This window comes from Calypte anna, chromosome 9 (genome assembly GCF_003957555.1).
Source record: "Calypte anna isolate BGI_N300 chromosome 9, bCalAnn1_v1.p, whole genome shotgun sequence".
Lineage (NCBI taxonomy): Eukaryota > Metazoa > Chordata > Aves > Apodiformes > Trochilidae > Calypte > Calypte anna.
In genome coordinates this window covers 6,440,278-6,584,456 of record NC_044255.1, presented here as the reverse complement: position 1 = coordinate 6,584,456, position 144,179 = coordinate 6,440,278, and the positions used below count along the sequence as shown (strand labels likewise).

The 144,179-nt window shown below is 39.4% G+C and overlaps 1 protein-coding gene across 1 annotated transcript; it reads right to left on the bottom strand.

Annotated features, from left to right (window-relative positions):
• Nucleotides 1–39,619: 39,619 nt before the first annotated feature.
• Nucleotides 39,620–119,547, bottom strand: SPSB4 (splA/ryanodine receptor domain and SOCS box containing 4). Its single transcript, XM_008492519.2, has 3 exons — nucleotides 119,272–119,547; nucleotides 96,298–97,154; nucleotides 39,620–40,931 (listed from the first exon to the last, which is right to left on the bottom strand). The coding sequence occupies exons 2-3, from the start codon at nucleotides 96,989–96,991 to the stop codon at nucleotides 40,804–40,806; spliced, it is 822 nt and encodes a 273-aa protein (XP_008490741.1). The 5' UTR covers nucleotides 96,992–97,154; nucleotides 119,272–119,547; the 3' UTR covers nucleotides 39,620–40,803.
• Nucleotides 119,548–144,179: the final 24,632 nt, after the last annotated feature.

Sequence of the window (144,179 nt, the reverse complement as noted above, 5' to 3'; positions counted from 1 at the left end):
AGATTGTTGCTTCAGCACCATCCAGCAAATAGGCCAGCACCAACCTCCTGCTGTAGGAAACCTATGTGGTGCCTCACCAGTCATTTGGCAAAATAGTGGCAGGATTCTGTCAAAAATGCATCTAGACAATTGTCACCCGAAGGTAAAAACACTGGTATAGTCCATAAAACACTGTCAAAATGTCCTATGGAAGAAGGCAGTCTTCAGATATCACAGAATCAAATATTCTTACAGAAATTTAATCTTATTTAAAAATGTTAAATTCCTTAATGTTACTCAGCATTTGTATGCTGAGTACCTCTATATAACTTTCCTAAGAAGTAATCAAAGCAGGTGCCTGCATGATACACATCACCATGATTGGATTCTATTGTTTTCCTCCTTCTTTAGCTCCAGAAAGTTGTCCAGTCTCAATCTAAGTTTTTGGTCATAACAAAAGCAAGGTCTTAACTGCTTTTTCAGAGGCAGCATGCTCATTGGCTGCATTTCTAAATTTAAAAAATTCATAGACTGGAAGCAGAGATAATATCAGCTTATACCCTTATACATAAACCACCTTGAAGAAATTTCTACTCCCTTAAATTCAATTATTCTCTTTTTTCTGATGAATACTGCTACAGCTATAAAAAGTGCAATCCCACATAAAGAGCCTTTCTGCCCATACTATTTATACTTTGTTATAGAATGCTTGGAGTTGAAAGCTTCATGAGATAACCCTTTGCAACACATTGATAAAATATGTGCAAGAATGCCTCAGAAGAGAAATCAGATCACAGAATGAATAAAACATCCACTGCAACTTTCCTGTCTTCTCAGAGAAAAGACTTTTCCTGACGTGGATATTGAGGCTTGTCATTTCTTGATAGTGCAGAATTGCCTTAGTAGTAGGTGGAAAAGGTTTCTGCTAACATAGTCTAAGTAGGTTAAAAACTGTCCTTCTGTTTCTATACATATTGGATATCATAGCAGTGTGGGAGAATGTGGAGTATGGGTGAGATGAGATGAGATGAGATGAGATGAGATGAGATGAGATGAGATGAGATGAGATGAGATGAGATGAGATGAGATGAGATGTCAGCAAGCACTGTGTAGGCTCAGGAGGCACAGAGCAAGTAAGGGAGCTGAGTGATGGAGTTTTGACACTCTCTTTGATAACAGACCTGGGGGACCTCTCTGTTCCTGGGCCCAGAGACTGGCAAAGCCCAGACAGTGTGGGAGGCAGGACTCACACCTACAGCCAGCAGCTGTGATGTGCTGGATCAGAAGCTGTGAATCTGCAAGAGCACATGCTCAAGGAATCACAGGCAACATCCCAGGAAGCTCTGCTCTACATGAAGAAGGTGGACTGTTGGAGACTAAACTTGAGAAATTATCTATTTCCCAAACACATAAATGTTTGTTTAAATGGTATCTAATTATTGGAAGTTACATTATCAGTAGTAGTCAAATGAATTGTGATATTTACAGTTACTGAAACATTTAAATCAGGTAAGATTTCCTGCAAAGCTTTCCTGAAATCTCTATGTAACACATTTGAACTGCAATCTTTATAGTCACTCTATAGGAAGAAACAGACTGAATATCTTTCTAGTTCTTTCTTGGTGGTGTATGAGGCATATGATTAAAATCAGGGTAATGAAATTTTCTTGGGTTGTTGTCTGTACTTCAGATACAGAAGAAGAATACAAAAGAGGTTTTATTACTTTTTTTTATAATTATAATATTTTATTAGATAATTCTCTCACTTTGAAAAACCATGTCACTCTTATTTGTGTGAAAAATAATGTTAAAATAAAACATTTATGGGAATGGAAGGAGAATAAGGAGGGTTGGTAACAACTGCCAGAGAACTCTGGAAGTATGTAATGAGTTTCTGGTCAATAACTAACACTAAAAAAGTTTACATAAGACAAAGCTTATGAATTGTGTTGGATCCTGTGCCAGACTGACCTCCTTCATCACACACACATCAACAGATATTCTGTTCAGCAAACTGAACACGTACTTGTATTCTTCTTGTTTGTTTGTGCATTTCAAACATCCAGAAATGTGTCACTTAACAAATTCTATCTCAAAGAACATATAGAGGATGTGTCAGAATGTGTACCTAGAGAGCATTTATACCTAAGGGCAGTACTTTGCTGCAGTGATGCTGACTACTCTCCTCCAAGGTGAACAGGAAACCCTTGCAGTTTGTCTTCGAACCACTGCTTCCTCTTCCCAACCCAGACACTGTCCAGTTTGGACAGCTTGCCCTTGAAGACAGGATCAGGTAATAAAGCTAAATGTGATTCCATTTCATAAAAACTCAAATAGCTGGAGCAGAATTAATCTTGCATAAATGAGGCAGGTGATAAGTCTGGTAAGAGCCAAGCCTCCTTGCTCTTATTTAGGACATTCTCAAGCTTCACCCAGAGAAATGGAAATCTGTGAAAGGGTACCTTGCTGAACTGTGATGGACTATATCCAAAAGAAGATTAAGCTGCAAGATAGGCATACTTTGATGGATTTATTCCATTAGCCTTCTGAAAAGAAGGACATTAATGTGAAGAAATTCTAGCTTAAATCACTGAGCCAGTTTTATTTTGGCTGTAACTAAGTTAGATTTCAATAGAGCTAGAAGCAGAATAAATTTGTCCTCTGAGATTGATGTTTTGATTGTGTGAGTTAAATATTTTATTATTTACCTGATAAGTTAATTTTCTATTGCACTGCTTTTTTGATCTAAAGAATGAAGACTGATTTCCATTCTTGTGGTCAAAGCCATTATCTCCAAAGCATTTATTCAGCTGGTACATTTCACTTTAAATTTGATTCTAGCTTCAAATGTATTGTTTTCTAATTACATTTCTGGTGGAGGTTTCACCCTTGTATCTCTATGAGCTGATTTATTCACAGTTAGAATTTTATTGCACCTAAATTACAAGTTTGGAATGTTGCTTCACATGTGATTAATTTGAGTAATTGTCAGGAGTCTGCCAAACAGCCCATGTTCACTGAGATGAAGCTTTATAAATTAGACAGGCAGTGGGTCTACCAGGACAGTTTGTGCAGTAGATAAAGACTCTGTGATAGTTAAGGGTGTTTTCATGTGTAATTAGAAAATGCATTGTTCTCCACTTAAGGAAATTAATTAAAATCAAGCAGATGGTAATCAAGGCATATTGCAAAATAATTTTCTCTAGCACACACATTACTCTCAGGTGCTATCAATAGACAGTGTTGGTTTTACACTGTAAATTTAGCTCTAGGATACATTATCCTGATTATCTGTTTCTTAATATATACTTCTCACTTGTTTTCCAACTAGATTTTCATCTAACTGGACAATTAATACTGTGGTACACATAAAAGACAGTGGCTACCAAATACAGAGTTTATTATATTTTCCCTCTTTTCCACAATAGTCCTGGTCAAAGAAAAAGCTTGAGTAGAAAATCTTTAATGAAAAATACAGAGTGGTTTTATTTTTATATGAGATGTGATGTCATTCATTGTGTAATGTAATGAGAATGATCATCATACTAACAAAAACTGAAAATGTTGCTCAGTTTGCCAGGCATTTAACATTCTTGGTAAAAATGTTTGAGTCAGAAATTGCATAATTTGTTATTTTCTTACTAAACACCTCAGAGTACCTAAGGGACAGTAGATAATAGACCAGGAGGGCTCTGGAGTGAGCACCACACGACAAGAACTAAAAATCAAATGCCCAAAGACCTGTCAGTATTTCCATCATTTATCTACAAATACTTAAGAATAACAGAGACACTTAGAATACCCAGGATAGTTCCCCAGTTGTAAGGGCTCTAATTTCAAAAAATACAAGTCACAATAATAGTCCTATCACCTTCAGTCATTAAAAACCATTCTATTATGTTACTTTCCTAAACACAGTAAAGATATACGTGCACCTCTGTGTATTTCTATGGTGGAGGTGATGCATAATTGTCTCCAGAATTTAATGCAATTTTAATGCAATTTTTGATCCATTCCAGTTTGTAGCTATACCTGGTTCCCTGTCCAAGGGTCTAACTACACTCTAACTGAGCTTGTCAGAAATGTATCTAGTATCTAAGACTTACTTAGTATCAGGAAACCAAAGTTTTCATGACTGACATAAGAAAAGAAGAACACATAAGGGTAAAGCTCTAACAGCTAATATTCAAAACATTACAGAAGTGAAGCCCCTTACCATGCTGAGACATGAAAACTCTCTAAAAAGAGGAACACACAGTTTTACAAGGAAGACCTGCATGACTTTCTGCTCTAATAGAAAATTCCAAATGTATCTCAAGTGCAGACCTGACCTCAGGCTGCATTTCACAGTGATACTGTAGGAACTGCTGAGGATCAAAAATAACATCTCAGACATTCTGTCCTTGCAGAGGAGACACTGGCCTGTGCTGATCAGGAGGAATTGCCCTATAAAGCTTTGCTCCAGGTTTTACCATTCCCAGCTTGGCAGAGGGCTAAAAGACCTCAGGTCCCACTGAAAGACAATAGTCCACCTGGCTCTGTTTCCATTTGCTGAGTCTAAGAAAGCAGTGTACCTTAAGTTTCTAAGTTTTACCACCTGACCAGTGAATGTTTCAGAAGCTTTTGAGGTAGTCATTGTTGACAGAATAATGCCAAGGTCATCTTCTAAATAAAAGGACCCTGCACATTCAGATTGCAAGTAAATTCAGCTACATTTAACAAAGTAAAAACTAGAGTTTGCTGCACTATAGAGTGCTCTGGATAGCCTGTCAGCTTGCCTTCATCTTACTATACAGATACAACCTAGAGTCAAATAAACAAAGCAAACCAGACAGAAGATTGAGCTGAAGTAACACTGTATGTAATCCTGTTACATTAAACAATTATTTGTCCATCTCTGTTATATACTCATTGGGCTTTATGCTGAACTGTAGATATATTGAGTTGTAGATATATTGATGCAGAACTCAGAATATGAAATGCAGAATAAAAATACAGGCAAGGCAGCAGTATAGCTCTTATTGTTCCACACCATCTATGTATGAAGATAAAGAAAGGTGACAAGAGGCAGTGACAACAGCCATGAATGTGGAAAGCTATTTATTAGAGTAATTCAGGAATAGCATTTATTCAGGAAAAAAAAAAATTGCCTACTTATTTTTCAAGTCAAATTATATCTCCTAAACAGCAGCACAAGTTCTCTAACTGTTGAAGCAGTAGCACTAGCCATGGAATAATCCCCTAGTGATGAAATTCCCTTTTTAATTGGTCAATTTATCACATTTAGTAAATATTATCAAAAACTTATGCATACATTTTTCAGAATGGCACAACATGATAGATGTTTCTAGTAACAGTGGGATCAAAAAATAATAAACCTTCAACCATAATCAATCTATAAGCCCAACTTTGCCTGCACTAGCAAAGGTGAAAATGATGTGACAAATTAAAATGGAAATACAGATAACTGAGCAGCAAATATGACCCTTCTTCTTTCTGTCCATTCTGCATTCATTAGACTTGATGTCAAATCCCTTGTGGCCAAGTGGATTTTCAAGAGATATTTAAATGGATAAGAGCAGATCACATATCTGTTTTTCACTTAGAAACACTGCTGCTGACACCCACTCCACTTTTTGGCACAAGTTTCTTATGGCATTATGGATAAAAATCTTGTGTGCACTCCAGAAGCCTAGTTTGCATGCTGATGTAACTCTCTTGCCAGAAGAAGCTAGAAAAAGTGTCAGGAAGAAAATTAAGAGCAAGGAATGTAGATCAGTTTCCATGCAAGACTGACAAGGAACACTTGATTTCTAAAAAAATTTGAGGGGTTCTTTCCTCTCTGTTTTTTTCTTATTCCTTAGACACTAAAACTGTCTGCTTAACATGAAGACTAAATCAGTGAAAAGGAATTGCTCATTGGAGACCAAAAGTCAGGTGCTTCCATCCTCTGGTAAACATAGAGTCGGTATAATGGAAAGGAAGGAAAAGGGTTCCACTTTCTTCCTATATCTCAGTGCAGTATAGTAGCAGTACAGCCAGCAAAACAGAGATTCAGTTCCCTGAACTTAGAGGTTAGGCCAGAAAAGAGCTTTGTGAAAAGTGGAGAGTGTCACACATGAAATGTATAACAGAAGCTAAATTCAGAGTTTGCCTCGTTATTTGCTGCTTAACATTATTTTTGCAGTGTACTGAAAAATGTCTTCCCTCTGGTACCTTAGAGAATAAATCACCCAGCCTTACTGCAATCAAATGAGCTTTCAGACCTCTACCAAGGTCTTCCAGATTATTAAAGGAAACAAAAGGGGTTACAGGCATTTTAATGCAGTCCTGCTCTTTTACAGCTTTCTATCTGCCATCTGTTAACCAAACCAGAGATCTTAAGTGCTGCTGTACATTCAAGGTAACTTTCTACTGCACTCAGATGTCTCCTTTGAAAAAATGTTACCAAGTAAGTTGCAACCCGTTTGATTTTTAACACCTTGCAGTCTTCAAATTTTTTCACATTAGTTACTAATACATCATTACTGTCCACACCAAGATGTGTGTGTGTTTCTTTCTAGGCATACAAACACAGAATACAGTCAATGTATGACTATGTGGTGAAAAACACTGTACTGATTCACCATCAAAATTTGGCATGAGTGAAAGTTCCATTATAAGTTATACTCTTTCAGCTCATGTGTCTGGAAGGTATCTGGTTACTTTTTCAATAGTAAGCACAAGAACAGGCTAATCTTTAACTGAGCTGTGATTATACCTTGCATACTTTGATAAACAGAAAACCTTCACGTGTCTTCAGTCTCAGTTTAAGATTCCCCCACAGGTCTCTGTGAGTGAAAAGCCATTTTAGCTGAGACAAAAATCAAATGAGGTTGTCAACATCTTTTGCATTTCTTTAGGTAATACAAGAGAGAAGTATTCCTTACAAAGAACAAAACCAAAACCAAGCAAAACCACAAAAACAAAACAAACAGCAAACAAAACCCACAAAAAAACTGAAAAAAAAAACCAAAAAACAAACATATATGGGAAGAACAACATTGAATAAGAAAATTATTTTCAACTGGATGTGGAGAATAATTTAACAAATGTCACTTTAGGTTTTTCAGACTTCCACAGGCAGAAAGCATCTTGCTGATTGAAATTAGTGTAATTTTTTTAGATGGCTGCTAGAGTCATCAGGCTCCCATTGTATAAGCACACACACAGAGAAATCTCATTTAAAAGTGAACATAGAAGTTAAGTTCATTTTGACAGTTTCAGAACAAAACAGCAATTGTCACTTTATCTGATAAAATGGCCAGAAAAAGATGGTCTTGTGAAAACTAACTCTCCTGGGGAGGGGCTTCAAGAAGGGATAAAACCAGTTGTAAAACCAGTTGGAGTCCCATTAGTAGAACTATGTGCTCGTTGCTGGAGACAGCACCTTTCATCTTTAGGCCACTTGGGATATAAAATCCAGTGAGGCTCCAGACAGTAGATCACATTCCCTCAGAACTACAGATTTTAACCAAATCTCAGTTCATAAAATCATAGAATAAGAGGAAAGCCTCCAAGATCATCAAGTCAATCCAACACCACCATGCCAACTAAACCATGCCCTCAAGTGCCATGTCTACACTTTTTCTGAACACCTCCACAGATGGTGAATCCACAACTTCCCTGGGCAGCCAGTTCCAACGCTTGACTACTCTTCCAGTAAATATATACATTAAAATTAAAGGTTACAAACATACCTTCTTTTAATGATATTTACCAGCTGAGATTTTAATTTCTGTTCTCATTAGCCAGCTCACACTTAATACTCTTTTGAGACAACAAGCTTCTCTAGGTTAGGATCACAAGCTGACTGATGCCAGTTACACCCCTGCTCCTTGCATTGCAAGAGCCTTTGCATAGCAGTTTCCATTGCATGTTCAGATTTAAACAAACTGACATGGGAAGCAATTTCTACTTCATTTCATCTCAAAACCTACTATCTGTTAAATTCTAGGCTTTCCTCAGCAGAAAATCACGCTTCATTGGGAAAAATAACTATTGGGAAAAATAACCATTCCTACTGCTCCACATTTTCAAACAAAAAAAAGAAGTGTTACTGTGTTTCATTTTCTGGTCCGCTGAACCCAAAGCGGGCGGCACAGAAATGTTTTTCATGTCCTCCTGGTGCCACCTGGTGTTCATACCGTGTGACGGCGGGTGGTTGTATTAAAATCTACTTCCCAATCCAGGCTCCGAAGTGTCCTTAGGTCCACGGACTATTTCTGGGGTAAACTACATTCGTTTCCAGCAGTTACATTTTCAATTCAGTGGTCATTCGTCTGGAAAAGTTTTACAGGCCAAAACATTAAAGAAGGCTGCTAATGACCATACACATACCCATGCACACACAGGCAGTGCCATAGAAACAAAGATGCAGTGTGTCTATATGTGGAGAAAATCTCTTCCTCACTCTCTCAGATTCACCTGCAGACTTGAGATTAAAAAAAGATGATGCTTCTGTAGAAGCAGAAACAATGTCTGGCACTATTTCTTCTGCTTTGCTCTGCAGACATCATACCCTCCCTCCACATTCTAATAATATTAATCTAGCTTTAAAAAAAAATATTGTCTTAAATATGATGACAGATTTTGTCATGTATTCCAGACATCTTCTGAGTTCTAGATAAATGAAGTCCATTTTTTCTAAGATCTTTCTTCTACCTGGAGTACTTAACATGAAATTCAAAAAGACATCTATAATTCCAGTATAAAATGTTGATTTATGAAGCTGAAGAAGTAAGAAAGGTGGTTTGTATTGGGAGAGCTGAGAACAACTCAGCAATCTTTAAACAGTCATGTTGTATTTCTTTAGTGTTTTAGGGATGGATTAGTACAGATTATGTTCAATAAACTTTATGCTCTTGTAATGAGGTTGCATCCCAATTTCAATCATGTTTCCCTCTTGCATTCAATCCATGCTTTACCTGTCCTTAGGAAGCATGGCAGAATAAGGATCAGAGAGTATTTTATTGCATTATAATTTACTTTGACCTTTTTCCTTGTCACTATATTAGCTGGAATGGAAGGAACGTCACATTTCTGTCAACTATGTTCCTCTGTTCAACTATGTCCCAATATGCTCTCCACTTACTTTCAGTGTCCTTATTTGGATAAATAACAAGACCTTCCTGAAAAAGAACACTTCTCCATTTTCACCTCTTCCAATAACATTTTACTTGGAAAAGCCTGAATATTCTGAAACATTACATTTTAATATGATGGTTCAGTTTTTGTTTGGTCTAAAACAGTACGAGTTGCTTTCACATGTTTCTTTCAACCTTTTTTTTACATGTTTAATGCCTCTGAAGTTTTTCCCCAGGTTTTTTAGAGTAAAAACTACATTATTCTAAAGCAATAGCCATCACAGTAAAGGTTACAATAGCAATTGATGTACCACTAATGTCACTAGTACATTTGAATTTCACTTTAAATTCCAAACCAAATTAATTGTATAGAATTTTTGCCATGATTGAGATCATATCCATAGCATGTCTCCAGCATCCAAACCAGTGAATTTCATTTCTTTCTGGCCCTTTTTTTTGTTTGTTTGTTTTTTATATTCTTTTAAGGATCCATGGAACTTAAATCAATTTGTTTGATCTGTTTTTCTTCAGTAGCAAAATCTTGCCACGTATGGTTCTCTAAAACTTTAGATTTCAAATTCAAAAGCTATTAATTCACCAAGAAATTCTGCTAAGACTGACCTAGCTATTAGCCAGTTCTTTATGAGCCTTTGATTTCTTCAAAACATGCTTTACTTTGCTTTACTTTATTGATCAAACATATTACTTCTGGAAGACCCAAAATTCTCAGACAAGTCACTGGAAATGTTTCTTAGGTTTTAGGTTTTAGTTCTAATTTCTGATAATTATTGCTATGCATATGTTTGGCCTCCAGGGACTAATTTAAAATTCTGCTCCATATTAAACACTACAGATTCAAAAGACATCAGGTGAGCTAAATACTGATACATCCTTCTTCCAGCTAAACCTCAGATTTAATTCTGTCATTTTCCCAAAGAAGATAACTGCTCCTCATGTTTGCTGTGCCATGTCTAAGACATTTTCCTTACAGCAGGAATCAGCACATACTTTAGATATTAGCAATTGATGGAGAGATTTTACAACTATCTGTTACAATTTTTACAATTATCTCTTATTTCTTCCATTGAGATAAGAGGACTGAGTACTCTTCAACTTCAATAATCATTCACACCATCCACTGTCAGCAGAAAGTTGGCTGCTTTCCTCACTAGATAAAAAAATGTTAAGGTGATAAACAGCTTTCATCCACCTCAGTGAGGCTGTTCTGATCTAAAGGGAGAACAGTGGCAAGACTTCCTCAGCAGTCTCTGCTGAAACTCTCACACTCTGTGAAATGCTTTGCTGTAACCTATATAAAATGTTCATTGGGGAAGTCCAGAGTGTCCAGGTATCCCCTTTGTGTAGTTCCAACCACTAACACATGAGCTGTAAGGAAACAAGCATCCTCTTTCTACAGTTAGTCCTGCTCATTTTCATCCCACCAAAATTTCCCCATTACACAAATTCTGGGGGACTTGTGAGGTTGGCTATTGGCAAAACAGCCAACAGGTTACCCTAGAGGCTTGGTGAAAATGCAGTCACTCTGCTGAGTGCTAGATTCAAGCATAAAAAATAAAAGGCTTTAACATTGTGACAAGAATAAGCATACTAGGAACAAAATAGTACAGATTTTAGTACAGCATCCTGCCCACTGAATGATGTCATTTCTCTCTTACATTCTGTATGAAATACAGCCATTTTATATCTAGGCCACCAGGAAAGAATTCTGCCTTTTATGTCAGGTTGGAATGCAAGAGATCAAAAATATTTGATGGTGAGAGATGACTGAAAACATTTTGGAAGGACGCTGGAGTGAAGCAGTTACTCAGAGTGCCAAGGAAATCTTTTTACTGTACTAATCCCATGAACTAAAACTGTGACTTGTGCATCCACTGTCATTTCTCCTTTCAAGATTTTTCATTTATTTTACAGTGAAGGCCTAAGTTTTTGCAGGTATTTTTGGGTTTTGTTTGGTTTGGTTTTTACATTGTTCATATTTTTTGCTGAAGTTTTAAAAACCAACACTAGATGGTGCTTTTTGCTGAGAAAACTGTAGTCCCCTCTTTAAAATATTCCCCTGCTGAAGCACAGGAACAAAATAAAACGAGCACTGCAATTATGGCAGGCTTTGAAGAACAATGTCATCAGATTCCTAACTGTTGCTTTAATTCCAAAGAAAGCAAACTCGTTACAGAATCATTGAAGTGTAAACTTCAGAGTAAAATTGTGTCTGAATGCATCATGTTGTTAAACCTTGACCAGAGTGCCTTTGCACACAAGTCCAATTGAACATGAAGCTTCAAAAAACCCACTCTTCTAAGCCCTTACTGACAGAGTTAATAACACATCTGTTACAAAATGTTTCTGTGATGCTGAGTATCCTCCCAGTATCTCATTAATACAAAATTTTAAAAATTCATTTATTTTAGCAAACTACTGATTGTTCTAATCATAAACTGATTGAAGATAAATCTTGAAATACCCTGTAACACCAAAATTCTGCTTTTAGACCACTAAAAAGTAATATAACAAAAAGAAAACACTGAAGTAACACAGAACTTGCAACTTTTCAATCTGATTTGAACTCTTTTCACCTGTAGAGACAGAAGCAGAAACTACTGAACAAAACATTTCTGACATTCTCTGATGTTTTGATGTGTCAGTATTTTATCAGTGAGCTTTAAAACTGAGCATGGAAAAATTAAAAAGAATTTTATCTCTCCATTAATGTACACTAATTGGATAGAGAATATCTGAGAACCTTAGAAAAAGTGGGACTTTCCCAGTAGCAACTTCACAAAGGAAAAATAAGAGCTGTGGACAGATACCTGATTTTTTTTGTTGTTTATATTCGTATACATCAGAGCTGTGTTTGATAACAAAGTGTAAAAGGTATAGTGTACAGCAGCTTCTAAATAAAATAGTGCAGCCCTGCACCTAGGACTTTCAAAGACAGCAGAAAATAACATTGCAGAGAAACAATAAAGCTTTCTCCTTCCATCTTAGGTCACGTAAATCAAACATGACAGAGAAACATCATGTTCTTATGATCCAGAATTATAAATAAATATAAATCTTGATAAGTAATAATTCCATTAAATATCATTGAATGCAAAAGGTCACTTCACTTTACCAAATCTCCACATAAACATGTACCACATAATAGCAATACTCAGTGAATCAAGTGAAACAACAAAGTAGATTCAGAAATAAAAATTTAACTGTGGCTGAGTCTAAAGACTATATTAAAGTTTAGGGTTGGGAAAAATACCTGAAATAACCCTGTTCTCTGACTTTCTCATTTTCCCAGTCTCATGAGCTATACAAAAAACTCATTCCTTCCCCTGTCCCCTACCTTTCCCAGTTTGGCTGGCAGGCTGCTTACCTGAAGTAAGAGTGGTACAAGGTGCCAGGGCAATGATGTTCTCTGTGACTATGGCATTTATGGTGGGATTAAAGTAAGACTATAGTCAGCTCTTCACCACTTACCTCACAAGCCTGTTTCAACCCATCATATTCCCACTTCCTCCCCTTTTACAGTTTGGGCACAAGAGAACCAACAAAACACAAATAAATGGCAAAGTAATTACTCTTCAACAGGGTTTTTGTTTGTCTGCTTTGTTTTTCATGAGCACAGAACTTCAGGCTTCCAAGGAGCTCATACATAGATTCCTGCTCTTCTTTTTAGCTAAGCTTTTCTTGACATGGTTGTCAGCATTAAATTACTGGTGTTTAAATGTTTAACTCAATTCCATATGGAATACATAAAAAGTCCAACCAGCCAACAGAGCCAGAGTCTCATTTACCCTTCAGAGTAGTTGCAGCTTTAGACATCTGTTAAAAATCTGGGTGGAAGTAGAAGCATTAAAGAAATAGTTTCTAAGACTGAGTGCCCCTCTAGGAGAGGTGGAATTACCTCTGAGCAGAGAAAGGGAAATCAGTGGTTTTATAGAGCAATCGCTTCTACCCCTCTATAAACCTGCAAAGCTACTTTGGAGACATTCTAAATGGAGACTCTTGGTTGGCAGGGGGGGAAAACCATAGATTGATTTGGTAAATCCTTTTTCAACAACCTATGGGATTCAAAGGTTTTGTGCAGTCCACACGAGATTCCAGGACACACTCCTTTCATCCCTTCTGTTTCCCAGCTGCATGCTTAGCCCAGCTGCCTGGCAATGGGAATTGTGGTGGAAATCTTTATATTATAATGTCAAAGGAGCTGGACAATTTTTTCCATTTCTCCTTATTTAATTATATCTCCAAACATCATCTTTAATAATGAACACCTAAATCTGCAGTTCACTCTTCTCTCTTCCTTCTCAAGAGAAGCTTTGCTACAGATCACCTAAGTTCAAGATCAATGTGAGATTTATTCTTTTATTCTTTATAGTCTTTGTTTTATTAATTAAGAGGAAATTAAACCAGCCAGAGACCTATTATTCTTAGTCTGTTAGATCAAGGTAACATTTTACTCATTGTTTTTCAAATCTCTTTTGTAAAATTTGACTGTGTTTTTATCTTCTTAAAATGATAATTTTTATCTTGGAATCAGAATTCTCTGATTCTGAAACAAGATGAAATCAATGGCAATATACATTACTTAACTGAGAGTAATAAGACACAGCAGCCACTGAGCCATTATAATGACAATACTTTTTAAAACAAGCTAATTCAAAGCAATGTATTTCAAAGCAGTGCATTTCAGTTAATAGCATAGCTGCAAGAAAGTTTTGTGAAGGACAGTTTGACTAAGATAATAAAAAGCCCCAGGGAATAACACTGGAAATCATAAAGTGACCCCCAAGGCTATTAAAATTACAGAAGTCAAGAAGAATTTTATCAACTGTCACTAGAGATCTCCCTTATGCTACAACATGGGTAAAAAATGAAAAGAAACTGCATTCAAGCACAAAAGAAAATCAGCCATCTGTTTGGATGCTGCTGTATCAGGTAGACCATGATCTGCACTTGAGGACAGTAGAGGACAGTGCTATTCTCATCAAACTCAAAAAAACCCCCAACCAACCAAACCCCAAAACAACAACAAAAAAAACCCTCTATGACTCAAAATAAAGTGAAGAAAGATCTGATAAATCCACACCAACTTATCTGCTTGGTATACTAATATGAGGGTGAGGGACTATTCCAGTTGATCTAATAGGTTTTGATCTTGCATGCTCTGAAGCATTCATTTCTCTTTCACTTTAAATACTATAGATTAAAAGTACTGAAGAGAAAATTCAATTTGATGATAGATGTAGAGGTCACTTGGGGCAAGGAGTCATCAGGAACAACTGTTTTCAGGGGCACTTTTAGCATGGTGTGAATTAAGTTTAACATTGTAAAATGCAATGATCTGTACAGATGGGGCCTCATAGAACAAGAGGAAGCAGAGCTTAAGCAGGAAATCTTTACAGAGAATGTCAAACATCATTTATTTCTAACAATGAATATCTAGCTCTCAGGCTCACTCATGTGTGCTCCTGTATTACTGATAGCCCATTCCAAATCTCTGATCCAGGGGAACATGATTTAAGGTTGATAGAGTCATAGCCCATGTTCTGAATTCATCCCCACAACAAAGGAATCATTAAAAGACTGTGTTCTACTCATTGCTGGGCTGCCAGTCCCTGACTCAGCACCACACTGCATCCTGTGGCCACAGAGACCTAGTGATGACTAAAAAATGATTTATGTGCTGTGGTAGAGGACAGAAGGCAGCAGCAGGTAGAAACCTTTAGAAAATACACATTCTGGAATTATCAAGATTTAAAAAGAAACCTTCAGCATACACAGAAAGAACTCCCAAATGGAGAGCTGAATGGCTAGCCCAGAGGGGGCAATAGTGCAAGAAAGACCATTCAATCAAAGGACTGTCTCTTTTGCTACAGCAAGACACCACCAAGTCTCATCTCAAGCAGGAATGCTGCTTCCCACAGCTCCCCAGGGCATGTATAATTGCTCATCCAAACCATTACCTCAAAACTCTCAATTCATCTCTGAAATGAAGGAAGCCATACTGGGTCCAGTACAGTGTCTCTATTGCAGGCAGTAGTCCAAATCCTGGGGGTGGGGACAGTGCACTCGAGGTTTTCACTGCATTTCATGCCCATTATGATTTATTACAAAATGAAGTGGTATGTTTGCTGCATGGAAAATCACACAGCATGAAAAGGTAAAATAGCAAACCAGACAGCAAGCAGCTCAGTCTCACAGACAACAGTCGTAGGCATAAGAGGGAGTCATTCACAAGTAAAATCAGGAAAGTTTGGCTGCATAGGAACTCATAACAAACAAGAACTCTCCCCTGTCTTTCATGAAGAGTTGAGACTACACAGCATCTGTGTGATCCAGAAATATTCAAATGTGCAGTGTATTAGCCTGGCAGCAGCAAAGACTTGCATGAGGAAAGAAACAATACTGGTGACAGAGCTGATTACCTGTCACCACCAACAAGCAGAGCTCAGCAGTTAACACTTTTCAGTCTTTTCACCTGCTCATATTTGATAAAAAATACATAAAACAGCTAAGGTAAGGCAAAGAAATAATGCTTTAGCTACCCTTAGTGCAGCTAATCTTTTTGTCATTTCCTGAAAATACATTAGAGATTTCAGGCACTTAGATTAACATGCTTGACTTTACATTCTCATGCTACCATATTACACAGACATGATTCATCTACAAGTGCCAAGACAAGTACCTGTAGCACTGGAACCCGGAGCCCAGTCCACAATTGCTTTACTCTGATGGCAAGAGTGTGAAACGTGACTGATGCAGTGTTGATTTGTTTCCAACTTCCATTTCTGAAGTTCCTCTAGAGACTGCCAAACCTGATTCTGTAATATTACAAGAAAAATGAAGCACATTACTATGGAAATTAACATATTACCAAAACCTCAAGAGTCTGACTCTCAAATACCCTCAGATAATTTTTACCACATTAGATGAAAATAGTAATGATAGGAAAATGGAAGTAATGAAGTGAAGAAAAGATAAATTTGAAAACCAAAATAAAATAAAATTAAATCAACATTTTCTATTTCCTTCAACTCCTGTTGATTTGCCCCTTTTTTCCTACAATACTCTGTTCCTTTTAATTATAATTACCATGTCTGCAGGAGTTAATTTTTTTTGTGTTTAGTAAGTGGTTCTACTCTCAACCTTACGAGTGGGTCTAGTAACTGTTTCACTTATGGTTGTCAGTAGATAAAATAGAATCCCCCAACCACAGTTGTTAACTGTCATTTTAATAAAACAAGTTGTGCTTACTTCACTGCAGTGTTCACTTCAAAGTAAACATTTATTTTCTGTTATCAGAAGAAATGTGTAGTGATGAGTGCCTACTTATTGCTACTCTAGTTTGTACTGGCTAAACCAGTTGCACATTGCTTTCAGGAGCACTTGGATTTTTATGTCTAGTTTGCTTTATAACATTCATTGACACATAAGATACTGCTTGTTTGTGGTAACATCACTTAAATTCATTCAGAGAATTTACTTAGAAATGTGGTACAAAGGTCAGCACATCCTCTCTCACTCAACAGCATATACCCAGGCTCTACCCAAGTGCTTAGCAAAGGATGCCACATTCTCTTTTATCTCTTCTCACCCATTCTCATCTCTGCCCCCCTGTGTCACCACGCTGAAATGTAGCAAGTGAGGAACTTGTGCAGATAACACACTAAATCCATTGGCAAGTGGCAGACTGTTATCCATAGACAATGCACCTTTTCTACATGTGAGGAAAGTGGCATTTTGCAGTGTTGCTAACAGCTCACATGGCTTGTGGTGATATTGCAGCTGAAGAATGCCCTTGAATTTTAAATAAAGAATCAGTGTTAGAGGGGCTCATAAACCACACACAATGACATTGTAAGAGGTATTACTGAGGACCATGTATCAAGGACTGCCTAGAAAGGAACTATAATTTCACTGTTTCAAGTGCTCTTGTAATTCCCTTTATAGCAATATCTGAACACCACAAAGCCTTTACTTAATTTATCTTCAGAAACTCTCTGGAATAGATGAGAAAGATGAGAAGTGAAGGAGAACATGACTGATCTTAATTTGCTCCTGTGTTCAGAAGTACTTTTGGGCATCTGAGATGATGTACTTCAGCCAAGGTTGCATTGAAAGCCTTTGGTAAAAGAAGAAATTGAAGCTGGATATCATGAATCCAGCTTTGCCTGCTTGCAGTCACTCATCCCTCTGAAAATAAAACCTACCATAAACTGAGTGGATGTATAACTGTTAGTCCAGGTTTAATTAAAAATAGCCCTGGTGCAAAGAGAAAAAAAAAAAAGGAAAAGTTGCAACACTAAAATTTCTACAGAAACATGGGATCACACAGGTTTTCTGCAACCTCTTAAATCATGTTGTGTTCATAAGCAGTCTACCTGGGACAACTTACACAGACTGCATGCCTGCTGAATCCTGAATTAGAAACCTTTGCCATATTAGAGACTTTATTGTGACAGGCAGAGTAAATATATTTAGCTTTAAAACAAAGAGTGTCAAAAACCCAACCTTTATAACCACTGAATAGAATGTCTTATTTAAATATAGCCTCAGTGTGAGACATGTATGCAGGCTACTTGCAAAAGCACCTTAACTTTAGAGCTAAGCCATTACAGATCCAGTCCAGGTGTCCAGGTGTCATGTAAGATGGCAAGAAATTCCTATTAACTTGAATGACACAATAGGAATCCTTAAAATTGCCAAGCCTCAATCTTAGACTGCAGTCAAATACTTAGTTCCATAACTCAGATGTGAGGACAGAGGGTACGACTGGGCATGGGATCTAGACCTAAATATGGAATTATTCTACAACGTATTTTAATCTTATTACTCACTTAAATACAAACTAGTTAACTACAATGATTATTTTGCTGCATAGTTCATTAATATGGACCAGAAAATGTAAAATAAACTAACATTGACATCTTAGAAAGGTATCACAGAAAGTTAGGGGTTGGAAGGGACCTCTACCTAGCCTAGGTATCCTAGGTATCTAGGATATGTGAAAGAGATCATTGTTTGGACTTTCTATTTCCATTGATTAAAGAGGAATCTGGAGGACTGAGGCTGCATGGGTGACTATTTTGAAGAGGAAAGGTGAGGCTGTTGATCACACTGCTGGGGATGTTCAGATGTTCAGGTTTTCACAATAAGCAGCACTCTCAAAATACATTTTGACCAAAAAAAAAAAAAAAAAAAGAAAAAAGAAAAAAAGAAAAAAAGCCAGGGTTGGCTTATGAAGGAAACAAATAACATATAAATATATTAATAAAGACTCCATTATACAGAGAACTCTGCTATTTGATACTGCAAGTGCTATTTTCTCTCCTTGTATTGAATATTTATTCCATAGGTGTGCTATGAACACAACTCATAAATTATTTTAAAGTAACTAGATTTACAGTAAGACAAGAAGGCTACTACATCTGCATTGAATGTTGTATGCATTTCTATTCTAGTTGGCACAGCCATTAGCAAACACTAGTTAAATTATTTAAAGCAAATTCTCTGAGATGCAAACACTTAAAACTTATTGGTATGTATTAGAACTTTATCACAAAGTTTGCCTGTCTACATAGCCTGTAAAATGTTTTGTTCTGTTTTGCTGTTTGATACGTTGCTCTGTTTTGTTTTGCTCTTTTATATGAAATTCACTTTACTTCTGAACACAGTACTTCCACATCTCACTCATTCTAAACGCAAAGATATTATTTGAATAAATGATAAATGAGGGATGGAAATCAACTTAAATCTCTCTATCAACTAGATGATGTTGGAGCTCCTGGTCTTACTTACAGTTGGTCATGAAAGATCCCTTTCAGACACAAAGATCTGTGCCCTATGCAGGTCTAAGTACACCAAGGAAACAGCCAGGTATCAAGAGATTTTTATTTTTGTGTTGGCCCTGCTGCTGTGATGCAGAGGAAGCCAACTAGCTTCAGTATCCTGAACCACATAATACAAATGTGACTGCCTTGAAAAGTATTGAGTTTCACAAACAAAAAGTTACCACATCAGAATGAACATTACTATGTGCCACTCCTTTGCATGACCTGACCTGTCTAAAAGACCCTTACTCTTTACTGGCACCATTTTGGTGGGGGGCAGCAGAGGATACAGTAATGGGATACTACTACTGAAGATTCAGGCTGCAAAGGACTTGATGCTGGGAAGCAGAACATTTGTCTTCATAAAGCATTGGAGTAAATGATTTCAAAAGAACAATAATTACACTGATATACTTTGTTTTCATTGATTTAAGCAACTTCCCATCAAAGCAAATTTCATGTAACAGCTCCCACAAAGCACTCTATCCCTTTTCCATACTGACAAGCCATAAGCACTGAGCACAGCCTATAAACAGCAGCAGGGCTAAAGGATTCCTGCCTAGCTCCTTGCAGGCAAGTTTTAATTCAACCTGCAGAGAATCTGAGTAAGAGCAGCAACACATTTTAATAATTTATGTACTTACATATGTCTCCATGCAACCCTGTTTATGTCAGTTCCTTTCTCCTAGAAATAGGCCATTGTCTACTGTTTAGTATTTGACTTATCCCAAAAATTGTTTATTTTTGTCCTGAAAAAACAGTGCTTGTTTTGTTGTTTGGTTTTTTTTTCATTGATTTTAAACTTCGCTCTTTCAGAAACACAATCTGACAAGAGAGTTTTGTACATCTGTATCATGCTCATCTTTTACTTCTCCAGACTCAGTGTTTGACAGCTGGATCACTCTTGTCCAAAGAAACACTCTGGAAATGCAGACACTGTCTGGCGCCAGGTGCACTGTGGTTACTGAGTCCCAGAACCACTGAGATGGCGTGCAGGAGGCTGTTCAGTTATTCTAATGGGATCTCTTGCTATTCTTGGGCTCTGGTTGGAAAAATCTAGCAGGCTTGTTTGAATAATGCTCATACACTGAAACTTTACTCAAACATTACTTATTTGAAAGTCTTTTTCCTGGTCTTTGAAATAAGCTGAAAAAATCTAACACTTCATGTTATTAACAATTAAGAATATAATGGCCTGTATTAAAAAAATAATAATTAAAAATATATATTTATACTTTGAAAATCCTTACTTAAATTATAGATTAGTAGAATAATAGACCACATCACCAGCAGGGGATTGGTATGTTTTGTTCTTTTTATCTCACTGGCACCATAGTATCTCTCTACAGCAAACTTCAATAAGTGGCTAGAAAGAGCCAGCCAGTTCTTAATTGAAGTCACTCTGCTTTTGGGTTCATCAAATACTTTAGAATTCAGATTTCTAAAGAGAAACTGTGAGTAAAATATTTCCCACTGAATGCTTGCTCATTCTATTCATGATTAAACTGGTAGTTCATCCCTGCTGAAAATGCAGTGCACCTGAATAGCCTTTATGAATATACCCAGGAATAATATGCTTCCATGAAATAAACATCAGAATTCATGCAGTTAGAAAGCTCAAATAAAAGTTTGATGTGCCTCTGCCATCTCTTCTTATGGATGCACCACACTCATCATCAGTTTCCCAGGCAAAAAAAAAAACAACAAAAAAACCCCAAAACAAAAAAACTGCTCATCTTTACTGATGTAAGAGTACATCTGTAGCTTGAGTAGCTTGCCAAGTGCATCTTCAGAGATCATCTACCTGCAAAAAGAGCACCCTGGGTTCCCAGCCTGATCATATACTTATTTCTGGAGTAATTCCCAGAAAATCAGTGGCACATGCAAGACCAGAATTGGGAGAGCCATTCTTGGAGAAAGAGTATTGAATTTTCCACATTTTAAATGGAAACTATAACTGATGTTAATACATAGGGAGAAATTGCTGACTTGCAAAACTTCTTCCACAAAGTGAAGGTTGTTGTTGCATTAAAGACACCTTTCTCCACATGGCAGTTCTTACCCACAGTCTTCAGTGATCCTGTTGCCTAATAACACTACAGATACACCTTGGGAAGAGCAAATGAAAAACTGCTTCTGAAGTGGATATGATAAAACCAGCAGGTAAGTTGGACCATGGAACTTCTGCAAACAGCTAACTTCCTTCTGTCATAAATAAACTTTCCTTAGCTTCCCTTTGCTTAAAGGAAATAGAAACAGATGAACTAAAAATAAATCGCAGTTTCTGTTATTTTTGGCATGTCTGTGAACTTAGAAACATTCAATTGGTAACCCAGGAGACAGACAGGAGACATCTGTTAAATTCATGGAGATGATATAAGGTAAGCAGGGACAATGTATGCTTCTTACACAGCCCCATGAAACCTTTTCAAGGATCCTTTGAGCCTCACACACTTCAGGCCTGAAGTCACCACCAGGTACAACACGAAGAACCAGCTGTGCACTCTCTGAGATGCCAATTGCCATGCAAAGACCTGATTGTGTGTGAGGACTGAGCAGCCAGCAGAAGGCACAGAGATGGAACACAGCCCATGCTCCAAAGGGTCCTCTTTTAGTTGCTTGTTGCCAGAGATTTTTGTTAGTCTGTTGCTTTGTCAGGAAGACAAATTTGTTATAATTAATCTTTGATTTGTTTCAGCTTTTTAATAAGAACAGGGTTTTCATTTAAGAAAGAGTGGCTGAATTGTATGCAAAGGTCTGGAAAACTCAGCTTTTGCCCTGAGAATGATTAATCTTATGCAGCTGCTCTCCTGGACTATTTTCAAATGTGTTTAATAAACCTTAAAGATTTGTTACAGAGTGGTGACAGAATTATTTCGCTTGACTTACTTCACATTTTCATGAATTGTGAAAGCTTAAGCTTTGAGAGAAGATAGCTTTCACTGATTTGAAAGACTAATAGTCAAGAAAGTTTTAAATGGCGAGCACCACCAGCATTATAAGATACTAAACACCACCACTCTATTACTCATCTCTTAGTTACTTCTGTCTCAAGAAGTTTATTTTCCAAGGACTACTCCATATTACTCATTGTCCTCAGGACCTGTGCATTTCCTATCTCATAGGTGCAAATTTTGTCTTTTTCTACAACTGTTCATGACAGAGGAGAGAAAATAAATTTTAAAAAAAGGCTTGAACTAACATGTATTTTCTTGATTTTAATTCAATCCTTTCAGTTTAGTTTAAGGTAATTTTCCTGATTTTCAATCATGTCCCTCCCAAAACTATTTCTAAATGGTTTTAATTAATTTATCGTAGTTGCTCTGGGTGTTTCCTTCTGCTAAGCTAGACCTTAATTCAAGAAACTAGTTAATTGTCATTAAATTTAAATACATTCTTAAACTCTGTGAAAATCAATATGCCATGGAAGCAATATCAACAGTCTTAGTTCAGAAATGGACATAAGTGTTTGTTTAAACTGTTTCATCAGTTGAGATGTCTTCCTGAATCAGAACTCCCATGCTATGGTGTGACATTTTCAAGAACACTCAAGTAATTTAGCAGACTATGTGCTGTTCACTTGAAGGTTGGCATTTTTATTTAAAAATATGCTATCACTGAATGAGGCTGGATTTGGGGATGGCTTTGAAAAGCTTTTGCTGAATTGCAGTGTTATTGAGTTTATTTCAGCACAAAAATATGTAGTCCAAGCTTTTTATGTAATTCCAGCTCTCACATTTCTATTGGTAACCACCATAAACCATCTGCTTCCACCTGCTTCATCCCCTCCTTCCAAAACATAAACCTCCAGTTTATCCCTGAAGAACATTGAGTAATGGGGAATAAAAAAAGAAGCATTTATTTTAAACATTCCTTTAACTTGATGTCTTGGGACTGGGTTTCATCCTAACTGCTGAACAACACAGCCTCTCCCTGATAATATCTTTCCAGTTGTGGAGCAGCCAGCACTGCGTGGCAGCAGCCCAAAGCAGCTCTAACAAGTGCACAGCACTTCCAAGTGCTGCCCCCTCTGAGCCATACTCGGCATCTCTGCCAGTGTAACTCAGTGCACCCTCCTTTCTTCTTACTTTTATCCTTCTTCCTACTCATGGCCCTGTAAATAGAGTAATAACATCAACTTTTTTCTATACCAAACAGTATTTTGTTCCAGGTCATAGTCAGTAATCAATGTTTTTCATGTCCCTCACCTGTACTATATTTTCTCCTTTTAGGAAGAAGAGAATTTACCTTGATTTTGTGCTGCTTTTCTTGCCTCAGATGCTTGTAGCTTTCAGGACACAGGCGTAAAGTCACCACCCGATTTCACCCCAAATATCTGTTTATTGGGCCTTTCACATCCCTGCAAATTCCATCAGTGACATGGAGCTGCTAAAGGACGTATGGTGAGAAGGAAGCGTTCAACCTGCTCCTTTAGCCCTGGAGAGAACAGTTCTGCCATTCCTTCACCTTTTACCATAAAGAGATTAAATTTCTCATCCCCAAGCATCTATAAACATTCCTAATTGAAAAGTAACAGAAAATTTTAGGCCCTGGCAGTGGTGACTATGGATGCTGAATGCTCTACACTTGTGCCAGTCTGATGAGTCTCCTACTCTTACAAGTGCTTATTTTTACAAATATCCTTAATTGCAGGAACAATTTATAACAACATGTTTGATAACCAATTTATCTCTGGCAAGTGCATACAACTTTTATATTCCAAGTTTCACTCAGACCCATTTGTAAATTATTTCAATACATCAGGGAAGAAAATATCTGTTATGCACACTATAATCAAATTTCTATTATTTCAGTTTCCTTCTCTTGTTAGATGGAAACACAACTGGAAAGCTGAGGATACTTTGCAGATTCCAGTATTTCAGTGAAAACCTTTTCATGGTTTCAGCAAACCTAAATATAACTTATCAGATCCAAACCCTGCAACTAAAGCTTTCACAAAGGGCTGGATGGAGCTACAGAAAAGCATATAACATTCATCTCATCACCCCATAAAAGCAATTTCCAGGCAGCTGCATCATTCATCTGATTTCAGGTGTAAACCTTGATGCTCAACCAATAAGAATAATTCTTATTTTGAGAAGGTTTTCTCACCATCTGTCAATGTGTGTTTAGTCAGCACAACAGTGACAGGAGGAGCTGATAGTGCAAGAGATTTGGAAAGGGAATGTATGACAATTTCATGGTAATTGAAGACTAATTATACTTATCTAGCAAATAATCATTATTGCATTTTCAATGTTTCATTAAAAAAAGAGAATGGATAAAACCTCTTTGCTTTCCTTATTGCCAAACCTGATGAAAAGCTGGGGAGAATATACATACATATCTCCTCCTGGCTACTTTATACACTCCTTCCACAGGCTCCTAATTCCTGCCTGCACGTAGCAGGATGTATAACCACTGCTCTAAGCAGAGTTCTGCTGGGCACAAGATACCTAACAAGCAGATATTGCAAAGCCTACACCTGTTCTGTGAAAGGTGCTGTTCCATTTATTAGGAATTTACTTATTCCTGTGACTCTTACTAATAATTTATATGCTGGAAGATGTGTGATTATTATGCAGTCAGAGACTGGAAAATTACTTCATGAGAATGGGAATTCATGGGACAAAATGCAAGTGTCTCATAAGTTTAGAGATTAAAAAATAATAATAGAAAAGTAGTGAAGAACATACAGGTATGGTCAAGTCAAAAACTGATCATGGATAGGTCCCACTAATCTCCTCACGTATCCCCAGAAAAGTGTAAACAGAGCTTCATTTTTTATTTTTTCTCTTAAAACTGAATTGTTAAGATAAGTTCTGCAGCACCCTATGATAAGTTTACTAGAAAATAAGTGCATATGGAAGATGCAATGTTCTGAAAAACAAAGAGTAGCAAAATTTTCCAGCTGGTTACTTGATCAAAACAATTCACTATTTTACAATGTGTTTAATAAACAAAACAACAACAATGAAACCAAAAAACAATTAATAAAGCATTAAAATTTAAGTACCTATATTACCTGGTAAAATAATACTTTGCAATCAAATTTAGTTAGTTCTCTAGATGTTACTAGAATACTATTAAATATTTAAAAAACCCACAATTCTAAATTACTAAATTGTTGGAAATAAAAAAGGTTTCATTTCCCCTCCCAAATACCTTTCTGTTTCATTTTACTGGAATGACTTCAGGCTAGGATGAGCTGCCCTCTAGATGTTCTCATTTTTTACTGGCCTTTGGAGATACGAATCATCTAGAGTCAGACAAGATCTCAAGATGCATATAGAACATCAATAGGAGGATAATAAACAAACAAAAAAAAGAAGCAAAACTTTTTGCTCTTATATGATTCTCATTTCTTTACATGGGAGTGCAACACCATTTATGGCAGAACAGCAAGTTCTTGGCACAGGATTCAATTGCACTGCTTGGAAACTTTGTGGTTAAACAAGATTTCATCTGGCAGTGCAGCAATGCTTACTCTGAACACTGAGGCTCAGCTCTGATGTGATCCCACTGTGAAACCAGAACTCCCAAAACGAAGAGCTTACATTTGAGATAGCAGTTTTTCAGCTATCAGAAGCCAGAATCTCCAGATGGCACATCCCTGACCGCTGAGTGGCAGTATAAGAAAAACAAAGCCAAAAGTAAACAGGGAAAATCCACGTGGTCTTTCACTGAATCTGTATCCTGACAGAAACCACCTCAACATTCAAACAAAACATCCGCATTAGGAGAGAAACATTGTATCAGAGAACACTCCTCAATGTACCATACTGCATCCTGGCCATGTCAGCATTTTACAGTATTTCATATATGCAGCGGTTAGTGAGCACTCTACAGTCATTTGCAAAGCCAAGCAATGAAGACATCTGTATCTCAAATACATATATGTATAAATCTTTAAAATACCTTTTTTTATGTACACATACATAAAAACAAATACATATATGTTTATATGTTTAAAAGAGGATTAGAAGATCCTTAGGTTTCTTTAAGAAAATTAAGAGAAAGGCTGTGATCTTCTGTTAGATTATGTTGGACTTTGCCCTAAAAGCAGAAGACAGCTAGATGTATATTGTTATAGCATTAAAACAAAAAAATCCCCACTGCATTCATAATATCAAGTGAATACTCCCAAACCTTCCTGGAAATAAATCTTCCTGAGAAAGGGTCTGGAACTGAGTGAAACCTACAAAATGTATGGTGAGTTACACAGCTCTAATAAGGGTAATTGTCTAAAACAGTAATATTGAGTTGCTTTCCAATAACACGGTGGGGGAAAAAAACCCACACACACAAAAACTCCACAAACAAAACCCCTAAGCTTTCTCAAGCAGAAAACTCTATAATTACATGAAACACAGAGTAAACTTCGAGTAAAAAAAAAAAAAAAAAAAAAAAAAAAGGCAAAAGAAAACTTCAGCCATACATTTATAGATAAGTACTTTCACCAACATAGATTTATGAGAGCACAAAAAACCCATTCATAATCTAGTAACAAATTTCTACCTACCTCCTAAGATCATCAGGAGTTGGAAAGAAAATAAAAACAGATTGTTAGGGTTACCAAAATGATGGTAGCCAAAGGATAAAAACTTCCTGATTCCTCAACTAGTGCACTTTCTTCTGCTCAATAAATGCTCCACTGTTTTGAGGAATATGGGGTAAGCAGCACAACAGGAACCCTTAAAAATGGCACAGGGGAACTGAGAAAATGTTTCTTATTGGCAAATAGCTCATTTGAAAAATCAGGAAAACGGAAACATAAGAGACACAGTATTGCATTGTGCAGAATGTAACAAATGGCATCGGGTGTAAAAGTCCATTGACTAGAAACATGAAAGCAACACTGAACTCAGTATATATCTGCACAAAAGATGAATTCTGCCTCACTTTATGCTGCTTCTTAAGATGTGGTTTCAACTTCAGCCCATTTGAACCCACACTCATGTCTGTATGCTCCTGCCCATTTTTGTGTCACCACCAGCAGTCAGTGGTACCTGTCAAGTCAGATCAACTCGCTGATAAGGCTGAAAGTTGATTTGTTTTCTTCCTCTTCTGCTGCCTGCATGGCCACAGAATTGTTAGCACAAACACAGGGAAGGCAGAGCACAATCATTTCTGAGGATGAAAGGAAAAGATTGGATTGCCCTTTTCAGCAGCTGGTAAAGGTTCTTATTTTGATTTATGACAGTAAAGCCAGGAAAGTTAGATGACAGAATAACTACATTTTTCTAATCTTTCCTATTACTACAAATTAGAAGCTTGAAACTTCCAGCTAGAAGAGGTACAATGAAGTACATGAGAACACACCAAGTATTATGAGGCATCCTTCCAAGACAGCCAGCTCAGTGCATTCACAATATTTCTATGCTGCATATATGCTGGATTTTAGTCTTTGGAATTAACAAGTAACAGGCATAACAGGACATGAATTGTGATGTTATAGCATGTTGTAAAACACAAAGCCAAATACAGGATATTGATGCAATTAAGCAAAAGAGAACACATAACTGTCATAGCATACCCTCTTAAGTGAATCTGGAAAATGAAAATGCAAGGAAAAAAAGTAAAAAAAGAAAAATTGAAGTATTAGTGAGTCTGCCTGAGTGGTTTGTGGTAGTGTATTAGAATTGCTGACAAGTGAGATGATGCATCAACACTGGGTAGGTCCCCCCTATAGTAACCAATGGGTTGGTGACTTCTTGCCATATTGTACAACCTCTTCAGGTCTTACACACTAAAATGGATCAATCTGAATAAGCTTTGAATTATTTACCAGCAACTCATTACTTCACTCAGGAAAGTCTGAATATACTGCCATTGGCCACAAAGTTCAATTCCTGACTTTATATCCATACCTATCAGCATGCCAGAAAGATACAGCAATAAGATGAAGTATACACCAAAACAACTGCCCATTTTCCCACTTCCCTGCAGTGCAGCTGAGGCCCAAAGAAGCTGAGTAGAAAGTTAAATACAGCTGTGGAAAGGTACAGATGAAAACTGTGCCTGTCTGGAGGTGAGCTAAGTTTTGACTTAAATTCGACAAAGGTGATCAGACTGAAGGGATGAATTATATCCAAAAGTTAAAAGCAGTTTATGTCACTGTTCAGCCAAATCCTTCCCAGGGTTCAGGATTGGATGGTTCTAACCCACCATGCAGTTCCCTGGGTAGGCCAAACATGACGAAGCACATTATGGCAGCAGCTGCATCCCCTCAGGTGTGAGGGGAGGTCTATCACCTCACAGGCACCACCACAGCCCCTGAGGTGAATTCCAGTCAGTTCCTACCTCAGGAATATCTGCAGTGTTATTCTTCACTGAATGCCTCTGAATGAAAAACATTTCTTCCTCTTCTCTGCCTTAAAAGCTGCATTTCCCTCCCTGGTAGAGGGAGGGATTACCCTCTGGTGCCCCTTTGGCACCTCATGGGGCTCCTCCCTGACTGGGGGTTTGTGTTTCACAAGATTCAAGCCCAGATTTGTTCCAGTGCCACGTGGGCTGCCCCCACCAGTTCCAACACACAGACACACCTGATTTAAATCCTAATCGTCCTTCTTCCCTGCCTCTCATCTTCCCCAGGTCTCCTCCTCTGGAGAAAATACAACCTTCCCCTCAAGGGAGGACGAAGCGCACCCGAGCCCGGGGCTGCACCTCTGCCGCCCCTTCAGGTCAGGGGCCCACAGGCACCTTTACCCCCAGGCGTCAGAGGTGGGGGAAAATCTGTTTAACTCCCTTTCCCTGAGTCCTACTCACTGAATCTATACAGCCTGCTTACTCCTTGCCACAGTGTTAAACTCCATTATGATTTGGTTACTACCACAGGCTGTCCCCTCTGCTAACACCTCTGAAGATGAGGAGGTCCTTGTGAGGAAGTCTTCATGCATGACTTTCCTCATGCCGCCCCAGTGGCTTTGTGCCTCTGGCGCCTTCAGAGGCCGGGATTTCAAGCTAGGACTTCTTTTCAACTTTTCAGACATTGTCAATTGAAACACCCACAAAGACACAGCTGCTGCCCAGTTTGACCTTGGCCACTCTGTGTCCTTCCACCTTAGCACAAGAAAATAGTTCTTGACTCCATATTTCATAGCCTATAAATAAACCCAGGGGGAAAAGAGAGTAAGAAACTCATTCAGTTTGTGATCATGAGTTGCCACTATAACAGACCTGTGAATAAGACTGTACAATCTAAAAACAAACCTAGAAATGGGGATGTATCAAGCCCCTTGAGAAACTTAGTCCAGAGCCTCATCAACAGCTGTGGCCACCCATGCCTGACAAAGGGCTGTGAGGGGAGCAGCTCTCCTCGCTGAGGGAGGGCTGGACACCAACAGCATGGCCGGTGAGCAGGACAGTGGATGGGTGAGGGAATGCAGCTGCTGTCTGTAACCACACCAGGGGAACATGATACAAAAGTACAGAACTCTTTTGCCAGAGAGAGCATACCCTGAATAAGAATCCACTTCCTAAGCTTTCAAACAAGCAGGTTGTATTTTTTATGGCATAGCATTTTGCTATCTGACATGGAGTCAGAAACAAAAAATTCACCAGAGATGGAGGTCTGTAGATTTATGGGGTGGTGTTAAGATAGCTGAAAGTGTTACCTGGTGACCTGCCACACTTCAGTAATTTTTTTTTTCTCATCAAGTGAAAGAAAGGCAGAATACAAGGCAGAACACTAAGCAGAAAATTTTAGACAGAAAAGTGTACTTTTTAAATGTTTGCCCAAAAGTCAGTTCTAAAAGAATGAAGGTTTTTGTTTAGTTTTGCATTTCCTGATCTATTTTTAGATGATGATTATATCTGACTGGAAAGAAAGCATAACATGAGAGTGCTCATACAGAAGGGCAGGGAGCAACTGGGATCTTTCAGAGGCAAGCTTCACTTGTAGCTGATGTGGAGAGACTCATGATCCCAAGTTCCCCTAGGCCTCCTCCTGCCTCCCACTGGGGCAGGCAGGAATGAGAGCTCAAGCAGGGAGCCTGAGGCCAGCTGGGATGCAGTTATTCACCAGCCTCTGCTCCCTAAGCCCTTCCTCATTGCCTGTGGTGAGCCAAACTTCATCTGGCCAAGCACATTCTCAAATTATGCTGCTAACAAAGCCTTGGGTAAACCTGCCAAGGTGCTAAAACATAGCCTTCCTTCCTGGACAGATACATGTGCAGCTGCCAAGTTTTAAGAATCAGGCATCTTCCAAGAACCTGTGTGCACAGAAGTCAGTCTTAGAATCCTACCAGTAAACTCATATACTGTCTTGATACACAGACATTACTGTAAATCCATTAGTATGGTAGGATCAGCATCTGTAGGAACAAGAAACTGATGCCTAATGGGAGCTATCCTAGTAATGCTTTGTAAACTCAAGTACCTCATCATCACATCCATCATGTCAGCCATCCTTTCAACTTTCAAAACACTTCTTGGCCACCACAGGTTTATACACCTTTAGAAAAACAATTTTCACCAATTATTTCCTTGGGCTTTGTTTAAACACCTCTAAATGCAGGAGTGACCAAGGTACAGGCCTGAGCCATGTACAAAAAAGCCTGTAGCAAAACTAGAAAGCAAGCTTGATTCATTGTGTTTTTAGCAAACAATTTTTTTTTATATAAAATACATTGCAGGAATTACTTTTCAGTTCAGCACTCTGTAGAGGGTGTTGCAGATTGGAAGGATGACTGGAAAGAGTTAATGTTTTACAAAAAGTTGCCTCAAAAGACATACTTGATAATATAAGACATGAGAAAAATGGAACAAAATTAGAGTACCAGTATTAGCTTTCTGGTGTAGTGCCTGTAAACATACCCATGAAATAGAATCAAATGGAAGTGAATTGACAATTCCTCAATGTTTTAGTCAGAAAACATGCACACAAATAGAAACAACTCAAAGCAATCAACAACTGGAGAGTGCACGGTAGCAGCAAGATCATGATTGAAATATATATTTTTTTTTTTTTCAAGAGCTAAGAAACTAAAATTCTAACTTTGCCTTTCAGCCTTGAAAACTTTCCTCAATATTTTCCAGAGAGTGTCATAATGAGTGTATTAAATCACTGGAGCACCAGGAGACTTTACTTCTACTTAGTAACAAAGATGCTTTGCTCTTCCCCCCCCCCATTACCTTCTCTCACTTGGTTCACTTTCTCAGCTATGCACATTTGTTTGCCACTCTTCACCTTTCTCACACATAACTTCTTTTGAACTCTGTTTTAAGATGCAGTAGAGAAAACACTAATTTTACTTTGGTGAATAACTTGGCCTAGTACCTATGTATTATTTTAGAAGATAACAGCACCCTCTGCAAAGTGCATATTTGGATAAGCACTGGCTGCTGACAACTCCCAGAGGTTATCCAAAGGTGATCATTACTGAAAAGTATTTCCAGTTGAGTTCAGTGCTTGTTTGAAGTTCCCTTGGTGATTTGATTGCAACTATCAAATCATGGTTTATCACATTTACAGACCGCAAAACGACTGATTGGGTGATAGATAATGATGGAGAGAGAACAGGCTGGTTCTACAGAAAAATCTGCATCACTTAAAGAATTAGGGCCTTTCAAACACAATGCTGATAAAACAGCCAAATGAAGTTAGGTATCAAAGAACAAAACATCAGGTTTTAATTATAAGAGGAGAGACTATTTCAGGAAGCAGCAGCTAAAAACCATGAGGGTTGGAATAGACATGCAGTTAAAGTTGGAGTTTTCAAAGCAGTGCCATGGTGAATCAAATGGGAAGGCAAGAGAGGATAATCTGCTTCACACAGCAATAATGAAGTGGGGGACAGGGCAGACACAGAATTTGTAGACCACTGACTGACAAAAGCAGTTTTAAGAGATGGTAGATTCTGGCACATAGGAAGAGACATGTCCTCTGACAAAAGTTAGATGTTTCCTTACAGTTTAAGATTTAACTGTATGGTTAGATCATCAAAAGATGCTCAAGCTGTGGCTCATTTACAATGCATATGTATCGGCCTGATAAGAAAATACAGAGTGCTAGGTAGTTCATTAATTGTCTACAAAAAGGACCACCGGTGGCTGGAAGCTCAAGGCAGATAATTTTAGGTGCTGAAAAAAATTCTCAGTGACAATTTTTGTTGTTATGCACAATTAGAAATGGTTAATGAGAAATATATTTATTGTCTCACTAAGCATCCTAGTCCAATACAAAGGTTTTGACCTGCTAAAGTAAGAAATTACTACCTTCTTCAAACAACCATTAAATGGGCTAAAAGCTACTTCTAGACTTAAAAACATGTGAAAACATCTGATTTCTTTCTTCCCTTCTATTCCCATGTGGATGCTATGGAAAAAAAACTGCTCTTGAGAAAGTCTTCCTTCATCTTTTTCCCTCCTTTCACCAGCAAGGGCAAGCAGCACAGATTGCCAAAGAAACACATTTTCTTTATGTTCCTTAATGTGTATTGCAGATAACAGTGTTCTGGGACCTCCTTCCTCTGCTTATGCTGCAGAGATGGAGCAAACATCTGGCACAGGGACCCTGGGAGAGCTACAGGTGGCCAAAAGCAGCTTTGCTTGCCTAGAATTTCTTGAGTTAGGAACCACTGACAGCTGAAAATCTGCTTTGAGATTGACAGAGGAACTCAGAGACATGTGCTGGAGCTGTGTTTCCCATGCATTGCTTAGCTATTCCTATTAAGAGTGAAATTGGAGTTTTGATCCAACTTAGCCTGCCAAGACATATAGGGTTTTTTATTTGAAGAATCCTTTTCTGTAATTTATATATTCAGGTTTATTTGCATTCTCCTTACCACTCCACACCTCTTCTGCTAGTAGAGGGGGTAACACTTCCAGGTAAACTTGGAGGCAAGAGCCTTCTTGCAGAAAAAGATTAAAGCAAAGGTTTTCCAAGTGAAAGAAAACAAATCATTGTGAAATAACTTCTACATTCTAGGAACTGGCAGCAAAAGAGAGGAACATAAAGGACATACTTCTGTGAAAGAAGAGAGTTTCTGAATAAAAGCTAAGGTGTTGGATAAAGAAAAGTGACAGAAAGTATGCAATTTAAAATAAAAGCCCTGATATGCAAATATCAGGGCACCACCCTAAACACTGTAGCCCAAACTAATTAAAAAAAACCTACTCACAGTTGATGGTGGAAAGGTAAGGTCTGGAAATATACCTAAGTTTTCATTTGTTTTCTCTCTCTCTGTACTATTTTTGTGCTGCTCAGAGTGAGGAATAACTTCTTAGAAACCCTTGCTGAACTCCTGGAAAGGCTGCTTTCAGTATTCTAATGAAAAGCCATAAATCTAGAAGTATGTCCCAGGAGAACTTCTGACAGACACTCTGGGGACTTCACAGAGTTAAGAAATTACCTCAAGTCACAGGGACCTATGAACAGAGGGCTCCCATTTCCATCACAGACCAACAGAAAGAGCTTTCAGCCAAAAAACACAGTTACAGGCTACTGGTGTTGCCTTCACAGGCCAAGGGAAGCCAAGACTTCAGGCTGTTCTTTAGCAAGAACAAGATTGATGGTTCTGAGTCAAAAAAAAAAAAAAAAAAGACTCAAGACAAAAAAAAGTCAAGACTTTACTGGACTGGTTTTAAATCTATGGGCAAAGTGAAGAGCTGTGTGACAAAAAAAATTGTGTTTGGATGTGACAGCTGGCAGAAGAGAAAATAAAATTGTTGAACTGAAATTGGAAGTTCACTATTAGCCTTGTAATTGGTAAAAGCAGAAAAGGAACGATTTTTCTTGTCCTACTTTTTCCTCTCTCTTTACTGTATTAAAAAAACAAACAACTTTGGAAATCTTTTTGCTCTTTTTACTCCCTTATAGGAATTCATAGCAAGCTCCTACCATTTTATCCATGAAAGCAGAATATATGTAGGCCTAGAAAAAACACACAAAAGGCTCTGTGCAAACAGCAGATAATTTAAATTCTCAGACCTCATTTATCTTTGTTTTCTTTCAACAGGAAAATCATGAAAGGCAAAGATCTTGATTAAATATATGATATCTGCTCTTTTTAGTTATCTTCTCTGTAGCAGTGATGGTGGGAACATAGGCATGATTACTGAAGGATATAAACAGGAGTGAATTTACAAAGATAATATCTTTAACGAGACTATTGCTGTACTCCAAAAACCAGAGCAGCTTTGAGGACATACAGGCTGAAACTTTGATCCTCAAAACAAAATTGAACATGAAACTAGTGATACAAGTTTAATTTATGCTTTTTAATCCATTATATCATCAAAGAAGTTAATACCTGCAAGTATGGAGAAGAATATTAAGAATAAACAACTCAGTAAGTCATTAGTTCCTTTCAAGGAGGGGAAAGGTGGGTTCATCAGAAACCAGAGGAATTGCTGATGGTTCAGGAATCTAAAAAATTATAATAGGGCACAGAACCAATGTATTTATTTACTAACATTTCTGTGCAGCAGAATCAAATTTAAACAATTCTTTATTTGAAATTAACTTCGAAAATTTGTATTTGTATTTCAGTGGAGAAGATTAAGTTCTGTTGAATTTCAAACAGTTGGTCTTAAAGACATCACTTGTCCCTCTGGGTTCCTTACTGATTGCAAGATCACAAAAACATATGTATAATTAAGGAAACAAAAGAGTATATTTATATTTCTACAAGTAACTTCCAAAACCTTGAAAGTGAACAAAACTTTAGAGCCTTAATTAAAAATCAAAGAAATAAAAACATCTAACATGTCCTTCCTTTTTCCAGGAGAAAAAGATCCCTGACCCAAAAGGCTAGGATTTCAGAATTGTTAAGAGCATTTCCTTATGCTCAATGACATGCTCGTGTTTAGAAGACAAATGTTTAGATCATCTTCTGGAGAAACAGTTTCTGGGGACTGTTGTCCATTTATTACCCAGTATGTGACAATGAAAAACATTTGTTCCCACTTCTGGGAGGGGGGTGGGTAGGAATCCCAACTAATGTAAGGAACCAGGCACACCAGATCCCTATTTTAGGGCTCAGATTCAGTAGGAAGCTGGAGGTCATGGATCTCAGAGATGTAATAACTTCATTTTTATTACCAGGGTGATCACTGACAGTAAAGCTCTGTGTAATACTCCTCAGTGGGGGACAGTTAAAGATGGGAGAGGAATTTAAGTGTACAGTTTTAAACCTCAATAGTAAGCAGCTTTACAAAGAAGCTCTATTATTAAAATTTATATTTATTCCAATCTTTTGCAGTGCTTTTGTGACAGCTCGAAGAACTTTGATCTAAACCAAATTCTTACTTGAAATACTGCTGATCCCTCTGAAAACACATATTAAAATAAGTTCACTGAAAGTTAAACCACTCACAGTAGTTTTCTCAGAGTGAGGTCCCAGTAGAAGAGCCAAGATAGGTTGCTTGGGACAGGCAAAAAAGATGCAGAAAACAAAAGGTAAGCTGCAAACTAGCAATGGTCTCCTATGTATTTGTGTACATGTGCAGAATGAGGCAATCTGGGGGCACTGGACTCAATAACTGGACAGTTATTAAATAAAAAACAAACGAGGTCACTTCAACAGAAAACCACTAACATGACCTGTGTCTCAATGTGCTTTTGAGTGGGGTCCAGGGGTCAAGAACAGTTAAGTTCAACAGTAAAGATGCTCTCTCCAAGGTGGATGGTGAGGAAAGGAATGAAATTACAGCATAGAAAAATGAAACAAAAAGAAGCATTCTCCTTCAGACACAGCATGCACTCACAGCCCTAAAAAACTTGTAACATTTAAAAATAAATTGTATTTTCATGAGGCTTAGCTTGGGAAATACAGTCTGATTCCCAAACACCAGCAAAGTAAAAAATGCAGTAAGATTGAAAACAATTAATAAATGAATTGGAAGCTTTTATTTGTATCTTGAAAAACTGGGGGACAAAGAAAAAAAAAGAACAGTTACAAAGCAATGCTTCAGGGCTTACAGCAGTCTTTATTACAGACCTGGAGGCAGCTGGTGGCTTAAATTCCATCTCTCTATAAAAGCAAGACAACTTTTCTACCTAAAGGGTTTGTTTGTTTTTCCTTACAAGTCTGAAGACACCTGTATTTTATGCTGCAGCTTTCAAAACCCAGAGAAGCAATATATCAAAATTCAAAAACGGAGCTGTCAACTCTAAGTACCCCCTAATATGCTAGAGTTATTAAAAACAGAGCTCTACTTACAATAGATGAAGATCCACTGTCACCTGGAGAGATAAGAAGCTTTATAACTTATAAATTTTCACAACTGCATAAATGAAACTAGAAGTATTTGATCCTCACACCTATTTTAAGCAGGATTTGCAAAACCACCTCCAAATTGAAAGGCAGGCCCTTTTAAGCTCAGTTATTTATTAATTGCTTCAGATACACTGACACTGCTGTCCCACTGCTGCTTGGCACAGTAACTACCTCACACTGAGCTATCATCTGCCAGGTTCTCGGCTTCTCTTTGGCTGGCACCTCAGGTACTCTGGGTACCCCCAGGTCTTACTGTGGGCACAGCAATAAGGACAAAGCAGCTGAGCTGACTAATTAACTTGAGACAGGATAATAGGTGGAACAAGGTGCTACTTCATACAACTGCAGACCCAGAGCCCTTTGAAAGCACCTGCAGACTGTGATAGAGCTTTGGGATACTAAGGCTGTGCGACAAGAGTTCAGCAGGGAAAAACACTATTGCCTAATGTTTAAACATCAACAGTAAACACCTGGCTGCAATGGAAGCAGGAACAGCTTTTCTTTTTTCTTCCCTTCTGAATTTACTTGTGCTCCACAGCAGGGCTTAAAAAAAATTAAGGTAAAAAAACCCCTCAGGACATGTTGTTTAAAGTTCCAGACATTTGTTCTCTACCCTCACCTTGCTACATTCCAGTTTGCTTCAACATACCTCCAGCAGGGTGATCTGCTTGGTAGAAGCTGCTTCAGAACATTTAGACAGTGTCTGCAGAACACACCAAGTTCCTCTCTGAAAGAAGATTTACAGTCTCAAGAAAAAAAAAAAAAAAGGAGAGAAGCATTCAGGCTCATGTGTGTTGTATATTTCTCATGTCTTAATGTCTACAGAGAACATTTCCCAAGGAGGAAGGAGGTTTTCTGGTGTCTTTGAATCAAGCAAACAAAGGATTTCCACTTCATGCTCACCAGACATTCTTTTGTGAGATAAACAGGAATGGATAAAGATCCTACATTCTTTAAACATACAGAATAAAAAGCATGGCAAGATTGAAAAGGTTTATAAACTAAAAAGCTTTTGAAAATCATCAAGGAGCCAAAAAGTCTAGCTTCCCCTTTGAATATCACTCTCAACCTCAACTAGATGCATTTTTTTGTTCAACTTTCTCACAACATTCACCTAACTACACTTGCCAGCATGTTTTGCCAAATTAGAAAAACTGCTGCAGAAACCATCTGCTTGACATTGCTTACATATAATAAAGTATCACTCAATACAATGTATTGGAAATGTTTGGAGATCTTTACATGGGAACCAGGAGCAGCAGTGCTGACTCAGGCAGATCTCTCCCTGATGTCAGTGAGAATTGTACCTGAGTGAGTACTGCTGGATCTGATACAGAGTCTGCTGTGCAGTGATTTCCACAAACTGACGTGAGAACATATGGTTATAGTTTAACCATACCAACCGTAATGGAGATAAGAATGGAATCTTATAGCATTTCTGGCTTGCTGCTATTTTATAACTAACAGAAACATTTGAATGATTCGTTTGTAGCAGCTTCTCTGACAGCTTTTCTGAGCTTCAAGTGAACACTAAGAAACTTGAAAAGTTAGATCCTACCTCAACAGGAACAGTTTGAGTCAAGCTATTGACATAAAAACTTGAACCCCAGAAAGACTGCATATGAAGTCTAAATAATACTTCCCAATTTTTGTACAGATTGTATTATGTTACCTCTGGATGAGAAATGCAGACAATTTGATACATTTCCCTCGGTCCAATATGGAGCAGAAATAAAGCCTTCACAGCACTGACTTTTTCATTAGGGACTGATGTGCAACAGGTGCTATACCAAAGGACAATAGCTTCTCAAATTTTAGTCCAAATCTAGGTTTATAAAATTACAGCTTTAGTTACATCAAGCTTTATTAAATAAACTTAGAGTGTTGTTGCAGCTATAGTTCTTGCGAATCATGATCAAGCAGCACCTCTAATAAGATAAACCAAGCCTGCACTGTATCAGAAAGATTTTTCACCCCCCAAAACATCACCATCCATTCACAGCATCACAACACACAAATAGAGAACAGCAAAACAATAAAATTATCATTCCTGTACAACTAGCACTTCCTGAAAGGTAGCTAAGTGTTGGAAAAAATGTTTGAAAGCTAAAGTAAGGATGTTTGGAGTGAGGAATCATCTCAGAAGGGGCACCAGTGGACAGTGCAGTCCAAATGTAAAACAATATTAATTGATATACAGAGGCACAATTAATTTGACTCATATCAGTTCCCACTTTACTGTCACATTAAAATGCTGTCAGCCTGGGTCAAGCAAAAGAACAGAGAAGACAACTGTAGTGAAATGAGGCAGCCAGGTGCCACTAATTGCCAGGGAGTGAGCATGAGCTTGTGTCAAGCCCACCTGTGGCTCCACCTGTGCTTCAGGACTCACCTTTTATTGGCCCCCTGGTCCTGCTCATGCGCAGTGGGGGCCCACCCTAATCAGGCACAGCTGGGCTTGACACAAGCTCATGCTCACTCCCTGGCAATTAGTGGCACCTGGTTGCCTCATTTCACTACAGACAACACTTCACAGTTCTACCTTGCAGTTATTCAAAGAACAATGAAGTCTAGTTCTACACAGTTTTATACAGTAAAACACTAATTTTAGGAAAATGCTTAATTAAAATGGACTTTAGTGTGGAAAAATAAGGTCTCCCAAGATTATCATACCATTCCTGAACAACTGCTTACCCTTGCTTATCACTTGACAAAGCTGTATCTTTTCTTTTGAGTTATTATACCTTTATATCTCCTTCTTCCTTTGTGCCTATTGAGACAAAATGTATAAATTAAAGAAAGCAAGTAGAAAAGGTAAGATACAGAGATCACAGCTGTAATTTCTACCCCTTTGCAAGGCTAATGTAAGGAATACAGTGTGTAACTCTCACCTGAAGTGAAAGCAAGTCTGAAAATAAGTTGATGCTGAAGTAAGCATCAGCATAACTCTGTTCAGTCCAAAGAAGCAAATACTTGTTAATTTTGGACATACCCTGTTGCTCCCACTCTTGTTCTTGTTGTATCTTGTTTACCTCAGGTTTCTCCTTCCCAGGTGAAACTCTAATTCTGTTCTTTGGTGTGACTGAGGGAAGGGCAACTGCAGCCATCTGTAGTTCAGGGGTCCTTTCGGTATCATCAGTGCACAGGGGTCAAACTTCAACCTACCTCAAAAGCACAGAGTCTCAAAGTGCAGCTTCCCATAAAACTGAGCTTGATTTTAGAGGAATTTAGCCAGAACTGCACTAAAAGCAAGAATAAAGCCATATCCAGAGAGAGAGCAAGGAATCAGGCACAGGACATGACATGGCCTGCGATGTCTCCTGCTCGTGAACCCCAAGCAGCAATTCCTAAGAAGTGCTGAACAGGAACATTTGCAAAGCTGCAGGGGAACTGAACTTCAACTCTGTATGCAGTGCTGTGTTATTTAACACTTCATCAAAGAAGACATGAGCTTTGTTTTGGACAGTAGACTTTATTAGAAATTTTCTCCTCGTTCATCAGTAAATTCACATTAAAATATGCTGAAGGCAGCTCAGTCTAAACGTTTGACATCCTGCCATAACAACAACTTCCAGTTTAAAAACTAGATAACTGATCAGGCAGATAACTTGAAACATGTAAGAAATGCAAATAGAAAGCAGCATCTTAAAAAATGGGATGAGTCTGAAAAATTAATAAGTTTCAGGTGGAGCTGGGGAAAAAACAAAATCAGTCACCCCAAGATGGGAAACAGTTAAATGAAAACTCCACAGACTCTAAACAGATAAATAAACATTATAACCACACATACATTAAAAAGAGAACCAAGTACTTAGTGTTCATACCACATAAAAATTATAAATTTGTTCAAATAAAAAAGTGACAAGCTTTCTAAAATATGAATATCCTAAATTCTTGGGATAGTGAACACTTTTGTCATAAATTGCAGAACTTTGGAGGGACTAGATTTGGTCTTGAAAACAATGGACTGCATCTTACTGTTACCACATCTAAAAAAAATGATCTGAAGCACGTAACATTTTTTTCCTCTTGTGTTTTAAAATCACAAACTCTTCTTCCTGGCAATAATCTTTTTTTAAAAATTAGAACTTTCAGAAATTTATAGGCCTGATCATGTTGAGTGCTGAATACTCCAAGTTCTCAACAAGTCTAGATACCAAATGCAAGGTTTAAATATTCTTCAAAAGTTAGTGCCAAAATGTCCCCTTGCTTATTTTACTTTTGTCTGTTGGGGTGAGGCATAGAAAAAGAATTAAAAAAAAAAATTAAAATCCTCTTGTCAAAGAACACTCTGTCCTGCATAACTGTGGATTTTGCAGGTCAGATTTTCTATTGGCATTTACCAGAGGCAACAAAGATAAGCCAGTATGAGTGATGAGAATAATGGCCTTTAGGACTGTAAACACAACAGGCAACAGATAATACACAAATCTCAATCAAATCAATGTTTTCACATTCTTTAGTAGTCCCCCTCCCCCCCAGTGATCTGCTTTCACTGTTTCAGAAAAAAATATATATTAAAAATTAAATAACACTTAAGTGTCCATCACGAAGATTTATATTCTGCTGTAAACAATTTTCTGCCATTTGCATTGATGTAGTCCAATGTGAGGCCAGAGGGTTCTAGATGTCTTATTGGTACTGTAAATAATTTTTCAGAGACAGAGGCAAAGGTAGAATTTCTATATCATGCAGGCGGTCTCTGCCAAGAGCAAAACGAATCGATCTTCGGCACAAGTCCATTAAAGGCAGGGGTTCAGCTGTAAAAAAAAAAAAAAACAGAAGCAAGAAAATGAAGAGTTAATTTTTCAGCATTTCCACGTACAGGCAACATTTTATTTATTAATGCAGATACTGTATTGTACAGTCATAAAGATAGTAATGGTATTGTGAAAAACACGAGGCAATGAAGGTAATAAGCAGATGCAAAGATGGAATTCTGCATTTCACCCATAATAAGTGACTGAACAGTTTCAGACTGCACTTCTATAGATGTGAGGTTTAAAATAATAATCCAAAACCACTCTGCAGGTTTGCCAATTTGCAGCCTAAGAAGTGAATGCATTTCCAGATTTCTAACAAGAGAAAGAGTTTCTGCTCTGTAACACAACATTTGTCATGTCATGTTAGTATGAACCACACTGGCAACTTCTGAACTTTAAATACCAGTTCCCTCTGCGTCTTAGGAACTGGAAACGGTACTTATGGGTAATCAAACTTCTCAGCAAACACTGCTTTTCCTGCAACACTCTCTTAGCCTTTCTTTTTAGGAAGTTCATTGGAAGCAAAAAACTAAACAAAACACCCTTGAAAATCTAGAGGAAATTTAACCTTTTCCTCCGTGAGTAAATTAGGAGAGGAAGATTCAGTTAACTGGAGGGCATGGTGTGTGTTCTCATATGTATATACACAAACATCCCCAAAATTTATAAACAACATCTGTAGATGCTCTTAGTTTAATTTAACAGAAGTGAATTAAGTATCTGTCCGAAATGCCTGCCTGATAGAACCTAAGTCTGGAGAGCTAAACACAGTGATCTGCAGCATCTCAAACCATCTCACCCCTGTAACCCATCCTGGCCTCAGAGACTCACACAGAATTGCAGGAATGTCATAGAATTTCCATCTGAGAGTAGCATGAATGACCTCTGTGACTGCAGTTTGCAATGGAAATCTTTTTGAAGAAAGAAAATAAAGCTGTAAAGTATTCAGTTGGCTACAGATATCTTCAAGAACAACTGTAGCCAGATGAACTTGATTGCACATGATGGTTTAAAAGGGTAAGAGCTTAAAAGACTACAGGAAAGTCTTCATCTTTATATGATATAACAGTAAAAATCTCTTTAAAATCTCACTAGTACTTTCAAACAGAGAAAAAAATAATGGCATGTGCCCATATTATAGTGACAACCTGCTATCAACTTGACAGATTACTTACGAGTACTCAATACTGTACACACACAGTTTATGGAGAGTTCTTTCATGTGCCACATGTAGATTTACACAAACTACTTTAATCTACCAATCCTTCAGCTGATTGTAAAACCTACTTGATGAAAAAAAAAAAATCATTACAAAGCCCAAGTTAGCTGACTAAAGAATTGGTTTTATATGCTAGAATTCTCTGCTCCAGTGACCACTAATTTAATGGATTTTCCATCATTTATTCCAGCATCACATTTGATTTGTGTAGTATAGAAAAAACATAGAAAGCATTTGGTTCTACACAGAAAGAATTAAAAGCTTATTGAACTTTATAACCACTTCAGTGACTCTGATATGGACTCTTACTCTTAAAAATCCACTTTATGTGCAATTTTGCCTATTAAAAGATTAAAAATAAGAGCCCTCATATTCCACTAGTAAAATAACACTTTCTATACATCAGTGATTTGGTTTTTATTTTTACAAACCAGAATTATGAATGTTAAATCTTAAGGGATGAAGCTGTAAAATTCATCAGCAAGAATTAATAAGCAGAAGCAAAAATAGCTCATGAGTTCCAGGACATGGAATTCAACACATCTTAGAAGTCTTTCACCATAAACAGTAATTTTCTGAGTATCTTCCCAGAATCTCTGAGGTCCCATTAAGAAGATGTAAAGTTAAGACTAAGAGTGTGGTCTCTTTTTTCCCTAGACAATGAAATATGTAAAATGCAACCATCTGAGCAGCCATGCACAGAGTTAATCATGAACTTCAAAACATAATTTAAGGAAAGGTTAAATATTTTTCAAGCTTCAACTGCTAAGTGAATGTCTCCTGTCTTGCTTCTACAGGGAATTTTCAAATGCTAAAGAAAATGCCTCAAGTGTTTACAACAGCTGTTAAATTACACATACTGGAAGTGTTTTTGCAAACTGAAAATTTACTGTATAGTGTGCATTCTCCTTTCCATCCAACAGGAGTTCAAACCTACAACAAAATTTGAACAGGTTTGTCATACAATACTAAATGAAAATTGTTTTCTGGGGTGCTGGCTGAAACTACTTGAGGAAAAATTGTAATAGCTGCATTTTAGGTAAAAACTTTTGAATGGTAAGAAATTAAATTCAGGAACATAAATCCATTTAGGTTCAAAATAACTTATTGGATAAATGTAAAACCATTTAAAATTAAAGACTGCCAATTTTTGCACAGCCTAGCTCAACAGAGCTACTACTAAACATTTGGTAGGTACCTTAATGAAAACACTCTCCCATCATCACATCTCACATTTTTGCTACAGATGTTAAAGAAGAGGATCATTTGGGAAAAAAATGTGGGTTTTAAGAAGCACAGGTTAGGTTCTGAAAACTGGGCTAGTGCCAGGGGGAGGCATTTGTATTAACAAGGGGAAAAGGCAGAAGAAGGCACCCCAACCCAGGGCTAGGTGGGTGCCACAGCAGCACCCTGCCTCAGGGACCAGCAGAGCAAAGGCATTTCAGAGTTTCACTGCCCTGCGGTCTAGACATCAGCAAGTGGTGATTTCAGAGATGCTTTAACATCCCTCAGGTGCCAACATCTGGCATTCAGCCTGGCTGCCAAGTCTGGTGTTGAGGCTGAGTGCCAAGCCCAGGCTCTGCTGTGCCCCCAGAGCAGCTCTGGTGATTTACCAGTTGTGAATCTTTCATACAAGCAAACACCAAAAGTGTTTCAGGTTTTCTGGAAGATTCATCCAGAAATATAAGTATCACAAGCAACCTGGACCTTTTGGAAAAGAAATGAAATGTTTGACCATCCTCAGTCTATGTTGCTGTGCTCCCTGCAGAAAACATACACAGGTTTTGGACTTGATGTGTCCAAAACACTCAAGGTCACATTCAAATGTTGAAAACAGTATTTCCAAAATGTTATTTCTACTTGAGATCAAAGAAGAGAAGAAAATATACTAATAATCCAGGATGGAAAGATTAATATTCTGAGGCCACATGCTCAGCCGTAAGCTTAGCTGCTGGAAAAATCTTTCACAACATTAAACATTTACCTTTGAAACATTTTTAAATTCAGGGATTAAACTGGTTGTCAGAACATCCTGCTATTTAGCATACCTAATATGCCTTGTAAGTGTTGTATTTTTACACTAACCCTCAACTGAAAGGAACTGGAGCATTTAAGCCCTGCATAAGCACATGAATCAACCATTTTGCCAGAGTTATGTGAAATCCAGTAACATTTCTTACCATTAAGAAAAGGAGGAATGAATATCTGAGCTGGAATGCAAAACTGTAAAGAAAACATGAGTCACAAGAATGGCTCTTTGTGCTAAATTCCCAACCAGGCTAGGAAATTCAAAGTGAGATACTCCAGGGCAAGGGAGCAAGCCCAGCACAGGAAACCCAGGGTTTCCTCTCAGGCTCCAGCAGAACTCAGAGAGAGAAGGGCAGCACCCTGAGCCTCAGGCTGACTCCCAATACCTTCCTGGATAGACTGGAAAGAATCTTCTTTTCATTTAAAGTTTACTATGAAACCTTTTCACCCAAGGGCAGCTCAGAATAACAGTCAAACTACAGAAAACTATTTTCCAAGAGAAAAACAACGGTCGAAAAATATTACTACTTCATATGTCAGAGTTAAAGTTTTGTGCCTCCAACTTTGTACAAGAAGTTTATATGAAGGGCCATACTAAGAAAATTATAACAAAACCAAACAAAAAAAAACAAGACAAAGAAACAAACAGACCCTGGCTTCCAGTCCTTCTCATTTCTTGGGGAAGGTACAGACAGCAGCAGCCGCTCATCTCACGCAGAACTGCCTTTCACCAGTGGGTGTGCAAAATACCTTGAACACAATTTAGAGTAACAGCTAATAGCTTAAAAATAGCTTCAATAGCTACACAATAAATTGATTAAAATAGCTATTTAGCTATTAATAATACAAATTGGCTCTGTTTGGGTTTCTAGATATATTCTTTCCAATGGTAGCACTGATGGCTTAAGGACAAAGGCAAAGAAACAGCTCTGTGCTTGTGACTGTTTCTCCAATAAATATGCATTTGTGATAGCAATTTGCACATCATTAACAGCTGAAAATTTCATTTAGTTTTGGCAACCTGTAGTTATTTAACAATCTGGCACTTCAACAAGGCAGCCTCATCTTTGTAAACAACATTTTATAGTTGAGATACTGAAGTCATTTAGCATCCAGCAACACTAAATATTAACTGCAATGTTCCATAAGGCTTATACAAAAGAACAGCTTTCAGCACACAACAGTTATTTGCCAAATGACAATACTAATTTTTTTTAAAAGAAAATTTTAAACCTCTAGCAGCACAAAACGTCGATGGCCTTCATTAATCTATGAAGAATATATTTTTATCCCATTTTATAAAATCAGAATGTCTGAGGGGAAAAAAAAACACAATAAAAGCAAAATAGAAGCTGGCTGAAAAACAAAGGAAGTTTTTGTGAGGATCATTGTCAATAAAAATTAAGAATTTGTTGTTGTTGTTATTTTTGAGGTCTACCAAAGATGCAAAATTATCTCATATTTTGATATTTTTTCTCTTAAACTTACTAAAAAGCACTTGTATCCAGTGATTCAGGTTGCTGTTCCAAACTGCTGATTGGGAGCTTTTAAAGTCAGATTCAAAAAGAAAAACCCAGTGTTTTGAGACTGAGACACCATTACACCTCATTACACAGGAGGATGACATCTCCCCAGCCCCAGCTCTGCAGTGCCACAAGGGAAGAGCCAGCTCAGTGATGAGGCAAGGGCAGCATCACCTTCTTAGTCCAGAATGTCCATCACCTGCCTGAACCAGCACCACTTGAAGAACAGGAAAGAGCAATGCATGCCTGGTGCACAAGGTGGAGTCTTAGAAACCAGAAGACATGATGCCTCTGTTCATATCCTAATTGGGCATGATGTTTTCTGTACATATCATCTATCTGGTGGCTTTTGTCCAGTTCCCCTTCCTGCCTATTCCCCTCTTTGCCACCAGTAAGTCAGCATCACCCAGGTTCCTGCCCTGAGTGATTTGTTTCACTGCTGAATTTTGATCTCATCCTTTGCCAAGATCAATGACCACCAGTGTCTTTGGATGATGACCTCAAAAGATTTAACCCTTTGGCATGGACAGGGACACAATGCAGACATGGAATGACATCCTTGGGCTGTTCCTGTTCTGGAGGGCCTCCCAGAAAACAGGCAGGAAGAGAAAGCTTTCTCTGACAACCCCATGGCTTGTCACCTCTCTGCTACCTGATGTTCACCTGCTCTGATGGACATTGTTCTGCCTCCATCAGGGCACCTGAGTGCCTGCCATCCTCCAGACTGCAGCACTCTGATTTTTTTAATTTCTCCCTTCCTCCAGATATTAAAACACCTGCTAAAGGGTAACGTGTTTCCATTAGGGTGATTTAATGCAGACAGAAATTTGTAACTACCATTTAATTATCATATACAATAAACATACAAATATACGTAAACCAGGAGTTTTCCTTCTAACATTTCTGCCAAAGCTTAATTATTGTTTTAATTTTATGCTCTACAGGCCAAATTCTTTCCCCCACATAATACACTACATAAATACACCCCCTGTGACATATTTATGGCTTCCCTGATGCAACTGATGGAAAACTTGAGTCATGTTCCTTAAATGGCACAATCTAGAGAAAGGAAATTGCAAATAATATATTAAAGAACATAGGCTATGACCAGTCATAAAAAATGCTAATAAATCTCCTAACAGCAATGAAAATTCAGTCAAAGGATAACAGGATAAGAGAAATAACTGTTTTTCCCACAGATATCAATGTTCTGCAGCCTAACCCTGCAAACCCTAAGAAATGAAGCACCTCAGAACATCACATTTTAATTATGGCTCAGGCCAACCAGAAGCATCACCATTTTCACTAATTCTGAAACTTGAAAGGGAACATGGTGGTTTCTCAAAAGGGCATTGTCATTTTTCTCTCTCTCCCACATTTCTCCACTGGGGATCCAGCAGATTCCCCACTAAGCCAACCCTGGCCTGGCAGGAGCTGCATGCTAGGAAGCTGCCCTGCAGAGGACATCCGTGCCCTGCCCTGCCCGCCCTCCCCCCCATGCTCCTCACTCAGATGAAGCTGGAAGCAATCCCACTCACTCCTCCAGACAATCACTGGTGGCAGCTGGTGAGATCTTTTTGTTATCAGTCAAGGCTGATAACCAGGCCCTCTCTCCAGCAGTTGTCTTCTCAGGACAAATAAACCTTTATTTGGCATAGCTTCAGCACCCTGCTTTTAGCAGAGTGAGGAAATAAAAACACAAAACAACACAAACACCCCCCCTGCCTCCATGTATCTCAGCTAGGACACAAAAATTTGGCACTTGGAATTAAATGTTGAAGAGAGAAATGAAGGCAAGGAAGTTGCAGTGAGAAACAGGGAAAGACATGGGGGTAAGCCACTTGAAATTAAATGTTGAAGGGAGAAAAGAAGGCAAGGAAGTTGCCTTGGGAAAGAGTGAAATACTCAGGCGGTAAACCTTCCTCCTCCTCTGTATGTTTTGTCCATGACAGGGGGGGATTGTTTTACAGATACCTTTGGCTTTTAAGTGTTCAGTGCAGTTAAGCACAGTCTAAAACTTCCATCAGGCATCATTTAGCAGAATTAAGCTGAAAAAACATCAGTGAACAAACAGGTATTCTGTGGCATCATTTGTTCTCAGTTAATGCTCTCCAGCTGTGCTTTCTTGAGAGGAAAAGAGTTGAAAAGCAGAACAGAATGAAAACAAACCAAAACCAATTCCAAAAGCCAGTGGCCTCCTGTTAGGGTTTTGATAAAGAATCTGTCATTTGAGCATAGGTACATATAACTCCTAGCAATTTCTGGGGTTTTTTTGCATTTCATGTCGTGTGAAGATATAAGACTTACACAACTGGTCCTGACTCCTAAGCACCAGAGCAGATGCCTAAGTCAGCAAATTAATTCAGCACAGGCTTAACATTTATTCTTAAATATATCAAATTAGTAGACTTAAGCATATCCCTAAACACATTTTTTTAATTATATTGGTTGTAAGAGTGTTTGTCCTAGAAAAGTAATCAGTCAATGCACATTTGGCAAGGCTGTATATACTGAGTCATATACATGTATATATCTGTAGAATATATTCTGAGAGGCTTCACAGGCTCGACAGAGCACCCTTAAGGTGGGTTGAGCTTCCACCTAAAATGGGCTCTAAATCAAGCACACTTAATATGTAGAACAGGAGTAATATGAACTCTGGCCCAGGCCTAATCTACAAGCAAACTTCACTGTGGCAAATTTCCTCAAAACTTCCATTTTCCAAAGTCCAGCAACTCATCTCAAATGTACATGTACATTGTAAGAAACCAATTCCCAGTGGCAAAGCAAAAAACCAAGGTGTGATATTTGAAAACATTTTAACACCCTATGCCTTCAGTTTACAGATTACTAAATTATACTGCTCTACATTACTGAGAAGCTGCAAACCAGAGCCAGACAAGAATTAATGTTACCAGCAAACACGTGGCTGTTTTAAAGAAGCAGCAAAACCCTGCAAGAAGCTGATGTTGTTACAGCTTGACAGATTTGTATGCTGCCAGAGAGTGTGAGCAAGAATGGTGGCCACTTCCCTTCTGGAAGAGGAAGGGTACATATGATGATTTCATTCCCTGTGTGCACTGGGACAATGTAAATAGGAAGGCTGAGCTGGAAAGACTTGCTTTCTAGTCTTCAGTTGTTTGTTCTCCTCCTCCTCTCAAATACTTCCACAAAACAGTTCTTCTTTTTGCTCTTCAGCAGGTAAGCTGAGACAGTTATTCCAGTGATGATTTAAATGTTCTGTAGTACAAAAGACAGCTAACACATAGTTTCTTAAAAGTCACACCAACAAAAAAAATGAAGTGTTTGATGTTAGAGATGAGCCTTAACTACAACCACTGCCTCCTTCACTGCTTCCAGCCCAAACTTCCCCAAGTTGAACATGCTGGGAACGAGTTTTTGGCTTAGATTAATCTCTAATGTATATTTTATAGCTTTTACTCTTAGAAACACATTTATCACCATTAAAATCATCTTGTGTGCCAGGCCATAAAGAGGAAAAGAGGAAAGGTAAAAATATATCAAGGTGAGAGAAGATTAAAGCTTGGATGAGAATTTCCCTGAGTAGATGCATTGGATTTCAAAGACAATGTTGTTCAGGGGTTATGTTCAGAATTTATAGGCAAAGCAATAACTGAGAAAGTTGAAGGGAAGTTCAAGTTTCAGGGATGAAGCAGTGCAGACAACCAGTGCACCAGGAACTCACACACTGCAAACATTATGCAGCACTATGACTGAAATACAACGCAATTGATTGCATTTTATCTCTTCATGAAATGTGCTTCAGAAATGGGCAAATAAAACACCCATGCATGAGTACACACCTACACCAACCTTAATGGCTGTGAACAAGTCTTTAGTATTCTGGTGGTGGAGAAGGAACTGGAAAGAGATTTTAGGTAAATCTTTTCCTGTCCCTCGATCCATTGGCACATTTCTACCTTTCTAATACTGCAGCAGATGATTGGTGTGAAATCCAATAATACAGATTAAAATATTCTAGAATTCAAAAATGTAAGCTTTCATAGATGCTCCTAGGCACACTTTTTATTTTGCATTAAGCTAATCAAGTCTGAGAAAGAGAGGGAGAGAGACAGAGGCTGAATGAAAGAAGAAGACACACATGCAAAAAGATAAAATGTTGGAAGTAGGTGCTGAACCAGGTAAGTACCTGGCTGCCTGACTGCCCCATCTGTCCTTTTCCCTATTTTCATCTACCTGTTGCATTTTGTATGACATATTCATTGTGCAGGATGATGAAGTACACCCTGTTATCTTTTCTGGTACTGTACTCAGCACACTGGAGCCTCTCAAGAAATGCTAAACACTACCATGTTAAAATATTCAAGATTTCCATTGCTCACAACTAATTTATTCTCAGCTGCAAGCTATCACAGTAGTTTTCTGAAGTGGTATTTAATATTAAACTCAATAAATGAGTTATTTACACTACTTAACAATTAAACAAATTCAAAGCATCTTCTGCATTACACTACCTTTCTTCAAAGTTTCACCATATTGACAGGGCAACTGATGGCTCTGCTGCTTAATACGAATTGTGCTGAGCTGTCTTAGACAGTGAATGTTTGACTACATTCTTCATATCAATGTTACATGACATTTCCTCAACAGCTTCAATTTAAATTACCTGCAGGCTGCAATATATGCAGATTTCCTCAAACCAAAGAAATAAATGGCAGCAGTGTGTCATTTAAATTTTAATGCAATTGTATACAAGTTAATGATCTCTAGGGCTTATCCCCAAACAGCAGATCTGACTCATCACTTTGTTACTCCAGTTCTGATACTAAGAGAATTACATTGGAATAAATCTGGAGCAATGAAATTGCAACTAGTATTGACATAATGAGTTTGATCCCATTAGTTTAGTACCATTTATATTTTTAATTTCTTGAAAGTGATTTTTTCTGATTTACCATAATCTTTATCAGCAGAAAATGGGTACCAGAAATAATCTGGAATTATTTTTATACTGTATTTAGGATTTGTCATCATTTCTGGTATGCAAGCACAGGTCATGCTCTTTGAACACATTTCTAAGCACTCATTTGGAACACAAATGCACTCTCATACCACAGAAAGAGCACGCAGGGCTGCCCCTACTCATCATTGCTCAGCTCTTCTCATCACAAACTCCTGTTACCATGTTTCAACCTTGGCAAAGCTCTGTGATATTCCACACTGCTCTGCCACTGCCTACAACTCGCATTCCTGGCATGTTATCTTTCAAATGGCTTGATCATTTTGTGAGAAGCAGAATCACAGAATTGTCACAGTTGAAATGAACCTCTAACATCACTGCATCCAGCTTCCACAGAGTGTGGAAGGATGACTTCCACATGATGCATTTCTGCAGCCACTGTGCATGATGGGCATACCCTGAGCCTCTCGAGCATCAGCAGATGATGATGGGAAAGGAGAGCTGAGGAGGTAGGTGGGATAGGGAGAGTGGTTTGACACTGAGGTGAAGATTCACCTTCCTGGGCATATATAAAACTCCACCATGACTGTTTTCTTTTCATGACCTATTACACCATTAAACTCTTATTGTCTCCTCAAATTAGCCACCTCTTCTCTTGCTTCTGTGCTCCTACTCTCAAAGCAAAGTGTCCCTCAGTGAACTGGTGTTCAAAAATGAAAAGTCCTTTAGCCTGTGGTCTCTAAGGATCAGGTACAGTATATTTTGCTTTTCTTAAATCTAAAATCTAGGTGATGTTGGTAGACCAGATGAAATGATAAATTATCAAAACAAATTCTTTAACTCAGTACTTAATCCAAAGTACAAACACTCAAAATATTAAAAGCACATTCAGCATTACACACAGCACAAAAGAATGCTTCCCACTGAATTCCTTCTGCTCCCTGTCGACTCAGCCTTTTTCACTCCACAAGCATTGTCAAGAAAGCCAAAAGGAACTTTGCCAGGGTAAATACTGCTTAAATGGGGTCCCCCATCCATAGATATTTCACTTTTTCCCTGTTGCCAAGTTATTTCTGATGTCAATCTGCCTGTAAGATGAACTGGATTTTTTTTTTCCAAGTACCCATAGCTCTGAAACAATCATTGCCCTCTCAGGCACAATATGCCCATGTCATTTTGGTATCTTGGCTGTTTCTTAACTAATTAAGTTAATCCCATAAACAATGACTGAGTAAAAAGCTACACACAGCTTTCCAAAAACATCCTTCATAGGGGTGGGAACAGCCACCCAAGACCAGACTTCCCAGGGAGCGTTCAACTTAACCCATCTCCTAAACCCATCCCATTAGCTAGTTGTGTACTTGGGTTATGCTTTTGTTCCCCTTACCAAAAGGAGAGATCAAGACTTTGTGCTTGCTTTAAATCTTATTCAACCATACATAGAATCAAAGCCACAACCTTAAAGAAGCTTGGGGTAAAGCAGGAGGGGCAAGAAAACTGAAGAGTTTAGGGTAACCTGACCCACTCGTGTATCCCATTTTCCCTAGCTGGTGATACTTCTCTTGTATCTCCTTCTTAAACTTTCAATGAAAAGGAAAAAATATTCAAAAATTAGGCTTGATGAACTAAGGAAGATGCTTTTCTTCAGAGCTGTGAGATAGAAGAAGTCAAACAATACCAAAGCAGAGCCACAAAGACCCAGGACACTGCAGAAGTGAGAAACAAACCAGCTTCATGGTTCCAAGCATCTCCCAGCTCAAGAGACGAGGAAGAGAGAGGGGCAGTGACCACCCAGGGTACCTCACCAAGAACTCACAAGTGCAGCTCTTGTTTGTGCTTCTCAGCTGCTACAAACAGACTGCTAGGGATGGAGTGGAGACCTGGAGGCCTCCATCACCTGCACCTTCTGGTTTCCTCTGCAGACATTCCCAGGGCTGCAGGCAGGGAGGGAGGCCATGCAGCCACACCCTCCATCCCCCTGGGAAGACTGGAAGATCAGGGGACTAAGGGAAATGACTCCCAGAACTTGGGAGTGGTAAGCACTATACCAAGAGCAACGGAAAAACATCAATGAACAAAGTAAGAAGGAAAATAAAGAGAGTCTTTCCTTTGTCTGTGTTAGGGTTTAGTGCATGGTTTTGAACAGAAACCTTATACTTATCATCTCAGCTATTAATGACTTACTTATATGTTGATACAAAGCTATTCATATTCTGACTGAAATCCTTACACAATATGTACTGTAGTTTTATTTACTGGCAGAAAATCAGAATTCTGGGGCTTCTACATTCAGGATCCTGGTACCCAATGAAATATGCCTTTCACTGTCTCTAAGATAACTTTACAGCTTAATAAAAAAGGGATATGTTTTCATGTGATTCACTTTATTGATAAACTTTCCAAAGACAAAAGACAGACTATATATTATTCATCACTGCCCTTCCTTTTTTAGGTAACACCAGTTCAAACTGACCTTCCAGGACATTCTTCCCTTTAAAACAAAGCCAAATGACAATTGTTCAAAATTTCTGGACCTCTCTCTCAGCTTTGAGCAAGAACTTCTATGCCTGAGTAAAAGCAAACTGCAAAGAAAGCAATTTGTATCATTGCTTGAAGACCTCCCAGAAAAACAAGTGTCACCTTGCAGCAAAGCAGACCACAGCCCTTCTATCTGGATTTCCAGTAGGGACCAGGACTGGGCACGTTGCCTTTGTAACCTTGCAGCACAATGTGAAGACATTTCCAATAGAAGCATTTCATCTACTTATTTATTAGATGCACCACTTTTATTTTTTAGAAGCCATTCTTATCTAATAATTCTCATTGGGGTTATACACATGAATTTAGCAATTACCATTGACAGAAAAAGTCACAAAAATTTGCCTGTTCCAAAATTCTTTGTTCATAATCTCTGCTCAGTAGTTACTGAATCTGAATCCTTGCTTTCAAATACATAATGCTCAATTAATTTTGTGTGCATTTTCCCATATGCATTCCCCATGTGCATTGCCAATTCTGATGAAAGATTCAGCGTGATCCCTTCAAACACAGATGTCACACAAAACCTGATTTCCATTGAGACTATTCACAATATCTGAATGAAATCTCTCTTACTTTTGGGAGGCATTTTATGCAGACACTCTGGTTACAGAATTTTGTTAATAGAAAACTATTTTCAGGGATTGCTGAAATGAGAACATGTTCCCAAATAATAATAAAGCAAAGTATTTCCAGTTTCACACTAAGGCACTAACATGTGTGCATTTTTTCCTCTTTCCAGGTTTGGCAGTGCTCTTAGCCCCAGCAACACATCTCTTCCCCCAGCTACCACAGTCAAACCACATCTCTCCCCATCACAACCCAGACCAAGCCCAGGACTTGCAATTCCTTCGGACAAACAGACCAGAGGGGGATGGAGGATTTCTCAGTATCACAGAATCATCACAGCTGGAAAAGACCTCTGAGATTTAGAGCAAACCTGTGTGCATTTCTGTCCTCCATAAATTCCCAACACCTAGGTACCCCTCAGGTGCTGATGGCTTGCAACAGATTAGGGCTTTTCAGTGCTGTTATTGCAAACAGCTACAGCCTTTCTCACTCCTGAAAATCCCTTTTCAGAGTCAAAGCTCTGGTTTCCCACATTTGTTTTCCATAGCCTACCCTGTCCAAAGCAGAGCTTCAGAGGAAAGGAGGGCAAACATCAACACACCTTAGAGGGCAATGCCAAATTTATTTGTGGTTGAAAGGCAGCCATGCTTTGACTTTACTGTTTTTCAAAAAATACACCTCCTGGGCAACATGGGATGTTAGAAATACAGTAATTATAACAAATACATTGCTACTCTAAAACTAAACCCACTGCCACATAGATGAAACCCATCCATAATAAATTTCCAATCTATCACTAGATCCTTAGCACTGATGTCCAAAGTAGCCATTTTCAAATGCACAGAGTAATCTAGAGCCCACAAAGCAGGGAAGTTGAAGGAATGACACAACATACAAAACCTAAGCATACCAGCAGCTCTCTTGGATGCCTCTGGCTCTTTTCAGGATCTCTGACATCTGCCTCTTGCTCAGTGCCAGCTGTACTCTGCAGACAAAAGGCAGTGGATGATCTTAATCCTGCAGAGCACCAGCAAAGTTCAGCCTGCCACAGCATTAAACCAGGACTTTGGGAAGTTCTGCTCAAAAGTAGGTAAAGTGAGAACTATTACCATAAATTCAAATAGGAACGATCCGCCTAAGTGTCATAAACAATCCATGATGCTGGAAATTCCTTATTCTTTAAAAATATAACAACTATGATGTTCCATCTGCATCTACCATCGCAAGAATTTAAAATCTCATTTCACAAACCTGAAGCTCATCTGGTAAGATAAAAATAGCATTGCTCATGCAACGTCAGAACACTCTAAATCTTACAGAAGCCTTTACCCTTGGCTTTCAGAAACAAGAACGTAAGTTTCTAGTTGTTCCTACTAGGTAACTCCCTTTTGGACAGCGGAAAAAGGCCATTTATTACCCCTCAGCTCTGCGCTTTCTGCCGCGCAGGGATCCGCAGTGGGGCAGCGGTGCAGCTGCCTTTGGCAGAGAGCTGGGGCTCCCGTCCCCACAGCAGCAGCCAAGCTCGGCAGGGGAAGAGCCAGGGCAACATTTTTCACTGGGACGTGGTCTGTGATGCAAATGAAGTTGCTCGCTAAGGTTGTGTTCAGAAAGCACTCTCAGGAAACAGATCAGCCATTTCCTCCTTGAAACCTCTCCTTCCCAGAAGGAAAGAGAAAAAAAAAACAAACAAAAAACCCCACAAAAAACCAAACCAAAACAAAAAACCAACAAAAAACCAAAAAACAAACAACCCAGAAAACTAAGCTTTCCTAGCCCTAAGCATCTGCCAAAAAATTTTAAGTGTTCTCATCCAAACCATCCTCCCTTTTATGAAGCTTTCCATTTCTTACTGTGTTATTAATCACTCTGGGAAAGTACCATGGGCTCTGAATGTTTCAGTTATGTTCCTCAGTGGTTAACCATCAAGTTTTACCAGCCTTTAAAAAATAAACCAGTAAGGCCTATCTGCAGAAGCAAATTATGTGTTGCTTTTTCTATATTAATTATATGTTACGTGGATTAAGGGCTATGGTAACAGGAAGCTAAACAAGCCCTTGTTGTACAAAACAACTCTGTCTGACACAGAACTATCACAAGGGTTGCACAGAGCTTTGGGAAATGCATCAAAATGCTAGCCAAGGATCAGTTTACTTACTCCATAAAGCAAAAGTTAATTTTAAGAAAAAATCAAATGCAAGAACAGGTGACCTCTAGTCAGACAACAGGCAGCACCTTTGAAAACTCCGGAGCTGTGGTACAAGAACAGGCAACCTTTGCCTCCTACAACAGCTCCTTCTGCCCATGCATTCTGCAATTCTGGCCCTGAGGGTTCCTTATATTAAGAATCTCCTAATCAAATCTTTTGATCCAGGAAGGTCACTGCAGATTAAGAATAATGCATTAAAATACTTTTCCACTATTAATAGAAAGGTGTTGTAGAAAGGAAGGAATAGTTTAAGTAGGACCGAGACTGTGCATCACTAACAGAAGTTTCCACAGAAGCTGAGCAGTTTGACAGGACATCAGCCTGGGAGCTGAGTCCTAAACCAACAGAGGCACAAAAAGAAGTACCAGCCAGTGGTAAATGCTTTCACCTCATACCAAGAGACAGGTTGGTTTTCTTTACCACCAAGGGATGATTTCCATATCCAAGGGACATTTCAGTCTTCCTCAGGTGCTAACAAAGATTAGGAAAATAGGATGAAAGGTGCAGGACAGAGGGAGCCAGGTTCACTCAGGTCCAGGGATTGCTTTATTTGCACTTCAGCAAATTTTTACATATCTAATTTTAAATATTAGATATATAATGAGTAAAAATGAGAAACTGGAAGCTTTGTGAATACCAAACAATGGCACCTGTGAAAACATATATTCACAGAGGGTGCATTCCTAGCTCTGATACATTCCCTACACAACCTTGGCCACACCACTTAGTGTAAGGGAGTTGACTTCATTACCCATAAATAGAGAGGAGCAGAGCAACATCCAGACACTGCTAAACTATTTGTGTTACACTTAGACCTGACATGTCCCAGGGATACACACACATCTGCTTTGGAATTTAGAGGAGTGCTACATCACTTTGCTGTGCCTAAAATGTGTGCTGTAAGCCACATCTTATTGAATTAGATCTTGTACTTTCAATTTTAGATGGCTTTTTTGGCTGAAAATTCAGACCTTGGTACGGCAATGTGGTGCAGTAGATTCTGGCAGGAGACAAGCACAGCTCAGAGTGGACCTCTGTCCTGTTAGCAACATTGGAAAATACATCACCATTATCTGCCTTCCTCACTGGAAAAAAACCCAAAATAAAACAAAAAAACCAGAAACATTTCCTTTTGTATATGTCAAAAAGGACCAGTGTCTGAAGACTTTTAGGTTCTCCTATTGCTATTAGGGAGGGAAAGTGAAAAGCAAGTCATTAAACAGAGGTGACCTTTCCGCCAGACTGGCTTCCATTACAGCAGTTTTCACACAGTGAGAAAGATCTCCGAAGAGATTAACACAACGAGTACTTTTAGTGCCTCCTCCACGAAATGCAGTTTGCTCAGTTAAAAACAAGAGCAAGGAAAGAGGTTCTGAACAGAAACCAGCTGTGCCACTCAGAAGCCACTTAATGCATTAAGTCGCATGCTTGCTTCTTCATTTTCACTGATAAAAATGAGTGGTTGAGACCCAAATACTTCTGCATTATCAAGAGCATAGAAGAGAGATGCCAGAGTATCTGAACTGGATACATAATTGCAATATCTGATTGCCCTTTCCCGCAGCGTTTACAGTGCTTCTCCTGCAGGCTGTCACAGGGGTTACAGACAGCACATTACTGGGACAGAAGTGACACAACCACGGTGACCACATTGTGGAATCACCTTGTTCTGCACAGAGGGAGGGAGCCAGGGCTTCAGGAACACCCCGGGCTGGGAATCCTGGGAACATCCCATTCCTCCCCTCCTCCAGCGATACGTGTCCCACAGCAGGGAACAGCAGCCACAAACCATGACAGCTTGGCTCACTGCAAGGATCTCTAAGCTAAAATAAAGCTTCACCTTTACTGATGTTCAGTCACTGCTCTGAAAGGTACAATATGAAGACAGCATTCTACGAGCCAGTGGCAACCGCAGTCTGGATTATTCACCAGCTGGGCTCTACTGCTGTCAGCATCCCTGTCTTTGCAGCACAATCACCAAAATTAAAAATACAAAAACAACCAATAAAAAAACAACAGCAACCAAAAAGAGGCTGCCTTTGTAGCATTCTTTTAAAGTAGATAAAAGAAAGGGGCTCCTGCAAATAAGCCTAGAGACAAGGTTACTCACTTGCCAACACCAAGAGCTAGCCTGAGTATTGCTGGCAAAGTTTTTAGTGCTAACTTATTAGCAAAAATGCTTGTCAAAGTAATTATTCACATGATGAATACTCTTCTTATTTTGCTTTATCATGACTAGCTGGAAAGAATCACAGCATCTCTTCAGGCTCCAGTTCAGATGTGCACAGCTTAATTCCATTATGAAACCAGTCAGTCTTGAGGAGCAAAGCCAGACGTCACTCCTTCCACATAGTTAGACTTAAGTGCCTGGAAAAAAATCTCTTCCTTCAGCAGCTTTCAACATATTTGAATAAAACTGACTGTGAAATATACTGAGAGCATAACAGATGGCTTGTTCTGAAAACAGGCAGCAAAACATGAAAGACATAGAAAGTGTCTTTCAGCAGTGAATTGCAGAGTGTGAGTCAAAGGCAAAAGCTCATCTATACCCTTGGCTCCTTCCAGTTTGTACTAAGAAGTAAAAATCAGCCTTCAGTTTTATCAGATCTGGTGTAAAATGAAATCTCTAATCCAGTTTCCTAGTGCTGAACCATTAAATTGTAATATATGGTATATGAATGGATTACATTAATTAACTTATATTGTTTCTAACATCCATGCAGTAATTCAATATTTAAGCCTGATTTAAGATTGAATTTAGCTTGGAAAGAGATGTTAGAAGAACTCACACAACAGAACTTGCTACAATAAAAGCAGTAATGAAGAGAGGATGGGAGAGACAGAAATCTAAAGTTCTATAACTCTCAGCATGAAGAGCAACTGCTTAGGAAATCACACAACTTTGGAAACGAGAGGTCTGAGATGAGCATCAGAAATGAGATGTGGAATAACCTCTCAAACCAGAGTATGGAAGTTCCAGCATTAGATATTTGTAAAACAGTGTGAATGGGGAAAGATGCTAAAGCCATTCAGCTCAGAACAACCAAGTGTTCAGGCAGATGAACAGAATTTATTTATAAACCCAGCAAAACTAAAACAAACAAAAACCACACATCAAAACAAACAAAAAACCCCAAACAAAACCCTAGGTCATAAAGTTTAATATTCTACTGTAAATAGCAGATATAGAAGATGTCAACTGATTGAGTTTTACCCTAGAGCAGTTTAAGTTTCCCTTGTAAGATGTATCAGAAAGAGGAGAAAGGGTCAACCTTAACATCTGTAATTAGTTTATCCAGCCATAAACTGAAAAAGGACTAAGACAAGGGGTTTTTTTCTGTCCTCTTTTATCACCCAAACAGGCACCAGAAAATGAAGCACTGAATATACAGCTATCAGCCAAAGAGAAATAATATCTGAGCCACAGAAAAGGTACTCTGCACATCTGCAGTAACTTCTGGTGGCTTCTGTTCCAAGTCCATATAAATAATGAACAGTGCAACCTAAAAAAACATGTTTGTTCCATAATTTTCCTTTTTTCTTTTAAATTTATTCTTGCTGTAATCTGCACCACTATTACCATGGACCATTGCAAAATGTGTCTCTGACCCAGGGCAGTGAGGGCAGGGCAGAGCAGAGCAGGGCAGGTGATACTGGGCTGCTGGGGAGGCAGCTCTGCTTCCTGGCCAGATTCAACTCCCATCCCTGGAATTTGGCTCCATGACCCCTTCCCTGGATCTTAAGCTTACAGGTGAGTGCCTGCCTACCATATTAAAGCTTGTCACTACCTTGTTCCTGAGAGAAAGGCTGTTTGAAGGCAGCAGGTGTCTCAGGGTATGAAGCGTTCCTGGGAGCCTTCAGAGCCCTTCAGAAAGTGCCTGGTTGGTTAAAACAAAGCCCTGGCCTTTGGTTTAAGTTTTCTCCACACTGCCTGTTTTCAGATCAATTCCCTAACTACCATTTCTTTCCCCTGCAGTGCCAGGCTGCAGGAGCACTGAGGTGTGCCAGGTGACAGCAGCCACTATCAGGAGACTTCTTGTCCTCCTGGAGGACTTTTAGTAGTGGAAAAGAGAGGAAAAACCCAGGTCCCAGCACACAGACAGCAGCACACGTCTGCATGCTCAGTCAGCAGCTGAAGTAACAGGTAATTACACTGTTCCAGAAATGGCTTGATTTCAAGTTGATAATATGCTTATAACTTAACTTATTATAACTTTTAATGCATCCTCCATTAGCAGATGGGCTGTATAATGTGAGAAATAAATTACAAAACGCTTCCTAGGGTTGCTTAAATGACTGATTTGTAGCTGCAGGCATCTAGCAAGTTGTGAATGATTACTGATGTAAAAAGAGCATCTCTAACAGGGACCACAGTAATTAGTCTTTAAAAAATTCAGTGCAACATCATCAGGAAGAATACGAAACCTAAGTAATTTATGCACCACAATTATACAATTTTTAGAACTTAGAAAACTTTAAAGCAGAGAAATACAGCATGTAACACATGGAACCTGTGATTTATAACCTTATTTAACAATATCCCTTTTCTTTTATATGAAATTATCAATTAAGCACAACAAAGAACACACAATTTTGTCAGTTTAAATTACCATCACTACCAATGTCTTTCTCCAGCGATTCTCCTGTGGTGTGAAATAATGTAAGTGGCCTCCCTTTCTCATTTTATCTACAGCAGTAATTAATAAATCACTAAATTTATTGAGCTAGGCATCCAAGAATACACCAGCTATGAGTTACTGAATTCTAGCTGGTGTCATAATTTCTTACCACTTATGTGCTTTTGGAAGAAGCATGACTGATTCCAAACTAAAAAGTAAATCAGGGAATCCATCCCAGAAGTCTGTCCCATTTCAGCTGCTTTCTGGATCAGCTTTTTGCCCACACAGACCCCTGGCACAGTTGAGGCAGCACAGCACCCTCGGTGCCAACACTCCCCACGCAGTGCTCTTAATAAGAAACTGCATGCACTTCTGATGTTACCTGGTCTTCCTCATTGAGTATCTATAGGTGCTTCCCAGCTTGAGAGCAAACAATGGAAATGAGTGATTTGATTTTGGAGGTAATGGAAATGCAACAGTGGAAGAGAGGGCAGCAGTGTACAGGTAGAACAATTGCTTACCAAGAAAACTGTTCAAAGAGGTTGGATGCAACAGAGAGGCTCTGACTACATGGCATCAATTCCTTGGTTGGCTTAGGTATCCTAAGCTTTCCTTCTAACAATGGCATCAAGCCAAAGCTGGGCTGCTGGTCACCAGCTGAGACTCCAGCCCTCCAGCGCCATCCTGCCCACAGTATCACTGACCAATTGATGCAATACAGTGAATAAAAGCTAAGAACAGGCACCGAGCTGTTAGCATGTTACACCAATAAATCTCACCTATTCCCCGCTATTTTAGGGCTGTAGGTAAATATCAATAGACACTACAAAAGAGTTTTAATCTTCCTGTCCAGCTACAGCTTATCATGCACCAAAAATAATTATGTTAGGGTTCAGTTATTCTTTATGAGGGTGAGCAACTCAAGTTAACTAGCTGAAAAATTGTTGAATATAGCACCTTGCAAAACAGGACAATGTGTCACAACCTCCTGCTATCCGGATAAACTTCGGCTTACTCAGCTATCACCACACACTTCATAGCCTGCCAACCAAAGCATTTCCTTTTAAAGTAAACATTTAAATTACAGATTATAAAAAGCAGTCTGTTTCAGCAGGTGCACTGTCAGTGCCTGCCATTCTCAAGTTTTGCCTTACCTACTCAACATGGAGAAAACATGTTGCTATAATTAACTGAGCATGCCAAAAATTTCTCCACAGCTGCTCTGGGTAAAGTGGAGAAGAACAAATTCAAGCTTTAATTAAGACATCCATAAGGATACTCCATCCATCCAGAGACAGAAAGGCGAGTCCCTATTCCCCAGCCATCCTAGGAAGGGAGTATCAGTGTTTCAACAGCCTTCTGACCTTCAGAAATGGTATCAAACATAGAAAGTGCAAACACAAAAAGATCTGCAAAGGGCAGCCCCTGTGCTGCAGTACCTGGCAGGGTCAGGCTGAGTAGGGAGCACACATGGACCCAGCTCCAGATGTTTCCTGAGGTGTTGCCTTTCCCCAAACCTGCAGCATGCAGGATCTGCCCTACCTGCTGCTTCCTTCCCTCCTGCAGCAATGCCCGGTGGGGTCACCGAGATCTAGCAAAGCTCTATAGGCAAAATTATCTGAACACTGGTTTATCAACTGTGTCCATGTTTAGTAAGCCTTGAGTGACAGAGCTCTGCTGAAGAATTTAAACACTGGGGCTGCTTTATCTAAATAATGTAATTGTTTCCTAAATTCACCAGCATTTGTAGACTCGAGGTTAATTTGTTCCCTTCAAATAGGATGGCAGCTAAGTAATAACAGGGGGAGGAAAAACCATTAAAGACCAAGAGAATTAACTGTATCTTACTCCAGCTCCAAGGTCATACATTATTCATGCATGGAGGACAGGAGTACACTCACCAGCTTAGAGGGCTACAGGGAACTCTGAATCTGAAGCTCTCCTAATTTGAAGCCATTAACAAGGCAAGCTGCCTTGGCTTCAAACAAATGCTAGTTAAGTGCTGCATTTCTGACAGAGCCAGGCTGAGGCAAAGGGACTGCTTCTCCTTCTCACAGACAGTGCTGGACCTCCTATTGCAGAGCTAACAGGAGAACTTGACTGATCTCCCCCAGACACAGAAAGGAAACACGGAGGAATATTTAAACCAACTGATATTTCTGAATGCAACAAAGAATTCTTGTGTAAGTAGATGTCAGAGCATGTGGCTATAATACAGCTTGCTTTCAGGGGCGCTAATGAGACCATCAGCACTTACCACTGCTCAATACACAACCTTCTAAATTAACAAAACCACAGAAAATAGCTACTTTGGATTAAAAGGAGCCCTTTTCATTTATTTACATCCACTGTGAAGTGCCAGTCCAAACTAATACTGCTTGTTTGCAATCTTTTTTTCTAAAAATACACATTTACAGTAGCTATTATTTCTCTACAGTATAATGATGGAAATTGCATGACTGCATTTCTTCTAGCCCACATGTGTTAAATAAGTGAGCTCATTTTGTAGAAAATTTCACACCCATGTCTGAAATCTGTCTGTTATAATACAGTATTTACATTTCACCTGGGCTGCAAACTATTAAAACCACAACACCAACTCTTGCAGACAAAACTCACATTCACTGAAATCCTAATTGAAAACTGAAGAATTCTGAGCAATGCTGTTCATGGTAAAGATAGTGTTTGTGAAGGAGGGCTGAAAAACCTCATAGAATTATTTTCTGTTGGTCAACAAGCTCTCTTCAGGGTGGTGCCTTTACCCCAAACCAACCTTTACAAGCTGACTACCCTTAACATCTACTTCTTCTTTATTCTTTTACAAATACTGAGATGAGGTTGTTACCTGATGTGCACAAGTTTAAACATGAAATGTGGAACAATGATTCCACTAAAAGTGTCTTGTGTTAACGAACTACATCCCACAAGCAGAGTCTCCAGATGTGACCAACTATTGATCCTTTTCTCCTTCTGCTCTACAAATCTAATGAACTATTGATCCTTTCCTCTCTCCCCCACATTATCTGCTTTGGCTGTGCATGCCCCTCCTCCACTGTCTAGATCTCCTTTTCTGTATGGCTTTAGGCAGGTCCCTAAAGCTCATCATTCTCCATCTTGGCCATGACTTTCTCTATCTGAATAGCTGCTGGTCTGCCCTGTGGTGTCTGACAGCAAACCTCTCAAGTCAGATATACAGGACTGGATGTCAAGCTGTGCTCAGCACTGCAGGAGCATTGCAAGGGAGCTGGTTCTCCAGCCCAGTGTCCACTGTTCTACTGTTAGAGCTGCTGCACTAGGTACTTGTCACCTCTTGCTCTCCATGAGGCCTGAAAACCACCACACCACCCAGGGGATGATGTTGCTGGTGAAGCGAGGTGGGGGACCTACTTCTGCTCATTCTGTCCTCACCCTTTCCACACGACTTAACACAGGAGGATCCTCCCTGCTTTCTGAGGTGGTTGGCACAACCCAGACGCCCCAGAGAAAGCCCGGCTGCAGCAGAAAATTTCATCCCGGTCCTTGCTTGCTTTGTAAGTCACTGGTGGTATTTGCTGTGTTCTGAACTCCAAGTGATATTTTAAAAAGCAAAAACTATGAGCGAAATATCCCTTCCCACAAAGGTCTGTAATGCTCCCTGTGCCAGCCCCACACAGACCCAGGGAGGAAGGACACAGCCACACACCAGCTTCCCAGGCTGGGGAATGGCTTTCACCTCCAGAACCTCATGACAAAGAGGTATTTGCAGCTTCATAGCTTCCAAAAGTGATTTAGCTGCACTCTTCCCTGCTGATTCCTTTCCTCTACTGCTGAAAGCTTCTCTGAGGTCAGGGGAAGTGAGAAGTTCCTTCAGTTCTGCACAACCCAGAGACTGGGGACAGAGAAATGCCCTTGGCTGTTCCAGACAGATCTGCCAGAATGGAAGTCTAACTACAACCATAAAAGTAAAATGTTATTTTTCAATAAAAACCTTCTAGTTTTTTCTAAAGCATGGAAAAGCTCCAGTTATCATCTGTCAAACATAGCCAAGAGTCTGCCCACACCCCCGCCCCTCTTTACTGGCCACCAGGTCGATGAATTACTACTGCATTACAGCACCACCACAGACCTTCTCATTTCTTTCCTTACACAAATCCCCACCCTCCTCTATGGACATAAAATCCCATGACAAAGCTCTGCTTTGAACTCATTAGCAAGTGTGACCTCTCTCAAATAACTTACTTGCAATATCTTCTGTAATAATCACCATAAACCAACTGAAGCCAACTGCTTCATCACATACACACAGCAGACCTGCAGAACTCAAATATTTGCAATAAATCCTTTATCTTTGGCTTTTTTGTCTATTTATGGAAGTAACAGAGTTTAAATATGAAACAAGATGCTACAGTTGGTGGTACTTAAAAAAACATTTTTTCAGTTGCTTTCTAGCTTAAAAAATTTACTTGTTCCTTACGACTTGGAGTTTATCCAGGTTATCTCAGGAAAAGGCACCTGCACTACTGAAGTGTTGGGTTGTGTGAGAATGCAGTAAAATATGCAACATGGGAAAGAGACAAAAAGCAATCTTATTAAAAAAATAAAACAAGGGAACAAACTATATTCCCAAGATAACTTTAGGAGTATTAAAAGTATGAGGACTGGACCCAAGGCACTTTTTAGATAGAACCCACAAGTAACCCCTCCACTAGGAACATTAACTTCACAAATAAATGGACAAAACCCTCAGACAGCTATCCTAGAACAGGCAGGGACACTGGGGGAGGACAGGGACAGCATCGTGACCAGCAGAATGATCTCTGGCAATGCTGTGAAAGGAGTTCCCACTCTCAGTCATGTGACACTTCCACCACCAGTTCTGGAAAAAACAGCAATTGAAAACAAACAAAAAAACCAAAGAAACAAAAAACCAAACAAAACCAAAACAACCAAACCTCTGAAAACAGGCACCATCACAGTTAGAAACATGTTAGCAATGATGAGCTACTGCCCAAAACTAACTTTCACACAGCCTCCTCCTCTCCCAGAATACTTGATGCAACAAAAGCCTCATTATTGTGGCTCCAACCCAAAGCACACAGATGCTCACCAGATGCTGCCAGACTGGGAAGAGAGGCAGAGAAGGGTGCCTCAGCTGCTACAAACACAGTGGGGCTTGATCTGCTGCTACTGTAGTCAGCAAAAGAATTCCATTGCTTTTCATGACATTAGATGCTTTCTGACAAAGGCTTATCTTCTGCAGGCAAACATCCAGAGTGCTCCAGAAACTTGTTTGATAAGTGGCCTCACCTTTCTGTCACTTCTCAGGCTCAGGAGATGCATCCACCAGTTTACTTTGCTCTGTCCAACAAGAGATGTCCTCTCTGTCCAGGCCAGGTGTTCTTCTACTGGGCAGTACATGACACACAGATCAGTCCTGAAAGACTGCATACTCTGTACTGTTCTGCTCTATGAATCTTACTTTATCTTCTGCTGATATGATCTGAGCATTGCTTACAATTACCCATCTGTGCCCATTCCGAAGTATTATTTCAATCACTCTGATACCATGAGAAAAGATTTACCTTGAAAAACTAAAAATACATTCTATCCCAAGTTACAAAAATGCTGCAGTTCGCCAGAACTTCAGAAAAGAATAATAATGGAAAACTTCCACATCAAAGATTTCCATCTAACTTTGACTGAAGAAACCATGCTTTTTATTTCTAACAGTACTTAAACACCTCCTGCTTATGCTTCAGAGTAATAACTGACCTTGGACACCAGAAAACTCCCATGAAAAACACTCTTCACCTTGATAAATCAGCAGCAGAGACTATTCCAGAGTCTATAGTATAGAGCTCTATGAGGCTACAACCCATCCTCTGGGATAAACCTGGACAGGGAACAGCTTCCAGCTCTTGCTTTATCAAGCAAGGGGCCGCTGGAGTGAGTGTCACTGACATGCTCCAGCATGGAAGGAAACCCTGTGGGGTTCCATAGGAATGCCACACACTGCTCTGATTTTTCTGAATGCTGATCCTGGTTCTTCCAAGTGGAACATTCACAATTCTGATTAAATGCTGAGGTTCAATAAATGATCCTCCTCTGAGCCCTACAACATCTGCATGTCAGCAAGTCCTTGCATGAAACACAACCAAAGGAGATCTGCCATTTGAAAATACGAGTGAAACATACTTATTTCTGGAGCTGCTAGGTATTCCTTAGCTATTTAAACAGATTTACTGTTTTATTTATGACGGTTGACACTTGCTAACCAAATCAATGAACAGATTGTGGATCACCCCATTTTCAAAGCAATACAGGTAACTGAGACACACCATCAACTTTAAATCACACCCTGAAAGCCCAATATACACTGCTGTCCAACCTAGTATGAGTTCTTTAGACTGTTTCCAAACAAAACCCAAAATAAGTAAACACAGGATGACAGAAACATTAGTACAACAGATAGCATGGCTTTACATCCCTGAAAATACTGCAATTACATCCCTTGCCATAAACATCTTTAATTGTTTGACAAGTACAGAGAGCTGACCCACTACCCACTGAGTTACCAAGATTTACCAGCTTCCCTGGGCTGGCACTGTGTGAAAGCACTGCACAACATCCAGAAGCAGCCCCTGCCACTGGCTTGCCTGACCTTGACAAATGTTGCCTGAAGAACAACAAAAGCCCAAATTTAAAACTTGCCTTTTGTGTTTTAACCTGCAGCATGAGAAAGTGTTTGGTCACTTCAAGAGCTAGTTGTGTGTGCTACAGGCTGTTACCTTCTAACAGGCAACTCCTGTCCAACTTGCCTCCTCACAGCTTCTAAGAAGCTCAGCAACAAATGTAGATTTTAAAAGCTAATTTCTAATGCATTAAACAAATATTCTGACTGAACCTAAAGTCTCCTACACTTCAAAAATTTTTAAATAGATCTTGGAGATATATATATATATATATGGAATTTTCTAAAAAAGGCAGTGGTCAATCATAATGTGGGACCCCTTGATCTTCCACTCACAAAAAATTACATTTGCACTCTTACATATGCCATGTGCACACTTTTAGACCTCTGCTCAGGCAGAGGAATGGAAGAGACAGAGCATGGTGCTGTGGCTGTATGACCAGCATCCCCTAACTACACCTTCCCTCAGGTGGCCAAGTATCAGCTCCCAGGAAATGCAGGCAAACTTCATGAGCAGAGATGTTACCACCAGCTCAGGAGCAGTGAACAAGAGAAGCTGATCTCAGCTGGTGGATCCCAGCAGTCCAATTTTTTCAAACAAAATGATCAAAAGAGAGCAGCCATGTATGTTTTTACAAGTTACATTAACAGTCAGTTGCAAACCCTTGTAGGGATAATTTCACCTTCAGAACCTCATCTTCAGGCACTTTACGAAGAGGAGAAAAAAAAGATAAAGGAAAAAACATGACTTCTTTCAGAAGCATGCTCCCCATGCCTATGCAGAAATAATTCCTTGCTTTTATTAGAATTTATAAAAGCTTAAAATGTTGTAGATTTGAATTTTTCCTCTTTTTATGCAACCATTCTGCAAACAAAACAACCATTGGGCTTGCATAAAGAGAAAGATGGAAAAAGGCTGACCCCCAAAAGACCACAGTGTCAGTCTTTTCATTGTGTTTCTAGTCTAAAAATAGGTTTTGAAGAACTCATCAGTGCCACCAGGATTCCAAGCCCCCTGTTAAATCGTGACCTCCTGAAGTCATGATTGCTTTTCTGCCAGTGCATAAAAGCAGCAGCACAGCCTGCAACAATAGGAGGCTCTTCCCAGCCTGGCAATTTCCTATGCTGTGACATTTTAAATATCATATTAAAAAAATAGAAATATACATGTTTCGTTCAGTCACTTTAAAAAACTGTGGGATTTTTCTGTGCTTTTGAGAGGCTAGGAGGGAACGACAGAAGTAGGCAGTGCCTGGGGCAGCGTGGGAGGTGCTGAAGCATCACAGCAAAGCAAGCAGGGACCCATAGCATTTAACAGCTGCAGACAACTAATGGTGCCTCTCTAAGTGGGCAAAAAAAAGTTATGCTGAGCTGCAACAAGAAGCCTTCTGTAACTCTGCATTTGGCATTCCTCGCTGCACAGGTGTCTCCTGTGCTTATCATAAAGCAGATCAGTGAGTCCACATATGGGGTCTTAAACACATTGTGCTAACATGGGGGCAGTCCTGACCAGCAGCTGCTCCAGGATTATCACATCCATAAAAAGCAACAGGTGCTTGTTCATAAAAAACAAATTTATTCTCTGTGATTGTCTGCCTGAGGGCCATTACCCACAGATACACATGCAGCTTGGACTGGATTCCTTCTCCTCATCCCCTCATTCACAGGGTTTTAAGAAAAAACTCTTGATAGTCTGCAGCCATATGCCAACAGGCTTTTATCATCTTGGATCACAAGTAGCCAGGGATAGACCCAGTCCACAGAACTGCCCTCTCCCTGGAACCAGCACACCTCATCTGCTCAGCCTCCACCTGCTTCTTCATCTGCTGCATTTCACTACCTTTAGTTCTCTCCTCGATGTGCTGCAAAAGCATGCTGATCACTATCAGGCTTTGTTGGTACTATGTTAAGGGCTGCATTTTAGTAGAAAAAAAAAAAACAAAACAAAAAAACACAAATTATGTAAAACCCCTATCACTCTGTATTATGTACCTATAGGAAAGAATTTTGTTGGGCATAGCTCTACTACTGAAGCAAATACTATTTTGCAATACTATAAAAATCCAAATCCATTACTAAATACATATATTGCATGCCCAGGATTGCACACTGATATCAAATTAAACAATAGACATTTTAATGCAAATTGCCTAATCATAAATTTCAAAACCTACAATGATTAAATGCAAATTTAACAATAAAAATCTTATGGTTATAAATTCGTTTTTAATAAAGGTGAAATGAAGCTAAAAGAGACATGTTTAAAAACCTCCTAATCTGATATTTTCGCTTTTTTCAGTTGCAGGGTGATACAATTTTAAGTTTCTGAACTTGTTTCCTTGGTTATCAGTAGGATGAAAGTTACCCACAGTTATGACAACACACCTGGAGAGCTAGGATATACCCACTACTCCAAATATGTGGAGCTAAAACAGCTGAAACTAAAAGGTTGGAAACATTACAGAAAAGGGCAACATGCCCTCAAGGAAGAGGAGATGCCAGGCCCAGAGCCAGAGAAATACCAAATGGAAGTGCCCTTCAGACAAGTCCACAGCACCTGCTGCAAACACTACTGATACCACCGAGAGCAGGATTCCCTCCCACATGACACCTCTAGGAATCAGACATCCCCACGTTCTGCTGTGCTTCTAACAGCAACTCACACACAGGTTTTCAAAACACTAAATAGACCATAATACAGTAAAGCAGTCCTCTCAGCTCCCCAAAGAAGAACAAAAAATTGAATGTTTCAGACTGCATACTACTGTTTACAGTAACGTTTTACATATTCCCCATTATCTTCAATAAACCTAATAGCATCCAAGTCAAAGCTTTTTCAGAATAAAATCAGACACTGATCCAAGAATACCAATTCCATCAACTGCCACACAAAGCCCACACCACAACACCACTTGTACCAACAGCTCAAGCAGAGGGATGAATAACAGGGCAACACAGAGCAATAGTAAACTTGTAATCCCCACCTGGTTACAACATTTCTTACAAGTAAGATGTGCTCACCACACATCCCACTGAAACTTCTTAATTACAGATATAAGAAACATGTTTCTATTTTGCGTGATTTTACGTGAAAAGAGAGACCATTGCACTCTAAAAACTATTCTGCAGTGGCTTCCCTGCCCCATAAGCACTGCAGTAATTCATTTCAAGCCACTCACCCAAGACACAGATACCTCTGCAGCAGAGACTGCCGACACAATCAGCTGCTTCTGAACCAGCAGAGAAGTTGGCAGCCTTTCATGTCATTCAAAACAAAAATTAGGTAACTGCACAAAGAATAAACTTCAAAGTGCTTGTCCAGAATTCCCTCTGGGAAAGCACATCCATTTTTCACATGCTAATTCCAAGAACTGTCTGGTTGGTGCTGCTTATTTATAAATGTCTAAATAATTTTTTTAAACTAAATAACAAAATTCATGGTAAATTCTAAACCCATAGAGAAAGATATCATACTGTGCTGTACTGCTCAAAACAAGTATGTTCGCTTCTTTTCAGCTATATTAAAATTCAAAGGATTCCCAAGAGGATGATTCAGCAGTTAACATACATCCTTCAATATTAAACTGGTGAATCTCTCTCCTCAGAACACACACAATAATCATCCTCGTCTTATTTTTGAGTTCTTAATGCGTGAAAAATACTCAGTAAGAAGAGAGAAGTTTTCATTTATCATTCATTTTTTGATTTTTATGTATGAGAAAGGATTAGTCCACTGGTGGATTCAAGCCTTGTTCTTTAACTGGCAGCAACATGTTAGCTTCAGCCACCTGTATTTTGTCCCCAGCCACCTCTATTTTGTCCCCAGCAACAGCATGTACATCAGGGCACTTCATTCCTGCTCCTGTTTCAGTGAGGAATGCACATGTCAAAATACAAAAAATGACATTTTAGAAAACCGGGTTCCAAAACCTTGGAGGGAAACAAGGGGAGGGGAAAAAAATAGTAGCACTGCTTAACTCAGATGCACTCCCAAGTAGACACTAATTATTTCCAGGGTATTATGCATTTAAACCCTTAGCCTAAGACCTCTCCTGCTTGTCTGGAACCACACACCGTATGTGGGGTCCAAGACTCAGGAGCTTGGGAAGTCAGGGGGAGCCCTGGGAAGCCAGGCAGGATTATTCCCTCTCCCAGACCCGCCTCTGAGGATCCTACTGTGAGTACATTTGATGTAAACATTTTAAACATTTGTTTAGCAGAATTACAGATTTTTATGTTAATTTGAGAAGTCTTTGACAGAGGCAGCAGCTCTTTGAACGTGGACTACATATAGCTGGGCTGAAAGGAAAAAAGAGGATTTGGTGGTTTTGTTGTTTTAGTATCTTACACTTCTTCCTACTGTAGCAGCACAAGCAAGACTATCAGAGACCAGTGTAAAAGCAACATCTTTGTTTTGCAACCACTTTCCATTTCAAAGCAGCAAATCCAGACATCAGGGTTCCAATGATTTCTTAAATATCATTTCCATATGAGAAGCAGAGAGGTAACCTGCTTCTTCTGTTCTGTACTGTGAAAGCTTCCAATCTACAGATCCATTTGATAAAGGCATGGAAAAAAAAAAAAAAAAAAAAAAAGAAAGTATACATGTTCTCCCTGGGGCTTTTTGCTAAGGAGCTGATTTGCATGAGGCATTACAAATTAGCTTTTTTCAAATGAATGCAAACCCCTTAATTTACTCTATGCACATATTTAACAGATTATGAAATTAAGCAAATATATCAATTGTAATTGCTGTTTTGGACAGAGTTATCCTGGAGTGATCCTAACCACACTAGCAGTTTCAGAAAGAAAAAATGACTTTAATTAACACTCATACTGCTAACATACTATTCTTGAAGGAAAGCTACAGCTGCCCATAGGTCACCTGAGAGAGTACAATCTCCTGGATATTTATTGTCTATATGGCTATTCTGCAGAATATAATAATAATAATAATGTCAAGCCTTTATGCTGTTCCCTGCTTTTGGCCATGCTTCTCATTTGCCTTTGGAAGCAACTATATTGCTTTAACACCTTGGTAGAATTAAGCAGTACAAATAAACAAACCTCAGGTATGCAGGGGAAACTGGTTCACTTCACACACTTCAACTGATTTCCAGGTTCAAATGGAGACATGGAGTTCATGAGCCTTTAACCACAGAAATACAAAAGGCCATGCTCAGAAAAATTTAGTCCACATCCTTTTTCAGCCACAGCCTTCTCCAGCATTTCCAAAGCTAAATTCAAGACTTCAAACCCAAGCTGTCTACAATTAAGAAATGCACTCTGAGAAATGTGTTCCCCACGCCACAAGTTTAGCTCCAGGCACAGAAATCTCTGTACTCTCATGTTCAGATTTTTATTATTATTTTTTAGAAAGAAAACTGTATTAAGATAGGAACCCAGAGCAACAGCCTACAAGTAAATCATTTCCATTTAGTTTGTGAAGGCAACAGACACCACAGGAACACTGAGTCTAAACAAGAAGAGCTATTACCCATAGCTATTTCAGCACCTTTAATCCCTTCCCTCCCCCCAGGTTTTTTCCAGTGAGATGGGCTCAGCACTACCCTGTCTGATGTCAGTGGTTATTTTGTGCTGATTACTGAAATCAGATCTCCAGACAGGATATATTTACAGCTGTCTATGCTGCCTTACAATAAGCTGATGGATGACTCATTCTTTTTTCCCCTTCAGCTGAAATCACTAAAAGGAAGATGAAGGCAGTGACAGCTGGTGGGAAACAAGGGTCCCTTCCATCTCCTGCCACAGGGGAGCTGAGCTGCAAAGATCTTGCTCTTGTATTTAAAATACAAGATCTTGTATTTAAAATACACCATAATGTAAGCTTTTACCCACGTCTGCAATGACCCCCCCAAAAGTCCCAGAAAATTTATAATTTTGAAGATTTTAATATATATAAAACCTACCAATGGACAGGCTTTTATTTTGAGGCACAGTACCTGCATGCTCACCAAGGGCTAATGTCCCAGAGTGCCTGGTCCCTTGTCATTCACATTGAACAGAAAACACAAAATTAAAAGTCATTTACATATACATAAATATGTCACAGGAGGATGAAGTGTTAGTAGAAACAAAACTGAACTTTTTACATCAACTATCTAGATTGTGCAGATTTGCCTCAGACTAAAGATATGAGCAAATGGTGGGCTAATAGCACAGCCTGAGAGATTGTCAGCTCAGCAAGTCTGAAGGCAAAAAGCATCTCTCCTCTTTGTGTCAGTGATGAAAGTTCTCATTAGCACAGACTAATGTCAAAGAGGTCAAGTGTAGTCGTTGCATGCTGGCCTCTCATTTCTATCAGCATCAGCCAGTGAGGCTGTGTGTTGGTTTTAAGTCAGTTTATAACCACAACTGATTATCCTAACATATGGTGCATCAACAAAAGAGAGAGTCTTTGGTAAGCCCCATCAGCACCAATGAATCAGGTGGCTCAGTAAGACCTGCACCTTGCCAGCTTCTACCACTGTCTCTTTCTGTGGATTTAGGTCAGGCATGGAGAAGTCCTCAAATAGAGGTAAGCATATGCCTTCATGCCAGTGACTTCAATTTAGGCACACATTTGAAGAATTTTCTAAAAAGAGATGATGTCCTGAACTGGGATTGATGTTCAGTACACAGCCATGGCATGAGTGTGTTCAGCTTGGAGACTTGGGAGTGGTCTGCAGCATCACATGGAACTAACATCTTAAAAAAACCCAAAACGTACAATATTGTGTACTATATAAAAGACATCCAGCACACCCATATTGACTGAATGGTTCTTCAGTTATCAAGTTTTCCTGTTTATGATTTAAGGTCTGAAGTCAAAACAGAGCTGCTAAGCTACCCCATCAAGATTTAGCCTCCCAAAACCAACTTCTCTCAAAATGAATGACAAATGTGGGCAGATTTTTAGCACCAAAAATGTCTCATTTCTTAATTCCCCATTTGCCAGCTTGCAAAACTACTTAGCAAATACTAGAAAACAACAAGGAACAGACATCTCATCCTTATCAACTTGCCATATAAAATAAAGACAGAAGCAAGATATTTAATCTGGAACTGCTACATGAAGCACACCTTCCATCAACAAAACGGGATTTTCAACACATACTTAGTGTTTATCTCAAACATTCCTTAATGACCTGCTGGGTAGAAACAACATAATTATTTTTTCTCAACTATTTAGCTTCTTGGCCCAGTGTTTTGCTGGACAAAGCTATATTCAGTTTGCATCAGTGGTAGGAATCTTACTATGACAGTGACAACTGCAGATTTGTTAAATGAACATTGCCTCAGTCAGCCTAGAACTATAAAAGAAAATATTTCATGAAGGCATTTTCCTCCACAGTGAAAGGAACTGAAGTGGCAAGTAAAAAAGGGCTTAGTAAACAAGGGTTGAGTCTAAAAAAAATATTTATCAAAGTTAATAAATTGAAGTTAACAAGTATCCAAAGGGCCTCTCATTAGCCATTTCAGGTGAAGACCACATCTATAAATTCTTATCCTTTATGGCTATACAATTTATGTTAGGAGTATCAACAACCAGAGAGATTTGTCTTAAAGGTATAAATTAACAATGACAATAATGTGTTTAAGTATTTGGTACACAGGATATTGTATCTCAACCAGAAAGCTTCTAGTACCAGTAGTTTGGAGACAAGCAAGAGTATCAACCAAAACAGTTTTCTAATGTAAAGAAAAAAAATCTAATTACATGGGAAAAACTCCAGTTCTTGCACATCATTTCCTCAAATACGTTTGCTACAAATATTTGAACATGCCTTTAAAATGTGCAAAAGAAAAAAAAGAAAAACTCAGAAATAAATACATCAGTACTTTTTTTTTTTTTCAGTACTAATCCCCACTGAAAATAAAAACAAAAAACAACTAAGCAGGTAGACCTTGACTCATGCATACAAAATCCAGATTCCTGAAATGTTGAATACTGAATTACAAGGTTACTATCAGCCTTCTGGGGAAGTTTCATCACCCAAAACTACAGCTTATAAAGTCTGCTGATTGCTTATCTCCAAGAGGCAAACACCCCCGAGGCTGTCTGAAGCCCTGTGGGATCACCATCTACTTTAGAACAAGCTCCTGACTCGGATTGTTTGTGCTAAGTCACGGCATTTCCTTCCCATCTGCAAAGGCACAGGCAAGCTCAAGTTATTCCTTCTTTCTAAAGGCAGCTTCGGGAACTCCACTGATGCTCTCAAAGGACACAGCAAACTTGGCACCAGCAAACAACAGCACTGATTTTCTCTGACTGAAGGAGACAGCCATGGAAATAGCACAGGGGGAAATTAACAATTCTTCTCACAGGCTACCTCATGCAGAAGAGAAAAAAACGAAACAACAAAAACCCAGCCAAAAATCTTCCTTTCTAGACACGATAAAATACTGACATTGCAACCTATTTAGCATAGCAACCCAATCAGTATACTCTAAACACTAACCTGTCTTTGCTGTTCAACTTGCTTTTCTCCAGGGGATATTGATTTTACTATACAGCTATAATTTAGGGAGTCATCCAGAGTAATTATAAATTCTGTTGATTTGCTTCCTTGCTTCTGAATGTGACTTCAAGTTCATGACTAGACTCTACATCAAACTGGAATTACTATAAGCTGCCAAGAGTTAAATTATCTTCTCAATTCCCAGCCCAAACAAACAAACAAAAAATAAATAGTCAGTTCTTTATGTGGCCCATATTGCATTATTGATGCAGAGATAACATTAAATATCCATAATCCCAGTAGCTGCTCTCTCCTTTTGGAATGGTGTATTTAATGACTGGGAAAAATAATACTGTGGTGGGGCTGTAGAGATGAGCCTGGTGACAGCAGCCCACCTTGAGCCCAGCAGCTGCCACTCACCCAGCCAAGAACTACTCAGAGCCTCACAGGCTTTGAATACCAAAAAATCTGTCACATTTTTTCGTGCCTTATCCAGGCAATGTAAATCACCCAGTACTAAAGGCTACTCTGCAACGTATGCTCCTGAAAACCTTTAATTCCAGGTCTTATAGGGAGGGAAAGGCCCGTGGCTGCCTTGCTGTGCCCCCGAGCTGAAGGAACCCATCCCACCCTGGTTTTCCATCTCTACAACAGAGAACGCAGTGGCCACATTATGGTACTTTTCAGAGTTCTAAATCTTCTCTGAGCAGCAACAGGAGAGTGACCTTGGCTGCTATAGCTACAAACTACACAAGTGAATCCAGGGGTGCATTTTCATAGGGACTCATTTGTGCTACCACTGAAAAATCAGGAGCAGAGCACAGAGCAGGAGCCCTGGCTGTGCAGCACAAACCCAAATCAGCATTTGCTTCTGTTGAGACTGAATGAGTCTCAGCAGCTCCTCTTCAGCCAGAAGAATAAAAATCAACCAATTCTAACCCCGGTGACAGCCACAGTCTCACCCTCCAATCTCCTCATCATATCCAATACATGGATAACATTATAATCAAGGTCACTGAACTTAAAAAAAAACCAACAACTTGCAAGTAGGAGAAAATTGCTGGCATAGCCCCTGATAAAGGATAATAAATTAGCCTCATTATAAAACTTACAATTTACTGCCAGTTCGATACTATCCATCTAACCAGCAGTTCTTCCTGGCCCTAGGATGTAAACTGAGAGAGCTTTTCTCGTATTTTTTTCTCCCAGAACACAAACTCCTAAACCATGATGCAGTTTGGGCTGATGGAGCATTCGGCAAGGAGGGAACCATGCAGAAATGGGTGCAAGGACAGCTGACAGCTGGCATAGACAGGGCAACCTCATCTCTGACAAAGATAGAGAATGGCTCTTCCAAGCTTGAGAATGTTGCTTTCATTTATTTATACCTTTATTGATATGCAGATGTACAGAGAGAGTGGAGAAATCTGATTTAGGAGTGTTGGGGGGTTTTCCAAATAAAATGTTTCTAAGCTTTTCTAAACAAAAGCAAACAAATAAGCAAGGCTCAAGAGTGATTTTTAGAAAAATAAGCATTCCAATAATATAGTATGCTTTAAAGAGGATATTTGGCTTACCAGTCTGTTTACACATACTTTAAAATCTTACACTTTAAAACTGTGATGGAAATGTATTGATTCGCTCACACATTTTTCAACATTTCTCCTCTCTAATTGCTCAGCTCCAGGAACTGTTTGTCAATGGAAGCACAGTTAAATGTCTTTCTAAATAAGTCAAAGAAGAGACATTTTTTTTCTCCTCTTCATATATATTTGCCCCATCCCATAATGGGAGCCATAGTGCCTGCAGGCAGACTCCAGGCAAGGATATAAATCCCAAGGAACCCCAAGAGCTGAAGAGAGAGATGCAAATTTTTGCACCCAGAGAGGGACTGCTGTTTAGTTTGGCCTCAGCCCAACACAAGCTCTCTGACTAAAGAAGTGCCAAGGTTTTTCCCTTGCCTTATGAACTTTCTATGAGCACTTGGCCATGGTTAACTCTACAGCTAATTGTAGCCACCTAAAGCAAGACAGAGAGAACCCATTTTCTCCACAAAATGTTTCTTTATAATTAGGCAATGTCAAGAAGGGAGTGAAATAATGAAGCCTGTGTTTCTAATACGGTAGCACTCTGGGCAAAGGATTTTTGTAATAAAATTAATAGCAAGTAAAAATTTGCACTAAGAGCTTATGCAACAAATGCTTTGAAATTTCTTTTTAAAAGTACCTGAATGCACACCAACAAAATAAGCATCTGATAAAATATTCTCATACAAAAAGCTTTCTTGTCTATTGTCCATGTTTCTTACAGGATTTTAAAAAAAAATATGCTGATGTCCATTAGAATGTGAGTTCAATTAAACTACAAAGTTCAAATAAGTCTCTTAATGAATTAAATAAAAATTAAAATAACGAGTCTCCCTGATTGATTCAAGACATCCATAACTAATTTTTTCTTAAAATGCAGTATCATTTTCAATAAACCTCTCAGGGTTCAGAAAAAAGACAGAAGTTCAAAATGAATGCTTTTTTCTTCTTGTAGTCCATATTTTTTAGATAGTGGATATGTGCTAATAGCTTGACTGGACAGGAGCTGTTTGTTCATGGTACTTTGGGGGAGGAGATTTGCAACAGTCACACCAGTTTCAGTGACTGCCAAAAAACTGATACTTTGTTCCCTGCCTTCAAATTCAGCAGCAATTATATTCCACAACCAGCCCCACTGAGACCAAATTTGCCCAGCAGCAGTAACACCATCCAACAACCTGGTTCAAGAGGCAGCTTTTGTCACCTGTTGCCTTAGATTTTGAGAATATATTACACAAGACAGGTGGATGTGATGCTCAGGGACATGGTTTGGTGGTGGGTTTGGTAGTGTTAACAGTTGGATGCAGTGATCTTAAAGGTCCTTTCCAACCGAAATGATTCGGTGATTCCGTTAAAGCATCAGTTTCTAAATCCATGCAGGAAACAAGGAGCAGGTGTCAAGTTTCCAAAGGTTTAGGATATAAATACACGATATAGATAGACATGCATATATATAATGTATATAGAGAGGAAGCAAGCCAGGAAGGGTAATTTTGCCATGACAAAACTCACTTGACGTGAACCACTGCAAAGGTAAATGAGCAATTGTAGCAGTACCAGTTTTTACCCATTTTCAGGATAACACTCCTGCTTCAGAGACCACATCAGTAACTTGATCAGTTCCAAACTGTTAACATAACTCACATGAATTTGTGTCTAATCAAGCAGATACTAAAATTACTCAGCAAGAGGCATTTTTTGCTTCCTTGCTATCCTGAAGCACTTTTGTTAGGTTTGATTTCTTCTGTTGGTCTGTCTCTACTTTATATAGAGAGACAAAAGGCAAAATAATTGCTGCTTTTCCTCAGCAGGAAAATTGTCATGACCAGTTCTGAATGAAAGATCAGCATAGGATCTATAGTTATAAGGATATATAGTATAGCTATAAGGATACTAACATGTACAGCTTCCTAAAGGTTACCTAAATGTGAACAGATGCTCATTTCAGCTCAAGGAAAAAGGTAGATTTAATTCCACCATCGAGCAACAGCAAGCTTTCTGCCATGGCCTAATCTTTACAGAGGACAGTTTTTAGGCTTACTTATAATAATCCATTTTAAGCTGTTTCCGTTTTAAGTTGTTGAAACATTTTATAAAATGTGTCTGACAAAAATTTGGTTTTAGTCTCCTGGAACTATTTTAAGCATTTAGTTGGTAATGAAAAACACATGTGAGAAACAGAATATCAATTAATTTAGAGAGTAGTATTTCCAAACTTTATTTTAATCTTATTCATAGAGGTGAAGTGGAAATGAAATTCACCTTATATGACCAGACAAACCAGTCCTGCAGTCCTTGCTTCAACTCTTATAAGCAGCTTCAATGCTCTTCAAAATTACTTGACATTTGACTATATGGAAGTTATGCTGTGTCTCTTACCATAGTTCATTATATGCAAAGTCACAAATTCACTTCTCTTACCTTTTGTCATTTTAATAAACATACAGCTAAACCTGGTATTTCACTAGAGCACTTCACATTTGACAGACTTGACACAAGGCCTTCCATCATCACTTTTTCTGTGCCATTCATGGAATGCACCAAATATTTTTTAGGTATTCTCTACAGTTATTTCTTTTTCAGGCTAAAGAATCAAGCCAAAACAAACCAGAGGTGCTTTGTCACATAACACATGCATAAGATGCCATGTGCTCAAGGTGCAAAAATTTTACACAGCTCCCCATAAGATAACCAGAGAGTTTAGGAGACTATTAAGAGTTACTGAACACATATACATCTGGCTAAGTCACTAGAATCCAGATGATTAGAGGCTAAGGGATCACCCAGATTAAATAAGCTTCATAGAATAACAGAAAGGAGAGGGATCATGCCATAAGTTTCCCCAGTTCCTACATCTTCCCTTAGCCAAGGTTGTCATTATGGAAGACTGCAAGACAGAGCTACGTGGACCATTGGTCAGACCTAGATTCCTGCGTTCCTTCCTTATGTAAGAAGCAGTACTTCCCTTCTTATCCAGCCTGTTAAATTTTAGTATTTATTTATTTTCGTATTCATTTACTAATTTTTACTGCTGGGGAGAAGGGGTATAGGAAGACAGGTATGGACAAACCAGCACACAGTACTCAAGATACAAGCTGGTCACAATAACAAACAGGTTTCCTGTTTGTTTCAATCCCCACCATATTCACCCTTTGGATCACTCATTATTGATATTTTCATAATATGCTGAATGCCTCTAGGATCTCTTTCCAGGTGACAACAGCCCATGGTGCACAGGAACTGTTCACACACACTATGTACAAGCAGATTTGTTGCCTTCTCCCCTGTCATTCACTATGCATAACTAGCACATCACTCCATTTTACCTACCACTTGATAACCCAGCTGCTAACTACTGAAGGACTCCTTGACAACTCTCCTTGGAGTCACATTTAGATTTACTTTGAAATTCTACAAATTTTTACTTTGCTTTCTTTTTCTGTTCATCATTAATGTATTGAGCAGAGTTGATGCCAGTACAGATCCTATTAGTGATCTTTTTGCAATTTAAAATCCAACCATTTGCTTCTGTTTTATGTTGCCTGCCTTTTAAAATGTTCTCTTAGCTGTCCAGCTTTAATGGTGGGTAAGATTTTTGGAACAAGTGCTTTTGTAAGGTTCTCTGAAGTATTCAGACTGTCAAAAACCAGTGGATTGCCCTTGCTCTCACACATTATCACATTCAAAGAACTCTGAAAAACATCAGATTAACTCTCCCTCATGAAACAATCACAATTATCACATATCTAACTACCTCATAATTCTAATCTTTATTGCAGTTTCTAGTAGTAGAAGCCCAAATTCTTAAATTATCTTCATGTGAACACTAGCTCACCATCTGGGATGAGTACCAAAACTTATGAATTTCCCTCTGTAATGGCATCTATTGTACCTAATGTACAACCAGGTAATTGAAAATACACTTGTTTTTTCAGCCAGAACATCCAGGTAACTTGAAAAGCACTGCAGAAGTAGGTGTGAGGCCTCAATGGAAACAACATAAAAATGTCTCTAGTCTGAGCACAAATATACCAGCTGAAGTGCTGCAGAGTCCCCATTCCAGTGGTTGAAGTTTTAGTTTCATGGACTTAGTATTAAAAAGGGACTGAACTCAAACTACAGTGGCTGAAAGGGACACTAATAAACACACCCTGTATGAGGAGTCTAAATAAGCATTCATCAAGACAGCCACTGCTGCCAGTTATTTTTGTTCAAAACTACCTTTTGACTACAAATTCTAGCAACAAATGGGAAAGAAAAATTATCTCTGGTCTCTAAAGAGCCAAAAGGAGGTCAGCTTAACACTTCTCTGAGGACCATCAGCACACTGCTTCTCAGAGGGCCTGGCAAAGCAGAGCACACCAGCATCACCCCTTCCACCCTCACTGCTTTCTGTACCTGCACAGAATTCTGGGGCTGGGCTGGAGGAGCAGAGACCAAGAGTGGAGAAAGACACCAAGAGAGATGTAGGCACAGCCCTGGACAGGCACAGCTGTAAGGGGACACGAGTAATGCCTGCAGGGACACTACACTTAATGACTACACCTTCTAAGGTACTTCGGGGCACACATCTTTTTCAGCCTAATTAAAACCAGAAATCATTTACTGCTCACTGTTTTTCCTGTGAGGCAGGAAACAACGGGAGACTGATGGCAGGAGAAGTACCCAGAGGGGATCAAATTCCCTGCTACAATTACCTAGCAAAAAGGGCAGTAACATCTTCAGAGACTGCTGTATGTACCAGACAATTATGTGCTTAATGAAGCAGTTGGTTTCATTTTTTTCATAAACAGTCCAATGTGTTTTATGAGAATTTCAAGATGTGCCTTAAAAAGGGTAAGAAGGAAATTTATGTGTTCATTCATTACAGATGGGCCTCATGGGGCATGGATACTTTGGCAAAGTCTGCGGAGACTTATTTGTAAAATTATAACAGGGAAGTCATGATCTTAAAAAAAAAAAAAAAAAAAAAAAAAAAAAAAAAAAGATAAAGAACTGGGAAAAGTTACAAGTCTAAATGTCTAAATCTTAGTGCACTCCAGGTACATAGGCCCTGCCAAACCAAGTGACAGAGCCCATAAAAAACTGAGACCAACTTTGACACAAAACCAGAAGTAAACTTGGACCTTCCTACCACCACCAGTAAGCAAGTCCACAAGGGTCATTGCCTCTTCCCCCTACCAGCTAAAAGTCCATCTCTGGCGTGTTTTCACTCTCCAAAGGAGTGCCATAGAACTGAATTAGTTTTGTTGCAATTTTTGACAATAAACACAACTAATGACTTCTTGATAGTACAAAAGAAGTTGATCTTTAAAAAACAAACAAAAAATTCATTTATTCAGGGGACAAATTCAAATTTAGGTAAGTTCAAGACAAATCTAGACAGCTTTGCACAATTGAAATTTTATGACTGACTCATTTAGCTAACCCCAATGGCTTTAAAGGTAGATTCTCAGTTTTTAGCTGAAAAGCCTATTTTAAAATACTGTTTCTACAAAACAGCTGTCAGAATCAGTTTATATAGAGCCAGTTCTACAAATTGTAGGAGGAGAGGCAGTATCATTTGCAGATTAAAGAAAGGAAAAAAAAAAAAAAAGATGAGTAAAAGATGGCTAAAGGCCACCTCCCAAAGAACAACACAGCACTTTTCTTCCCTGTCTCCTGAAAACATGCTGGTTTATATTACTCCCTGCAGAAAAACTAGAGCAACAGCATTACCAGTACCTGATCACTATCAGGAACCTCTCCTCCACCACCAGCAAAATAAACAGAGAAGACTTTTTGGATGAGGAGATACCATTTACCATCAGTCTGTGCGTTTCTGACAAGCTCACAGCATTACTAAGCTCCACAGAGGATCAGGACATTATTGTCAGATTAGCATTGGGGAATGGCTTTACCATCTGCTTTTTTTGGCTCACAATCTTAATCCTAAAAGCTTGAAAAACAAGATTTTTTACACTGAATGTGTGTTCTCCTATTGTTTTTATAAATATGGTTTTCCCCAGCAGCAGCTTGCATGGGCTAGTACTGAGCTATTCCCTAAGTAACAGAATATTTCATTACCATTTTCACCCACTTGAAGAGCAGGTCAGTTGCTATTAAAATCCCACTTCTACATATTACTTCAAACACTAATCATGTCAAGTTAGTCAAAAGCTCTAATTTAAAAGCATTCCCTCTTTTTTCAAATTAACTCTGCATAGGCAGTTCTGCACTGGGGAGAGAAGGTACCTAGAAGACATTAAAATTAATGGGGTTTATATCTACAGCTTATCTGTTTAATAAGGGTCAGTAAACTCACAACATGGGAAAAAGAGGAAATAATTACATTTGCTATTGCAGGTAATTGTCAATAATGGAAAAATATATAAATAATAAATAATTCAGCTCCCTTCTGCCTAATGATCATTAGCATTCTTTTTCTGTTGTCACATATTAGACCTCCTCCACCTGAAAGGGATTTCATCTTCATGACAGTACCAAAAATCCTTAAAATCAGAATGCTATTTGTGGGTCAGTTAGGATTTGTAAATATAAAATGCACACATGTAAATAGCACCCTAATGGTAGAGGTCACACTGAGTTCTGAATATTCACACTTGTAAGTTATTCTCTTCAGAGTATATGAGGAAAACTCATGTGACATGGTTACCAGATGCAGTATTTTGTTAGTTTTTACCTAGGAAAGCAAACCTTTTCCCTATTTAATGTAACATGCTAACTGCAACAGTTTACTAAGATATCTTATAAATTAAACAGATACATTCAAAGTGAATTTCATAGACAAAATGTTTCTTGACACTGGAATTTTAAGGAAGTTTCTACCAACACAGAAATCTGGGGAACAGAAAGCAGATGGTGGTTCCAGCTGACTTGTCTGATGAGAAGTTACTTGGAGCTCTGGGATTTGGTGTCCAGCACGTTCAGCTGGGTTGCTGAGAAACCCATCCACCACAACAGCCTGACAGCTTCTCTTGCTCTGACATTAGCCCTGCAGACAGACTGATGGGCTGCTTCCACAATATGCTGCTCCCCAACAGGAAATCTCTAGTTTGACAACAGCAAAGCTTTGTGGGGGAGGCTTCTCTAAATGGACAAACACACCCCAGCCCCCAAAAGCCATGCTTTTTAGACATGTTTGGAGATATTAAACCTCTAGTATCTGAACACCACACCAGACCCTGGAAATCTAGAGAATCAGAGAAACAGTGTGTGAGTAAGAAGTGGAAGCATAAACTGCTGATGCTGCAGCCAGAGAAGCTGTGAGGGCACAGCCCCCTTAGGTACAACTTCTGTACCATCGCTGCATTTTGTTCCATTCCTGTTCTGCTTTAAAGACAAACTTATTTCATTAATAATTTAAGATTATAGTATATACATGCATTATGTATCAAAGGTGTTTGGGAAAAATGGGCCAGAGAAAGCCTGGAAGTTCCCCTGGATAACTGATCAAGGAAAAAAACTTGCATTCTAAGGAAGGTGTTGTTTGCACAGAGATGCTAGCATTGGTCATGCTGCCAGTTTATCAGTTTCATTTCAGAAATGTTGCCGAGGATGATGATAAAAAGCCTGTAGCCCCAGTATGTCATCAAGTTACATGCTGGATTTTGAAAATGTTTGCATCATAGATGGCTCAGTTTCTACTTTATTCTTGGTCAATGTAATTACAAAATTACTTGAACTTCTAACTGGTGATCAGCTATACATGGAAATCAATACATTCTTTTAGAGAATACAGGATCATTTAATCAGAAACTAATTAGAAATATTTCAGTCAGAAAAGTCTGCAAGGTTAATTCAGCCTCCCAGATACAGAAATATTAACAGTTCACTCTTTCCTACCCAAACCAAAAAGCTTAGTTGTAAAGTCACAAACAACAGAAGACCCTGTGAGATGCCTACAGCATCACAGGGATTCCTGTAAAGCTCATACTGAAAACACAGCAAACATTTGTTAAGATCTTTGACTTATACAGGCTCACAGTTTGATTTATGAAAACAAATGGTTACCAAGGGTCAGGAAAGCCCTTTGCATGGCTGTGCCTAACACCAGCCGGAGCCAGGTGAATTTTCACTCCCTATCTTGTGGCTGGGATACAATCTGAGCTTCTCTGCTCATACCAGAAAAAAACTACCTATGAAAGTAAAAGTAAAGCAAGGATTTCTGGTCATTCAGCAGCTTGGATAGCCCTGACCTTTCCTCCCTTTGTGCTGCTTGGTTTACTATATCAAGGCTTATTTCTTTCTGTCAAAATCTCAGCATCTTTCCTTTTTTAACTGTCTTAGCATACTTATCTGGCTTCCTTGTAGCTTTTTCACATTTGCTCTTTCAAATACATCTTCCTAGCTTTTGCCAGCACTTCTCACTTCACCTCTTACTGTTCCCTCCTCCTTTAACACATGCTTTGTTCTGTTGCCTATGGGTCATCTGTCTCTCATGGCACTGTTTACTCTTTGTACCCTACAGCCCCTTTTCCAATGCCCTGTCCCCACAACTTAAATGCTTAAATCTCAATCTAAATGAGAAGAAAAGAATACGTTAGCATTACTTCCCTTCCTGACACAAGAAAATACCACTGATGCTGGTTTCTTAACAGAACACCAACGCAATTACGTTCCCTGAAGTCTCTGTGGACCAGGTGAAGCCATCATCCTTTCCAAATGTGTCATGAACAAATTACTCAGAAGTACAAAAGGACTGATGGTAACCAAATACTAACATACACTTAATGGATTGCAGATTTTGCAGGATGTTTAAGTTTCCCCTCTGATCTCTCTGAACTTTGGCCTTCATTTGTTTATACAGGCAGAGGCCAGCAGGTCATACTACTAAAATCAGCAAACTGTTTACACATATGGTAAGTACGAATGGAACAGAAATGTAGTCATGGCTACAACCATACATACCACATTAAAGCAATTACTTTAGTTAAAATAACAAAAATACAGTGAGTCCACATATGTGATGAGGAGACTTTCCAGGGCAATGAAACTCAGTGTGAGCTAAGAAATTAAATGGCATTTCTTCAGAAGCCTACATGCACGTTCCAGTCCAGTGTAACCCAAATCACTTGCTCTAGCAGTCCTTGTTTCATGGAAAACCTGAAGTATTTGGTACCACCAGTGGCACATTTTTAAGTGCAAGTACAAAGTTCAGCACTGTGGGAGTGAATACTGCAAAGACTATAAAAGTTTACAAAGCCAGGCTGGAAGAGAAGCTGTCCCTGAAGTTACATCCACTCCAAGCACACTGCTGGGCTGCCTTTGTTTGAACACCAGGTTGGGATAGTGTTTCACCAGAGGCAACTTACTGGGGAGAAGTTCTTTGTTCAGTGATAATTCATTATTTTCATAATACTTATTGTTACCTTTAAAACTAAAATTTGCTATTTAAAAAAATCATTATGTGCTTAAGAAAAATAATTCCTAAGCCTTTAAAAATTATTTTAACCTTTAAAGATCTTATAAAAAGCCTCTCCAAACAGCATATTTCACATCATGTGAATTACTTGGAAACAAGGCATTTTCAGAAGCATGAAGTGTTTCAATTTTGAATGTGTGAATGGGCTACTAAAGTAAGCCCACACTCTTTTCTTTTGATGGACCAGGAAGGTACTTTTTGAGCAATTACAGCATCTCTGCTTAAGAGAATGTCAAAAAATAAAAGGAAAACACTACAAGAAATTATTAAAAGCATCAGGATCTTAAAGAAACTAATTTCTTTGTCTTAGTTAAATATACTCTGTCACATTTGCTGGAATCAGAGGTGAGGAAGCAATTCTTTTTAGCTTCAAGATGCTGGATCAAGGGTTTCTGAACTGTTCCGTGGCATATGAGCAGACATATAGATGCCACTACACATATATATGCAAGAAAAATATTATTAAACATTCATAGTTACTTTTAATTGAAAAGCAAAAGCACATCTTCCAATTTCATGTCAAAATAATGCCAGCTCCATTTACAATGGAGATGTATCCTGCTGTGGAAAAAAAAAGATGTCTGTTGGGAGAAAATGCAACCATGAATCTCAAGTAAAAATTATCCTTTTTTTAGTGTTACCTACTTCCTTCATCAAAATACATTTTGATTCATACAAAACAATTTTCTATAATAAGATAATTTACTTAGCCAGTGATAAGAAATTGGCAGAGACAGAGCTTATAAGCAATATTCACTTATTAAAAAAAAAAATAAATTAGGAAGTAGAGGTATAGTGCTAACTGGATCTGAGGTAACACTGGACACCTGCCTCACTCAGTTACTGCCTGCCAAGTCCACTCTGAACAAGCATTAACAAAGATTGTTTTTCCTATGCTCCTCGTGAAAAAATCTTCCCATTGCAACAGACAATGTCAGCACCAATGCACCTCCAAATAAGTCATGATGAATCCTGGCCAATGTGCAGACATCAATACAAAATGCTCGGTTTTTTTCAAATTGCCAACAGAAACCCTCTTGGGATTGTCATAATTTCATATTCTGTATTTCACTATCAACTTACACTGAAAAATAATTTTCAACAACCAGAAGAATCCGCAGAATTCTTGCACATTAAGTCGTGTCAGTGACTTCTAGCATCTCCTTTGCCTCAACCATGTATTTCAGAGCTGAAGACTGAAACGCCCCATCTCACACTTCAGTGTCAGAGGATTTTCAGCAAAAATCAGGCTTGACAATAAGCCTGAAGACAGATCTGATCAACAGTCCCACCCCAAAGCAGGTAAAAGTGAAAGGCTGAAGTTATTTCACTTCTCTGTATACACAAGAATCAAACCAAAGGAGGGAGAGCTTTGATCCAGTCCTGTCCTCGACAGCATGACTCTTCATTTGTTATCTTCAAAGGACAACACAAAACTGAACCTGAGACCACAGGGACTGACATGCCCTGTCAGGTTTCTCTGCTGGCTGCCCTGGGTAAACTACAAAATACAGACACAGAGAACAGGGGAGAAAAGATTCAAGGGAGAAATGCTGGCAGAAAAGGAACACAAAAGAATGATTTGCAGCTGAGCTTGCCACCTTTTACTAAAGTGAAACACTATCTGGAAGAAAGTGGGACACAGCACAGTTGAAGGCTGCTGAGCTCAGAATTAGGGCTGCAAAAAGCAGATTCCATTTGGCTACTTCCCGACTCCAGTGTTCAACTTCACAGCCTCAGCATCACTTCACCACAGTGCTGCTGCTCCTGCTGGGGCACCTTTCCTCATTTCTACAGGGAGACAGACAGCACTGTCACTACTTTCAGGGGAACCAACCACAGAACATGGCAGCATTTCTGGGTGTGCTGTTTTTCAGGCACGTTTCCTGTAGATTTACCATAAAAATATGGGGTTTGCTATAAGCTGAAGTCTGGTATATAAAGTGCCACTCAGCATGATATACTCCAGGAAGCTGAGGGTCTTCTCATGCTTACCTTTTTTACTTGGAACTTGCTCTGCACCCAAACTCTAGAAATTAGGTTGCTCTCTCCCTCTTCTAATAGAGGAGTGACACTGTCTTAAGAGGAAGAAAAAGAGGTCATCTGCAGAAAGAGCTTGTGATTAGAGAAGGGAATAAAGTTGTATGGCTAGAAAGACAAAGTCATATCTTAAGGAGAAATATAAATTATGAGGAAACTTATATGAAATAGTATTAAAAATGGACAAAGCATGTACTTTTGGGGCAATAAAGGAAATATATCACTGGATAATGATGTATAATGATAGCATTGCAGAAGCACCACTATTTGCATTGAAGCTTGGATCTACACTATACAGTGCCTAACAGCAATACAGAGGAAATCCAAGAATAAATAATCTTTACAAATTTCTACTTCCAATACAAAGCTCTGAGAATTAGTCCATGTTGCTGAGAAATTCCAGCATTGTAGCTTGAGCAAACTCATGAAAAGATTAAGCAAAATGTCTAAATTCTATTCTAGAGTAATAAGATATTCAAAGCATAATTTTAGATTACACTATTCACTTCAGTTTTGGGAACAGAGCTGTAGTCATTGCTCTTCAAGATTCTAATTTCCTTAAGAAGCAGATACATGGAAAATCAGTGGAAACACGATCAGAATACACAAATATGCATTTTTTTCCTTAAAATCCTCAGATCTGGCAGTTGCCATGGCATCTTTGTGAACCTGAGTGGGAAGAAAAAGTACAGGTATGTCAGGATGCAAAAAAAACCATGACACAGCTGTGGACTACTGATGCTTGTTCTTAGCCTTAGGAGCTAAGTTTGACAGCACCTTCTTGTATTTTAGGCCAATGATAACTGGATTCCCTGCTAAATAAACCAAGTAGACTAGGCTGCAAGAGGGGGAGGGGGAAACACACTTATCTCTAAAGCTTGAGATCTTAAAAGATCAAAGTTGTATAAAACAAGACAAGGCTAATCTTACAAGCACAGAAGCTTAAGAAGGTCTTTACAACTACATAATTTCAAAGCAACTATTTGCTAACCTGAGGTAACTGGATTATTCTCTGAATTAATACAATTAATATATGCTAATGAAAAATATAATTATTCCACATTCACTCAAAAGGCTATTATGAAGAACATTCACTATTTCAGCTAAAGTCACAGCCTTAAATCTGAACTGTGCTTCCTCTGGAAGAGTGACACTGCACTTCATGTTGTACTGTTATCAATAGCTGAAACTGCCCTACCTGAAGTAAGCGATGAGAAAAAAAAAAAAAAATAGGTAGGAACCTATTATTAACATAACAGAAGAGAAACTTAGATCTGAGGAAGGGAGGAAAGAAGCAGGAGGACTTCTCTGAAAAACAGAAAAGCATTTTGGAGATGTAATGCACAGACCACCAAGAAGGGACAGGGAATGGATGGGAAAAAAGCAAATTAACCAACTGGCAAATTGTAGTGACAATGGAGTGGTTTCAACCTGCTGAGAAAAGGCTGAGAATTAATTAGAAGTGTCAGTAAATTAGGATTAAAGGACAAGAAGTGCACATAACTCAGAGAAGGGTGCGCATGTGGAAGATTACAAAAAAAGAAAAGCCAGCAATGGGCTATCTGATTCCTGAAGTAGGAATTGAAAATGATGGTTCCTGTTAAATTATCTTGAAAGTCAAAAACTGCTTCTTCACAGCATTAGCTGTTTCATTAGTACTGCTTCACACTCTGATTGCCTATCTGTAGGGAAAAACTCCTCAGCTTTAGCAAAACTGGATTTTCAGAATACAGTATTTCCACTGTAACCTCCAGAGTAATGCATTTTATAAATATAATTTCAAACAAATAGCTTTAGATAAACAAACACCAAATCAATAACAAATTTTTAATTGAATACTACTTGTGGGAAAACCCAGAAAGTGGGATAAGAGATTATGTTTCTCCTTGCAGTTAACAAATCTGTAATTTTGACTTAGATTTCTTTATAAAAAAAAAAGGCCTCCAAGGGGAAGTTTGCATTTCTAATTAGTAGTCATAGCACGTTAGGGATGTACCACTTCAAGTTAAAATAAACCAAGAACATTGGGAAAGGGAAAAGTAGTTGTGCTTAGTTCCATAGCTCCAAATTTGTTATTTGAGCTCAGAGGCATCATCTTTAGGCACATGCAATCTAAGCTCTAAAAGAGACCCAAGGGTTGTGGCCTTCTGCCAGGCGAAGAGCAAAACATTCAAATAGACCCCACATCATAAAACTTCTGTAGCTGTAGTAGCAAACTGAGATGTGTCCTGAGCCCCTTCCACCCTCCACCTGTAATGCAGGACAAACCCCAATGCTTCTTCTCAGCAGCAGGAGCCAAAGAGATGTCCCTCTCCCCAGACAACCCAGGGGAGGAGAGGGAGTACAGATCCACAGACATGAAGTTCTGTCCCTGGACCTCAGTTCAGAGCAGACCCAGCTCCCTGAATGCATACATCTCAGGTTTAGGGGTGCACCAGCAAACAGGACCTCAGGTTTTCTGCTTGGATGATCGCTTTAACCCACCTGTTTACTCATTGAGAGGAGCTTAATGCACATACTTAGATTATTACTTCTGTTTAATTTGGGGATGTGAATAGTTACAAATGTTTAAAAACATCTGCTGCAGGACAGTGGTCAGTAAGAGCTGACTGAGAGCCCAGGGACAGATGTTGCTCAGTAGCAAATGCTACAAGAAGGATCTGTAGGTTAAAACACTAATTGGTACAAAAAATGTTTCCCATAAATTACATTTAGAAGTCTTGTCTTTTGAGACAAATGCTTCCAGGTCCACGAACTTGAGCATTACACTTTTTCAAAACTGTGTAAAGGGTTATGCAAGTTCTAGCACAAGAACCACAGTGGGCTATCAAGCTCCAGAAGCATTCTTTCACACCTGCACAGCAAAAAGAACCATAAATCCCACACAAAAGGAAATAAATAGTCTACCATACAGTATCATCATTCAGCCATTTCCCAAATTTCTCATAAATGTAAAACTTGGGTGTAAGAAAACATCAATTCAAGGCAAGACACCTAAACTCTGAACAGAAGAGAATAGGGAAGCTAACAGGATATTATTGATTATATTTAAAGTGTTACAGTCTTTTTGCGAACAAAACAGGAGTTATTCTTGTTGAAACTTAAAAATTCTAAGAGCAAAACATGGCTGGGCTGGACATCAGACACCATTACCAAGAAGTTTGTGGGGCAGCATTATCCCAAAATCTTACCAGATTAACTCATCTCTAAGAAATTGCTTCAGAATTTATAACCAGGAACATATACCTTGGCAGTAATGGGGAGGGGAGCAATTTTCTCATCTTCAGTTCTTGTCTACTCAGCATGTTGTTGCATGTTCCCACCTTTCACATGCAATGTTAAGACTTCCAGTACTCATCTAAACATTGGCTTAACCATCCTTCATGCAAATGCACAACAGCTAGTTTGGCAGGCTGCAGCTTTCTTTAAAATTGTCACAAGGAGACAGTGTCTCTAATTAGGACACATCCCATAATGTAACCCAAAGAGTTGCTTTGCTCCAAGGCAGCAGCTGCAGCAGCCAACACTGAACTTTCAGCAAGAGTCCATGGTACAGATTAAAGAGATTTGAAAACTCTCTAAGAAGCATTTCTAGAGATAACCAGGCCAGTTCTGATGCCCACATCCAGATGTTTCCTCAAGTCAGTACTGAAAGAGCACTGTGCTTATGTGTGCTCATGTGGTGGTTTCCAAGACCTGCAGAGCCAGAAACCCTCAGGATTTCATTTCAATCAGCTCTACACTATTGCACAAGGATAGATGGAAAATCTTCCTGCAGCCTCCTTTTGCCTTCTCCTTGCCTGGCAAGATAAGAAATTCTAAATTTTGTACCTATGAGTTGCCTTACCAAATTCTCTATGGATCACCTCTTGTTACTGTTATTATTATATACGGAACGCACACCATCTGGTTTTCTCTTCCAGCATCAATTCAGAACAGGGCAGAGCTGGACCTGCAATTCACTCCTATAAAAAAAGTATTTTGACTTCTGGAAATCAAAATACTGACCATTCTATCAGGCATTTTTAAGGATCAGAATAAATCACTGTTCAACTCACCAAGGCAATGGCCAAGTTTCCACCACGACACCATGTCCTTGTCCAGCTTTCTTTAAATACACAAGCACTAATGGATCATTCACAACTTGCACATACATTTATACAAAATGTTTACTATTCAGTCTATTAATAGTCTTCAATATTCCTCATCAGACAACAGACATAAATAGCCTAGCTTTTTTTAAACATGCACGTACCCTGATGATAAAAGCATCTGAAAAATAACATATACCACATTTATGTTATTTGGTTGTTTTAATTATTGCAATAGGCAATGAGTCAGAAGTCTGATGTAAAATTCTGCAAAACTTGGGCACTGGCAAACATCAGAGTGGTGAATACTGATAGCATCTGATCAAAGATGTTTGTTCTGGGAAGAACTCGGTGTGCTTATGATAAACACTTTCCACCCCTGCCTTCCCTCCCAAGCCCTGACAAATATTTGGAATTTTGAGTCTCTCAAATCAAAGTGAAAAACCATCCTGTGAAAGTCACAGCACATCATCATGTGATGGTCAAAGCAGTTTCTGAAGCAGAATAGTGTGGGTATCACATGCATCTGGAAGAACTACAATTGATTTTAACCACAGCATTATTCTAAGAGCAATATCCAGAGCACAGAGGGCACACGGGTCCTTGATCTCTGACCTGCAGCCTTACTCTTCTATGATTCTGCCATCTATGCAGTAATTAACAGACTTCAAAGTCTGCATCATTTCTATACCACCACGACATATGTTTAAGTCCACTGCAGCTGCACAAGCCCATCATTTGGCCCTTTCACTCTTTCACTCCTGCAAGCCTTTCAGCCTTTGCTAGGCAACTGAAATACACAGGCCTTGAAAGTATTCAGAGGTCTCCTATTTAAACAGCCAAGTGTTGAAAACGCTAAAAATCCCTGCAGTCGAGGTCTCCATTTGCTCTGTAAGACCCCACATAAACAACCATTGCAAGCTGTGGTATGCATTCTGAACACCAACAATCAGTCACTAAATAGCGAGTTACAAGTCAGGGTTTGACAGCATGGTTTCAAGAACAGCTAAGTTACTACTGCCTGAAAAGCTGCAATCAGCAGTGTGAGATACTTCCAGGACAGAAAAGAAAGAAAGAAACAAGAAGAAAAAAAAAAAAAAAAAAGCGAGAATTCCTAAGGTTAAAAGCAAAATTACAAAAATTACACAACAATGCAAACCCCACACATGTAAGAATGTTCAACTGTATTTAAATTTATGAATGAAACATCAACCACTCTTTGAAGATCTACTCCAGTTTTCACAACAATTATCAAAACCTGTAAAATCAAGTGCTGTGAGAAGAAACATGAAGAGTGTCACATCCAAACTCGTGCTGCTACACAACATATGGCGGGATAGAAATGCTTTTAGCAGAAAAGAAAAGGTGTTTGCTTTAGAGCACCAGCTAAACAAGCTACTTTTGTTTCTTGAATGCTGTTTTTGTTGCAGGGCAGTCAGTGATGGATCAGTGAACATATGATAACAAATGACGTGATTCCAGGATGTCAAACTGCCCCATGGCAAAATGGCTTTAAACTTCCTCTTCACATGATCAGATGTGATCACTAAGACCTATATAAAAGTCCAGTTTACAAGTTTAGTGTTAACCACAGGCTCACACACACACATACAAAAAAAAAAAACAAAAAACTACTTTGACTTTCTCAGGGATAGTTTAGGAGGCTATCCTACCTCCCCCAGCAAAATTATCCCATGAGAAACCGGATGGGAATTTTTCTCTCTGCCATCTCACAAACCACAGCTATCCTTCTCTTCTTAGCTACTTTTATTTTATAATTTCTACCAAACTCACATCCTCCTCGGGTGTTTTCCTGTTTATAGAGCACCCTTGAGCAGCTCTGTGAAGGCTACAAAAGGAATACAGAACTATTCCTTGTGTGGACGTGGTGGATCAAGCTGAGCTGTCCTTTGCTTAGCTTGGCAGATATTCCCAACACTATAAAAATGGCTTTCAGACACAAATATTCAGTTTGTAAAAGTATCTCTCCCCCAGCACCCTCCGAAAAATAATAATAGCAGAAAGGAATCTGCAGCAAGCTGTCAGCACACCACTCCTTGCAAGGTCTGAGTGACTGCAAAATGCTTGCAACCAACCAGTACTCCCCTGTATGAAAACACTTGGGAAGCTGTCCTTGAGCTTCTTGGGCTGCAAGAACCTGCAGGATTTCTGTGGGATGAAGATTCTTTCCCCCAGTGCATATTACAGATGTTTATGACAATATAATCTTAAACAGGGTCAAATTATTTATGTTTCTACTTTGTATATCAGATACAAAGATAATGAGCAGAGAATTAATTTTTGACAGTAAAAAAAAAAAAAATTAGGCCACGCCCTCCTAATTGAAAAGAACAATACTTTCCTTTAGCAATTACTAATTGGATGGCAGGTGTACACTTGCTATTCTTCTTTTTTTACAAGACCAAGTTCTACTCATAAAATCCAAAAACCATGGAAGTTTTTCTTCGGTCACCTATTTTTGTTAAATCAATAGATCTATATTCATGGTTTCTCCCATGGCTCAGATAAGATAGTTGTTAAAAAGAACAAAGTTCCACGTACTACCTGTTTCAGCCTTCCACTCCCCTGTGCACAGCAGCCAAGAAGGCAACTGTAGGTAACTGGGTACAACTCCACATCCAGGGCTGTGTGTGGACCTGGCAGAGCACAGAGCTGCTGGAGCAGCAAGGAGAACTGGACAAGATCCAGTTCTGCAGCTCATCTGCTAGTGGGCTACTGCTTCAAGGTCACAGCAGAAACATGCTGCTCCACTACATAGGGATTTAATTTGATATTACCCCTAAAGGATCAAAAATAGCTAATGCTTATCCAAAGCCTCATATTTCTAGAAAAGAAAATGCCCTGAGAGAGCACCTTCTGAAATGAGCTAAGGAACAGAGCTCTCTTTCAGAAAAACTACTGAAAGCAGTATTTGACCTGAGCTCCCAGATTTCTTGGGGATCCACAGCTGCTTGTTAGGGCCCTGGAAAGAGAATTATGGAAAGAAAACCTACGGGCCTGAATTCAAGTATGTTTATACAGACCACGTAAGAGTTCCCACTACTACAGGAAATTTTTACAGGATTCCCAAATCCTATTTGTAAAACCACAGATTTAAAACATATCCTCCAGTAAACAAGAGTTTTACTGTTAAATATACCAAAGAAGTTTCTCAAGATCTTTTTTGTCAGTCTGCTCACTGCTGTTGAACACAGATTTCTTGCCACTCTGCTTGCCAAAAGGGAAAATATTTTGATACAATCCGTATCATCATTGCAAAACACAAGTAATAGATACTAGTTGTGGGCAGCAACTACAGGATGCAATCTACTCAGAGTGGGCAGGCCCCTTTCCACCAGCACACTGCAATAAAAGGATAAAGAAAAAAAAATGCTAGATAAGAAAATTGAAAGACAGTATGATAAAGAAACACAGGAGCACTTACGGTCAAGTCCATTGATGTATCTCATTGTAATTTCACAGTGCCCCCAAACTGCACTGACTATGGGGTAAAGTTTTTTCCCTTTTAGTCCCCTGAAGGCCACTCCAAGATACTGTCCATCCACCATGAAGCTAAGCGTCCCTTCATCCATATCCAAAACCACCAGTAAGGAGTCCGGGAGTACAAACGATTCATCGGGTTCCAAGAAGACAGGATAGGTGACCCCAGGCTGGTTTTTACAGTTGTGGTACAGTTTGTTGCGTCCCAGATCCCAGCCCCAGGATTCACTATTGCTCCCAACCAGTGATGTGTATCCCACCGAGTGCAGTGGAGCTTCAGCTGTGGAGACGCCCACCACGGCGTGAGTCCCCCGCTGCCTGCTGGGCCAGTGGATCTGCCAGACGTGCAGGCCCCTGGTGTAGCCAACCTTGCCCCGGATACAATCTGTGCTCTGGGCCACGGGGTGCCTGTGAAAAGTCAGTTTGTCATCTTCTTTTACAAATATATTTAAGGACCGATCTTCATTGTTCCAAGCGTGTTTATACTGGACCTCCAGTTTGGCAGGGGGCATATCCAACAGCATGTCCAGCCGGGCCGGCTTGCAAAAATCCGGGCCTCTCAGCTCTCGCTTGACGGGTCTGTACGGGGGCTCCCTCACATCCACAGATTTTATGCTCCCTGAGATTTTCTGGCCCATTGCTTAGCTGCAGGTTTCCAAAGGAGAAAGAAAAGTTGACTTTGGCCCAACGTTACCTCATGAAAGCGCTTTTACAGTGAGCCAGTGACCTGACAAGCTGACGGGATTTACTTCTCCTGTTTGGAGCTTTTTAGCAGCAATGTTTTCAGAGGAAAAAACGCTCCTGAAAGAAAGCAGAAAAGTTTCCAGTTAGTTTAAAAAAGCCAGCAGAAAACCCACAGCATATTTTCAAAGAATTTCTTCTCATCCCTAGGAGTTATTTTAAGCACCAAAGCTGACAATTCACCTCTTTTTGCTCAGTCTCCTACAGCACTAACCAGCCTGTAGCAGGATACTCCGAGCCCACCAGCATACAGAGAGCAGACAGTCATTTCCTCCAATTCATAATAGGATGCAGACATTCTCCACCTTCTGCCCTTCCACCCATTTTGTCTGGCCAAGTTCACAGCAGTCCTGGAGAAGGCGACTGCTATTCCCCAGCAACAGTGATAAACTTCAGGTTCAGCAGTAGCTTCACTTTCACTTGCACCTTGCTTTCACAGCCTTAGAAATACACACACAACAGAGTCTGCTTTGCTTTGTTGCTGTTCCCTTCCCAGGCCCCTGAAAACACAGGGCTTCAGCTCTTATTATTGAAATGAATGCAGCCAACAGCAAACGGCTGCAAATTTTAAATGTTTACTTTTAATGTGGCCACTCCTTAAATAAAAGAAAAAAAATTCATCAAGCTTTAGTTTCTTCATAAAGAACTTAAAAAAAAACAAAAGAGGATAACAAAGGAGGAGGAGGCATGGAAGGACAAATGAAGAATGGCAATTTCAGTCTTTCAGTACTCATTTATAAGAGCAGCTACCATAGCAGCTGTATTGCAGTATTAGGCTGACATGAAGGAGTGAAACACATTAAGGGGAATACATGATTTTGATATTTATTCTTTCTGTGGTACAACAAAAAAAAAAACCAGTAGGGTGGCTGGAAGTGGTCAAAAGCACCCAGCAGCGTAGCTAAACTACTCATTCATCTGTTAAAGCTCAGGTAGAGTACAAAGGGAAACCAAAAACCTCTAAAAATACTAAGGGATAAAAATTAAGACAAAGTCCTATAAACTCAAGTAGATGATTGACATGGAATCAATTAAAGTATCCAGTCCAGCAGACATACTTCAGTACAACAGAAAAATAAGTGCCAAGTCCAGGAATGCTCAAATATAGCCGATGAGACCCACTCTTCTTTACTGAGAGTGATGAAGTGTTTCAAGAAGCAGCAACAGTCACCAGACCCTCAAAAGCCTAAAAAGCCAAGGTGACAGCTGGCTTTTAGAAAGCACCAAACAGGGTGCATAGATGTATTGCAAAAAACATCTTGCAAGACTTATTTGATAAGTCACAAGTCCATGTTCTTCATTTTCAATAACTTCTACCCCAGATATACAGTCCCATTGCAAAGACCATTTATGAAAGACAAGTAGGAAATATGCACTCACAATGAGAGGAAATAAAAAGGGAAGTCTAGGAAACAACACCTGTAAAATATACCATCAGCCAGGTTTTTGAAATGAAATTATGTTGTGGTTTTTTTTTTTTATTTTGGAAGCCGAATACTTGATTCCATACAAATAATCCCAGGAGGAATGAAATACTGACACTAATGTACACTTACGGAAGCAACAGGGTGTAAATATCATCAGGTAAGTAAAGTTTCGTAGGAGGACACATGCTCAAGGTAGATCCTTTAAAACAGATGATCTATTATTTGAGATTGAAAAAATAACATGAAAAAGGAAAATGTCAGATGTTCAAAGAGAACCTCAGTGCATTCTGCATAAGATTTAGCTCTAAACACTTTTGAAAATTTCCTCATTAAAGCACAATGCAACTGCCATGTTCCTGTCAGGGTGTTGAGGGGAAACAGTGGGGAAGTCCTCAGTGCATACTCCTGTATCACTTCCTCATCACTTGGGAAACTAAATTTGGCACAGAGGTTTACCTGGCAAATCACCAAGAGATTATAGACACCAACATGACTCACTTGGCAAGCCACAGGCAAACACTCTTCCTAATGCGTCCCCAACTGTAACATAAATCGGCTGCTAATAGATAGATAAGTAATTTAGAGGAGTAAAATGCATCATTAGAAGTACCTTGATACACACACAACTGTGCTTTTACTCTGGGATGTGCTTAATAAGTACTTTGGTTTGCAGCTGAATCTAACCGTATTAGGCCCTTCTTCATATTACAGACATTACCCCCTGATTTCATTTAATAATGTAACATATTGCTAAATAGCTTTGAAGGGACATGAGACTGAACAATAGAGTAAAAATCTTACAGTTACCGATGCATTCAAGATGCAGCAGCTCAATCCTTTCATTAAGTACTTTTTCCCACACCCTGTAACATACCAACACCCTTGCATCCTGGTTCTGTGCAGCTGGAAGCCATTCCCAACTTCTGTTGGAAAGTCAGCTACAGCCACAACCTTCTTAATTATCTTTGGACTTGAAAAAGTAAATGCCAAAATAAAGCTGACATTTGTACCAGTAAAGCAATAAAGGTGTAGCCCCACACTGGTTGTGATCTAAAAGCTCAGATTCCTGGTGTTCAGTGGTAGCAGACACAAAATCTTCCACCTGAGGAGGCAGTGAGGGGGCTGCAATGCGTGCCTCCTCTCACAACACAACATTATCCAGAGCTCCACAGGGAGTGAATCCTGTATAAAGTCCTCCTGGCAGCTCAGAATGGTCCTGCTGGTTCCTGGTGCCAGAGCACCCTGTCTCAAACCCAAGCCCATCTATTCCCTTTGTCTGCATCCAAGGAGATGGCAGTGACCCACAACAGAGGTGAGGAACAGAAGCAGAGGCATCACCTTGTCCTTCACCCTTCCAGAAGCTGCTGCTGGAGGAGCCCAGCCTATCTCCAGTAACAACCAGTCCCTCCCCACTGCCACAGGTATCACCACACTTCCAATGCAGCAGCCTCAGAAAGGCTCTCAGGATCTCCGGGCAGCTTCTCCCTACCAAGCTGAACAACTACCAACAACTACCACCCAGAAGCAGCCACTGGGGAGCCAAGCACAGTGCTCACAAGTTGAGGAGGAGTGACCATCAATTCACCTGGCAAAGGTAGCCCAAGCTGGCCTCCTGCCTGCAGCACTGGATGGCCACAATGCACAGAGTCAGTACAAGCCGTGGGCTGACCTGAAAGGAGGGAAGATCATTCCTGACAGATTCTATCCCATTCAATCCATTTACAGAAATATTTGGTTGTAAAACCTTCTCACTATTTCCTTAATTAATAAACACTTGCCAAAGCTGAGCACTGTCATTCACTGTCATTCATCTAATACTACTTAGAGAACCTTAGATTTCCTAGACCATATTGTCTTACTAGACACCAGTATTCTGAAATTAAAAGAGTACAGTGTTTTCACTGTAGAGTTTTGATTTTTTTCCCAAACTTTGCTCTTCTAGTAACTTCAAACCACTATAGAAGTTAGGAAATCAGAAAATATTTCAATCTGGTTTACTATATATAACCTCTCCATACAGCTGGTCAGTGACTACAACTGAAAGAGTGAATTTCAGTTATCCCTGTGACAAAAAGTATTTTATGGAAAAGAAAGTAGAGTTTTAATGAGAAGACACAACACATTAGTATACTCTTGTAGTAACTGGAAATCTCTGGTTGAGAAGGTCATTTTGTAACCTAAATTATTACTGTCTCAGTTTTAGATTCATGCCACGCTTTGTCAGGATATGATGATCAGATTAACAGTACTGCACAAGAATAAGCCAACTCCAAACAGGAAAAGTGTGTCAGCGTTGCTTAGCAGTGTCCTCATGCAGCCTGCCAAAATATTTAGGGAAATTATTCAAAACAAAAACACAAATTATACTTACCAGAGAAAGGCTTGCTGGGACATCACTTTACTGTAATTAAATAGGGTACATTTTTTAACAGTTCAGTATATTGGCATCAGCAGAACATAACTGCTGATAATAGAAACATGCTTTCTGCAAAGTCAGCTTTCAGCATTCACAGTAATATTTCCCTCTAGATTATCACAAACCAGACAAGCAGAAAGCCTGAACAACAGACATGAAAGATGACACCACATAAACACAATTCAAAACTGCAATAAGAATGTGCTATGTCTTAAGTTAATTCTGCTACATTGACCCTTACCAACTGGTTGGTGAAATGACAGGGAAGGTGATCCCTCTATCTACCAGCATTTCAAACTTCTAGACAGCAGCTGCCACTCTTTTTGCTATTGACCCTCATTGGGTTTTTTCCACCCTGCAGACAGACCCCATTGCCACCTCCCCTGCCAACCTGGGCTTTAGCAGCAGCAAGCAAGGACTCCTGAATGGAAACCAGTTGCCACACGAAGCTCTGAACCAAGCCCACTTCTCCATGGGCACAAAAACGCTTCTCCAGATGCCTGAATAGAACCAGTATTCTAAGTGAGTACCCCGAATCTAACCCTGGTCCAAATGTCTCTACTGGAGAAAGAAGAAAAAGCATCAGCTCTGCAGTGCTGGATTAGTTCATGAAGGGTTTGTAAGTTCAAGACCAGCAGCTTTTACCTCTGCCCAGACAATACAAAGTCATAAAGCCCAGCATCTTATCAGCTCTGTCCCCAGTGTGCAAACAGCTACATAACCACGACAACACTGGTTTGAGGGTGACAATGTATTAAGCATATCTTTGGCACCCTAAAAAGACTGGCCAGCTTGGATTCAACTACAGATCCTGGCATCCAGCATTGTTGATTTATTGCCCATTTTGAACAATGTTGGCTTTCTTTGTCAAACTGGGAATATACTAAAACAATGCAACAAGCCAAAAATGCTTGGATACTCTAAACTGTCCTGAGCTACAGATAAAATTTTATGCTGCTTGCACACTTAGCAAATGACATTTAACATGTGGGATGAACAATGCAGCAGTAAGTCATGCCTTCTTCAGTTTTTGAAAGGAATGCAAATCCTGAAAATCCCAAGGACATTCCTCCATAAAGGGTAACTTGTTTTGTAATGTTACAAAAATGTAATTGTTTCAAAATTCACGATAAACTTGTTACTGAAATAGACCATACATTTAGCTGCTTGGAATCAGAATAATCTGAAATACCATCTGTGCCACCATAGTTAGGAGTAGTTAAGTCATACGATGAAGAATTCAGGAAGAATCTTGAGCAGCTACAAATACAGTGGAATGTATATTTTTAAATACTTTCATCTACTGTACTTCGGAACTGAGCTGATTTGAGGGTTTGGGTTGTTTCTATGCCTTCTGTGTCTCCACAAGTGTTTCTGGAATTTGCCTCTCTGGTACAGAAAGCTGCTTTTAAATGCAAACATTTATAACCTGAAGAAACATGAAAGATGACAAAACCCCACTCCTATTCTGTAAGCAGATTTTTTTGTGTAATGACTTCTGAGAATACAGCAATGTTATTTGAAAAAAAAATATAGTAATATAATACAATGAAAATTACTTGGTTTACTGCACAAATACCTTTTAAAAGCAGCGACATTCCAGTTCTAAAGTTACTGAAAGGAAACATTCACTTTCTTTTCAGGGTATTTAACAGGAATACCCATGTGATTCCACAATTACCATAAGCTTACAGATGCTCAAGCTGCTCCATCCTTTCTACCAGGCCTTCCTATTCATTCTCTTTTGTCTTGCAGCCACCTGCACTCAAATGGGCTTGAGATGGGTCTGCCTCAGAAAACTGAATGGGTAAAATCTAGTATTTTATTTTGCCAGGTTATTTATAAGTGGACAAGCCCTCAGATCTTGCCTATCAGGCAGTCATGTAAACAGTTGCTTTGGCATAAAGAAAAAGAGAAAAAAAAAATAACAAATTAACATGCTGAAAGGCAGAACCACCTATTTAAGCAATAGCCTAAACTGTGGAGTGAGTTTCCACGATCACTCAAGCTGCTCTAAGGGGCACATCCACAATCTTCTGCCTAAATTTTCCTCACCCTGCTGGCACAAAATGATCCATCTTTAATCCTTCTGCCACTCCTCTGTTTCAGTAAACACCTTCCTGTCTTTCCTGAATGCCTGACTCAGCCATTTTGAATATTCAGGTGTCAGGGTTATATTAAAAGAACAAATTAACACATGGATAAGGCTTAATTCTACATATGGAAATATGTTTTGCATTTCACAGGATCAGTTGCCATTTTACATTTCTATTCAGCCATGCTTTGCCAAATAAATAATACTGATATGTGTCGGACCACATGAGATTTAAAGCTCAAAGAATAATTATGTTCTAATATTGCAGTTTCTCTTCAGTCATTACTACTTTTCACCAGTCTAACACATTACAGACAATTTATTTTTCTCTTACCTCTACAGCTCTATAGAGGATCAATACCCCTAGGGCTTTAATTCCAGAAAGAGAACACTCATTAAATGACAGTGGTGGCCAAATACCTTCCTGCTACCTTTCTTTGGCTGCAATGCACAGCAGGGCCAGTTTGCCTTCAAAGTGAAAAAAAAATATTTAAAAAACTAAGAAGTCAGAGATGAGAAAAAGACTCCTGGAAAGCATCATTCTTTATTCTTGCTGGCAGCAAACCTCAGGGGACACAGCAGAAAGGATACCTGAACAAACAGAGGTGATGTCCAAAGATGGTAGAAAGTGACAATCAGACAGACAAGACCTCCTCCAGCTTAACAAAACAACCACCAGAACTTTACTGCAACTGCAGAAGCCAATAACATGCTCTGGAAAAATATAGCCCCCTCACTCAAGATTCAGTTGTATTATGAATGCGAATGTATTCCAAGCCTCGTGAGCCTTGTAAATCATGAAGGTCTACAAGTGGCTTTTCAGGGGCAGTACCACAGTGAGGATAGGTTTAAGGAGGAACACCCACTAATAACAGCTCTTTTACTTTTCATTTTTAATCACAAATCTGCTGTAGACTTTCCACACTCTACAAGAGATGGCTCCCCTCTCACAGTGACTGTTGGTATGGTTTAGAGTCAGAGGATCAATCAAGTGCTTCACCTCAACCTTTTTGTCTACAAAAAGATATTCACTGACAGCTTAAAATTCGGAGTGTTCTTGGGATAGCAGAGCTACATCTGTCCTCATCTTTTGCTATTAAGCATTACTTTGTTTTATTTTCAGTTGAATTGAAATGGCAGCATACAAACAATACCTGTCAGATGCTCTCACCTTCTGTGAGAAGCAAACCCATCAGATGCTCCAGCTGAAGCAGCCCATTAGAGGCAGAGTTTCTGATCTGACCTGGATGGCTTTAAAACCTCCAACAGTGCTGCCAAACTCCAGTGCCAAAACCAGATTGTGTCTCTGGCCAAACACAACAGACAAGACTTGAAGATATTCTACCCCCAGGAGGAAGCTGAACAGACTGAGCAGGAGATGACACCCCAAAAGGCTGCCTCAGACAAACCATGGGTGAGCTCTTGTAGGGGAGCCACAAACTCTTGCAGGGCCCATTCCCTCTGCTTGGGATTGCATTGGGAGAAGGAGGAGGGCAGGGCTGGAGGGAACCCAGCCATTGTACTAGCACAAACATGTAGAAGATGAATGCAGGAGAACAAGTTCGATCCTGAACAAAAGGGTATTCTTTTGTTTAATGGGAAAATAGGCTTACACAATCACACCATCTGCATCCCTCCTAACCCTTCCCCCCCACATACTATTTCAGTCAATAGCCACCATCAGCCAAATCTGACACTACAGCAGCAGGCTCACAGATAACTCTGTTCCTACAGGAGGTGCAGCTGGGGAGATGACAGACATCGTGGAAGTGACCCCACTGAAGAACAGGCAGGGCTGTGATTCTGTATCTTGCCAAGGAACCCAGAAGACAATGAGCTCATTTCAAAGCTGTAACTGCAGGCAAAGTATCCTAAAGACTTCAAGTCAGTCACAGGACACAGATGCAGGAAGCAACGCTTCATTAGACCTGCGGCTTCTCAGGTGACTTCTTTCAAAGAACAGATATCAAATAAACAGACTTTATATAATCTTAAGGAAGTATCATCACAAATACAGATTATGGGGATGACTTTGCGTTTCCCAGGGTAGGTGACAAATGAAGCCACAGCTTTTGAGAGATAACAAAAAGACAATTCAAATCCCTGTTAAATAGAAGTTTTCTCAAAAAACCAAAAAGAAAACCAAAAAACACTTGACACTTTTTTTTAAGCAACAATGAGTTTCATCTGTCTTAAACACATGCCTCTGCTGAAGCCCATCTGTCACTAGAGAACAATTGCACAGACAAATGAGGATGATGGAGAAAGTAACATCACAGAAACTAACTGCCTGAGCTGCAAGCAACAGAATTGATTTTCCTTATTCACATAAAAGCTTTCCCATTTTACAGAGCAGTATTTTCATTTGTGTTTGCTATTAATTTAGGAAATAGGGCACTTAGTAATGCTGGAGAGGCTGAGAAAGGCCACAGTGATTTAAGGAGTTAAAAGATTTACAGCTGGTGATGTCTCCACCTCAAGAGAAAGCAACTCCTGAAGACACCAGGGATGCCTCAGTGAGATGGGCTGAGGATGAAGGCTACATGGAATTTTATTTTCTTTCTGGATCTTCCTTTGTTCTAGAGCCAGACTCAGCAGAAAGTCTGCTTTTTCAATTAGTGTGCTACAGAGAAGAATCTCTCAGTCTGTTTCCAGTATTAAAATCAGAGTAATCTTAATCTTCCAACTAAGGAAAGCCATAGCAAAAGAATTCGCTACTCTGAGTAGCATTTACACTGCTTTCCTAATGACCTAACACTGTACACACTAGAAGGATTTAATGTCACAAGTGCAAACAATTCCAAGTATTTTTGAACACAGGAAAGTACTTTTAAAAAACCACACTGGACTTCCTAATAGAGGTATGGATAAAAATAAACCAGCTTTATGCTTACCTACAGGAGTCTCAACACAGACTATGATCTGTAAGCTCGAACACAAGATCTGTATTACCCAAAATACCTTCACACTAAAGTCTCTGCTGCTAAGCACTCTTCTATAGAGAATTTTCTTTCAAGAGACATTTCATCTGTAAAAATAAATTACTAATGAGATTTCATTCTTCAATGCATTGGAGGAAAAGGGGAAACAAGAACAACAAAGGACTTCTTATTTGGGAGAAAACTGTACCAAGACGCAAGTTTCCATATGAATAAAAATATAGCATTATTCAATCTCTAGGTGTACTGTCACCAAAATAACATAACTAGCACCACATTCCAGAAATCTTGTGAAAGCTATATAAAACTGAGAATGCTCCAATACGCCTTTGCACAACCCCCCATATTTTATATTATTGCAAAAAAACTTAAAGACACACTCAAATGTACCAGACACCAATTATCCAACAACTCAGACTTTGCTCTGGATCAAAAAAGGCTCAGTCCAAACGGATCAGTAGCACTATGCACTAAGAGAAAGCACATCAGTAAATAAGAGTTGAATTCCATCAACAGGTATAATGTAAACAACAACATAATTCTGAGGTTTTAATTCTGGGAAAAGAAGAGAAACCCTAGACTGTATTGAGCTATATGGACCATCTTGATGGAATTTCCAGCATAATAAAGAATAAAAGTAACATTTAGAAATATTAAAATGTTTAAAAGGGACTACCTCTAGGAAAAAAACAAAAACAAAACAACTTTCCCATTCAGCTATAAAATCATACAACACTCAATGTGGCCCACAAACAAATACTGGGAAAATTATTCTTCTTTCAACTTTGCCAGAGCTAGACCTGGTTCTGTTCAACACAGCATCAAGAACAGCACAGGCAAGATAAAATTGAGTTGGTTAACACAAACATTCTTCCAGAATCATATAATGCCTAACCAAAGTATTCACATCAGCATAAATGCAAATTTTAATTTATCAAGGAAACTATGGCTAACTATTGCAAAAGACTTGGAAGTCACATACAAACCACCCTACTGTTGAGTGTGTAACCACATTGGAAACTGCACAAATGTTACAAATTGCTTCAGCAGAAGAAGGCAAAGTCTTCAGCCAACAGGTTAAGAAAAAAGCCTATCTAAAGACAGTAAAAATCTGAGGGCTCTAAGTTTCAAACAGTCTTTCAGGAGACAAACTGACATTTACTGTTCCCAGAAGCATTGTGCAAGGATGGAAATTACTAATCATAATCGGAATCACTAACTCTGTTACAGTTTACAGTAAAGACAGATCAAAAACTGACCCAAGTTTAAATACAATAATATTTATGCAGTATGGAAGTTAAATGAGCTCTAAAATCCACAAGTTTATGAATGTTTCCAACTACCTGAAGTATCTCTCTCATGAACAGCAATCTCCTCCCACTGTGAGGGAAGGAATGAAAAACAGGTATTTTCAATTCCCCTGCATTTCATCTGCATCACAGATTTACAGCAAAGGGCCTTCTGTTACAATCCCAGTCTTTCCTGTCTCCCTCTCCTTTCCACCCCTAACCCTTTCCCTACACATCCCATCATCAGCTGGTTTAATACCTGGAAGCCACATGTGGCTTGCTTAATCGTACAGCCTTCCTGATAGATGTTAATCTGCTCTCACAGTAAAACTCCACTATTCACAAAAAGCTGAAACATGCACAAAATAATTTCAATTAGGCAAGACAAGTTTGTAAAAGCTAACTGGCTTCTTGATGACTATCAAGACCCAAGATTCTACACCAAACTCATTTCACTTCATAACAAAAGGTAAGACTTCATTTCCATTCCCTGTCAGGTTTTCTCTTAAGAATTGAGGCTTTGAGTCCCCTCCACCTTCAGAACTGTTTTCCCTGTGAATTGTCCTGATCATACTCCAGAGGTTTCATCAGCACAGCTTCCATTCACTTCTGTGTCCACAGTAAAGGTCCTTCAGACAAGTCCAGCCAACCTGGCTCTGCTGGAAAGAGAGGAATTACAGAAGCATACTCAGCCACCACCCTTTGTTAGATAGCAGATCCTTGGCTCAGCCCCAAGCTACACACTCACCAGTTATTATCAAAAGGTTTATGTAATGACTTTGATTAGCACAGCATAATCAAGGGGAGGAGAAGAGGTTGTTTAAGTTGTGTAAGGGTCTTCTTTGAAATTCTTGCCAGAAAAAAACCCCAAACCAACACAATTATAAACACAGATCCCCATTTCCAAAGCTGCTGCATGGATCTGAAGACAATCTACATGAGAAACTGCTACTTCTAATACTGAAAAAGATGTATTTATTCAGAAAACCTCAAAATAACATGTGGCCATGTACCACACTGGGAACTGGGAGGGCAAGTCAGAAGCCAGTGGGGAGACATGTAATTTGGAAATCAAGATTTTGTTGGGTCAGCAACTGAGAACACAGAAGATGAGCCACACAGAACTTCAGGCTACCAGAATACCAAGAAGTCAGTCTAGGTTTGCTCTGCAGTAGTTACTAATGGGTGAGTTCTCTGGTACTATCGGGTGTCATCTCAGGCCCCTTTCTGTCCTCTGAAAAATAGAGGACACTATAAAATAACCATTCTTCCTAGAAAGGGAAAAAACAACCTTGAGGAAAGCTCAAGGAGAAATTGACAGAAATCCTCTGCTATCATCTCACATCCCTATCTAACACCCCTATTCCCATTCCCTACAAACACTATGAAGACAAAACTTCTGGGTAGGAAACAGGATGTACGAGGTCACCCAGTAAGTACACTGGAGGTACAGCTATGAAGTTGAATTATATTCCAAAGTGTTCTCCAAGAGCAATTCTCTTGCTTGGGAACCATTGCCTTAAAAAGGTGGAATACAAGAGCACCCATTTGACCTAGGAGTGTAGAAAAGAAAAAAAAATTAAATTGGTGAACTATGCCACAGCTGCAGCCAACATGGACACCCAAAAGGAGTGAGAAAACACACCTTTAAATGCTGTAACTGGAGCACAACACACAGCATTCTTCAGGAAGAAATCCAATGTATAAAATCTTCTCAGTCACTGCTTTGGCCAGGCTCTGCCATAGCTATAGCAGCTGAGGATGGCACGCAGGGCTAAACTGGCTCTATGAAACGCAGCTCTGAAGTGAAGGAAAAGGCGAAGGGAAAAAAAGGGCATGTTTTCCTCTGCTGAAAGGATTCTGACTTAACTAAGCAGGGGGTAAATTTCAATACCAATAAAAAATAAGGTACTTAGTCTCCATTCAATTGCACTGTACAGAAATCACTAATTTATTACTTCTGCCTAAATCAAATAGCACAGAGGGAAAAAACCACCCCGAGTGTGCCTCTCATACTAAGCACACAGCATCTCACATCTATGCAAGCAAGACACAGGAGCAATCAAGGCTGCCTGCTCCACACAGATGAAATATTAAAGGAATTAATTCCTAAGGCAATGGGAAAATACTACATGGGAGAACTTCCAAGTCACAAATTCTGCGTATTTAAGCTAAGCTGCTTAATCAAGTTAATTGAAGGAATTAAGAAAGCATCTGGAGAACACATTCACCAACCAGTCTCCAGCCATTCCTGATCTTGTGTTACTTTTTCTGGGCACAAGTTCCCCTGCTGGCAGGGTACAATCTATCATCAGCCATTATACTGATTATCATCCATTATTTTTGCTATAGGCATGAAATTTAAACCTACTTTTGTTATTTATTCACAAGCTATTCACGTACTGGATATAAACCAGCTATATAATGGTTTGTGTTAACAAGAGAAGTGTAGCTGAATATTAGAGATGCACATTAAAAATGACCAATAGAAGTGATAATTCTCCTCACAAAAAAATCATTTACTGAATTTTTCTTTGGCAAAATGAGCAGGACAGATGCTTACACTCTTAAAAATACAGCTGATTACTATACAGTGGAGGAACAGATAAGGACTCATGAGAATAACAAGTTTTAAGTATCAGTCCCATAAATATAAAATTCAATTAAAATGTCATTCCAGGAAACACTGAAAACAGAGCTGGGACACTTACCAAATGATGATTTTTCTTCCCTGCTCTTAAGGCAGAGTGATTAAAATGAAAGATAATCCCTTTATTTCAAAAGCTAATTATTAGATGTAATAAACATTTCTTCTTGCACCATGAGACCTAAATGCAAGAACTGAATTCTACCAAAACCATCAACCCACACATCTTTGCTGCAATACAGTAACTGCTTGAATTTTCCCTTACAATTATATTTATACAAGAGACTATCAGGCTGAGCTGTGATTTCAGCATACCACATTTCTTACCACTTAGGAAACCAAACACAGAACATCTGGGGAAGCAGAAACCACTGTATACAAAATATTTATAACACAAAAGTACAAGCAGAAAACCCATCGTGATGACCACTTCTGTGCGAACTCTCTGATGATGTCTGTATTCAAATGCCAGGTATGCCTGGGTGTAAGGACATCCAGAGAAAGCACTCCACACACAGTTGTCACAACAGGTTTCAAGAGATGCCTGCTCTGCACAGTTTGGATGCCTGAATGAGTTAAGTGCCTGAGCTCCCTGCACTCCAGAGGAACTGAGCTGCTTGCTACACTCACTACTATGTTTCCTGAAGTGCTAATTCAGACACCTAAATTTAGATACCAGATTTAGGCAGTGGTTTTCCCACTCTTTACAATACCCAAAATGAAAAGGAAAACACTTCTGCATTAAGTCACTATCTTCACCCATTTGCAGAAGCAAACGGGATGTCAGGCCCCCAGACACTGGTATTATGTTACACCAACAATTCATCTATCTGCCCCAGCAACCTCTAGCTACAGGTAAAGAGAAACAGTGTCCTCACACATCTCCTTGATAAATGCACACCAGGCAGTGTTTACTACTAAGTCACATTTCTGCTTAACCTCAGGCTTAGCTAGAAAAGTTTTCAAACTATTTTACCACAGGAAAAATGTAATATATTTTTAAAAAGGGGGAGTAAAGGGAGAGGGTTGGCTTCTGTATTCAAGATTTCCTGCTTTAACATCCTCTATTAGCAGGATGTGGATGAGTTCAGCAGTAAAACCCAGCTCATCAGTCAGACCCCTGTCTCTAGGGTGTTGATACACTTCAGCTTGCATTTCCCTTTGGTGTCTTCTTCCCGCAGTCAAACTGAGATGGCCTGGCACATACAGACATCCAGCACTGCTAGAAAGAGGTGCAAGAGTAACAATAAATGACTGATTCTTGTTACAAGGTCTGAGAGTAGAAAACACAAGCCAATTATAAAAAAAAAAAAAAAAAAAAAAAAAAGAGTGGGGGGGGATGAAGGAAGAGTAATAATCTGAAAGACTGATGTATCCCTGTACATGCATCCTAGGCAGCAGCCTCATGTGCTTCCTGCCATGCCACTGAAGCTGACTGAGGCAAGGCAAGGTGTGTCAATACATCCTTGCTGATTCCCCACAAGACACTGAGCATCAGAGAAGTACCCTGCAGCAACTCTGACAGTTTAATTTGTGCACCCTGCCTATTTTCACTTCCCATTTCTTTTTTAAATCCTGACGAATACTTAAGCTTTGTCCTTTGAACAAATCAGTCGCCTTTAATCTAGGTGCACCTCCAAGAACTTGTGCTTTCCTTCCCTCCTCCCACTACATCCATGCTCCAGTACAGGGCTCCCAGGAGAGTGATTGTTCAGGCGAGCCTCCCTCCCCTCCACCCACACATTATGCTTCACATACCATTAATAAGAACGTTAAGAAACTTAAGAACAACCAGTACATATTCCGGGTCTCATGCTCATGCTTGTTGAATAGATTTTGTTATATTTAAACCTCAAAGGATAAGATAGGATACGAGTTGCAACAAATCCTTCCTGAGCACATTCTCACATCTTTGGTAGATGATCACTGCATTTACAACACAGTATCTTAGTCTAAACAAGCCATCAATGAACGAGCTTAAGATTTTCTAGACTACTGGAAACAGTTATGTCCTCATTTCCAAAGAACAAAGGAATTTCTTTATTTTATCCTTTAATCACTTTGAACAATCAGCAACCTGAACGCATTATTTGCCTTTGAATACCGCAGATGATAGAAAACACACCCTCATCTTGCAACATGAAAACCAAGGGCTGTATAAATACTTAGTGAATGACCACTCTACTGAGTTAGAAGTGAGACTACCACAGCAGGTATTACCCAGATGTTAACAGCAGAAAGTGACAATATCAAAATGCAGGGACACAGTCAACAGCTGGCACAAAGCAGGTGTGATGCTAACAGGCAGCAACACAGCCAAAATGAGGTCAGGTAGCAATGTTTGCTGTCTTTTATTACACTTTCATGTGCCATCCTCTTTACTTCAAACAACTTGTCCTGTCTGACATGGTTGACAATATGTGCAACAAAAGCGTGGAAAATGTTACATTTGCTTCTTTGTGCTGCATCATACCTCAGGAAAGCAAGATGACATAATGCACCTGATCCTCCTTGGGAGGTCACACCACCAAAATTACCACCTAGCTGCTCTGCTCCACAAACTGGGACTTTGCTAAAGCATGGGATGAAATCATCAAAGCTCAGAATTTATCAGTCTGCCCAGCACCTGCCCAAGGGCACACTGATGTTGCTTTCCTATGCAAAGGATAAAATAATGACCCTGCTCAAGTGAACTGGGCTTGAGGCCCCAAAATAATTACAAAGTTCAGTACATGCTGGCATCACACACCGGGGTCCTCAACTGAAGTCCAGGTAGACAAGTGATAAACCACAGGGAACAGATGGTCGATTCCCCTTGCAAACATGTCACACAAATCTGAAAAAATATCTTCAAGTCAATCTCTATACAGGTTACATAAGGATAAGCTTTGAAGATAACCAAACAAATTGAGTACTTAAATTTTAATAGGCTTTTTTTAACCTCAACTTGGTGTTCCAGTCCAGAGAAGCAAATAATACATCATGAACAATGACATAAAGACCAGATTTCAATTTTAGCTTTTAAATTCCCAGATTAGCTGCAATGAATTTTGGGATCATTCTTAACTTGAGGCAGCAATTCACATAAATGAAATCAAATGCAGGACACACTACAAAATTATATGTAATAACATCACTGAGCAAAGAACAGTCATACAAATTATTTAATATTTGAATTTTATTTTTAAATTCAGTTCAAAATGCTACAATGATTCTGCTGCAAAAAGCACATGACAGCCTCTGGTGAGGAACACAGCAGAGCTTATTCTGGAATTGGACCCTAAATTATTTAGCTTGGAAAACAAAATTTCCAAAGTATCAGTATTGGCTGCTAGATTGTTCCATAGCTACCCTTAAAGTTCCATGGTCCAAGCTACCCTTAAAGTAATTCTCAGAACAAGGAATCTTTTATAATTTAGCTAGTAGGTTATAAAATCATTACAATTCTGTATTGAAATTTCCCTTTATCTAACACTTAACCCGACTATTTCCTTGACTACACAGAGGTTTGATTGCCACAGCATTTTCTCAGCTGTGAAGTAATACAGTAACCACTGACAAACTGTGCATTGTGTGGCTTCTATCTGAAGTTTAATTATGAAATAAACTCAAGATTTTAGGGAATAGGTTGTTCAAAAATAGAAACAATTAACTTTCTTCCGAGCCATTTCTGAACCTCCGCTAGTAAAACTGTTTTTCAGAATGTCTTTTTAAACAAAACAAAAACCAAACTCATACGGCTTGACCATCCTCTTCAGGATTTCTGTGGACAGCACCCTCTCCGTATGGAATGGGCCACTGATGTGTGGCACATGACAAAGTAAATACTTTGTGCAACAAGGTTTTCTTTTAAAATTATGACATCCAATAACAAATGGAAAACGTAGCCCTACACTGGAGACAATTTATTTCTGCATTAATTGAAGAAGAGATAGAGGAGAAACAGTAAAAATTAAAGGACAACTGAGTACTTAAACCTTTGGGCAGTTGTGAAAAATCCCACCCTTTGCCTTGCCCAAAGCCAGGCGAGTCCCCTCACGTGATTAACACCCTCTTGAAAGAGCAATTCTAAATAAGCCACTTTTAAAATATTCAGGAAACACCACTTTTAACAAAGGCTACTGAATTTAAAAAGAAATGGAAACCACATTGCTCAGACTATTGAATATTGTAGTCTAATAACAAGAAAAACTGGAAGTCACATGAGGTAGCTGCTGCCTTTTGGTGTAGGAGGAGCTCGGATGGTCTGTAGGTATCAGCCTCTCCTTTGCTCCTCACACAGAGCTTTGCTGTTTTCAGGTACCAAGCAGAAAAACTACTTCAAGAACTACAGTAGCAAAGTGCAAGTCACCAGTCCTTTTAACAGCACCTTCTGGACAAGGTGGCTCAAAGCTACCCAGCCCACCTGCAGTAAGGCAGTGCAGACATTGGTCTGACTCCAGGGCACTGACCTGTTTCTGCAGAAAGGAAATCCTCCTCCTGACAAGACAGCATGAACACTGGCAATCTTTTTTCTCTCTTCCAAAAGCCCTTTAAGAAATCTTCTTTGGGAACTGTTAGCATAGGAAGGGATGACCCAGTCTATCAGAAGACAAGTGCATGCCAGATTTTAGCAATGGGGTAAGATGAGAAAGGCAGTATTAGAACAAGCTTTTGGAAATGCACATATTTAAATCAAGAAAGCAAACTCAACTAACCAGCCTGCTGTACAGCTCTGAATGAATTAGTCTGCAATCAGCTCAAAGATGGATTTCATACATTGCCGGGCTTTGTGCTGCACACCAAAGCAAACCTGTCACTTCAGCCTCTGACAAATCCTCCGAGATAAAGTTGCTAAGTCACCCGTGCTCTGCAGTGCAACACAATAAAACCTGTCATCTGACACCACTCATGAGCAGGATTAGTCAGGGATGTTCAACCCAAAGATTCACAGAATGAGCAGAGTGAAGCAAAAAATTAAAACAGAATATTGTTCAGCATTGGTTTAAGTTCAAGTGACTTCAGTACAAACAGATTTAGGCCATAGATGTGTTTAGAAGTACTTCACTTGTTACAAAGGGAGTAAACCAGATATAAACTCCCTCATCTGTTTGGGTTTTGTTGTTTTTGTTTTGTTTTGGATTTTCTGCTGGTTTTGTTGTTTTTGTTTTGTTTTGGATTTTCTGCTATGGACAAAACACAGCAAATTTTGTTAAATTTCTCTACTTCGGCCACTGCACATATTCGAAGCTGCACTGCATTGGTGTCAGAGGCTAAGACAATGTTCCTTTAGAAGAACACACACACAGACCCCAAACATAAATATATATGCACATACAGATATCTAAATAAGATAGTACTTGCCACTACTCCATTTTTGGTTCAAAAGGAACCAAAAGTAGGAAGGAAGTCAGCTTTACCCAACACTCCTGATGGATAAGCCCAGTGTTCAGTAGAGAGAGGTAGCCAATATATAGCCATCAGGGTTTAATCAAATATTTCCAGTCAAATTGTAAGTGCAGTTCTTAGCTCAAAGCCATGGCACCCCACAAGCACTGCTCTGTTATACAGCACTGTTCTCACAATATAAAGCCACGTTTTTCTTGCTTCCCTCTTTGATGAATTTTTCCATGCTGCCACCAAGGCTACTTGGGTGCACTGTTTTCTTCAAGCTTTGCTTTAAAATTACATGTCTTCAGGGTAGGGATTTTTCCTTGCTAAATCATGGATGCCATCCATTTTTCTGTCATCTTTCCACACACATACACAAAATAGTAAACCTTAATTTTACCATTATACAGCCTGAAGGACTGTGAACTGTAAAGCAGACCAAGCAGCTGAGGAGAGGCAAAGGCATTTCCTGACATCATGCCGACATCATCTTCAAGCAGGAGTCAGATAACACTCACCATTCCAAATCCTGCAACCCTGCAGAGAGCACAGGGCAACTACGCAGCTGTCTTCAAGCAACAGTAGCGTGAACAAAATAACTTCCTCAAAGCAAAGGACAGCAGTTGATTGTCCCATCTGGAGTGGTATCCCCTAGCCATGCCACAGGATTTGATCTACCAAGCACATTAGTGACCCAAACACAGCTTTGCAAAGCAAAAAAGGAAATGAGCAAAATTCCCTGACCAAACAACCAACCCCCACAAACAATCTGAGCATTGGTTGGGTATAGTTAAAGAAGTCTGAAGCCATAAACTGCTATTCCAGGAAGCACATGGGACATGGACATCTTACCCTATGGCACAACTGCACATCAGCTATCAGTTTCTGATCGCCTTAACTTGCAAAGGCTCAAGACATTCCTGAAGGATGCATGTGCTGCAGGGAGTGACACAAATTGACTAGCATGTACACAATCCCACCAAAGATACATGTGGGTGAGGTAGCTATCTGGTCTGGCAAGTTTCAATCCACAGCATATGTTTGTTTTCAATAGTTAAGTCCAACACAAATAACTTCCAGAATTATTAGCAAATATTTAGCTACACATAGCAACCTCACATTGAGTTCTGACTTGAAAAAAATCAGTTACCTGTTCAATGGGCAGCCTTAAGCATTGCCCTCTTCAAAGAAAATGGCTTAAATACTTTAAGACCCCAGGGCAATATGTGCGGCCTACATCCCCATTGGTCTCCAAGCTTAGCAAGACTAAATTAGCTGTGTCCATCTAAACAGAGTTTTGCCAGCATGGAGCCCTACACAGCTCGAGCCACAAGCCCAAGATTGCTCCTGGAAGGCATCAGGAAGGCAGGCACCCCTGCCTCTGCTCTGCCCCACCAGCAGCCTTGCCTTGGCAAGACACAATTTAAGACACAATTTATGAAGTCCAGAAACATTTACGTCAAACCTCTGCTCGCGGAAGCCTGCTAAAATGAAAATACAGCTACATTTCCTTTACACAGATATTCTATTAAGGAGAAGAGTGCATTTATCCTCACTAACCAAGGGAGGAAATGGAAGTGAGTATCAAGGTCGTTCGGTGTTACCATTTTTCAAGCTGGGATTTACCATGTGTGGGAGCGCTCTGAAAACCTCAAATCTGCACTGAAGTGATGTTGCCCAGAACAAGGAGAATAGAGCAAAGGAAGTCAGTGTAGCAGTAGTGAGCAGTCACACAAGCTAGAGAGAGAAGACAGCCAAAACATTATGACTTGCAGAACTTGAGTTTTATACAGGCATCCCTTCCCCAACTTCCTCTTCCTGACCAAAAAGAACTACAGGGATAGGACAGCTGGGATTCTAACATGATGTTGCTAATCACATTAAAGAAATCTTTTTAACAACTAACACCTTAGGAAAACATGCTCTGCTTTACTCCTCAATTGCTGTCACTATGCCTCAAGTGTATAAGAAAAACAGCTCCTCAAAGGAAAAGTCTCCAGGTGCCTGAATTTCCAAAAAGGCAACTCAAAATAACCATTGCATGGTGTTCTGAGATATGGCACCGACATCCACTGTGAAAATTATTTTCCTTCCCCACAAAAAGACGACAGTGACCCATACACAGTAGAGGGGCAGTCACTACAAAGGAAAATGAGGCAAAAATAGCTTGCTCAATTATTCTTGGTACATGGAAAATCCATTACAGAAGTTTACACAACAACAATGAAGCCTGACAAGTCAATGAGCTGCTGCTTGTGGGGTCACAGGAGATGGCTCATCATTCAGAAATTCCTATGCTGCATAAACGTGAGTCAGAAATTACTGTAATTTGCTCAAACCAAAAATCAGAAGTTCTGGTTCTTTCAAGAAGCAAGATATTCAATTAGACCTCCACTAGGGGGTTTTGCGTTTCTATCAAACAACACAAACAAACAAACAAAACCCAACAAAAATCTCACAACTTTGAAAAGCTCCTTGCAAAAAGGTGGCACTGCTTTATTACTCCCAAGTCCCAGAGCCTGTCGAACAGGAAGCCTGGTGCTTCAAAGATCCCTGAATTGACATTTGCAAAGAAAAACGGAAGTCCAGAAAGCACACCAGTGGGGTGGTATCAGTGTGAGCACAGGGATCCAAAGCTAACAGCACCAGTATGTACTTCCAGAGCAACACCCACAGGAGGGCCCCACAAGGCACGGAGCTGTGAAGTTTTATCATCCTTGTGACGCAGGGAAGTGCCGGGCCACCTTTTAGTCCTGGCAGGGACACTGAGGCACAAGACGGTCATCCAAGGACATCCAGAGTCAGCAACAAGACACTGAGGCATATTAGCTACCAAGAAAAGTAGACTTCCATTATCAAGGCCAGTTATAAAACTTCCTCTTGTTGTTAAGAGAATGTACTGTATCTGGCATTACTCTGTCAGCAGCACCAAGTAATCTAACGGCAATTTGATATTCACGTCCCTGAGCGGCTGCTTTAGTTACAGAAACAACATTAAAAATGTAGCATCCTTTGCAATACACTGTGCAAGCCACGCCAGTTTCAGCCACAGAAATGAAGAGGAATTCTCTGGGGCTCTTTTTTCTCCGGAGGATAACCTCATTCACAACATGTAGATACCTTATCAGGGATTGCTTCTGTCACCAAAAGCAAACAGAGCACTGATAAAATATCAGTTACGGCTTAAGCATCGAAGGGCTGCAGCCAACACCAAACCAGCAACTGAAGTAGCAGCTGGCCACCACTCTGTAGAGGACTCCCCCCCACCCCCCTTAGGAGCCCACGCTCCAAGCCCTAAATACAAAGAAATAAAACCCATTTGCTTCCAAGCACGGATGCTGCGACACGAACTCCCCTGGCTGCCCTCTCCGCGAAGCCCTCTCCTCAGGGATGGACAGGAGTGAGTGCGGGAGCAGTGTGGGGCTGCCCAGCCCTCGGTCCTGCTGCAGGACCAGCTTCTATGAAAAGCAGCAAACCCCACTACACGGCTGGGAGTTCTCACAAGTGACGTGAGGGCAAATTCAGTCAATACCTTTCTTTGTTGAAACCCAAGACTTGCAAACAAACTCGGGCTTGACAAAGCTTCAGCTTGCCTCTTACCCTTTCTGAGAAGATAGTTTAGCACTTCACATCTGCTTGAACAGTTGAACTAAGGTCTGGCTTTTAGTGCCTGAAAAAAAACTGTAAAATACTAGCTTATGGCCATCGCTAAGCAAGAAGCTTTGCTTTCACCAATGCAAAGTCAAAAAAACCCCCCGGTTTATAAGAACCAAAAAATCTTAGCTAACATCTACAAATAGTTCTTTTCTTTAGCTCAGAATTTCTACTGTAATATAAAACATTGTGTTAGACAACAGAAAATATTTAAGAAGGGTGTTTACTTGAACACCAGCTCGGAAAACAGCACTGCTTTAACAAAAAACGCTAATCTCCACACACCGCAACAAAACACAGAATTCCCAGGAACAGGAGAACCCTCCCATCGCCAACTTACCATCAAAACCCATCGAAGCACCTCTATCGATCCGCGACGCCACCAGGAGGAGAATGCGGGGGGCGAGACGGAGTCACAAGTAAACAAACTCGAACCCAGCCGCTGTGACTTGCAGGAGTGTCCCCTTCACACAGCGCTCTCTCTACCCGGGAAGACACCGATGGGACGCCGATCTCCGCCGCCCGCTTTCAGACGCTGCCTCCACGCCAGAGCGAGCCGCTGCCCCGGAGAGAGTCGGGGAACCCGCGGCCCGGCCCGGAGGGGCTGCGGACGGCTCCGGGGCTCGGGGCGGCTCAGCCCCGCTCTGTTCTGCTCTGCTCGACTGGGCTGGGCCGGGCCGGGCCGCCCGGGAGCCCCGCCCGGTGCCGGGGGCGGCGGCGAGGCGGGAGGCAGCCTGTGGCGGCTACCGGGCTTTGTGTGCGCTGCCTCCCCCTGGGCCGCCCGCAGCCGCCTCATGCGAGAGCCGGCGCAGCTGGGGAGCGCGGCGAGCGCCGGGCCCCCGAGCGAAAGCCGATCCCGCTGATCTCATCACCGCGGGTTACTAATCCAATGACCGGGGAATTAACAGCAGATGGCGACGCCCCTTCCCCCCGCCCCACCCCGGACCCGCGGTCGCAGCGCGGCGCTGGAGCAGCAGCGCAGCACCCCAGCACCCCCCACCCCGCTAGCCCCCAACAGTCCACGCGTGAAACTCGCCCACGGGCACCTCCAAAACTTTTGGTCAAAGGCAAGGCACGGCGCCAGCGCCCGCCCTCCCGCCGCCGCCGGAGCCCTCCAGGCGTGAGGGAGCGCGCGGGCTGCGCGGCCGGGAGGCGGCTGAGGGCGGGAAGGGAGCGGAGCAGGCAGGAAAGCAGGAAAGGAGGCAGGAAGGCAGCTAGGCAGGCAGCTCGCCTCCCTGAGCAGGGAACAACCGGGAAACGTCCCAAAATCCCGCTAGTGCATCTCACGGGCTGCAAGGGAGAGCTGGAGCTGGGCACAGGGCAGAGAGCACACGGGGGCTTCCGATAAACAAAGCGTGTGTACTCTTGGGGCTTCTTGCATTATTTGATGTTTCCAGGCATTACGCATGCAGGTGAAGGTCTGATTACACTTTTAGATGCCAAAACCAAACAAATACTTCTAGGTAAGCGTCGAGTTTACAAGGCTAGAGGCGAGGCAAGTCCTGTCAAACCAGTGCGGGTTACAAAGCAGTCTAAAGGTGAGCGCTTCCACCACTGCTCATTAATACCAGTAAATACCAACCTGAAAACCAGTGTATTCTAATCCAAATCATCTCTGGCTCTGAATCATCCCCCTACACCCAACTAGAAACACCAGCACAGGTTTACACAGATATTAGGTCTTCCCTCTCACACACGCACACTGCTCAGGGCAGAGCTCCAGACACGTCCGATGCTGCGTCTCCTCATGGCATCTCTGCACTTCCCACCCCACAACTAAATTAACCTCTCTCAGAGACTTTAGAGAAGTTTGTATAAGCGACAACAATGTGGCTTCCAGGGGGAGACTGTCAAATATGATAAAGGGGAAGAGTTGACACAAGGAAGAATTTTTCCTCAATTTTTGCTCTTCTGACTATGCTTTATACTTCTGGATACAGAGAAGGCAAGATATTTCTCACCTGCTCTATCATAGTGGTACTTCTACGTTATTTTTATTTCTCTTACTAAAATCTTCAGACAGGCTTTTAGCAGAGAACAGCCAGACAAGAGAAGTACCCATGCTTACACCATAAAAAAATGCAGAGGAAATTCTACAAATTCTTTGAGAGTCTTCAGTCAAGAACCCTTCAGTACAAGTTGCAGTAAAACTCTGTGTTTCCCACATGCCACGTGGGCAGAAAAAGTGTTGAATAATGATAGCACCCCTTCTATGGAGACCTCGAGGTACTTCCAGGCATCTGGCACAAAAGAACCCTAACAAAATATTTTAGAAATGAGCACTAAACTCAAGTTCCTCTCCAGACCCTGCATACATACTTGTGTCCCTAGGCTTTGGGCTAAATGGTAAAAGTAAACAGAATACAAAGGATTAATGGGAGTTTTCTATATGCTCCAGTTCTTTAAGACTGGAAAAGTCTTGCTACTGCTTCTCATTCCCTCAGGTGGTCTTTGTTTTATATATACACTTATGGAATCTTGATGTGAGTAGTCATCCATGATCTTTACTAGCAGAAAAGTTACTGAATTTTAATCCTCTTGGACATAAGCACTGGCTAATATCTGTTCCATGACACTCATTTGGAAGAGGAACTCTAGAACAGGCAATGTTTGAAAAGCGTAAGTCAAGCCTGTGCCTTGAGGGATGTTTTGCTTTTTTCTTCTGCAGTTTTTCACAGACTTATTTCTCTTGCACACTTTCCCACAGCAGCAGTGTCTCCTAGAACTTTCTTTGGCAGTAAGCAGTGTATTTCCCAGAGTAAAATGGGATGTGGTACTTCATGCCTATGCCAAGCTTGGTGCAAAAAATGAACTTGGAAAGACTTCCTACATCATTTGTAGTACTAATTCTGAAAAAAAAAAAATTAAAGAAATCCCATTAAAAGTCAACTTATGTGTCTTCACCCAGCTTTAACACATATGTCTGAAAACTGAACAATGCAGAGATCAATCAGGCAGCACAGAGTTTTGGGAACACATTTCATGTGCAAATATGAAAACACTTGAGGGTATAATAAGTGTCACTTTGATTAATGAGGGCTAGAACATGCCATTTGTATACAGATGAGAATGTATGTACACACCTCCATATGGCTCATTAAAACAGGAAAGAACCCCATTTTAAATTATTAACATGATTTTAAAATAGACTTCAAGCATGGTATAGATATAGCCAGTTCTTTTGACCTGATCTCTCATACAATGCCTGGGGAGGTAAGGAAGAGTCACACCTTTTGTATGACATTACCAATCTTTCAGAACAAACTTTGTGTCATGAAATAAACAAAATGAGCTTTTTGGTACAGTTCCTGGAGCTGCACAGCATGAAGGGCAGAACCCAGCCTGTATCAGAAGCACTGTGGATTATTCTGATTCCTCAAGTCTTTCACTGGTCTGATTTATCTCATGAAATCAAAATTAAAGCCAGAAAGAAAATCTTAAGGATAATATAAATTTATTTATGTGACTGGGAAACATCACTGGTTAGGTGGTAAGGGATAGGTGAGAATCTGTCTCTCCTATCTTCTTGGAAATACTGGGCATCTAGTTGTGAGTAAAAACTGCCCACTGCAGCCCATGGAAGAGTAAGTGCCATTAAGAAAAACAGATGAGGAAAAAGTAAGTTGATTTACATCGAGAGAAAGGGCAATAATCTTCTTTCTGCACATAATAATCATAGTTTGGAGTTGCATCTTGGCACCTGAGCTTGGCAAATAGACTGAAGAGAATCAACTGCCTAAATTCGTTCTTTCCATACACACACTCAAGGTAAGTTCCACGTTTACCACATGATGAACCTTCACCCACCCTCAACTCTTCTGAAAAGTCATTAGGAAAAAATTCTTACACGCACTCAAGAAGTAATGAGCCCTGACCATACAGTCCATCTAAATAAATTAATTACTATTTTTTATCCACTTGGTTTCTGGGTATTGCTATACTCAGGGTGTCAATGTCTTCTACGGGTTTTAGTACCCAGCTGAGCTGCCCTGCTGACAATCCAGGCCACCTGCCCTGCAGGCACCCCAGAGCCCCACAGTGTGGGCAGGAGGAGCTTACAACACTAGACCCTTTTAGGTACTGCTTCTATATCCCAGGTATCTACATCCCTGGAATTCTTCCTGTTTGGATGGAGGCATGAATGCAGGTCCAACTTTTGGGCAGGCTCTAAGGGCAGAAGGGCAAGTTGAGTGAGGGCACAAGCAAAAGGTTATCATCAGAATGGACACTAGGGACAAAGCCCACCTTGAATTTCACAAGACAGCACAAATACACAACTCAAATGTATGGATTTTAAAGAACTATGTTTCATAGCATCATATTTATGTCATATTTAAGGTGCTTAAGCAATGTGTATTATTTCTAAAAGCCCTCATAGGTACAGCAATACTACAGCCATCATTCTTACGGAGGAATCAAAGCTGTGAATTTTGATGAAGATCTTTGTTTTCATGCATTTTAGATATCCACATGAAAACAGATGAAATTAGTTGCAATTGTCTAAAGTTGACAAAATCCCAACCCAAAATGTTTAAAACTTAAGAGTACTCCAGTCCCAAAGCTCCACTTCTATGAATGCTGGACATTGGTATCAGAGGCTCCAGAGAACCAGAGCACTGTACACCTTCCTCTATCCATGCACAGCATTATCTGGTGAAAGAGCTGCTCTGCCTGGGTGTTTTTATTCTGACCTGGCCATGTACTTGTTACAGTGAACTCAGACTTCACCACTGCTACTTGGAGCCTACCAAAACTAACCAGGGAGCTAGGATATGTGCATCTCTTAATGAACTGACAGATTGCTTCTGTGACTGTGATCTGCTCCCATAGGCCACTGGGCAAAAGTTAGAATTTACCTTGTTCGAGGACACCCCCTGCAACCAGAATGAGGAAAACCCACAGAGATTAGGAAATCAGCACTTGCATAAATGTCTCATTACTTCAAAGATTATAACCAGAGGATGGAGCTTCTGCATACCCCATTTGAGAAATAAAGATGACGTTCCGAAATACTTCAACATTGCAAAAGTAACTTTTTTTTTTAATGTCAAAATTCACCTACCCAAAAGCAGAGCTACCCACAGGCTAGTACCTATTTCCAAAGGTTACTATGTACCTCATATCCTGTAACATAGTAAAGTCTCTTCCCCAAACCCATCAAATAAGAAAAAACACTCAGACTAGATACAATGTTTGTCAAAGCTCCTGGTCTCATGGACTGACAAGTAACTGATCAGGCTGTGGAGCTGGTATTCAGGTCTCTCCTTCATGCAAAATTTGGTTTGACATATACACACAAATGTTTGCACCAACACACAAACAACACAGTCCAAGGTTTTCAGGGAAGAGTTTTTGCTCAAACACTAAAGATGACATAGCCTGTGCCACCAGTAATCGAGGTGGGGACATCCTAGAGGACACAACAGAATCCATTGATAAACAATGGCAAGAGTTCTATCAGTACTGAAAACAATACAAAACTCATTCCACTAACTTTTTTGGGGTTCTGCACCACCTAAAGGGCAAATTCAAGTGGTTAAATTCCAGCACAGAAGCCCCTGTCTGAGAACACTCTGTCAGGAGGGAGTTTTTGTTCAGAAAGCCCAGAGAGCCCGGACCTCCACCAGCTGCTGCAGTCCAGTACAAAGAGGCATTTTCTCAGAACTTGCTTTAAAATTACATTAAACCCTTTCAAGTCATTACAATGCCACAAACCCCATCAGAACCCAACTGGCAGCTCATCCACATCACAAGACTCTGGCATTGTGGTCTCTGCTTTGAAATCTAATAATGCACGTAATCAGATTTTACACTAGCTTTAATTTTCAAGTGGTATTACTACCTAGCACTTCCTGAAGTACATTATAGCAATCAAATGCAACTATGGGAAGGTCCATCTCAGGAGAGAAATCAAACATAACATTTTCAGTAGGAAGAGATAGACATAGATCTTGGGACAATGGCTGTCACAGCAACACCTCAAAGCAAGGCAGCAGCACACACGACTGCTGACTCTGCAGTACATCATGTGCTCTTTTTGCAAAAGGATAGAGATCCTGATGAGTTCAGGGTACAAGTGGATCCTCATTAGCTCATTTAAGCCTCCTCAATGCAACAATGTCATCATAGGTCTTAGATTGAATCATGACTGATCCAACCACCCAGCCCATTAGGTCACTGCAGCTCCTGCACATGTGAAGGAAACCAAGATCAGATCTTACTGATGCTTTTGATAATATTGCTACTCGTCCACTGAGTCAGTCAAGTGAGATGATAGGTCTCCATGGCCTCCCATGGGAAAAGTTTTTATTATATAGTTAGCAAGAAATGACAACATTGATCTTTTTCTCCTATCTTTTTCTTTTAATGTGAACACAATATTCCAAAGTAATTACTTGTGGAAAGCCACCATACTTTGGATCACAGGCAACTCAAGCATGCAGACCCATAGCACATCAGCTGGTCTTTCAGATCCTGTCATGAGGAGCTGCTGTTGGTAGATCTGTCACCCAGATTTTCCCATGATGCGTTTCTGGAAAAATAAGTTATAATGCATCTCTCATACACAGTACCTGGGAATCTTTTAAGTGAACCAGCCTGGTTATTTGCTTGAAAACTGCTTCCCTGGACTAGTAAGTAGGCAACTTCCACAAGATTTCAAAATATAGCTATCAGACAAACTAAGAGATTGGTCAAAAAAAGATCATTCCTTTAGAAAAGTCAGAATTTTCCCTGCATTCTGCCTTGGTTTTAGAAGAAAAATCCTGCATTTTCCACAATATGTGGAAACTGTATCAAATATGGATTTATTCACATCCTCCCTATAAAAATAAACTAGTGAAGCTCCCCAGCATATTATAGACATTCACCTTTGTTTTAGAGGGTTATATGTATATGTGTACGTGTATATATATATATAAAATATTAAATATTCCAGGAATATTAGATACAGCTAAGAGTTTTGTGTTTTCATCATTTTACCTGGTATGTTAAAAATATCTGGTGCTAATTACTACTTCCAAAAAGATTTAAGCAAGCTATTTTGTTATTAGAAAACCTGTTTTAGCAACATGCCTCAGAGAGCTAAAAAAAAAATAAATAAAAAAAAATTACATAATGCATTCTTATTATGCTAAAAATACAATGAAACAAGGAAATGAGCCCCATAGCTTTATTTTCCCAGCCCTGGAATACTTAATCAAAGATACCATTTAACTCTGATTAATATCTGTGTGGATTCTTTTTTGCTCAGACTGATTAACAACATCTGAAACTCCAGGAAACTCCATCTGAAACTCTTAGGATGTGTCACATTTTTCTGTTCCTTGATTTGAAATGCAGAGGGGAGGGGAAAGAGCTTCAAAGGTTTTCAGTTCTGCAATTGGAAATTTCTGGGAATACAGTAGCCATAGCCACTGCAAAGTCTTCTTCCTGAAACCACTTTGTTTTAGTAAAATCAAACTTCTAAATATTCCAGGTGTCAAATACCTGGAATGAAATCAAATCAAATTCAGAGCACACAAAAAAGTCTGTGTTAGTTGCTTGGCTGCAATAATCTAGACAATAGGCTTTCAGACATAATCTATTAATTCTACCATTTTTTTCTGGGTTTAAATCTTCAGCTTCTGCAGTGCTTGTCTCCTCAGCAGGCCCAGTCAGGAGCTGTCACTTATTCAGCTTGCTGCCCCCTCCCCCAAGATTTACAATGATGCAGATCTTCGGAAATTTTCCCCAGGAGATCTTTTGTTTCTTCAACTTGAAAACACCCATTCACAACAGAAGCCAAGTCAGTACAGTTTATTATCCATTAGATGATTTGAATATGATTCTTCTACTAAAGGCTGTGACTGCAGGCAACCATCTGGGGTCCACAAACACAAAAGGCTGTGGGTAAGGGTATACACACAAAAGCACCATGGGGGTATAGAAGTGTGTACCATACAAAGACACCCAATGGTCTTTGGTTTCCTGGGTGGGTTTTTTTGAGGGTGCCATGAGCATCTAATCAGAGAATTAAACACCAGGGAAGCAGCCCTCAGATGGCAGACGTCAGCTCCAGCAAGGACAGATGGTGAATAAAGGTGAAAAGCAGACAATGCCTGTAGGTCAGCTTACATGAGAAAGCAGTTCTACTCCTCAATTAAAACCTTTTACAACTCGTGTGACATCCTATGGTGTGAAGTGAAAATGTAACATTTTCTTTATGGGGCCATCACACCTGTATAGCCACTTTCCAGCAACTTGCAGTATATCTGTTAATATTTTCTCTGAAGCATCACCTATCCTACCTGGGACAATGCACAAGAGAGGGGCTCAAGGACAACATCCAAGAGGGTTCACAAGAGAGATACCATCTGTGGGAAGGAAGAGAATGCTGACTGCAATAGAGATACCAGCCTGGCATAATTGCTTGCCAAGGGGAACCCATCTCACTGTCTTTTAGAATATAAACTCAAGGGCTAAGGAGACAAAACTGAAAGATCCAGGAGCTAATAGATCAACACAAAAAGCATCAGTCTTCTGATATGACACAATCCTTGCTGAAATTGTAAATAGAACTATTGTAGCTGCTGTTGTCTAGGAGAGAAGTCTTGCCTTTTTCCTTTTGTAACACGGAATGAATTTTAAAAATACACAAAGGGGTGTGCAAAACAATCTCATAATTAAAAAAAAAAAAATTGCCATGGTCTGTCTTCCTATTCTTATATACAGAGAGAGGAATATTAAAAAGTCTTGCAAGCCTTCTCTTGTTTTGTGGAACATTGCCCAGGAATGGGCATGTTCAGCATCTTTGGGAAGGTTGTCAGTTGTTCAGTTTAGACTCTCTGAAAACTGATCCATGAAGAAAGAGAGGCTCTTTGTGGATTAGCCCATCTGGCTTCCAGATGGGGGAGAAGGTAGCATTGAAGGAACAGCTGCTCCAACAAGTCTAGTAGGTCACCTAGTAAGGGTAAAGGGGTAAAGTGAGGAGACCTGATATTCAGGAAGTGTATGAATTTTGAATCAGATCAAGATGAGCAAATGCAGAAATATTTCACTGCCATATCAGCAAAAAGACACAATGCAAATTTTAAAATGTTTTAAAAAAATTAAACAATATTAAGTTAATTTATTTAAGGAAAGAAGGAAATGCTATTCGGGACTAATATGGAACCCTGTTTGTTATCTGCAGTTTTGGTATAAAAGTCCCTAAACCCTGAGATCCAGGATTTCTTTTGTATCTCTGTCACAGCAGAGCTCCAGCCCTCAAAAATGAGTATGTGCAGTTGGAGATGTGCTTTGGTTTTCCACTTTAGGAGTTATGCTATACATGAAGTCATACATGAAATGGTACTGCTCATGTTGAGGTAGCTAAGAGCCAGGCAGAATTTCCATTATATCAACCTGTTTATTGTAGGAGTTACCACTACTGTGTATTTCCTCTCTAAGCTAAATGCAGCCTAAATCTGGGAAGAAGACTCACCATAAACTCCAACATGCTACAGCATCCCACAACTTAGTTAACAGCCTGAGTTTTCTTAAATTCACTGGGAGGAAAGGACTTAAAATGGAAAGGTGTGGAGAGCAAGAGGGGAAAAAGTAATGTATTTCTGAGATCTGGAAGTTAAAAAAGGACTTAATAAACCCTAATTTTCTTCCCCTTTCTCCTGCCCCCCCCAAGTAATTGTATCAATACTATATCCTCAGAGTATAATTTAAAAAATATATAGAATGTCATGCATTCTGTATATTTGTTAAGAGTTGGAACATTTGACATCTGCATTTTAGATTGTTCTGTCAAGAAAAATGGATATGTTTGAAGAGTAACTTCATCCCAATTCTGTCATATGACAGATGAACAATTTGGCCAACAAAGAAGGAGAAAATGTAACAGCAATCTTAGGATGATCACTGCCTGAGTTCAGAAAGTTTACTTATAATAGCACATTTAAGTAGCCAGACATACCAGTAGCTTGCCAGAGCAATAAAACCTGTCTCAAAGACATGCAGAATACTACAGTTCATCAGAATCACCTCCCAAAAAAGCAAACTCACTCACTCAGCAACATATTTAGGGATAATTGATACTACTTGCAGGATCCCTTTCTGTTTTATTATAAGCTTGTGAAGTATCATTCAGAAAAAATAAAACCTCAGCACCAAAAATGCTTAGGGGATCCCAAGCATTTGTTTGCTGAGTTTTGATCAAAACATACAATTCAGTACCATGGAGGTACTGACCCACCTGGCTCTGCCCTGTCCTGCCAGCCTCCAAACTCCTCTCAGCCAGTGAGGCCACGTTCAGCTCTCACATTAATTGTCCACCATAGCATAGAATTGAAGAACAAATCAGCACCACTGAAGGAAACCAAGTATATATATATATACTGACATCTAAAACTTCACTTTCCTGTTTCAAGCCATATTTCTAAGACAATTTTGACAGAAAGGCATTTTCTTCCCCCTTCTGTACAGTCAGTTGTATTCCTTACAAACAACTGACACAGTCTATTTCAGGAGTACAAAAAAGGTTTTAATATTTGATGAGGAAAGACACAGGTAAAACATACAGAAAAACTATCATTTGTTCAGAAAAAGGGAAGGAAAGATTATCTTGTTACCTCTCCTTGTTTCACACAGAAGACAGAACATCAACATGAGCCTTATCATATCTATACATCCCATATGTTACTGAAGAGCTTAAGCTTAACTACTTTTGCCCCAGGTCTGTCACATGAAGAAAGCTTTGAAGACAACTATTTCAACCATGGGTTTAGAAACTAAATCTTAGCATTAAATCCTCTGGAAGGAAGGTTCAAATTTTATTGCCTATCGTATACTGCAGCAGTCAATCCAGTCCCAAAACACATGATTAGAGTATTCCTGTGATTTCCAAATTTCAGAGGTCTACTGGTATTTTATAACAAAATCAGCTCATATTTCAGTATGAGTTGATACAATCATGCTCAGCAGCGTAACATTAGACAGAAACTATATGAGGGACAGTTCTAGCAGCACAGCTTCCATATTTTTGGTCCTGACAGGATCTGAGCTCCCTAGAACATCCAGGTCCCTCCAACAGGAGGAGGCAGAACTGATGAGACATCAACCTCCAGTGGGCTTTACCACATCAGTGCAACTCCTCCATTCCACCATCCCAGAGAAAGCATAGCAGGGAGGAGAACCAACCCTGTCATCCTCAGTACAAACCCCTCACTGGGGGGCTGGTACTCAAGACAGCCCCTGAGGCAGGTCAGAGGAGCCTGAAAACTGCATTCACCACCTATCTCCTCTGAGATGGGGAATGCCCTTACCTGGACACCTTTTTTCTAAGCAATGCAGGAGGAAAGCAAAGCTCCAGCACGAAGCCACAAGAGGTAACTGCGGAGGGCACGGAGGAACATTCCCTGTTGCCTGTTGGTGTCAGAACATTTGTCTTCCCTGATTAAACTTTGTACACCAGAACAGGGGTGAGCTATTCAATCCTTCTCCCCAGAAATAATTCAGGAACACTGGCTTCTCTCCTCCAAATGTTTTGTTGTGGGATGCTGAAGGCAGCCACAGCGTGTCAGCTGTCCCCAGGACAGTCACCCAGGGCTGTAACCCAGAGCAGGGGATGGCACAGGCTGCTGCAGAGCCTTGGTCATTGCCTGCCAGTTAAATTGCAAGTCAGCAGCTCCATCATTAAATTGTAATAGTATCACCATGATGCAGAAAGCTCAGTTCAGAGGGAGTTAAATACTATGTTCCAAACTATGTTCACATTGACAAATAAATGAATTCTAGTTCAAATGAAGCTTCCCTTAATCATACAATATTACTACATGGTTAATTAAAGGGCTTTTTAATTTAAAAAAAAAAAAAAAAAAGTTAATGGATGAGATATCAGGCTTTTAGAAGTTATATATATGCAGCTAGCTGTTTGCTATGTAGCTGTAATCTTCAGTCCAAATAAATTGCTGCTGCAGTTGCTACACACTTTAAAAAAGCTTTTTACGCAAGTTCTTTACATCAAACACAAAGAAATCAACTTTGACAAGATCCTTTACAATTTTTTTAGGTTAAAATAAAAAGGCCTACATACAAGATAAATAAACCTTTTTTTTTCCTTAAATAAATCACACTTTGTCAAAAATGTATTTAAAATCTAGAAGATAAAAGTAGGTTTTATAGAAAACCTAAAACCAATAAAAAGCATGTTCAGTAAAAGAGGCATTCACTAAAGAACATCTATTTAAAGTGAACTCTATGAACACGACTGTAGTGTTCCATTGGTGAGCTGGGAATCATCTTTCAAGTCAGAAAAGTCCTAAGGCAGTAGCTCATTTTCTTCCAAGAAGTATGCTTCTGGATCTCGGGTTTTGTTGCAGGGGGGCTGGATTTTCTTTGCTTTTGGCTTCAAGGAGCAGGTGTTTGTTTTATTATTTAAATAATTGCTTGTTTGCTTTTGAAACATTTGAAGTCACTATAGAAACATGGCTCTACCTGAATGTGCTGCTATCTCTGGACAACTAGATAGTTCCAACTTGACTTTAAATAGGAACTTCTGAGAACATTCTCAATTTTTTCCTGAAAGTGGATACAGATAGCTGAAAATATTACCTACAATTCAACAAACATTTAAAAAATATTAGTACAATTATATATAGTTATAAATTCTCCTTACATGAAATCAGTTTGCTCATTACACAGAAAAGGTTTATATTTCTCCTGAAAAGAAAAAAAAAAAAATCCTAAGAACAAAAAATTACAGCCCTAAAAATTCCAGCCAAGTAAAAGCTTAAACTCAAATCTATAGAATTTTACCAACAAAATAAATTTCATTATGATTACAGAAATTAAGATAGAAAATATTATCAGGAGGATGGAAGACAGATAGATACCATTAATTCATGCTACTGATATCTGAACAGTACCTAACAGTTACTGATAACTGAGCTTATAATTTGAAGCAGTATTGCTTGGTGAATAGGGAAAATAAAAAATTTTAAATAAATTAAAAATCAAGATTTGGAACAGGTACTTTAAATGTGATGAAGCTGACTATACCTCAAATTTACTTGTAGGGCCCCTTAAGCTATTTCAAACTAAATGGTGGATTTTTTAAACCCAGCAGAACTGCAGATAGGGATATTTAGTAGTATCTTGCCATAAGGATATAACTCAGGAAAGATGCTTGCAAAAAAAAAAAAAAAATGAGCTGGTATGGAAATTCTATTATTATTGTTCATTTAAAAAAAAAACCATAGGTATTAATACCTGTTAACTGTATTAGCAAGCAGCACTAAAACAATGACAGGATTAACTGATCCTCAGGACAATGTACCAAAGGCTTAATGAATGTAAATCTGCAGTGGAATTACAAGTACTGAGGAGCACCTTGAAGTTGTGCAGCTCAGGCTGGTGCCTCCTCCCCTTCCATTGCCGGGTGCCAGCTGAGGCCCCGGTGCTGCCCAAACCCCTCCACAAGGTCAGCACCGGAGTGGCAGGGGAGGAAAAAGTCTTCAGGGAACATAAGCAAGGTTTGCTGTCTGCCACCCTACCAATTAGGTGAGAAATTTAGCTAAGGTTGAACGTTGCTCCTCCAAACTTTTAAGGAAAAAGCCTTTTTTTTAAGGAATAGCTCCACAGGCAACAGACAACAAAGACATTTCCAGAAGTGTGTTCTCATCACTGCTGTGCTCCAAGCCAGCCAGGAAAGTCACTGCTGACCTTGAGCCAACAAAGAGGAGAAATTCTTGTAAGGGAAAGAGCATCTTAATCAAACGACCTGGAGGGAGCTCTCTCCCCATTTCCTTTGCAGTCAGTCCCTCCAGGCCTCTTCTGCAAAAGTCAAGTTCTGGTCTAAATGAAGGAATTGTCCTGAAGTTGGTTAAATGCACAATTACATTCTCTCTAGAAGAAAGTAATTCTCAAATACCGAGTTAACTACAATTCTTTAAGCCATCACCAGGTAGATCTTGTTACAGCAGAACAAAAAGTAGCAATTTACTAAAACTTCTCTCTATTGTAGCAAACCTGCTGTGAAACAGATTAACTTCAGTGATAGGAAGGAAAACCTTATTAGGATCTATGAGGACTTAATTCTTTTTTAAACAAACAGTTTAACATGCATTTTCACACATCTCATACACAACCAAACATCCGGATTAAATGCTCTACTCACGCCCTACTAAAGTTTTCCCAGTAAAATTTCCAAGTTTTGGTGAAAATTTACAAAGCTATTGCAAGCTGTTGGGACAGGTGTTTTTAAACCAATTTTCTTGATTACACCTAGACTTGTTTTGTAACTTGGCTCACTTTGAAATGAGTGCCAGATTTGCCAGTTATATGAGGAATGCTTATTTGCACAAGTACTGTGCTTTAAATATTAGGCAATAAAAGTTCTACTACGCAGAAAAGAGATGTTAATCCTAACTCACCACACATGGGGCAACAGACAGCCACTGAATAAACAAAATCAACACTAAAGGACGTCACTGAGATTAAAATCTTGGATGGAGCAACCTCTGCACATCAACAGGTTCTCAGGTGGTTGTGATTCAGAGGCATGAACAACTATGTTTATAAAATGAGATCATCAAAAGCCCCAAGAGCCTGAAGAACCATGACTGCCAAGGTGTGGTTGGATATCCAGAGCCCACAAGGACCGAGTGAGCTCAAGGCTAGCACAGTCAGCATTGCTATCCATGCAAGACAGCTCAGAGCAGGCAATGGATTGTGTGGGACTTGCTGTGTGTGCCTGTGTGTTGCTATACCCACCAGACACACAGGGAGACATGGTGTGTACTTCAAATGTCTGACCTTACAGACCTAAGTTAAGAGTCTCCTCTCCTCACAAGCCCAATACTAAGACACGAGTAGGGTGTCCCCTATGGATATGGGCATACTCCTCTAAAGAGCAATTAGAGTTATGTTATAATTATAATTATAGTTATAATTATAGTTATGCTATAATTATAGTTATGTTAGAAATCACTCACTGGGGTTACCTACCTCTTACTTTTAGCTATACAGGAATCCTCTGAGCCTCAATTAGAGGAGTCTAATGATAGAAGCTGGTTAAAACAGCATGAATACACTGTAATTTCACCCTCCACCTATGGAACAATCACTTCTGATTTATTTCTCCAAATTAATCAGAAAATGTCCCAAAATTCAGCACCAGCGTTGCAGATACTAAGAAACAAAAATTCATAGCCCAGAGAGCTCTGTGCTTTGGTAATCCTTAATGCTTTTCACAGACACCTCTTAAACTCCAATACTCAGAAATAGAACTATTTCCTTAGAGTCTGAAAAGACTGAAATCACTACATGAAAGCTTTGAAGTACTTACATAGTGTCCCAAAATATGGTAAAGTCATCCAGCTACTGTATTACATGACATTGCACAACTGAGAAAAACATGCCAAATGGCTGTAATCCATGCTTAACAATTTGGGAAGTTCTTGTATGAATTGCTGCCAGTTTTAGATTATTTACACATGATCAGGAATTTGGCTTGCTTTTTACTTCTTGGTTAAAATTAAAAAAAAAAAAAGAAAGTAATTTAAAAAAGAACTGCATTTCTTACTTTCAAACCATCACTACAGCAGCCACAATCCTGTCACCTTGTATTTTTTATTTCACCATTACTAAGAACAGAAGCCTGTGAATCAAAAGGTCATTATGAAAATGGTTCATGAAATACCTTGAAGTTTCAAAAAAGAAAGCAAGAAGTATTCAAGTTACATAAATGTAGCGCTCTTTGGCTCCTATTTTTTATTTTATTCTTGTAAAAATATCTAAGGATACAAATCAGCCAAGAGATGTAAACTGGTCTTTAGCAGAATTTGGTGGTGAGTGGACATCTATGGTAAATAGTCTTGTTTATAAACATAGTTTCCCAGATTTTCTGCATTTGTCTCACCTCATTTGAACTACTGGAGCAATGCCAAACAAATACCTTATTTGCATCAAAGTAAGTTACACAATTCTGTCCTGGTCCTTGCTACTTGACATACACTGATTTTTATCACCTCTTATCACTTCACCATTAATTCTTAAAACTGCAAATTAGATGCAACACTCATTGCACTGTCAATATAACAAATTGCAACATCTGCCCTTAGCTTCACAGAGGATCAGTGGAAAGACCAGCCATCTGCACAGGTCTTTAAAGAAAGTACATTGAGATAAATTATTCTTTGCCACAACAAGTCTAACACTGCAAAATTTTTATCTCATTTTTGCAGAGTTCAGAACTGCATCTTACAGTGTGCCCAGGCTTACTTCAATAGCATAAAGTATTTCAGTTATTCAGTAACACAGAACTTGCAAATTCAGTTTGAGGACTGATAGGAACATTTTACTGACAAAAAGGTTTCACTGAAAAAAGTTCTCTGATATTGTGGTGAAACCCCCCAGAGCTAACAGTCTTGATTGCATAAATACACTCCCATCTCCATCAATTATTGCACTGGTATGAGGCAGTAGCAGAGCAAGAAGCAGCAGACTCATCCCTTAAAGCAATTCAAATGTGTCCTAGTATCCTACCCTGCCAACAAGTGCTTAGCAGATGCTGGACTCTGCTTATCCACATTCTGCACCATATGCTTCTCAAGAGCAAGGCAAGAAAACTCTGCCGTTTTGTTGGCAGCACCCTGAATTCCACCTGTGTATGATCAAACCATGAGGCCACACCTTCTCCTTAGACCTAATTTTACAGCTGAGTGAAATCAAAACTCCCCCATCACAATGAAAAAAAAGCCAACCAAAACCTCCAAAGTCTTTGGTACCTAGAAAACAAAGAACTTATCAAAAGTAGGTTTTAAAGCCTTTCTCTCTTTCTCTCAATTTTTGTTTATTTTTATTTTTAAAAACCCAACACGTTATATTGCTGCTGAAAAAAAATATGATTCAAATATTTTACATACCCACTACCACTTGTGACAGGTTAAAGAATAATAAATAAATAAACCTTTCCTACAGTTTAACAAACTTTCCAATAATAATGCCCTGTGAGGTTTCAAATTCCTCTAAGATTCTTTAGACCAGATTAATACCATCTTTAAGCATCTATTTGAATGCCTTCCTCATAAGTATCTAGTTCTGGCACACCACCTCTGCAGAAGAGCTGGAGATTTGATGGGCATTTGTTAACACATCTTTTATCACAGTGGGACAGACATCCTTTTAAATGCCTTTAACTTTATGTTCAGCACACTTAGGAAAGCAGATTGATAAATTAATGGTAACACTACCACAAAAGCTACTGAAGTACACTCTCTGGTTTCATTTGGGAGATAAGCTGGAGGTAAAAATTCTGAAACAAGCTTAGGAATTTGCATCCAAAACATGCTTGATTTAACACAGCATCTCAAATCTGGGTTTCTTTTTTACTACAAAAATAATTTTCATCTTTATTTATTTTAGGAAGAGCATACAATTTACCTAGAACAAAGATATCTGTGTTACTGTGCTTCTGAAACAAATAACTTGACTTATAACATGTGATTAAAATAAGTGCTAAAAACTACCATTTGACTTTAAACTTTCTCATGCCTTTTTTTTTTTTTTAAATAGTCTGACACAAAGAGTAGATTGTTGTAACATTTTCTTTTGAAGCCCTCTTATGTGTAAAGCACCGTGGAGATCTTTTTTTCGGAGATGAAAAGAAGTGAAATTGTAAAAGAAAGAGAAAGGGGTCCAAGGAAAAAAAGCAAAATACATCAAAATTATTGGGTTTGAAGGTTTTGGGTTTTTTGTGGGTTTTGTTTTTGTTTTTGGCTTGATTTTGTATCAACTAAGTGAAAATGGAAGTCAGTCTCAGTAAGCTTAGGGTTTTATCTCAAATCCACTTTTCCTGTACTAATCACAGAGATCTCCACATGGAGAGCAATTTAAGACCATGTGCCATTGCTAGGGGGTAAACCACTATCATCATACAACAGCTGAAGGCCAAATTCCAAACACTTTGAGCACCAGCATGTACTAACATGGATACAAACAACATTATCATCACAGAAAAGAGGAAAAAATACCACAGTTCTGAAGTGGTCTCCAAATATTTCCGATTGTGATTGCCAGGAAATGACATTGTTCTGCCACAGTATTTGTAGTGCAACACTGAAGAAATTCAGTTATAAGGTCTGAGTTTGACTTTTCTGCCACACACCCTTCCCTACCCCCTTCTCCTTTTTCTTTGCATGTGAAAGACTTTCTATGCTTGAGAAAGCTCCAGTGCCTGAATGTAGATAGTTCTGGTACAGGTTAAAATAAGACCATGTTCATAGCTATCCTTTTTTACTAGCAAGATCACAGAAGCTCTTATTAATTCTCACTTTTAGGCTTTCACTTTCAGTAGAAGACAAAACTGAGAACAATCAATATCATTTTAAAATAGAAAATAAGCTTGCCATGTATTGCTTAGGCTAGTCCTGTTTCACAGTGGTCATTTTTACTCTTATACTTTGGTATATTCCATCTATAATGATGTCCCACCTCATATCCATATCATACCAAGTAATGTTTCCTACCTTCTCCACTCACTGTTGGAAACTGAGTTTCGTGTCACTAAACTGCTGCAATCAAAGATCCCCCTATAAATCCCAGGAGTGCTGTATCACTGGGAAAAAACCAACCCCCCCAAAACCCACTAAACTTGTAGAATGATGCTCTCCCTTCTGCATTCTTTCTCACCCCAATCCTACTTTCCTGATGGCTTTGTAAATTGACCAGTTTCCAGCATTATCTTTGAAGAAAGCATCTCAGATGTGTGAACCTATTTTTTTTTCTATCCCATATAACAAAAAAACATTAGCAAAAAAAAAAAAGTGTAGTAGTGCAAGTTTTAACCCATATGCTCTAGGCAGAACTGACACTGGAAAAGTATGCAGGCATATGTGGCTCAGCATTCTCTTCTCTTTTTTCCCCCCTTCCTGTGCTAAAACTAAAATAAACATAGGAGAATATCCCTGCTAAAACCATCTTACATGTCAGAGGAGGCTTCTATCAAGAAACTTACTGCTGTTCTTCTCAAGTCTGGGTTTTCATCTGCAAGAATAATCTAGGAATGAGGGAATTCTCCCACTAAAGTAGCTTAGCTCAACAAGACCCATTTCTCCCCTTCTTCTGAGTGAGGTGGTTCATACAAGCCCCACCCTGTCAGCCAGACAATAAAGCTGCAAATAACTTATTCTGATCAAAGCCCCATCTGCTTGGCAGCAGCAATTCAACTGCACTTGTGGTTTTTGTATGGCTGCAGCTTCTGTATTGAATGATCCTTTCATTTAGATGGAAGTTTAAACAAAATATGGTAATTAGCATCAACCACTGTGGCTTTCATGGCTACTGTCTACAAAGACATCTCTAATAAAAGGACTTTCCTGCTTTCCCATCTAATTACACAACATTGTTGAACAATACAATTTAAATTTAAATAAGGCAGCTCTTTTTCTCTAAGTCAGTTAACAGACTTCCTGCCTTACACTGCATATCGGATGGCAGAGACCATGATTAAAAAGAATTCCACCTCAAAGCCATCTCATTGAATTTTGTTTCAGCTTCCCTTGCGGAACATGGATGAGGGTTGGTAGTATTTAGCACTAATCTTGCTAGTATAAAGATACCTTTCTAACCTTTGAAATGAAAGCAGAATTTAGTCTAATACTAAAATCAGACATAATCTAGCACTGCAGTTTTACAACATAATAAAAGATGCCAGTGTGCAATGATGAATGTTTTTAATGAGACATCCACAATGCTGTAGTCAATAAAAATCTTTATAGGCACAACCTTCAGCAATATAAACAAGATGAAAATCAGTTTACTTTAACCACTACCATTTTTTGTTTAGGTACTATAATCCCTCATTACAATAAAAAAACTGTAGTGGAAAATGGAATCTTAAAAAACAAAACAAGCATTTTTGGCAAATGATATTTCACAGACACACAGTCTCATACTGGGCTGCATGTACCCAGCTTTATGCAAAGCCAACATGGGCCTCTGTTTCAGTTTGGGTTGAAAGAGGAATCCCTGGGGTGTTACAGCAGGTGCTGTAGGAAAAAGCCAGTGGCTCAGCATCAGACACTTAGTAAACATTAGCCCACAAAAGCTGATAGAATGGAAAGCCTTAATCTGGCTCCCATTGCTGATGAGCTGGTAGGTGGGAATAAAATACTGTTTTAAAACCTCTGGCTGGGGCAGGGATTTGGACACCTGAATTCCCTTAGGCTGCTCTGACAACTCCAATCTCAAGATTTATCCCAAAGACTTTTCTTACCACCTTCTATCTGCCAAGTGAAATAAAAAGGGCAAGCAGACAAAGTGTATCTGAGGGAGCCACATATTTTTCATAATATGAGTTATATATATGAGGCAACAGCTTTACTGTGTATGTTAACCTGACATGTTTGTAAAGCTCATTTATAAAAAAAGAGTTGAAAGAGAAAGCTCCAGATGGGTAAGCAGTGTCCTCCATCAGCTCCAAAATGAGAGTAACATGAGGCACCCGAAGAGGAAAAATTCATACTTAAAAAGCAGAATCTACTGTATGTTCCCCAAACACCTAAACCCCAGAGTATTACCTGGAATACAGACAGACAGCATTCCTCACTTACATCCTGTTATACAGCTGAACAGTAAAACAGAGCAAGTTAAAATAGAAACTTTGTGTTAAATCCAACTCAACAGTTCCAGCTTGTAATAACTGTTCCAAGTGGTCTCCCACCCAAACACCTTGGATAGAGCAACTTGGAAGATCCTCTTGTCCCACTCTGCAGTAAAGCTGGTGTGATCAAGCAATTATTTCCTTCTCTTCTTGGCCTGAGCTTCCCCTGTCCCCCAGTTTGAGAGCAGGAAGCTCCTCCAGGTTTGTCACCCAGGTAGATAGTGCATAGATTTTTCCCATCAGAAATGCAATGAGCAACTCATCTACCAATCCACCTAATCTAGCAATGAAACACAAGAATTCCCTTGCTTTCCACTGAAAAATAAATAAGTAAACTATCACATTGACAGATTGGGGAAAGAAGTGGCAAATAGAATGGAAAGTGAAAATGCTGTTCCTCGGGAAGCTGCTAAAGAGACCTTCAGCTGTCCCCTGCTCAAGCAGAGCTCACAGCAATATTAAAACCTGCAGAACACAAAAATAGGCATTCTCATCATAAATTACTACCTTCCTTCAGAATTATTTTGCCTGTGTCTTGTTGATAATATATTAATGTACATTTAGAAACAGTCAATACAAGAATCATGAATGATTAATAAACTTCCATGTAATGTGGTACTGCTGGTTATCTCCACACTGGGGGAAAACATTTTACACACGATACAATACAACATCTGATACCCAGGAGGCTTTGAAACAGCAAAGAATTTTTAATTCCCCTTTAAAAATCTGTGGTAATTTCTTGTATAAATTTCTACCACATAACAGAAGCTCTTGTATGGCAACTTTGTGTTGGAAAGGGAGAAGTGTGTGTGTAGGCATAGTTTCCAAAGGTATGTTATAAAGTTATAATTTTGTTTAGCTTTTGATCCAAATACATCTTCAATTTTAGACAAAAAATTAAGAAGCTATCTGCTAAAGTTATTTCTTCAGAGGAATGTTGTCAAATATTTTGCATTTAATAGTTGCAATAAAAAAAAAACTGCATTAACTTGAAAACTGTGTAATTTGCACATTACTGAAAAATTACCTTCTGCACAGAGCAAAGAATTTGCCACTTGCACAGCTCCTGTTATGTCAGAATAAGCCACAGAGGATTTCATTATGACACAACAATTTTGTTTAGAATTTACCTTGTATCTGCCAGCAAAGGGTGTTTGCTAAACTGAAAATACTACTTCTAATCAAAAGTGAAATATCCCCAAAAAAAGGAAAAAAAACCCTCACTGCCATGGCTAACCCCACCTCTGGTTTAGAGCTCCAGCACAAGTAGAAATGCACACACATGCTGGATAACAGCTTCCACAAGCACAGGGAGATGGATGGATCCCTAGGGAGAGACTGCCAGGATGAGAGTGGTACCACTCTCTGCTTCACCATGAGCCAGTGCAGGCCCTGCCTCCACATTCTGATGCTGCTCCAGCTCACTGGGTGACTGAACTGGGAAGTCTGGGATATCAAGACCACTTTTCCCTAGAAAGTTCCAGCATGATCCAATATGTCCAGCATGGTACATACTAAATTTAATAGGAATTTGTGAGTCCTGTTGCTTTGTAACACTCTTTGTTAGGTTTTTCTTTATAGTGGAACAAAATGCTGAGCAAGGAAAATGATCAGCTTGTCAGAACTTAGCAGGCTGCTTGACAAGCCCTGACAATAACTCCACAGGCACCTTTGTAGGAAACAGCAATGGTACCACATGGAGGGGGGCAGCCAGGCTTCATCATACAAAAAGCACTCCAATTAGACACCTCCAATCACCACAGTGACCACCTTAATAAAGGTTGTTCCATAGTGCTCTCAAAATCAATGCTGATCTCTAGCTCTAATGGAAGAACTAAAAAGGCAGCAGATGACGACTGAACGGCACCATGTGAAATAGAAATATTTTCCTTCCATTAAAAAAGAAAAAAGAACAAACCACAAAATTCCTCTTTGTACTTTAAAAGGCACTAAAAAAATGAGACAGAAAAATCAGTGTATGGAATGCTGGTTTTTTTATGGGAAGTGATCTGCAAGAACAAGATACATGGAACCCGAAAGCTCACATTGGCAAACCTCGGACAAAATTATGAGTCCTGAAGGCCTACAGGCAATGATTCTGTAGCATTAATCCTCTTCTGAGACCCATCATCAGGAAAAAGCTTCTGAACCTCAGGCAGAGGAGGTTCTCATGAGATCACATTTCTGCTGACAAGCAGCCAGGATGTATTTGTACCTCCCATAGGTGTATGCACCTATTCATGATTCCTTCAGACGTAGGAAGCTTTACTTTACAATTACTATTTTTTGGGATGTTCCCCCATCCCCAGATTAAGACAACCTATTATCTCTTGCCAAACTCCTACTGACAGACCAGCTCCTCCCATCTAAAACACTTGCTGAGGGAACTCAACAGAAGTCATAAGCAACAGCTCTCAAGGTAAAGGATGACTGTACACTCTGTAATAAGACTGCACAGAAGATATTTGTCTAGGGTATTACATTTATATGAGAAGCAGTTCAATTATGCAAAGCCATTAGTTTTTGTTTTGTTTTGTTTTCCCCAATAAATGTCATTATTTTACAAGAGTTATATATCTCATTGCAGTACATACAGGTAGTATCTTGCTTTTAAAACCAAGCACATAAACCTTGCAAGAGAATGTGAATTTCATTTTATAAAATGGCATGAGAGTTTTTTTACTGTGGGAAGCAGGAGCAGGCATACCTTTGCCTTCCCCCTTCTCCATCAGTGCCATCCATTCCTCAGTGTACTCCTGACCAAGCTGACCATCAGAGGACTTGTCAAAACTCACCACTACTTGTTAATACATGGAAGACTTCATCCACTAGCCCATAGGTTGTGACTGGGAATCTACTTTGACCTCGATGAAAACTGCACGCTTTTTGATTTTAGATTGATTATTCCATCCCTACCTCCCATTTGTCCCTCTTGTTATATTTCACCTTGGGAAGCTAGACCAGATGACCTGTAGAGGTTACTGCCAACATAAATTATTCTACAATTCCCTGAACTTTGGTACTGAAGCTTCTCTGAGGAAGAAGCACTTTGTATGGAAATCAAACCAAAAGGTTTTTTTATTTCAGAGGATAAAAATAACAATTCTGGGTACAGTTCTGAAAATGTAGAATTATTAGTGGAAATGTTAATTATGTTTTGAAAATGTAGACAGACATAGAAAAGCCAGCTGTCACTTTCTATGCAGAAAAGCACTCTGCCTTCGTTTGCATTAACATATACATGGTAACAATCTACCAGGTCTCCTCTCCTTGTTCTTATGTTTGTGTTAAGCTTGGCAGGCCAAAATGGATTAGCACAGGTAGCAGGAGTAGGCAGCATTTCAATTTCATCAAGGGGAAATAGATTTACTTCTTATAAAATGTCATTAAAACACTTTACAGGAAGATTATTACCTATCCTAAAACACATACACCACATTCACAGCCATAGCCAATTCTAGCCAATCCTAGTGTCAATTTATCAGCTATAATAAACTCATCTGAAAGTTCATTCTTCTCACTTCTGTGTGGTCTTCTCACCTTTAAAATGTCTGCTTAACATTGGCAGAAAGATACCCCAGCAGTGAATTTGAAGCATTACTTCAGTTTTTCCGTAACTGAAGTCACTTGCCTTTAGCTTGATGTCTTACAACACAGCATAGACATAAAATGATCCTTCAGAAAAGCAGGGCCTGTCATGTCTTATTATTTAAATATTGAAAGGCAGATAAGTATTCCACTTAAATGAGACAGGACTTAATCTGTAAACACTTCAAAGGGATCTCTAATGACTTGGCTTTAACTCATCTTTCTTACTTTTAACTGCAGCTTTGATGTTCTCACTAATCTTCATCTAACCCTTCACCCAACAACACAGAATCACACAAGAGTTTTTGAGAATATAACATGTACAACTGACACACCAAATAAAAGTGGGTTAGAACTGGCAATCTAATTTAATTGAGAAGTAAATGAGGCCCCAGTTTGGCACACTTACTGCTGACAGAGACTCTTCACCCCTGCAACTGATACCATAGTGACACCAAATGAAGAGAAAATAAAGTTAAGGGCATTTGGCCACACCTGGTGATGGTAACACAACCTGCAGCTGAGGAAGCATTTCCAGATACCATTGGCAAGTGTTTCACCATCACCATTGTGACTCTGTAAACTTGTCCCATGCTGGTATTTGTGTTTCCTCAAGAATCTGTTCATGTAACTCCTCTGAGAGATTTTAGGCCAACAGTATATGCAAATAATGGGCATTTCTAAAAGACTAAAAGTTTGGGGTTTTTTTAAAAGCAAAGCAACCCCCCAAGTAAGCTAATTTACATAATATAAATACAGACTGAAAGTATTACTTTTATTCCAAAGGTATTTCTTATAGCATTATAAGAACATTTCTTATAAAAAGAAGTTATATACTCAATATTACACCATACCTGGCATTTCTTTGAATTGCAAGTTCCTGTAAAATGTAAGACAGAAAAATAGGGGGAAAACACCAAACAATCCATCTTGGGAAGAGTTAGTGTCCTGAAGGGCAGTTAATAAGGCAACACACAGCTAAACTGGTGGCAGAAACTTTCCACACAAGACAAAAATCAGGCAGC

Excerpts from the sequence above, each read along its gene's own strand:
- SPSB4 (XM_008492519.2), bottom strand. The coding sequence starts at position 96,991 with ATGGGCCAGAAAATCTCAGGGAGCATAAAATCTGTGGATGTGAGGGAG. Across the intron at positions 40,932-96,297 it reads ATACATCAATGGACTTGACC|CTGAACCCCTGCCTTTAATG; the intron begins GTAAGTGCTCCT and ends TTTTTTTTACAG.